This window comes from Microcebus murinus, chromosome 2 (assembly GCF_040939455.1).
Source record: "Microcebus murinus isolate Inina chromosome 2, M.murinus_Inina_mat1.0, whole genome shotgun sequence".
Lineage (NCBI taxonomy): Eukaryota > Metazoa > Chordata > Mammalia > Primates > Cheirogaleidae > Microcebus > Microcebus murinus.
In genome coordinates, this window is record NC_134105.1 from 32,424,285 (window position 1) to 32,527,395 (window position 103,111).

Consider the following 103,111-nt stretch of genomic DNA (forward strand, 5'->3'; position numbering starts at 1 on the left):
GTCCATAATCACTATTGGGGTTCAGGCTCAATACTGGGGCTCCAGTCGGTTTAGGTTTGGGGTTGGGTTGTGGCCTCTCTGGGCCTCCGCGGCTAGGCGGCTCTACGAGCGGGAGTGCACGAGGGGAGGGGCAGCGCCGAGGGCGCGCACGGCAGGGGCAGGGGCGCGGGCGCGAGCACGAGCGGGGGCGCGCGGCTGGAGCTGGCGCGGGAGCGGCGGCGGTGGCGGCGGCGGCAGAGGCGGCGGCTCCGGCTCCGGCTCCGGCTTGGGCTCCGGCTCCGGCTCGGGCGGCGGTGGCGGGAGCGGGACCAGGTGGCCGCGGCAGCGGCGGCGGAAGAGGAGCGGGAGCAGCGGCCCCAGCGGCTTGGGGGGGACATGCGGACCGACGGCCCCTGGATAGGCGGTGAGTGACCCCCAGGGCCCCCCTCCAGTTCCCTCGGCGCCCGTTCCTACCCCATTCTCCCCGCCCTCCCCCTGCGTCCACCCGCCGAGCTGGGGGCGGTCCCGGGGGGCTGAGGGCGCCGCTTAGGCCGGGCCGCGCCCCCACCTGCCGCACCCGCAGCCTGGGCGAAGCCCCCCCCCCCAGCCCCAGCCCCAGCCCCAGCCCCAGCCCCAGCCCCGCGGCTCCTCCCCGCGTTTACCCCGCGGCTGACGCGCCCCCACCGCCGCCGGCTAGCTGGCTCCCCGCCGCCCCTCTCCGCCCGCACCCTCCCTCCGCGCCGCACCTGAGCCGCAGCCTGCCCCCCCAGAGCAAAGTTTCCCGTTCGCGTTTTTGCTCCCCCTCGCCGGTCCCGCCTTACCCCCTCCTCCCGCGCGGACGCGCTCCGGGGGCGGCCCTCGGTCTCCACCGCCCCCCGGTTCCGGGCGGGTCCAGGCCGCGCCCCCGCCCCCGCCGCACCGGCGCCCCCTCCCAGCCGGCGGGGGATCCGCAGCCGACGCGCCCCCGTCTCGCTCGCGGCCCGGCGCACGTGCGGTCCCGGGATGCGCCGCGCGCGAGTTGAGGGCCCCCACCCCCTCAGCCGCGAGCGCGGGCTGGGGAGGGGCCAGGGCGGGCCGTACCCACCCCCACCCGGTGCAACGCCCAGAAGGCCCTAGAGCGACCTGTCCCTTGAGGACGTGTCCACTCGGGCCCGCTCCGAAAGTTCACTCAGTCGCCGCCCCACGTCCCGTCCCGTTCCGGGTGCCCCGTCCCCATTGCTGTGCCCACGTCTCTGTCTCGGCTTTTTTCTCTCTTTCCCTCGGTGTCTCTGTTTCCCTGTGTCTCTGTCTCCTGGTCTCACCCCCTTGCAATCCCAGGGTCTCTCCAGCTGTCTCCGTTCTGGCTCCCCGGGTCATTTTGTTCTCCCTTCCCGGGTCTCCCTATTCCCTCTCCCCGGTCTGTCTCTGCCTTCTCTCTCCCACTGTCTCTTGGTGTCTCTGCACCCCCTCGGCTAGGCCCCCTCCCCCATTTCCCTGGAATGCTGCCCCTCTGGTTCTTCCACCCCGAGAGGGGAGGGGCTAGTCTTTCTCCCCCTCTTCCCCCCACCCCCAGTGCTGGGCCCCTGAGCTGGAGCGGGTGGGGGTGGGGAGCACTACCTGCCTGAACTGCGGAGTGGGAGGGAGGCCGCCTGGGAGGGGAGTCTCTGGGTTCCCCTGGGGGGCTATAGGGCCGGGCCTGGGAGGCTGGATTGCGGAGTGTTGATGACTAAGGCTCCACTTTGGCTTCTGAAGGGACAAGGGCTGGGATCCAGAGTGACCTGGCGCCAGGTCTGACCTGGGAGTGCAGGGAAGTGCATTGGCAGGGAGGCCTGGGAAAGGATGTGTGTGGGGGTTGGGGGATCCTTAGTGGTCAGGGGTCTCCTGAGCAGGGAAAGGATCAGGTCAGGGTCCTTTGGGAGCCGTCAGAGATCTGATGGGATCCAGAAGACAGTTCTGACAGGAAATCTAAGGAAATTCAATGCAGCTCCTTATTAACTCTTGCTTCAGGGAGCATGACTATCCCTGTTTTTTACTGATTATATGAATGAGCCTAGGGCTTCAAGAAGGAGCAGGTGTGTAACTGCCCACGTACAGCCCCTCCACTCTGAAACCCTGGCACAGGCCACACACCATGGACACGTGTACCCTCCCCCCTTTATCCCCACACTCAGCTCACCCCTGCACCCTCATGCACACTCCACACTTACTAGCCTTCTTGCCCTCACTCCTACACTCTTGGGCAGGCCTGTCAGCCAGTGCTCATAAACCCGCTGTGCTTGCACACTCTCCCAGCATACCTGTGCACATGCACACCCAGTCTTGTGCATTCTTGTGCTTGCACTTTTCTTGCACATTTTTACTTAATTTCCCCATTATCATTTGAAATGTCTTTACAGTTTCATTTTCTTCTCCTATTGCTCTTCTTCCTCCCTCTTTATCAAGAAAACTTTTAACATAATTGCTTCCTTCCTTCCTTCTTGCAGCTCCTGACCTCCCCCTCCCCAGCCTTGTGTGCTCTGTGAAGGTTGGCTTGGTGTGCAGGGCTTCTGAGAGAGGAGGGTGGATTTGGGTGCTAGTGAAGCAATTTGGCAGGGGAGGTAGACTGCAGTAAAGGTAAACTGGCTAAAAATCTTTTCTTGGTGATTGATGTTCAACAAAACTAGCCCTGGCAATTTGGGCTGTCTCTACTGTTTTTCCCATCAGTTTTGAGGGTCCTCAGTCAGAGAAGGGTGGGACTCAGACCTCCTGCAGTAGAGGTTGTGATACACACTTCCAGCTTGAGATCCGGATGAGGTCCCTTTCTCCCTGAGTCTGTTTCACTCCCTGTAAAATGGGGCAGCTAATCCAAGCCAAACGAGATCCCAGTGCTGTTTTGAGAATCCAGAGGAGCTGTGTGGCAGTGCATTGTAGGCGATGACAGTCACCTGCCATGTGACTGACACTGTTGGTCCAAGCTTCCAGCCAGGGGCCTGCCCTGGAGAAGCGCATGGTCCCTGGGGCAGGAGGTTGTATCATCACGGGGATGTAAAAGCAATTCGGGGGGCCGGGCGCGGTAGCTCACGCCTGTAATCCTAGCACTCTGGGAGGCCGAGGCGGGCGGATTGCTCGAGGTTGGGAGTTCGAAACCATCCTGAGCGAGACCCCGTCTCTACTAAAAATAGAAAGAAATTAATTGACCAACTAAAAATATATATACAAAAAATTAGCCGGGCATGGTGGCACATGCCTGTAGTCCCAGCTACTTGGGAGGCTGAGGCAGGAGGATCGCTTCAGCCCAGGAGTTTGAGGTTGCTGTGAGCTAGGCTGATGCCACGGCACTCACTCTAGCCTGGGCAACAAAAGTGAGACTCTGTCTCAAAAAAAAAAAAAAAAAAAAGCAATTCGGTAACCTATTATTGATTGCTGACTGTGTGCCAAACACCAGGCTAGGCACTTTGAGCCAGGCTGCTTTGCTTCCTTTGGGAAACAGCTCTATAGAAGAGGCAGCCCAACCCTTAGGAACTGCTAGAGTTGAGGCATCAGCTCGCCTAAAGCAGCTGCAGGTTCTGAGCTGAGGTTAGAAGGTTGGGGAGACATGAGACAGGGTAGAGTTGAGAGGTCACGGAGAGATGAGTCCCAAAGGAGACCAAGAAGTAGTATCTGGGCTGGGTTTGGAAGGATGAGTAGGAGTTTGCCAGTTGAAGAAGGCAGAAAAGACTTAAGGTAGGAAAAAACAGTGTGAATAAAGACTCGGAGGTATTGTCACTTGTGGGGTATTCTTCAAAGATATAGAAAATCACAGAGGGCCTTGAATGCCCTGTTAAGTACCTGTAGTTTTACTCTAAGAACACAGAGGGGAGACACCAAACATTTAAACTTGGTTAGGGGATGTGGAGTGTGCTATGGTCAGCTTTATGTTTCCAGAAGATGATTCCATGGCTATGGGAAGTGGATGGAGACAGGATGCCCCATGAGGAGGAGGGTGCAGGTAAGTAAGGTGAGAGAGTATGATAGCTTTGATAGGGTGGCAGCATGGAGCCATCTAGAAGGCACATTCATCAGGACAGGAGGATTTATTGGATGTGGGGGTGACCGAGAGGAAGGGGAAGGAGTCCAGGTTCCTGGGAGTGGCTGGGCCTTCACTGAAGGCCCTGGAGCTTCTGAAGCTTCACTGAGGTAGGTACTTGGGGAAGAGAGGCAGATTTAAGGAGCATATAATGAGCTCATGGTTGGACATGTAGCCTTTGAGGTACTTGGGGCATTTGAGGTTCAGTGTGGGGGAGGAAAGGAGGGGGTTCAGTGCAAGGTTGTAGAGTTTGGGCAAGAAATATGGGCCAGAGAAAGAGAAGCAAGAGTTACATGAGAGAGCACAGAGTTGTGTTCATCAAGAGAGGATAACCCCAAATAGTGGTTAAGAGCAGACTCTGATTTTAAACTGCTGGGATGCAATTCTACTTAATAGCAGTGTGACCTTGAGCAAGTAGCTTAACAGCTTTGAATCAGTTTCCTCATTTGTCAAATGGGTATAATAAAATTCCATGCCTCATAGGATTATTATGAGGATTAAAGTTAGTATGCATGAAGTACTTCGAGCAGGGCCGGGCGTCTAATGAGTACTGTTACCTGAGTGGTAGCAGTTGTCACTGTAATAATCACTGGCGGGAGTGGTGCAAACCACCCTCCCATCAGAATCACCTGGGGTCCTTTAAAGAAAAGATAGTCTGCTAGTATTAGGATACCTGACCCCTAAAGTGCTGCAATTCTGAGCTGAGGTTAGCAGGTTGAGGAGCTCAACAAAGGGGGTGCCCAGCCCCCGGCCCTCATTGTCATCGGTGGGATTGTGTGTGTGGCTCAGGTGTACTTGACCTTCAGGTGGGTGGGTGTGAGAAGACTAGAGGAGAAGCCCTGCAGAAGAGCCCCCGTGTTGGAGGTGAGTAGAAGGGAATTTTGACAAGGGACAGCATTGGGGTGTTTAGTTCCCCATTCCCTTCCACCCTCCCTGAGCCCTGGGCATCTGCTGAGGTGCTTTCCTCCTGCATCTGCCTGTGAGGTTCAGATGCACCAGGTGTCTGTGTTTCCATGACCTCTGCGTCTGAGAACCTGGTTTTAGCTTCTCGGCAATGTTAGCTGCTGCTTCCGGGGACTGTTCTGGTGCAGCCACGGGGGCTGCCTGCAGCTGTGTCTGTTTTCCTCTGTATTTTTACTTTGTTCCTGGTCCCATTGCTGAGCTAGGTTTCAGACCTGGCAGATGACAGAAAAGCCCTGCTAGGGGCCAGTCCTGGGTTTGTGCCAAGGGCCTTCTTACCTGATCTTGGACATGACTGTGGACTTCACCCCTTCTGGGGCCTTTCTGAGTGCCAAGCAGTGTGATTCCTAACTTGGGTCCTGTACCAGTCAGGACCTTTCTGAGTAGCTTTCTAGCTGGCCTTTCAGGTCTTAGTGCTGGCACCGTTCTGGTTGTCTTGATTGTTCTGAGTTTCATCCTATCGTGAGCCTAGAGTGGTTCTGGGAGCTGCTATTTGTGAATCTGAGTCTTGATCAGATTACCTGTCTAGATTATTTCAGGGCCAGTTTGATCCCAGACTGTTGTGGTTCAAAGTACTGTTCTGGCTTTTGTAGAATCCTGCCCTTGTGCTGTTCTGCGTGCCTCAGGGTCTTTGCAAGTGTTTAGTCTGCTCTTGGACCCGACTTTGCCCATTTGGGTGCAGGTGTGGCTCATGATCAATGTAGGGCCTGTCTCGGTCTCTAAGCAGGAGGCCCAGTGCTCCTGGTGTGGCCTTGGGTGTGGCAGCAGTACCTGGCTGGGCTGGGGGACCTTCCCTGTTCTCTGCCTTGACTCTGCCTAGAGCCTCTGAGCAACGGTAGAGCCAACAACCTCACTTTGGGTACTGTGAGGCCCTGTGGGCATCTCCAGACAAACGGGCCTTTGAGTTTGGGACAGGGAAGCAGGTTTGTCTGGCCAGACCCGCCTGACAGCCTGTGTGCTGGGAGCAGCAGCCACTGGGAGTGGGCTGGGGAGAGAAGTGTGCCGACAGCCTGGGACCCTGGGTGGTTGGTTCTGACAGGGCAGGTGGGGCAGTGGAGGCAGGGTCAGGAGGCAGGGTCGGTGAGGGTAAATCTGGGTTGGTGAGGCCCATCTTGGGTCAGTCAGGATGACCTTTGATCAGTGAGGGCGCCTGCATTTTGGCAGACATGCTCAGTCTCAAGGGAGGACAATTCCCGAGTGCGGAGGCTGGTCCCCAGTTTGGTGATGAGGGTTGAGAGTCAGTGAGAATGTTCCCTGTCTTGGTGACCGTTTTGTTTCCTGTGTGTTCGTTTTCAGAGGAGCCAGGGTGGCAGAGCAGTGTTGAGTGGGGATCCCTGTGCGTGTGGAGGCGCGGGGCTGAGAAGCCGCTGCGAGGTGCAGCCTGTGTTGAGTGGGCAGCAGTGCAGCCCGGGAGCTGAGCTGTGGCGAGGTGGTGATGAGATGGTGTGGGCCCCTCCGGCCCCTGCCCCCACCCAGGACGGTGCCCACGCTGGTTGGGGCTCAGTAATGGTTCTAGAAGGAAGGGGCCAGGCTCTGTCGCTGCATGTGTGCCAGTGGAGGAGGCATCCAGGGGTACACCTTCATTTAAAAAATTATAGAGAAGCAGAAAGTCAAAAATAAACATTGCTTCTGAAGCCTCTAAGGAGACTGGCATGTATGCTGGGGTGTATTCTTCCAGGCTGTGCTGTTTTCTTTCAAGCCATTCATGCATTCATCCACTCATTCAGCATATGTTGACTGAGCACCTACTACGTGCCAGGCTCTCTGCTGGGCCCTGGGGATGCGGAGATGAGCTGGCAGGCATGGCCCATGCTCTTACTGAGCTTACGGTAGTGACTCAATAATTGTATAAATACATAAATAATCACATTCATGACCACTACTCCAAGGCAAGGTCCAGACGTGGAGTCTAGGGCATCATGGAAGGCTTCCCTGAGAAAGTGCTGTTGGATCTGAGTTCTGAGGGTTAATTGGCCGGAAGAACATAGGTACTTTGTTCCAGGTGGTGGCATACTACATGGGCAAGGCTGGGAGGCAGGAAGAAATTTGGCACATTTGAGGATCAGAAGAGGAAGTTCTTGTGGCTGGCTGGTGGGGGGAGAGCATGGGCAGGTGGGCTGGAGAGGCAGGAGGGGCAGGCTCTGCTCAGCTGTAGGATGGTGCCGAGGAGTGTGGATACAGCTTCTGCTGCTGGGGTCAGGGACTTGGTCTGTGTTGCTCACAGCCATGTACCTGGTAGAATACCTGGCACATAGTAGGTGCTCAGGGAGTATCAAATGAATGAGCGCAGGAGTGAAGTGAAAAGATGGGCATTTTTACGAAGTGAGGATCATCCTACATGAACAGTTCTATAACCTGCTTTTTTTTCTGCATAAACAGCAAATTTTGAATGTCTTTTTGTGTCAGTACATCTTCTGCTGTGATGAAATTCTTGATATTTTCGCATCCTTTCTTTTCTGTCCAGGAAGGAGCGGAGGCCCCAGTGCCCTGCCTTTGGTGCTGATTGTCCAGCAGGAGTGACTGGTGTGGGGAAGCAAAGACCCGGTGAGTGTACCCCAAGGTGTGGCCAGGAGCAGGGGTGCAGAGGGGCTCTGGGGGCCAGGCTGAGCAGCTTGGATTTGGACACAGGGCCAGTGGAGAGCCATGGAAGGGCTGTCTGCAGGGGTGTGACATGATCTAGTGTGTGTGTGTAAGATGTGATGGAGCCCTGGACCAGGAAGGCAGTGATGGGGTTGCAGAGGAGAGGTCTGAGTGCCAGGAAGGTGGAGGGGACAGGACATGATGTGGGATCAAATGTGGGGCACGAGGGAGGGAGGGAGGTGTCAAGGACGGTGCCCGGGCTCTGGCTGGAGCGGATGGTGGAGGTGGGTGGGGAATGATACACAGCTTGTCAGCTGCTGTAGGTGAAAAAGGCTTCCGGGTGACAGCGTGGGTCTCACACCAGGATCTGTTGGCTCTCTACCACCTTTGTGTAGAACAGGCTGTTCACATCAACTGTGCTAGGAAGATAGGGTACCTGCAGAATCTGTGCACATCCTTCCTCGTCTCTCTGAGGCCCACTTCTTTCTTTCTGTTAGAAGCACAGAGTAGGTAGGCTGGAGTTGCAGGTGAAGAGATTGGAAAGTCAGTTTGGAGTCAGCATGATGGGCCTTGGATGTCAGACCAAAGACTCTAGATCTTTGCTGAGGGTGATACAGTGGCATCAAAGATTCTTAAGCAGAGATGCAGTGTCCACGCATTCATCTGTCTGTTGCCATCCATTCCCTCACTCATGGAATGCTGTCTGAGTGCCTGCTGTGGATAAAGCAGCACACAGTATGCGGATTTGTATTTTGTGAGTGAAAAGGCAGCATTGGCTTGTGTGAGGATGAGCTGGAAGGGAGTGACTGGATGGTGGCAGGAAGCCCCCTGAAGAGGCAGGAGGTGATGAGGTCTTGCCAACGTGGTGGTGGTCAAGATGGAGGCAGGGCACATTCAACCTTATGGAGGAGTTGGGTGTGTAGGGTGAGGAGGGTTTGCTGGCTTGGGTGACAGGGTGGTGCTGTCCCTGGGACTGGGGACCCTGGAGGAGGAGTGGGATTAGGGCAGATGAATTCTGGCTGGGCCATCCTGAGCTGGGAGCTTGGTGGGCCTGTTCACCTTCTGTGAGCTTCTTGAAGGCAGAGCCCATGGCTGTCCTCTTCATCACCCTGTCCACTAGATAGTTCTGGACAGGTGGTTGAATGGAAAAGGCTGTGGAACAGATGGGTCTGGCCTAAGCAGGGGAAGGAAATATGCATATCTTGGTTGTCTGCTGGGGGCCAGGCCCTGTGCTTGGTGAGATGGATGTTGGGGTTATGTAGAGGGTGCAGCCGGAAGGGCTGTGTCACAGGTTGGAAAGGTCAGATAGGGAGGGTAGGTGTAGGGATACTGTGTGTCCCTTCACCTGTCCATCTGCAGATGACAAACATGACCTACTTGGGAGCCCAGTCTCACCAGAAGTAGCTTAAAGTAAAGCCTTCTGTCCGCTTTCTGATGGCAAGTCTGGTGGGGCGGAAATGGGGTGTGCTGTAGGGCCTTACTTCTGGAGGCAGGGTGGGGCTGATTTCGGGGGTGGGGAAAGATGCTCTAAGATCTTGAGGCCCCAAAACCAACTGGTACAAGAGTTAAGCTAGGTTGGGGTTCCCTGGGTGTAAGGCCCAGGTGTCCATAGGGGATTGGGTTCTGGGGCAGTGGCCAAATCAGGCCCTGTGCTGAATTGGCAGAAGACACTGTCTATATCAGAGTTTTTCCACCTCAGCACTATTGACATTTTGGACCAGATAATCCTTGCTTGCAGGGGCTAGCCTGTTATTATAGGGTGTCTAGCAGCATGCCTGGTTTCTTCTTGCTAGATGCCAGTAGCACCTCCCCACCTTCCCCAGTCTTGACAATCAGAAATGTCTCTCCAGTCATTGCCTGATGTCCCATGGGGGTTAAAATCACTCTGAATTGAGCACCCCTAGCTGCATCACCTCTTGCTGCTTTCACTGTGCTATATAAACCTGGAAAGTTGGGAAGGGTTAGTCGGGGAAGATTTACAGTGATGGGCCACTTGAGCTGAGTTGTGAAGGGCAAGTGAGTAGCTGGGGGCAGGAGAAGGGCATTTTTTCCAATAGAGAAAACAGCAAGTGCAGAGGCCTGGAGGTAGTAAAGTTGGTGAGCATTAATCCAAGGGGATCCTACTCCCATGGAGGAAGGGGCCTGGAAGTGTAGGGGTTATAGCTGTAGGAAGGTGCCTCTACTGGTCCCCTTTGATCTTCTGCCCTCAGAGCTAGGCCTCTGCTGACCCTTTGCCACTGCCAGAGTCTCCGGGACGCTCCTCCTAATCTCCTGCTCCCCTCCCCAGGGAGATGGAGAAGCTGAGAGGCTGCAAGAGGGTGGGGGGTTCAGTCCAGGTGGTGGGGGTCCTGAAACTGGCCATGGGAGCGAGGGCTGTTCCTGGCTGCGCTCACAGATTCTGGCTAACAGCTAGAGGAGAGGACAGACCTCCCCTACTGTGCCAGCCCCTCTTTCCCTGGGGCAGGGGTCGTGGCTGAGACTGATTTATTCCCGTCATAATCCAGCGGTTGGTTTGGTGAGAGTTGGAAACATGTTGGTTTTCCCTTCCCAAGTGTAACAAGGCCTGTTTCCGCTTCCGCGGCTGCTGCTGCAGTGCCACGCGGTGAACTGTCCAGGACATGACAAAAGGGCTTGGTTAGCTGCCTGCCGGTTAGAAGATGAATGGCTCCCAGCTCTCCGGGAATGGCAGGCACTCCCTACTGCCCAAGCGCTGGTCTCTCCTCTTGGCTATCCACTCTGTGGGGCCCTGGGTATCCCTTCTTCTGCTGATGTCTGTTTCTGGCCCCAGGGTCCTGGCCTGGGGAGGAGGGGGGTGGGAGAGGCTGTAAGAACAGGTGGTATTTGGAGACTAATTAATATTTGTGAATAATAGCATGTGCCCAAGGGAGACAAATCAATCTGTGTTTGCATATTCATGACGAGGACTCAGGAATGATCCTAGCAGTTCTCCAGCTGGGGAACTCCCCCCAGTCTCTCTGGCGTCACAAGATCCCTTGGGCCCCCATGGAGGCTGGCAGGAGTGGTTAGGGTGGGCTGCATGAAGGTAATACAGCCTCTGTGACATGCATTTTCCATGTTTGTATGCGAATCTGTGGCTTGGTGTAGTGCCTGCTTCTTCCTTTTCCCTCCAAGCAGTGATCGTCAGGCCCTTTGGTTTCACAAACCAGTATAATTTCCAAAAGTACTTCGGGGCTAGACATGGGGTTGACAATTTTTTATTTTGCCAAGTAAGGACATTATAAAAAACAACTGCTATCTGCTATCCCCATCATTTCATACAAGAAAGGACATTTTAACACCAAGGACAAAATTTGAGAATAAAGGACAGTTCTTCCCAAGAAAGGGCAGTTGGCAGCTTTACACTGACGTAGCAAAGAAAAAGGATATGTTAAAACCATTCTGAATGTGGAAAAATTGTGTCCAATTATATTCTATAATATCATATGGTATGTAATTGTGTTCCTGCCCAAGTGTGTCAGCCTGGCAGAACTGATGTCCACGGTGCAATTCAGAGGCGCGCTTGAGTGCCCCAGTGCTCCGGCCTTGTTTTTATCGCAGGCGTTGAAAGCCCAGGCTGACCCGGCTGTGCTGGTGGGGTGGATGCTGTGCTCTCAGCACTGTTGCATTGGAGTCACAAGGCTCTCGACCTTGCAACCCCAGCAAAGCTAGCAGCAGTCTTGCCTCCTGTTTCTCTCCCACATTCTCCCTACAGGTGACCCTGAGACTCTGGGGGTGAGTGCAGGGCCAAGGTCTAGACCCAAGGCCCGGCTGGGGGACCCAGGGTTGCTCTGCTCTGACAAAGGAGGCCCTAGAGCTGGGAGTGGCCTGAACTGCCTGACACCAGGGGCAGGCTCTGTTCCCAGAGCTGGAGACAGCTTGGTCATGCCAGAAGCTGGTGAGGGAGAGGCCCTGGCTGGGATGGCTGTGTAGTTGCCAGAGTACTTCCCTGAGAACGTGTCATGTTTGTATGTGTCCCTGTGTTTCCTCATTTCTCTCAGTATCTGTGTCCCTGTGTCCATAGACCATTGGGAAAAGCTCTCTAGGGAGGGAATGTCTTTGTTTTCAGCTTCTCTGCTTTTATCTGTCCTACTTTGTAGATCTGAACAAAGTGTCCTGAGTACCCCAACCCAGATACACAGGGGGTCCCTGGAGTCCCCAGGTTAGGGGTGGGGTTACTAGAGGCCCGTGTTCTCTAATGCCCATAGCCAGAATGTCATCGAAGATTATACCACATGAATGTCTGTTCTGGGAGTTATACTCCCATCATGGCTGTACTGGGGATCCATACCCCCTTTAATGTCGGTACCAGGGACTGACCCCCCCCACAATGTCTGTAATGCAGTTACAGCCCTATAGGGTTCTTATCAGGCAGCTACACCATCATGATGTCTGCACCCTCTGTGTACACCCACGTGATGTCTGGACCAGACGGCTACACCTCCATGGTGTCTGCACCTGGGAGTTACACTGCTGTGATTACTGTACCAAGGCAGCTACAGGGGATTAGGCCTCTGTGATAATTGTACCGGGGAGTTATAGCCGATGATGACTGTGCTGTGCATTTGTACCTCCATAACGTCTGTTCTGTTTAGCTTCATCTCTTTATTTTCGCAGCAGGGAGTTATGCCCCATGTGATGCTTGTGCTGGGGGCTTATGTCCTTGTGACATCTGCACTGAAGGGGTTACATGCCTGGAATGCTTGTGCCTGGGAGTTAACCTCTGTGACTGTGGTATTGTTATGCTCCGTGGTGCCTGTACTAGCCCACTCTACCCCTATGCCTTGGTGCAACACGCCATTGAGTTATAAACCCATGGCATCTGTACCAGGGGCTACAGGATGCTCCTGCCCAGGGACCATGATACTGGCTGAGCAGTTCACCACCGATGTCTGCTGGGAAGTGGAATGCTATTGTTGGCTACACTGTGGCACTGTAGCGCCGTGAAGAACAAGCCTAGACAAGGCCATGGCGATATGTGACCTCCATCCCACCACAGCCATGCAGGGTGTCGTGGTGTCAGCCACCTGAGCTCTGTGCTCACTGAGCCTCCCCCAGCTTGGTGTAAACAGGGCTGGATGCCCACTGTGTCCCTTCAGCTTTCTTGTTTTTGCTGTTCAGCTCCTGTCTCAATTTCTGGTGTGGTCCTGGGACAGGGGACATCTCCCACTCCTTTCCCTTTGTGTTCAGCCCCTACCCCACTTTACAGTCCCACCTGCTGTAACACCTTTGCTCACCTCCTGCCCTCTGCCCTCATGACCTTTGACTGTCCCAGTTAAGATGGGATTCAAATTTCAGGAAGGACCAGAGCCACCTTTGAGCCCTGTCCACTCCTCTTCACCTGCCCTGTCACCATGCAAATTCTCTTCCCATCTTGGGTCAGAATAGACCTGGGTTTGATCATGCCTGCCCCATCAGAGTTCATAGGTGCCATTGTGGGGCCCCAAAGTATGTTTACCGTCACACACTCCCCCATTGTGCCCTGTCGTATTTTCAGAACATTAGTGAGGGACTAGACCTGTTTGCACCCTCTGCCTAGAGTGAGGTGTGAGCAGAGCTGGTGGGCACTGCTGCACATCTCCTCCACCCCCAGGTAAGGGTGCTGGGGGGAGATCCTTGTGAGCTCACCCGGGGCTGGAGAGTGATAGCAGCATGTACGGTGTGGCCATGCTGGAGGCTTCACATGGGTGCCTGCAGAGTGGGGCGGGCACTAGAGGCCAGGAGCCTATGACTAAAGGCCTAGAGGCATTCAGCCTTCCTGTCTCACACCCCACCCTCCCCACCCGATCTGCTCTGGGCTTCTGGGGCCAAGGCAGAGGAGGTGTGGGGATTGAATCTTAGGGTCCAGCACCCCAATTCTTGGCCATGCAGGCCTCCTTGTGGTTGCTCTTTGGAATGGGAAGGTGCCATGGAAGTTGGGTAGGATGAGGGTGGCCAGGTGGGGCAGCTGTAGCTTGTCAGGAGCATGTCCTGGCAAGCTCTGATGGGTTGTGGCTTTGGCTCCAAGCCTCTGATACTTGGAACCTGTCTGCAGCTAACAAGTCTGTGTTCTGGAGCCTGTGCTCAGTGTGCATGTGGAGTCTGGCCTCCTGCCTTCTGCCTCCCTGCTGGGGCGAGGAGGAGTAACAGGGTGCTCCCAGGGACTTGAGTCCCTAGCCTGTATGGGTCTGCCTGGCTCCTCACTGCTCCCTGTCTCTGCTGTCTCTGCTCAATCTCTGTCCCCACCTGTGTGTCTCTCTAATCTTGTCTCCCTGTCCCCGTGGGGATGAGTTGGCAGCTCAGGGTCTGGGATGGAACACCCCTGTACATTCTCTGGTCTCAGAAGCTCCTTGTTCTCCCTACTCAAGTTTAGATAATGGTCTGAAGGCCTCCTGCATGCCTCACCCTCCAGCATGAATGTTGGGTTATCCTATGGGCACTGGAGAATCAGCGAGGAGCCTGGGTGGTCACTGCACAGTCCAAGCGGGGGTCTCTGTTGAATGAGGTCCTGGGTGGTCAGTGAGGATGAGTGGGGGCCTGGAGGCAGCATGGGTGGATAACAGGGACACTGGTAGATACCAGCTAACTGGCTCTGCCCTTCTCTCCATTACAGGTTGATTGTCCTGGGCCCTGGCTGGCTGTGGAGCTATAGCCCTGGATGGCCCCTGAGCCAGCCCCAGGGAGGATGATGGTGCCCCTTGTGCCTGCGCTCGTGATGCTTGGTTTGGTGGCAGGCGCCCACGGTGACAGTAAGTCTGACCCTCAAGGTGCAGATCTCCCAGCTTGAAAGGTGCCATGCTTCCTAGCAGGATTCTAGGATGGGGACAGATCAGCTACTAGGAGGGACAGGATGTCCAGAAACTCCCTGACCTTCTGTCCTAGAACGACCCCTCAGTTGGAGAGCCAGCCTCTGAGGAATACCTGGTCCCCCTGCTTCTCAGGAGCACCCCTAGGCACTACAGGGTGGGGCATGTCTGAGCGTGTCTGTGTTTTATGGGGCTAGGGTAAGCCATGTGCTGTATTCATGTGGTGACTGTGTGATGTGCCCAGGTTTGTGCTGTGTCCAGTGTTGCAGATCTGTGCCCAAGGCTCAGAGCCAGGGCAGGGGTCAGCATGGGAATAGAGAATACGTGTGGATGTATGAATGGAATGCCACCTGTGTCCACACGTGCAGGGCTCAGAATGAAGAGCCATCCGTAGTGCTTCCCCTGGGCTGGACCCGCAGGATCCCTGTGTGGGGAGGCTGAGTCCCACTTCTCCTCTCACCAGGGACTTTCTCTGCAAAGGAGCATCCCCTCCTCCCAGCCCCTGAGCCCTGGAAATTGGGGGAAGATTATGCTTGGCCAGCAGAAGGCTGAGCTCCAACACCCTTCTGTGTGTGTTGGAAGGGGGTGGAATTGTCCCCTACCCAGATCCAACTCTGAACTTTGGTCCCTTTCCTACTGCCCTTCCCCCTGCCTGGCACTACAAGACTGGCCGCAGTCCGCCCTGTCACCATGGTTACCACTGCTTGGTTACTGGTGGGAGGCGGGGCACAGGGCAGACTTAGCCAATCTGCAGGCTGAGGGGGAGGGGCGAGGTCGGAGCCAAGGTCCCTGGGGGAAGGGGCCGTTCCCAGCCTGTCTGGAGCCCAGGGGTGGTCCAGGACCAACCCATGAGCCTGGGGGTCAGCAGGCCATAAGGCCCCCCCATTCCTGTTCCAGGTCTCTGGGCACAGATCTCCCTCTTGCCCCAATAGGGCTCTTTCTCCTAATGGATCATTAATTATTCAGGAACCAGTCCTGGAGTGGATGGGACTGGAGTGGTCCTGCCCTTTGTCCTTGGAGGCTGGGCCCTGGGTGGAGCTAGAAGAGAAAGCGGAAGGAGCAGGCATTCCCAGGGGTGGGGCTGAGGGAGAATGGGAGCGGGAGATGCCCAGGAGAGGGCTGGGCAGACAGGGGCAGGGCAGGTGGTCCAGACAGGAAGAAGTCAGGGAGGGAATTGTGGGGGTGGGAGGGTGGATCTCCAGGACTGGCTGGGCCTGGCAGGGAGATCCTGAGCCTGCAGGGACAGGTTAGAGTAGCAGGCCCGTCATGTGTGACTCCCTGTTGGCAGGAAGGTGAAGGCTTATCCAGGTGTGGTCAACAGCCCTTGAGCCTTAAAGCACTGTCCTTGCTCCCCTACCTCACCTGGATACCCTCCAGGCCTTCAGACAGGAGCCCAAGGACTGAAGAAGGATGGCTCAGCTGGGCTTCAGTAGATAATACAGCCTGGAAAAAGAGCTGCCTTCCCCTCCTGCCTCAGCCCCGACCTGCCCCAGCTTGTGCCCCTCGCTCCCATGCCCCCAACCTGCTGTCTTTGGTGTTCTCTCCCCAGTGAAAGGCATTTACCACCCACCTGGTCACCCAAGTCAGAAACTTGGGCCGCCTCTCAGCCTCCCCCCTCTCTTATCCCACATCTAATCCATCACCAAGTTCTGTTGTTTCTACCTTCCGAGTATCTTTGGAATGCATCCACTTCTCTCTCCGCCGCCCTCATCCATGCCACCCTCGGCTCTTGGGGCCTTTGCGTGTAGCAGTCTCCTGATGGTTTCCCTGCCTCCAGACTTTTCCTCATAATCCATTCTTCCTAATCTGTTCTCCATTCCAAAGTAAGAGTCATGTTGCAAAATGAAAACATCATGGTGCTACTCAGTTTAAAATCCTTCATTCCCCTCCCCTGCTGCCTTTGGGGTCAAGTCTGGGCATCTTAGCCCTCCCCAGGCCCTGCATTATCAAGACTCTGCCAACTTCCTCCCTCACTGCCCCCCCACGGCCACACCGTGCTGACTTCTCTCAGTTGCTCACATGCTCTGTGTCCAGGCCTCTGGTCCTTCTGTTTCCTCTGCTTGGAACACACTTTCCCCTCCCCTGGCCAGCTCCTGCTCACCTGGAGCCATCACTTCCTCCCGGAGCCTGGCTCACAGGATTAGGGTTGGGGTTATGCTAGTCTCGTGTGCACAGTAGTGGCTGTCTGCTTCAGATCTGTCTGTCCCATTGGATTGTGAGTCCTGGAGGTTCAGGTCGTGGTCCAGCGCAGGCCCTGGAGTGTGGTGGGTGAGTGAGTAAAGGGATAGAGGTAGTCTGGATCCCCAGTGTGAATTGGCAGGGGCAAGGTAGGACAGTTTTTAAAGCAAAGTCCAGGAACCTCTACACTAGTTCCTTAGGGACCAGAGCCCCAAGACCATGGTCTTGAAGGTAGGAACCTTTCAGCTGAAGAAGTTGAAATCTTGCCATACCCAGGTAGAGGTTCAGGTGGCTTGGGCAGGAGCCTTACCTGGAGGCCGTGGTGACCTAGCCCCAGGAGTCAGGGTCTGTCTTAAACTGCACACACTTTTGGATCTGTACCCCCACTGTGTTGGGCTGAGCTTGGAGACTTCTAGCCTGGGGCAAGCGGCCAGACGTGGACAGAGCTGCTGCAGAAGGTAGGGCTGGCGCACCAGAGAATTGAAGACCAGAGCAGTGAAGCGCAGAGCGGACAAATGTGTTTCTATAGGCCTCTTAACGAGACATATGAATGGGGGCCCTGGCCCCTGCGGGAGTGGAGGAAGCCGGGTGGAGAAGCAGCTGCCAAGAGTTAGCCCAGAGGCCCCAGCCTCCGTTCCCAGTGGAGACCTGGGCACGTACATGGGCTGGATCCCACTCGGCATGGCTCCCCCAGCCAGGGACTTGGTGGCTTCTCAGGAGGGGAGGTTGTGGGGCCAGAGGTGTTCAGAGCCAGAGCAGAGGTTTCTGCTGATCTCATGTGCATGTCATTGCTAGGGTAGGAAGCATCCATGCAGGCCTGTCTTTGGCCAGAACTACAGTGTGGGGGCACAGGCTTGTGAGCAGACAGTTAGTTATAAGAGGTGCTGGTTGTGGGTGGCACTGGCACGGAGACAATGAAGCATCTTGGGAGGGGAGTTGAGAGGCTTCCTGGAAGAGGCGAGTCCTGAAGGATGAGTGGTCATTTGCTGCTGGAGGTATTGATTAATGAGGTGAGATGAGGGAGAAGAGGCAGGACCCTGCCAGGGCTTCTCCATGGAGCTCGTGAGAGAGAGAATGAGAACCTGAGACAGCATGCGACAGAGGCAGGGACCCAGGCCAGGTGCGTGTGGGGCTCTGGTTATGGCCCAGGTACCTGGAAATATAGGAGCCCAGAGAAGGATGCCTGATGGCTTGAGGGTGGGTGGTGAGTGAGAGCTGTAGACATAGGTGGGCAGGGCCTGGGGAGTGGAGGGTGTGTCTGTGTGCCATTTTCCCTCCCCCCAGAGCCTGTGGAACTGGACCATAGCAGGGTGCTGCATACACATTCTGTGTGCCTCCCCCTCCTTCCTGTGGGTGGCCCTTCTAGACTCTGCTCCCTGTGGAACTTCTGGCAGGTTCAGGTTGCTTTCTCTCTCTGGGCCTGTTTTCCTATTGTACAATAGAAAAGATTAACTGGGGTCACATGGATGGGCATCTGGAACCTAATGACCTGGGGCTCTCGGTGTGTTCCTGGGAACCAGGGTTGTCTCTGAGCGGGCTCCCCTCTAGGGGGGTACCAGGAGCAGTCATAGGAGCTCATTAATGAGTCCCCAGCTCATTAGGCTGTTCAGGGCCTGGGAAATCTGCCTCTCTGAGAGCTCCCTCCCTACCCTCGCTGCTGTGTGTCTGCTCTCTGCTTCCGTGTTCTCTTTGTGTACATGTGTATATGCACTCCACAGGGATGGCATGAAATAGCAGCCAGTCTCCCCATGGAGGAGGCTTGGAGGTGGCCCAATTTGACTGTCCCTGGGGCTAGATCCCTACAATCTCCCTGGGAGGTGTGCGTCCCCCTCCCCCAGCCAGTTCCACTTACTTCCTTTCTTAGCCACTTCTTCCCACCTTGCTTGTCAGCAGCCCGGAATGTCCAAGGGCATACCACTGGGAGCTGCTGCTCAGAGGGCTGTGCGGCCATGCCACTGTGTGCTTGGGGGGAGGGACACACTCTGGTCAGGTATCAGGCTGGGCAGCTGTAGGTAACTGTGTCAGAATGCCCTCCTGGTGTCCTCAGATGGCACCCTGTTGACATAGTCTCAAAAATTCTATTCACACTTTCACTGAACACTGGCCGTGGATCAGGCACTGGGCAGAGTAGTGAAAGTAGCCTGGTTTTGCCTACCTGCCTGGGGACTGGTCACTGTGGGATGAGAAGCCCAAGGGCTGTGGGACACACAGCAGGCTCCCACAGCAGCATGGGGGTGGGACACGTGAGGGGCAGGGCATGCCCAAAGGCAAGGAGGTGCCCATGGGCCTGGCCTGTCAGGGCAGGTTTGGGTGGTGAGTAGAAAGTTCATGAGGGTCCCAGCTGTGTCCTCAGCACAGTGCTGGGCCCATAGTAGGTGCTCAAAAAATATTTGCTGAAAGAATGAAGAGGGTGAGCCTGGACATGTCAGGACAGTTTGAGTTGAGAGATGTGGTCAGATTTGTGCTCCCCAAAGATCGTCTGGTATTGTGTGTCCTAGGGGTGGGGTGGGGGTGGATTTGGGAAGCTGAGGGTGAGGCCTGATTGAGGGGAGGGGCCCTGGGCTGCACTGGGCCAGCCTCCCTGAGTCTGGCAGGTGGGTGGGCCCCGCAGGGTGCTGGCTCCTCTCCAGCCTCCAAGGGAGGGGAGTGGTTCTGCCTCCTCGGCAGCCCCAGGCCTTGGGCACAGTCCAGCCTCCGTGCAACACCCAGGCCTTTCCCTTCTAGGCCAGCGTGTGACCCTACCTGGCTGTCCTGGCTTCTTTGTTTGGCACCGAGGCCCCGCCCCGGGCGCACTTGCTGCCATTCTGGTCCAGCAGGTTCCAGCCTCCAGTTTCTGCTGTAGACAGGTTGAGGCAGGAGCTGGAGGGGGACTCTCTAAAAGGGTTTCTCTCCCTTGGTGTGTGTGCAGGGGGGCGGTCTTCTCCTCAGGCCTTCCTTCCTCAGTTCAGGCCTTTCATTCCGCACCCCTGTGTGCCAGGAACTGGGTCAGACACTGGGACAGGGCGGAAACAAGACTGCCATGGCTTCTGCTCTGCCTGGGGTTATATTCTAGGAAAGGCAGCAGCTATTAATCAAACATTGACCAAAAATGTACAAAAAATAATAACCTCACATGTGTACATAATAAACCATGAGCAAAAGTTACAACCTCCCACTCTTACCTAACACTGTGAGCAGGGCTCTAGAAGGTGGGAGGAGTTTCCAGGGAGCATAAAGCCAGGAGCTGAGCTAATGGGGGTGTGCAGGGAAGCCTTTCTGAGGAGATTATGTTTAAATTGAGGTCAGAAAGGTGAGTGGGAGTTCATGAGTAAAGAGGTAATGGTGGAGGTTCTGGGCAGAAGGAGCAGCTCGTGCAAAGGCCCTGAGGCCACAGGAAACATTGCTTCTTCAGGGGACCTCAAGCTAGGGCTTTGGGAGAGTGGCTGGGTCAGACTGGGCAGAGCTTTGTCAGCCTTGATAGGCGTTTACATCTTGTTTTAAGAGTGATAAGAGGTCTTTGGAGGGTTTTGATCAGGGGGAGGTGGTCAGTTTGCTCTGGATGCTCAATAGAGAGTAGACTGGAGGCAGGGACCCCAGCTTGTTAGGCCAGTGGGTGTCTAGTCACGGGAAGATAGTGTCTAGACTGGGGTGTTGCAGTGCAGATGGCGAGCTGGGAGCTGCTGTCCTGAGGGCCTCGGATATGGGGAGATGTGCAGAGGGAGGCAGGAGACACTCCCTGTGGAGCCCAGGTGGGAGAGTCCCATCTGAGAAGGCCTGTCTGAAAGGAGCAGCAAACAGAGGCAGGCTCTGCAGACAACTGCAAACTGAAAGAGTCTGAGCCTCCTTCAGAGGGCAATTGGGGGAAGGGCAAGGCAAACTGGAGGGTTCTGGAACCTTTCTGTTGTCCCCAGGTCATTCTGGCCCCCACTGGGCTTATATGTGTTTCCCCACCAAGGCTGCCCCTCCGCCCAGCCTGCCCTGGCTTCCTGAGCCCACTGCCTGCGCCTGCCCTTGGGCACTCCAAGAGTGCAGTTGCGGGTCCCAGGTCCCCACCCTGGGGAGGCTGTAGGTACCCCATGGTGAGCTTAGGATTTAGAAGGCCAAATCCTGGCTCCACCCCACATCACTCTGACTTGTCAGTCATCCCACTCTCTGAGCCTTGATTTCCTAGTCTCTAAAATGGAGATGATACTACCAACCTCATGGGATTATTGTGAGGCTGATAATGGGAGGGATGGCTGCCTTCATGAAAGGCCCACGTGTGTGGAGCAGTTTACAGATACCGTATGGTGTCTGCACAGGCCCTGTGTCACTACCAGTATTTTGCAGATGATAACACAGAGGCTTAGAGATGGTGAGTGACTTGCTTAAGAATTACACAAAACCTCCAGAGCCCACTGGGCCCTGGGCTGCTCCATACATTCCCTCCCTGTTCTCAGTACCTGCAGCTGTCACTTGCCACCCTGGTTCCCTGGACCCTCTCCTCCTCAGGGACTCTGCCCCATCTGCCATCCCTTCTCTCTGCACTGCATCCCTTCTCTCTCCCTCTTTGCTGGCTCTTCCCCATCAGTATTTAAACATTGTCTTTCGTATCTATCTTTAAGAAAAAAGGAAACAAAAATTCACAAACCTCCCTCCAGCCCTCACACTCTACAGCTGCTGTTTGTTCTTCCCAGTCACAGCCAGTCTTCCTTACATGGTCACCTGTACTCTGCTCTTCACCCTCTCTTTGGTATGCCTTTGGCTCCCACCACTCCACTCACCCTGCTCTCGACAAGGCCCCCCAAAATCCCATGGGAACTGTTTTGTTTCAGGTGTTTTGGAGTCAGGTCTGAATTCAAGTCCCAGTTGTGTCACTCTCTGGCTGTGTGACCTTGAGAAAGTGACTTGACCTCTCTGAGCCTGTAAACTGAGGGTAATAACAATGAAGGACACTAAATGAGATAAAGTGCCTGGTGCCAAGTGGGTGCTTGGGGAAAGACTCATCATTGCGACCGTTTCTGTGCCAGGGACCAGGCTGGGCCTGGGCTCATGGCCACTGCACAGGTGGTCTGAAAGGTCATGTCTCACCGCCTTAGCCCTTCCTGGAGCTGTTCATTGAATTGAGTAATAGGAAATGGATCTGCTGTCAGGATTAACGAAGTGTTGCTATATCTAAATGAGTTTCTCTGGTCTTGTGACCCTGGGTGGTGGGATTCTTGGGGATAGGTGCTATGGCTTGGGCCTGGCATGCGACCAAAGTGACGTACAGTGTCTGAGCGCCCTCCTTGCTTTCTCTCCCCCTGCCTCCCTGTGGGCTCTTGGGGAGACTGTCAGAAGGCAATAACCAAGCCAATGGGGGCAGCAGTGGGAGGGGGGCAGATTTACAGGAAAGCATTCACCTGGGAAGACGTCCAGAGATACTTAGGAGCTGGAATGTAGGCCTTTGGGACCGCTGGTATGTGGGGGCAGGGGAGAGGAGGAGTCATGGTTCCTGGCTGGAGCCGTGGGGTGGATGGAGGTGCCATCACCAAGTTGGAGAGCAGTGGGGGAGGATGAGTCTCAGGGAGATGCTGGGGCTCTTCTTGGCAGCTCTCCAGCATGCCTTGCTCCCAGAGGTTGGAATTGACTGGGGGTGGGAGCCAAAAGTGTAGCAGTTAAAGTCTGAACTACAGAGTCAGAACGCCTGGGCCGGATCTCAGCTCTGCCACTTACCAGTTGTGTCGTGTTGGACAAACCCCTTAACCTCTGTGTGCCTCTACAAACAGAGGTAGTTATGGTACCCACCTCGTACAATTAAAACAGTTAATAAGTATTAAGCTCTTTGAACAGTGCCTGGCACATATTAAATACTATATAAGCGTTAGGTTCATTATTTTCTCTGTAAGTCTTTCTACACCTGCCTGCCCCCTGACTGCCACCTGTAGTGCTAGCTGTGCCTATAGTGACAATGCCATGATGATTTGGTGTCTCCATCTCTTCCAGGCAAACCTGTCTTCATTAAGGTCCCTGAGGACCAGACGGGGCTGTCGGGAGGGGTAGCCTCCTTTGTGTGCCAAGCCACAGGGGAACCCAAGCCGCGCATCACATGGATGAAGAAGGGGAAGAAAGTCAGCTCCCAGCGCTTTGAGGTTAGTCCTTGGGTGGGCAGGGGTAGGCAGGGCTCAGGGTCTGCCTACTCTGGGGTCTGGTCCTCCAGCTTCTCCTCTTAGTGTCCCCCCCTGTGGGCCTTTTGGATGTGGGAGGACACCTGACCCTGAGCAGGCCCCCGTGTCCTGAGCAGGCTGTGGCCATATGTCTGTCCTTTGACAGGTAATTGAGTTTGATGATGGGGCAGGCTCAGTGCTTCGGATCCAGCCATTGCGGGTACAGCGAGATGAAGCCATCTATGAGTGCACAGCCACCAACAGCCTGGGAGAGATCAACACTAGTGCCAAGCTCTCAGTGCTTGAAGGTACGTGCCAGGGAGACACCATGGCATGGTGGGCTGGTAGACTGAACTGTGGGGAGAGTCTGCCAGCCCTGGCCTGTGTGCATTTGACAGAAAGGAAAACTGGCCATCCTGGGGTCAGTGAAACTCAGTGGTGGACAGGCATGGCATGTCCTTGGATTTGGCCTGGATTGTTTGGCTTATGCTGAGGCCAGCTATGTGCACAGAGGCTTTGTAGTCTCCTGCAGAGCTGGGTCATTGCTTGGGTGGGGTCTGGGGTCTGACTTAAGGTGCGGAGCTGCAGCTGTGTATCCTATGGGTTATATAGTTGTGGCAATCAATCTAATTTTCACCTGGAGCCTGGCTATAGGCATCAGGTGTATTCCTTGTTGCCCCTGTGAGCAAGGGCCCAGGCTGGGGGCTGGGGCTCTGTATGTGTATTTTAGTGTTTTTTTTCCTCACTTGGTGGCAACTCTGTTAATTCACAAACACTGCCTGGACTATCTTGAAGTCCAGAGGATCATGTGACCTGGGCACCACCCTCAAGATGCTCATCTCCAATAGGTCCTGTAGGGGCAGCCAAGGAGGGGGGAGCTGTGTATGAGCCTGGCCTTGAGAACAAGTGGGAGTCCCTGGGGGATGGGGGCAGCAGTTGGCTGCTAGGCATGTACCCAGCCCAGAGGCAGAGAGAATGGAGCTTTCAGAGAATGCTGAGTAGTTCAGTTTGGATTTTTGGTGGGGACGGGAGCTGGAGGGCAGAGGAAGAAGGCATGATGAGCAATTCAGCATGAGTCTGGAGAGGCTGGAGGGCAGATCACACGGGATCAGGCTGATAAATGAGCACTTTCCTGGAGGCATAGGAAGGCACAAACAGGGCAGGGCAGGGAGTGACATGATCAGACCCCAGCCACTATGGAGTCATCAGTCTGAATGTGTCTGTATTTTCAAAATAGAGCATTGATTGTTGCTTTCTTTTTTAAAATGCAATACTAATACCTGTTCATTGTTGGAAAACTGAAAAGTATATAATAGCACAAAGGAAAAAATTAAAATGGCTCATTTTCTTACCTCTACTATTAATATTTGGTTATTTCCTTGTGGCCCATTGTCTGTGCATGCATATGGGTTATATGTGTGTGTATAACAGAAATGGGATCACATACTACCCAATGATTTGTAGACTGCTTTTAAAAAAAACACAACATATTGTGAGCATCTTTCTTGCCATGCCATTAAATATTATTCTGCATCATTATTCTTAATGGCTCTGAGTAAGTTGTCACAATGGCTAATTTACTCAGTCATTCCCTTATTGTTGGACACATACGTTGTTCCCAGTTTTTACTTTTATAAACAAGGTGCCATACATATACTTTCAGGTAAGATGTGTTCATGTTCCTGATTATTTTCTTAATCTAGATTCTTGGAAGTAGAATTTCTGGGTCAAAGGCCACATGCATTTTTAAGCCTTTCAATAGTTCCATAAAATTGTGTCAGTTTATATTCCTGCCAAATAGGGCATTTTCTTTTTCTTTTTTCTTTTTTTTCTGAGACAAAGTCTCATTCTCTTGCCCAGGCTAGAGTGCTGTGGCATCAGCCTAGCTCACAGCAACCTCAAACTCCTGGGCTCAAGCGATCTTTCTGCTGCCTCAGCCTTCTGAGTAGCTGGGACTAGAGGCATGCACCACCATGCCCAGCTAATTTTTTCTATATATTTTTAGTTGGCCAATTAATTTCTTTCCATTTTTAGTAGAGATGGAGTCTCGTTCTTGCTCAGGCTGGTCTTGGACTCCTGACCTTGAGCAATCCTCCTGCCTCAGCCTCCCAGAGTGCTAGGATTACAGGCGTGAGCCACTGTGCCCGGCCTCAGATAGGGCATAAGAGGATCTCTTCTCTGCACATCTTCACCAGCAATTGTAATTACCATTAAAAAATATCTTTGCCAAGTTAATAGACAAAAAATGGCATCTTGATTTAATTTGCATTTCTTTGATTACAAAAACAGTTGAACATCTTTTCACATTGGCCATTTTTATGCTGTGGCTTTATGTGTTCACACAAAGAGTCACACATTCATAACTCTTTTGTATCTGTCTGTCTCATGTGAGTTTGTGGATTCTACAAGTTTAGAGAGGCAATGGAGGACAGTGGTTAAGAGCAAGGACTCTGGAGCATTTACTCACCATGTGACCTTGGGCCAGTAACTGTGCCTCTGAGCCTCATTTGCTCCATCTGTGAACAGGGATGTAATACCTACTCCCCAGGCTGGTTTGGAGCATTAAACATAGTGTAGTTAAGCATTTCCCAGGATTCCAGTGTGAATGGAAGCTGCTGTTGAGCTAGAAGCCACGCATCCTGAAACTTAGACATGTGAGCTGAAGGTAGCCTGTCTCCATACTGCCTGACACCATCCAGGTGTGCAGCCCTCACCATCCCTTCCCATGGGGGGACTTTCCTGTGGGACAGGGTCCAGAGCACAGGCCCTGGGCCAGGAGCACGGAAGGCTGAGAGTTCTCGGGCTCCTCCCTGCCACTCCTGACCTCAGTTTCCCCACTTATGGCCTGGGGGCAAGTATTTCGGCACTGCCCTCCTCATATTGGCATCTGCCCCAGCCATCTGCCCTGCCCTAGCATTTGGGAGGTGGCTAAAGAGCCACATGTCCCAGAGGGCATCTTCTCAGCCTCTGAGATTAGGAAACAGGACCTCTTTGTTAACGTTGGAAAATAAGTTCCCCCAAATCTCCCTAGACCCCAGGTCATCTGTTTTGGGAGTTCTGCTTTTACCACTGCCCTGGTCAGCTTTATCTTTTAAAGCAGCTGTCCCCAACCTTTTTGGCATCAGGGACCAGTTTCATGGAAGATAATTTTTCCACGGACCAGGGATGGGGGTGTGTTTTGAGACGGTGTGCATAGCACAGAGCTCAGGCAGTGATGTAAGGCCTGTTTCCTAACAGGCCAGACTGGTGCTAGGCCATGGCCTGGGGCAGGCATCCTCAGACTTTTTAAACAGGGGGCCAGTTCACTGTCCTTCAGACCATTGGAGGGCTGGACTATAGTTTTACAAAAACTATGAACAAATTCCTATGCACACTGCACATATCTTATTTTGAAGTAAAAAAACAAACGGGCAAAAACACCCACATGTGGCCCGAGGGCCGTAGTTTGAGGACGCCTGGCCTGGGGCTTGGGGACCACAGTTTTAAAGGACTGAAGTAGTCTTTCAGGGCCTAGGTGAGGAGGACTCACTCAGACTTGCATTCAGAGGGGCCTTCCTGCATAAGGGTTTTTGTGTCAGGGTCAGCAGTATATATTTGTGCTTCTGGGGTATGGGAAGTGTCTGAGGAGGCTGTGGAGAGTGTGGGGCAGGTCCCTGGCCTGTCCGTGTTCCCTTGGAGGGGGTGGAGCTGTGGGCCCTTCCTGCTTCTGAAACACAGCACCATGCAGACAAAATGCTGACTTATCCTTGGTTTGTGTAACCTTGACCAGCATTGGGCTTGACAGAAAGGAGTTCTTGGGCGGGGCCAGAGGCAAGCAGTCAAACTGTGACCACACCTCCCCCTCCCTGTGCCTCCTAGGAGGGTCAGGAAAGCTGGGATGTGTACAGGAACTGGGCGAAAGGATGGCTTGGCTGGAGCTCTGGGGTGGGGTGGGCAGCAGAGAGCCAGGGCCATTCTTGAGAGGCCACCACAGGGTCCGAGGAGGGGTAGGGAGAGGATGAAGTCTGCTGGGGGCTGGGGAATAAAAGTTGGACCTCTTACCCATGTCACACATGCGTGCGTGCCCACACACACGTGCTTACCCAGGTACCCATGTCACACATGCATGTGCGCGCACACACCCATGCTTACCTGAGCTGGGCTCTTCAGTGAGTGGCTGAGGGCTGCTTGGGGTGACCTGGCTCAAGTGAGGGATCTGTGCACCCCAGAAAGGGGCCGAGGCCTGCAAGTCTGTCTGTTCTGTGCCCTCTGCCCCTGCCTCATTCGACATGAGGCCCAGCTTCCTTCACACTCTGCTCCCTGCTCCTGGGGCACCCCCACCTCAGTCTCTGGGAGCACCCTGAAGCCACTTCTGCCTCATGTCCTTTGCACCCTGCTTTTGGAGCAGGAGCAAGGCTACTGTTCATGGTGTGGCCGAGGCCACACTGCCCTTGTGGGCTTGGGTACAAGGTGGGGGTGCCCTGCGCAGGCTGGCTGGGGTGAGCCTGTCCTGGCTGCGACGAGCCAGGCCCCGCCGCCCAGCATCCCTGTCTGAGTGGTAATTGAAGCCATTAGCGCGCCAGCCTCTCCCTCCCAGGGTAATGGCAGGAAAAGCTCTTCTCGCTCTGCACTCTTGAGGCAGCGGCTGAATCACTCCCCCTCCAACCCGCCTGCCGCCACTGAGACAGGGAATCTGACATTTTCCCTCACGGGGGAGGGGGAGCCTTGGGGGAGGGGAGGCAGGCCTGATTCTCAGCCTTTCCCTCCAGGAGATAGGGCCAGTGAGGGTCCTGGAGCTCAGGCCTGAGGTTGTGGATTTTCCTGGGGCAGCGGTTCCAGGCCTGGTTGGCCGGGAAAGCCCGAGGAGGAGGCTGGACAGACAGAGGTGTGGGCGGGGCCCGGTGACTTTGGGTAGGTTCTGGAAGGGAGGAGAGGGAGGAGAAGGAAAGGGGCTGTGGAACAGAGATGAGCTGTTTCTGACTTGTCCTGGGGGGCCTGGCTCCAAGGGCTCCGAGGGCAGGCGGCAGCATTTGCCTTATGGCCGTGGATACAGCAGATAATGTATGTTCTGTGTGGGTGCCTTGCATGCCGTGTGTAAGGCAGTGTGTGTGAAGTGTGTGGCGCAGTATGTATAGCAGGGGTGCTGCCTTACAGGCCGTGTGTGCAGAAGGGGATGTGTAGCAGACTGTGCGTGCGTGCATGTGTGAGCATCAGGCAGTGAGGGAGGAGTGGGATGTACAGCAGGTGGTGTGTACCTTATGGGCTATGTATGCACAGCAGGCTGTGTGTGTGTGCATGTGCGCATCAGGCAGAACGTGGGGTATACAGCAGGTGGTGTGCGCACCAGCCAGTGTGTGGGTATGGTGTGTGTAGCAGGTGGTGTGTACCTTATGGGCAGAGCAAGGGAGTGTACAGCAGGCAGTGTGTGTGTTTGTATCAGGCAGTGTACGTGTGTGCAGTGTGGTGTGCAGCAGGCTGCGTGTGTGTGTGTGTGTGTGTGTGTGTGTGTGTGTGTGTGTGTGGTGTCTGCAGCAGGTGGTTTGCAGGCTGTGTGTGTGCGGCAGGCAGTATGTATGTATGAGCAGTAGGCACTGTGGGGATTAGGGGGTATACGGCAGTGCACATGCTCAGTGGACAGCAGGTGGTTTGTGCCTTATAAGCTGTGTGGACAGCACAGAGGTGAACAGCGAGCAGTCTGAGCTTAAGTGTGGGGTCAGTCTGGCGTTGAAGGGAAGTCAGAGGTTATGTATATGTGGGCCCACTGTCACTAGGACAGGATGCCTACTTGGAGCTGTTCAGCCAGGACAGCCGGATAGAGAGATGGGCAGAGTGATCGGGCAGAGTGGTCTGGCTGAGCTGTTCTTAGCATCTGCAGTGACACCTCAGCAGTTCCTCTACAGCCAGGCCAGGAGGGAGGGTGTACCAGATAGGGATCCTGCCCAGGACCCTCTCTTCTCCTCTCCTCCCCCCATCAAGCCTGTTGGTTTGCTTCCTTCTACCTGTTCCCAGCTAGCCTTGGTGTCTGCTAACCAGCCAGGACCACCCCACCCCATGCCTCATGAGCCTGGGAATCCAGAAATCTGCTTGGAGGGCCTGGTGTTGCTTACATTGGAGCAGGCTCTGGGGAAGGGCCAATGTCCAGCATGTGGAACAGTGGCCAGGGTGGAGGTGAGTTTGTGCCATGCTGGGCCTGGACCACTGGGTTCTGTGGTAGCTCTGACCCTGGCTGCCTCTGGGACCTCTAGGGTGATGAAGGACCTTTTGAGACCCACCTCCCCACATACACATAGTCCCTTTGGAAACATACCAAGGACACAGGGACAGTGAGCAACAAATGACCTTGTCCTGAGGTGTTCTGGGCTGGGCTGGACCTTGAGCAGAACTGGTAAGGGAACTTAGACTTGAAGGGTGGGTGGGCATATCTTTTCCCAGGGAGTCACCTCTTCTTGCCCCAAGCCTGTTTATCCCTTTTGCCCATGGTGGAATGACTTGGTCCAGGCCTGACCATGAAGGGTGGGGAGCTTGAGTAAAGGGCTACCATAGGCAGAAGATGGCTTTCCAAGTGGCAAGATGTGCCCTCTTTTTATTGCCTACATATTGTCTGGGTCATAGGCTGGTTTTGCAGAAGCTAGGCCTGTCACTTATCTCATTTGCAGCCACAGAAGACAGAAAGGGCCCCAGAACTTAGCACCCAGGCCAGCTTCTGCCTCTCCCCTGGCAGCTAAGGCATGAGTTATACCTCTGGTCCAGCAGCTGTGGCCCCTGTGACCTGGCTTAACATACCCCCTACCCCTCCATGACCACAGTAGATTTCAGAACCATGCAGACATGAGGTTCTACAACTAGTTCCTGGAGGTTCTCAGAAGCCCCAGGCATGGGGAGAGGGAGGTGTCAGGTAGGTAGGCACTGCCAGGAGGGCCTTGACGATCAGACCGTGGGTTTCTTGGTACTTGGAATCCCCCATTTTTCCTGCTTTTGATCTGCCTTCAGGTGCCCAAGCGGATTCCCTTCTGAATGGGCCCTCCTGTGGGATGGCAGTGCTGCTGCTGCTTCCATTAGCCATGGACACCAGGCACCTCCCCCGTGCCTAGTCTGCCCCCACCCTTAGTCATAGGTGCTTAAAAGGCTGCTGTGTGCATAGCCTCCTTGCTTCCTCCCCCCTCCCCCAGCCTTACGAACACAGTGGAGCCAGTGGCTCTGGGAACAGCTCGCCAAGTTGGAGGTTTTCAGTGCCCCTTCGTGTGCACATTCTCCGTTCTTGGTAAGGTGCTCCTTCTCCCTGGGTTGCTAGGGGAGAGAAGATTTTAATCAGGGGAATGACGTGATGAAACTTATGCTTCAGAGAGGCCCCTGTGGTACAGAGTGGGTGGAAGGAGACCAGCACGAGGCCAGTGAGAGGTAGTTGCAGTCTAGGCAGGAGGGGCCATTAGCCCAAGCCTGGGTGTAGGTAGGGAAAGAAGGGGGAGTGGACTATGAGGTTAGAGAGAATAGGGGCCTGCCTTATGGGATGGGGAAGGCCAGGAGCTCCAGGTTTCTGGCTCTGGGGCTGGGTAGATGGTAGTGCCATTTTCTAAGATTCAGATACTGGAGGAGGAGCAGGTTTGAGGAGATGAGTTGATGAGCCCAGTTAGAAATCTGTGGAGTCAGGTGTGTGCTGACATCCGGGGAGGTGTCAAGGGGGCCTTGTACAGATTTGCATGGCACTCCAGAGGGACATCTGAAGATGGGGTTGTGAAGGCAAAGAAATGGCCAATCTCAGGGAGCCAGAGTGAAGACAAGAGAGGCCCCAGGAACTAATTCTTCATGTTGGGAGGGGGTTCCTGAGAACTGTTGGGGGAAACCAGGAGCACACATGAAGCCGTGGATGTCAGGAGAAGAATGTGAAGGAGCAGGAGTGGTCAGCAGGGTAGGGTGCTGCTGAGAGGTCCAGCAAAGTCTGCTTTGGACTAAGCTCCATGGAGTCACTGTTGGCCTTGGTGAGTGTGGCAGGAGGCAGCGGGGTGGCAGCTGGTCTGCAGCGACTGAGTCGTGAGAGAGAGGCTGTCAGTTGTCTGGAGCAACTGGGAACAGGGCCTGAACCTCAGGGGTAAATGGATGAAAGAATCTCCCTGGAGTAGGACTGAAGTGGGGTAACCCCAGAAGGAGAGTCCAGTGTGGGCCAGAGTCCAGAACCAGAGTATGGGTCGGGTGTGTGCCCAGGGGTTGGCCCCGGATCTCCTTGGGGACGTGTGGCAGGGAGGCCTCACCAACCAGGTTGAGTAGGGCGATGTGAGGTGCTGGGGAAGCCCGAGGGAGGGGGAGATTACTGGGAGGGGGAGACCATGGCTGCCAACAGGCCCAAACAGCTCAGATTTAAAAACAAAACAGGCTTTTAAGATGCCAAGTTTGATGAAATCTGAGTGCTGGAAGAGGTGGGAGTTTACTCTTGGAAAAACAGCTGAAAATCGAGACTGAAAGCTGCGAAGAGAGATGGGCCCAAGGCTCCCTAGGCCCCCCCTACTTACTGCCTGGAAACCTGGGGGTGGGGCCGGGCTCTCTGGGAGGGTGCAGGAGCTTGCAGGTCTAGGGAAAGTCTTCTGACTTTCCAGGGGGTGTCTTGGCCCTGACGTTGCTGAGGATGGAGCTCCTGGAGGGGCTGAAGGTCAAGGGAGCCAGCAGCCTCACCACCCGTGAGGCTCCTTCATGTGACTCTGTTCCTGCCTGTGCCTCCCGGTGCACATTTCAGCATACGTGTATCTCTGACTCTGTATGTCTCCACATGCGTTTTCCGTGTCTCTGCATGCACTGCCTCTGGATCTGCTTGCATCAGTCTTTCCACAGGTGCTTGTCACTGCAGGTGCCCCTCCACATGCACATGTGGGTTTCTATTTTTGCACCTGTCTCTTTCTCTGTCTATATCTCTGTGGGTCCGTGGCTGTGCATGTTTTTAAGGTGTCTGTCTGTGTGTTCAGGACAGGGTGAGGCCAACCCCAACACTCATGCCTAGGGAAGGCGGTCAGGCTCACAGACGGTGCCACACCAGGGAGCCTGTGTGTGCGCCGGTGTGTGCCTGCATGTGCAGAGAGACGCCATGAAGCTGGGTAAACACGGGTGAGAAGGTCGCGATGACAGACGGTGCTGCCTGCCCCAGGACCCTGTGACACACCTCCATCTGTCAGCTTCCCTGATGCAGCCCCCTCCCTGTGGCCCAGACTGTGCCTCAGGCATCCGAGGCCGAGCTGCACAAAGAGATCTGTGTGTGTTTTGGTGGGGCCCTCAGCAGCCTGCACCCTAACCCTTGCCTCATCTTTCAGGACCCCAGCACATGCCCCAGCTCCCACCAGACTCACCTTGCTACTGTCCCTCCACCCTCCCCACAGCCTTTACTCAGACACTTTCCCCCTCCCCGGCAGAAAGCTTTCAGTCTCCCGTGCTCAAGTGTTTCCTATTCTTGAATCTCCCTCTAGGAAGCCACCAGACTAGCAGGTGAGCTGTGGGGTCAAACTGATCAGCTCCACCACTGCTGTGGAACCCTGGCCAAGCTCCCACCCCCACAGGGTCTGGGGGGTCTTGGGGGTGGAGTCATCTTCTGCCCGTGGGGCAACCGAACCCCTCCATGGAAGGGGCCAGGTCTCCCTGCTACAGGAGCTAATAAAGCCAGCGCAGTGGGGCGCAGGAGCCATTCACGTAGGCAAACCCTGGCGGGCAAGGCAGCCCCTGGGGAATTTGTGTGCATGCTACCTATTGCATACAGGCAGAATCCCCGAACAACGGGTGCAGAGAGACTTGGGCTCCCAGGGCCCTCCGAAAACCCTCAAGCCCCCAAGGGCTTCTCTTTCTGTCCAGGGGACCCTCTTTATCAGAGGGTGGAGGGCTAGGTCCCAGACACTGCGGACGCCCAGCGTTGAGGCTGCAGAGTCAGATGTGGGTCCTTCCCACACGGTACTGGGCACCTGGTGGGGGGCGGGGGCCGAGGCGGTGGAGCCGGAAAGCCCAGGGGGAGGGTTCCGTGGAGTTGGGGAGCCCTGTCCTGGGAGGGGGCGCAGCAGCCGGTCCATCCAGGCGAGGATGGGAAGGGCGGCGCTGGGTCTGACCGCGGATGCGCGCTCCCTCACGGACACCAGGAGGGCGGGGCGGGCGGGCGCACACAGCCCTTCTGCCGCGGCGCCCGCCTCTCTGCAGTCGCCATGGTTACCGGGTGGCCTGGAGGGGGGAGGGGCCCTTCCTCTCCTCAGGCTCCTGCAGCCCCTTTGCTGGCAGGGTGCGTTTCCAGGACATTCTGCCTGACAGGTGCATCCCGGTGTTGGGGCCTGGGTGTGTGCCCGCAGGTGTCCACATGCAGGGGACAGTGGAGTTACTTTGTGGTAGATAAAAAAATGCCACAATGTGTGGGCAAGGGGTCTGCAGTGGAGTCACCTCAGCTGCTGGCTGAGGCTGAGGCTGAGGCGTGGTGTTGGGGGAGGGGTGGCTCCCCAGAGAGGCCCGTCATCTCGCTCCACCCCCTCCAGCAGGGTGTGGGGTTTCCTGCTGGTCTAGAGTACTGGGGCTGGGGTCCTGTCCCCAGTTGGGATCCCACCACCCATCCCATCCCCACCTCTGATTTAGCTGTGTGACCTTGGACAGGTTTCTAGATTTCTCTCAGCCCTTGTTTGTTCACGTATCTTATAGGGGTTTGGTAAATATTGTCATTTTGTAAAGCATTTTAACACAGTACCCGGAACGCAGTAAATGCTCCATAAAGGAAACGTGGCTTCCTTCAGTTTTCCCAGTTGTTGGGTTTGGAGTGATCATGTAATGTCAGCCTGAGGGGTTTGCCTGGTCCTTAGTCTGAGCTGTTCAGGTGCGGTGGATCCAGCTCCTGTGGGTACTTGGGGCAGAGGTGGCAAGTGTGCCAGTCTGGCAGATGGGTCAGTTTATGCCAGGATGCCTAGCGCTCAGCCGGGTCGGACACGGCAGGCGTCAAGAGAGGGCTGCTGTGCTTGGCTGTGTTTGAATGTGCCAGAAGCTCTCGGGTAAAAGAGAAGGAAGAGGCCGCAGTGGGTCACTCCTGAGGGGCTGGAGTCCTCCTGTGAGGCCTGCTTCTCCTCCTGGAGGTGGCAGAGTGGCAGCCTTCCGAGTGCTGCCTAGAAGCGTAGTTGGCACGGGGGACTGGTTTTTGGGTCCCGCTGTTTTATGGACAGCTCTTCACACATAGCTGGTTGTAGGCTCTGGCGGCAGTGCCTGAGGAATGATCTGAGCCAAGGACAGAGCCATTGAGTGTGTGATAATTGAGGGAGGAAAATTAATTGTCCTTAATTTGGCATAAATCCCAAAGACCTTCCCCATGTAAAGAATTCAGAGTAGATTCCAGAACACAGAGCTGCGTATGTTTGTACATCCTCCCTTCTCCTTGATTAGTACCTTGCGTGTAGAGGCGGAGGCTGGTTGACTCCTGGGCCCTGGCTCTGGCAGCCCCTGGCCACCCGCCCCTGGAGGTGAGCAGATAGGAGTGAGGTCTGGGAAGAGCTAGACTGGGAGCCAGGATGGCTCCGGGAGCCCTGAGTGTGCCCCAGCAGTGGGTCTTCCTATGAGAGCAAGTGGCAGTGGGGCCAGAGGAAGCTATTCCCTTGCTAGGTGCATCCAAGTCCTCTTCATTTCCATCCTCCTTCCCATTTCTTGCCATTGTTTAACACTTTCCTTTTAAAAATGAAAGCTGAAAGGGCACTGTGGGATTATACTTATAGCCAAGGAGACACTGGGCTTACATCTGGGCTACAGGTGGGGAAGTATCCAGCCAGCTCCCTGGAAAGTCTGGGGAGGCAAGGCCATGCTGAGAGCCCTACTGTGCCCCAGCCAGAGGCTCCTTCTCCTGATGGGCCACAGGTCCTTGGGGATGCCTCTTGTAGCTAAAGCCTTGGGAGCTCCCCCTGGGGTTTGGCAGCAGGTTGAGGGGTATCTTGATCTGCCTGTTGGGGCTCCTCCAGCTTCCTCTCCTACCTGCCCCCCTAATCACTCCCCTAGGTCTCTGAGAATCTCTAGGGAGGACCAGCTCCAGCCTTCTCTCTGAGGATGCCTTGTGTCTTTTCCCTCAGCATATGTTCTTATACCCCCATCTCCTGCCGGGCTTGCCGGAGGGAGGTATGGAGCTGTTCTCCTGGTCTCCCCAACTATGGAGCCCAGCTTTACCACCAGGAGGTGGACAAAGGACACATGTTCCCCTTGCCTCATTATATGTGCCTGACATCCACACTGCTGAGTCCTCAAAAACACCTGGTGGTTTAGTCCCAGTGGGGAGGGCCTGTCACCAGCCCAGGGTGGGAAAGGTAGCTCAGACAGTGGCTCAGCTTTTATAAGTTATAATAACATCAGCATGTTCATTGGGTACGGAGTCTGTGTCAGACGCACTCCAGTGCCTTGTGTGCATTATCAGATGTGGTCCTCATGATGGCTTTACAAAGCGGGCCCTTGGACACTGTGTATAGGTAAAAGCAGGCACACAGAGAAGGGGAGTGATGAACCAGGCCCTAGGGCTGGTTTGTGGTGGAGATGGGAGTCCTACTTGGTCTACACTAGTTTGGAGCCTGTCCTCTGGGCTCCTTGTACTTCCAAGGGGTAGGAGGTGGACTGCTTTGTCCCCCAGCCCCTCAGGGCTGATGCGACAGTCCATGTGCGGTGGAGAGTAGGTTGTGCTGCTAACATCTGTGCCTCTTGGTGTGTGGAAGTGATTCCTCTATGAGCCGCCAACCCCTGGCAAGCTGGAGAAGGCAGCCAGGGAGAACTTTTGCCTCCCTGCACCAATTTTTTTTTTTTTTTTTTTTTTTGAGACAGAGTCTCGCTTTGCTGCCCAGGCTAGAGTGAGTGCTGTGGCAGCTCACAGCAACATCAAACTCCTGGGCTGAAGCAATCTTCCTGCCTCAGCCTCCCCAAGTAGCTGGGACTACAGGCATGCGCCACCATGACCGGCTAATTTTATATATATATTAGTTGGCCAATTAATTTCTTTCTATTTATAGTAGAGACAGGGTCTTGCTCTTGCTCAGGCTGGTTTTGAACTCCTGACCTTGAGCAATCTGCCCGCCTCGGCCTCCCAGAGTGCTAGGATTATAGGCGTGAGCCACCGTGCCCGGCCCCTGCACCAATTTTTGGTGTTTTCAGAGGCTTTTTATCTCCTTAGCCTCTGCGTGCTTGGACATGGTCCCCAGGCCTGACTGTGGCTGCCTCGGTCAGACCTGGGTGAGGGAGAAGGTTCAGGGTCAAGGCTGCACAAGAATAGGTTGGAGTCAGGACCAAGTTAGAAGGGCAAGGGGTGCCCAGGGCCAGGGTTAGAACCTAGGCTGTGACCTGCGGCTCTGTGTCTGGCAGAGCTAAAGGCTGATGCCCCCTGCCCCACCCCCTGCCACCCAGCATCCCTGCAGCTCCTTCTGCTGTGGCCAGCAGAGGATCGATCCTCTTCCTCCTCCTTAGGGCCTAGAGAGATAAATGCTGACGCCTTCAGTCTGAAGTGCTGCTTCTCAGACCTGGAAGCTCCCTGACAGGGTAGGGGTGGGTCCTGCCAAAGGGACGCAGGACCTAGATTTCTCACATGCTTAGAAGTCAGGGATGGGTAGGGGAAGAGTCTTGGGGCCCCAGCCCACCTGGGAGTCAGGGAAAGTTACAGAGGGGTCCTAGTGGGCAGGCGGGGCCAGCCCTAACGCACATACCTGCTTTTTTTTTTTTTTGCAGAAGAACAGCTGCCCCCCGGGTTCCCTTCTATCGACATGGGGCCTCAGCTGAAGGTGGTGGAGAAGGCGCGTACGGCCACCATGCTCTGTGCCGCAGGTGGAAATCCAGACCCTGAGATTTCTTGGTTCAAGGACTTCCTCCCTGTGGACCCTGCCACTAGCAACGGCCGCATCAAGCAGCTGCGTTCAGGTGAGCAGAGAGCAAGGGTCAAGGGGCCAAGCAGACCTCAAAAAAGGCGTCTTGCCAGATCCCAGCACAGCCTACCCTTTTGGACCAAGGTGCTTGGGGCTGACCCTCCAGGGCTAAGTAGAGGGCCTCAGAGGGGTGGGCTGGATCTTACTACAGGTCTGTCCAGCTCAGGGAAGAGAGGGTGGTGGCAAGAGCTGGTTGTCAACTGTGCCTTTAGATTCCCGGGATTGTCACACTCCTGACTTTGAGCCAGTCCTGCTCCTTGAAGCACATGTGACACGCCCAGCGTGGCACGCTTTGTGAAGGTGCTCTGTGGATGGTCATCCTCCTCCTTCCCTGTGCTTTGGCCTGAGACAGACCCAGATGATGCTTCTCTTTGCTTCTTAGGATGGCAGGGCTTAGCTGGGGAAAGAGGCCAAAGATGCCTAATTCATCAGGCTTCAAAAGGCTGGACCTTGGGGGCCTGGAGCCCGGGGGACTTGCTGCTGTCCCTTGGCCACCTATCTCCTCTGAGTGTGTCAGTTGAGCCAGCTGGAAGCCCTGGGCACAAGGATGCTATCGGACCTGGCGTGAGGCGTCACCCCGTTGATCGATCTGCCTGTGAGGCTCCCGCCAGGATAATTGATTCAGTTTTTGTGGGAACAGAGCAAGCGGGAAAGGAGGGTCGGAATCAGCTTGGCTGCATCCTACATCTGTGCCAGCATGGCCTGGACCAACAGACCTGGCTCCAGAAACCCTCCAGCTAGTGATGGGATGGTGGGCTTCGGGCAGGTTGGCCAGCGCTGTCTGCTGCGATAGCAACACTGCAGAGGATGATGGGACTCTTGCTCCTTTCTGTATCCTGGCGGCTTCAGAGGTGCCCTTCCCCTTCCTGGGGTGCCAGCCCTCTACGGCAACTCCTGCCAGGCAGACACCGCCAGGAGCAGGAGGGGGAAAGGAGCCGCCCAGCAGGGCAGGATTCCGGCCCCAACCACGGCCGCCTGAGACAGCCCACGAAGTGTTAGCTCATTTAATTTAATTAAAACTCAACAAGATGGAGGCAGCTGTAGCGCAGTTAATTAAAACAGCCATAATCAAGGCAGGAAACGGTCCGGCAGTGTTTGTAGCCACTGCACAGCAGCCGGCATGGTCTGCTCCCCTCACAGTCGTGTCCCCCCCTGCCCCCCCTAGCAGCTCCCCAAGCAGCCAGACAATGCTCCCTGCAGGCCGGACACCTCCCTGGATCGGCAAAGACTGTCTGGCAGCAGTTCTGGGAAGGCTTTTGCATGCATTCGTTCATCTAGTATTTATGTAGCACTTGCTGTGTGCCCGGCTCTGTGCCACCCTTTCCCTGCCCATCACGCCACTGGATACTGCTTGGGCCTCATCCTCCTTGTCCTCTCAGTGGCAGCCTACATTCCTCCCTCCTCCTCAACCCTCCCTTCCACTTCTCCCTGGCCTTTCAGGGCTCTGCCTCTCCTGAATTCCCTCTTTGGGAGCCCTGCCATTGCCCCACAGGGACAGCCTTGCCCCGGGCGAGCTCACCCCCTACTAGAGCCGCAGGTGTCGCCTGCAGCTCCTACTTTGGTCTTTCCAGCCCAAACATCCTGCCTGAGCTCTCGCCCCAGAAATCGATCTGCCTTCTGGCTATCACCCTGACCAAAGTGAATGATGACCTTTTTCCCAAGCAGTTGTGCCATTCTCTGGCTTGACCCTCTGTCCTTGAGTGGCTGCCCCTCCAGCCTGAAACCTGGGAGACACCTCAACTCCTACTCTAGTAAGGAACCAAGTCCTCTTGATTTGTCACCTATGTGGCTCTCATATTGGTCCCCTTCTGTCCTTCTACTGCCTTGGTCCTATCCTGGGCATCAAACACTGTTCTTCCTGCCTCCAGGCTCTCCCCAAGAATCTGTCCCCCAGCAGCTGTCAGTTTTCTGCTTGTGTCCCTCCCATGCTCCAGTCATCTCAGTGGTGTCTCCTGGCCTACCTGGTCAAGTGCCTGATCCTGAATAAGGTGTGTGGAGCCTTTCTTGGTCATCCCCTGCCCACGTCTCCAACTTTATCTCATCGTGTCTCGGCTGTACCACTTACTGGCTCTCTGGTCTCAGTTATATAACTTCTTTGAGTGTCAGTTTCCTCATCTTTGAAAAGAAGTTATAGGAAAGGGTGAGACAATAGCATTTGGTGCTCGAGTTTACTGCTGGCCTTTGGTAAGGGCTCCATGGATAGAGCTCTTCCTATTTCCTGCCACTCCCCAACTCACACTGAGCCCCATGACACATCCTTGCCTACCTCCTGGCCTTCCACTTTCCTCTGGTTCTTTCACTTGGAAGCCTCCACCCATCTCCACCTCTTGCTACTTCTTCAGCACTCATCCTGCTTTACCTTGTCACCATAGGGCTCCAATTCTGCTTTCCTAGGCTGGCACTCCTTGCAGGGAGGGCCTGGGTCTGACTCTACTTGGGTGAGGTCTTCCCAAGCCCAGCTGTAGGACAGCTCTCGCTAAGCCCTTGGTGAATAGAATGATTTCATGAACTTGACCTTTGGGACTTGTCCCTGTGGATCATGTTAGCACTGATGTTCACTCCTCTTCCTGCTTCCTAGGTCCAAGGAAGACCTCTTTGTTTGACCTTTCTTGCCACCTGAAAGCTGTGATAAGGGTCATGGGCCTTGGGTCTGGCTGTTGTGATGGAGCCAGATGGCACCTAGGGGACCTCAGCCATCCCCCTCTCTGCAATAAGAGTAGGATCCTCTCCCCAGTCCCTGCCTGACCCTGCCTACCAGGCCCCAGTAGCGGCCCTATTCATTACTGTCTAGAAGGGTTCTGAGGCTGTTCCACACACATTTACAGGGCAGTCTTTCATGGAATGGATTTAAGCCCCCGAGCACTTGGCTGTTTACAGGGACCTTCACAGTTTACGCATCACCGACAGTTTACAAAGTACTTTTCTGCCTTTTGTTGCAGCTGATTCTCCTGCAATCCTGTGAAATAGGACAGATTGTGATTATCGTGCCCACTTCATAGCTGAGTTAAGGGAGTCACTTGGGGTCACTCATGGAGACTCTGGGCCTGGGAGCTCCCCTATGTGGTCATGCCAGGGCCTTCTAGTATCATATACGTCATACCTAGGGGGCCTGAGAAACAACTGGACCCCACTTGGGCTTCAGAGCTGCACGTGCCAGCCTCTCCAGACCCCACGACTCAGAACTCCTCTGGCATCTGTGACTGAACCACAGCACGTCTAACTAGGGCATGGCCCCCAGAGCAGGAGCTGGACAGGAGGCAGCTGGCAGCATGTGCTGCCCAGCTGTGAGCTCTGCCCGGCAGCCCTCACTGCCATGACATGACATGCTGCCACAACAGCCTTCTGGAGAATTAGAACTTGAGACTGGACGGGCCCAACAGGAACAAGAATAAGCTTGGAGAGAGTGAAAATGGAGTTATGAGCAGGCAGCGTCATGCAGCAAGCAGGAGCTAACCTCCAAGTGGGGCTCGAAGCTGCTGCTGGGTCCTGAGAGGAGTCGTGGGCCTGTAATCTCTACCCAGCCTGCATGGGGCCCTGCGGAGGGTTCCTGTGCTCCTGCTGTGGCTTGAGTTTGTGAACTGCCATCCCTGGCCTGGTAGGGGACAGCCTAACTCACTGTATCCATGTGCTCATCCAGGGAGCAGTCTCTTCTGCCTCCCCCCTGCACACCTGAGTCCGAGACTCGGGGGTCTCAAGAAGAGATGGCAGCATCTGGCTGTGGGAGGAGGCCTACTGGCCTCAGCAGTGGGGACACAGAGGGCCTGCAGCCCCCGACATAGCGGGCTGGCCCCGGGTCTGACTGGAAGAGCCAGCCTACCCCGCTCTGCTCCACTGCCAGCCGGTCTGCCAGGAGGGCATGCTGTCAGTATATGGTCACAGTTTCCATATGGCCCTGAGCTTCTTGGCACTTCTCGGACAGACACAGTCACACCCCTGGGGGATGCTGACTCCTGGGTCCCCTCAGTCCCCCACACCCATCTTGTAAAATGGAAAAGGCAAATTCTTCTTAGTTTAGTGAGTGAATTACTGTTCTGTGAGGGCCAGAGATGTGTTTTGGAAGAGGTGAGGGCAGGAGCCAGGGGTCCCAGTCCTGGACCATGTGTATTGCCGCCACCACCCCTCCCTAGGCCCTGGCCTAGACTGCAGGAGAAGTTCAGCCACTGTCAACTTGTTGGTCTCAGGACCTCTAATTGTAAATACCAGAGGACCTCAAAGAGTTTTTGTTCGTGTGTGTTCTACCTATCAATTAGATATTAAGGCTGGGGAGATTTTAAATATCTATTCATCTATTTAAAAGTAATTAAGAAACTCATTATGTATTAACATAAATAACATTTTAAAATAAAAAATGTGTTTTTGAAATAAAAAAATTTAGTGAGAGGAATAACACTTTTATATTTTTATAAAGCTCTTTAATTTGGGGCTTAGCAGAAGGCTTCTCATATCTGCTTCTGCATCTGGCCTGTGGTGGTGTCAAGCGTCATGGATCCTCTGGAAAACTCCACTTTATGTACCTGGGAGACAATAAGGCAAATAATTTTGTAGTATAATGGAAATAATTTTGACCTTGTGGGCCTCCTGAAAGGGTCTCAGGAACCCCTCAACGTTCCAGATCACACTTGGAGAATCACCGTGCTGATTCTTCCCAGATTCTCCACACTCCACCAGGGCCCTTGGCCTTCTCCCCACCCTCTGCAGCACAGGACTAGCAGCCGTGGCCACTGGGAAACTGTGGGATGGACAAGCCTGGTCCAATCCTGCCACCTTGCATGTAGTTCTGTGACCTTGGGCTTTGGGCAAGTCTCCACATGCTTCTCATCCTCTGTCTCCTTATTTGTACATAGAGATGGAGAATTCTTCCAGGTGGTGGTGTCAAGTTGATGAGACAGTGATCAGTGTTGGTCTCTCTGCACACTTCCCACCCCCCAGAAGGGGGCGGATAGAACTGGAGCTGGGCCCACCGGTGGGCTCCTCACTCCTCTGGGTGAGGCAGTGGTTGCACAGGAGGCCTGAGCCTCAGAGGAGGTACCTGTTGGGAAAGGAACCTGCTCAGATCTCATAATAGGCCTAGATTTGGAGGATGAGCACGTGGCCCTCTGGGCTGCCAATCCCTAGGGTCATGAGGTGCTTAACAGGCAAGGGTGGGCACTGCCTTCTGCCCCTCGCCAGTCAGGCCAAGGGGAAGCGCAGTAGACCTCGTTTAGCAGAGTTGAGTGGGCTTTATAGGGACCCTGCCAGTGGTTGTTGTGAGTTCACCTCGTGCTGCCACCAACTCCCCTGCAGACTGCGCTGTTTGTTATGGGAGACCGGGTCTGGTGGTAGCCCCTGGCAAGCCCTCCCTTTAACCTCTCCCTTGTCTGCTTTAATGCCCTGCTTTGTTTTGGTAAGTGCCTCATTTTGGAGTCTTGCCCACTGGTGGGATTTGGTTGGCCCTGTAGGGTGGGGTTGCTACCTCTTTTTCTTCACCTTCCCACTCTGTTGGCCCCAGCCAGTGGGTCTGCAGGAGCTGTGTCTCACCTTCCTGATTCCCAGCACCCTACCCCTGCCCCAGCAGTGCCAGCGGTCTGGGACACAGCTTCACGCACACTCAGCCTGGCTCTGCCTGGCACCTGCTCACACGTCACCTGCGTTGGCCTAACTCAGGCCTCAGTTTCTCCACGTATCTAAGGCCCTTCCTCATGTTTTATTTTATCTGATTTGGCTTTGTGTGGCTTTCTTTCCTTTTGTACTAATGCTTCTCTCTGATCTTATTTGCATTCAAATTACCTCGCCAGGTGGTTCACCAATCAGAGGTAAGAATGCTGTCCGTGCATCACGCCACGCCACGCCACTGCCGTCACCTCCACTTCATCCCGTCCAGTCCGTCACCTCCCCATCCCCATACCGACCTCTCCAGCCTCCTCATCTCCAGCTCCGGCCCCCAGTACCACCGGCCGCCACACACATCCACTCTGCGTCATCCCCTCCTGTGGACTCATTCATTGCAAGTCTGAGCTGTGGAGATAACTTGCCGAGCCCCGCCCGGGATGGGCGAGCCCTGCTGCCCAGGCCTTCCAGACCCACCCAGAGAAGGGACCCTGTTGGTTCCCGCAGTGCAGCTCAGCCTGTCCCCAGGCTGCTGTGGATGGGGATCTTCCTGTGAGGTTGGGGAGCATGACCAGGCCTTGCCTTTCTTCCTCAGAGCGTCCTTTTTCTTGGGGACATTATCACTTGGCCTTCCCTTTAGTCCCCTGGCTTTGTGCTGTAGTGGACTGAGGGTCATCCCCTAAATCCCTTCAGCCCAGCAAGGGCTGGGAGGAACATTCACTTAAGACTTCCTGTTAAGTGCTCGGGTGACAACAGGGAAATAAACATGCTTGTGCCTACCTACAGCACCTGACCTGTTTGCCTGGAGTCCCGCCAGCCTGCTTTTACGCAGCAGGGCCCTGCAGCCTGGAGGTTAAAACACAGACTCTGGACTCAGAAAGATCCGGGTTGAAGTTTGACTCACCACCTGTGTGATCTGCAGAAACTGATTAATCTCTCAGAAGTGTTTCCTCCTCTTTAAGTTGGAGCAGGGCCACCCACCCCACAGGGTCATGAGGGGAAGGGGAGGATGTGTACAATGTCTGGCACAGAGCAGATGCCCTGTAAAATGGTGGTTTCTGTTTTTATTCACATCATTTTCTCTCCACCCCTCTTGGTGTCTGTGTGGGCATTTCTAGGCCCTCAGAGTTCAGGGCCAGGGCAGGCTCAGGATAGAAGATGGGGCCTTGAAGAGCAGCTGTCTCCCTGAGGACAGGACTCACTTCACCCGGCATCCCTCCGATCTCCCCACCTACCCACTCAGCCTGTGCTGACTCTCTCCTGCCCCTTCTGCTGGGTCTTGGTGTTGGTTCCAGATTTGGGGGAGGGTCAGTGTACAGATAGTCATAGGGTCTGTGTTGGGTCCCCTGACCGGCCTTAGGCTCTGGTTGCAAGAGAGTCTTCTATTCCTACAGGCAGAAATCCTACCCAGGCACCACTTTCTGGTCCCAGCCTGTGGCACCAGCCACTAGGTCTCCCTTTCCCCTGCCAAGCTGAACTTAGGGCAGACCCCACCAGTCAGGGGCCTGACCCCCACTTGCTTGAATGAACATTTTCTGTAACAGTGTCCATCCATCCCATAAACATGGCCTATTGAGTGCCCATCAGGACTGTTCTCGCAGGAGATGGGTATTTGGCATGTGCACTTGGCCCTGGCACTCCCTGGTGCCCAGTGGGGAGGGCTGAGGCCAAGACCGCGGAGACAGGGCAGCCCTTCGTCCTTCCACATTGGTGGCTTCACCTCTTCCTTTACCCTCAGCTCCTAGCCCCCGGGCATTCACAGCCCTCCTGCTTCCCTGGGTTAGGTGGTGGAAGAGGGATGCCAGGCGGGGAAGGGCCCACCCCTGGGCCTGGGCTGTGGGAGCGTGGCTCAGAACTCTTCCTCTGGCTCCTGTCCAGTCAGGTGGGGCCCGGCAGGTTCTGTCTGTGTCCTGTGTGGGTGTGATTGTCAGTCAGCCTGGGCCCTGGGTGGGGTGGGGACGGTAAGGGTCAGGCCACTGTTCCGTGCAGGAGGTGGTTCTCTGTCAGCCTGTCCTGTGGGGGTTATTAACTGTCAGTTGGACCGTCCTGTGTGGGTTTAATTGTCTGTCGGATTGTTCCAGGCAGGGGCGTGTTGCCTGTGCCTGGGGGTGTGACTGTCACAGACAGCTTGCCCAGTGTGCTTTCACAAGCAGTTTTTTTCAAGTGTCTGTCGCTGGGGCTGGGAGCAGGCCAAGCCAAGTGCTCCCACCTGCCCCTTCGCCTTGGGTTCCCTTACCGGGACCTGCCAGAACTGGCCCCAAGCCCAGGTTTCCTCCACCCTCTGTAAGGGTCCTTTTGCTGCCCACCCCCTAATCCTGGCTCCTGTCTGTCCGTCTGCGGCCAGAGCAGCCCCTCAGGGCACTGGCCTGAGTGGGAGCTACAGCCTCCATTAGCCTCCTGAATTATGCAGGAGCCGTGGTGGGTCGAAGCACTTTAGCGGGACCAGGCTGAGGAGAGGAGCCGGAATGGGTGGGGCTGGCAGAGTGGGGGTAGAGTAGAAGGGGAGGATGGGTGCTGGGAGCAGAGGCTGCTGGGCACCAAGCCCCCAGGGCAAGCCCCTTCCTTCCTGGTGGGCGGCAGATTCTCAGACTCTTGCCCGATGAGGGCATGGCGTGCTTGGGAGTTTCAGGCCGCCCCCACACCTAGCTCTGCGTTGTCTGGTGAAGCTGTGGGGCCGAACATTATGGCGATGTTCACTGGCAAAGAGGCTGCAGTACTGGCGAGAGTGTGGGAGACACTCAGTGGAGTTGGGGGCTGGGGTACAACCCCTGGTAGAGCAAAGATAGGCCTAACCAGACTACAGGGTGGCATGGGATTGTGCTCCAAGCATAACCATGGGTTCTAGGAGGCCATTGGGCCTATTAGGAGAGCTTCCTGGAAGCAGCGTGGGCACCGTGGTGTGGCCTCGATGAGCTGCAACTTCTGGTCAACATAAGCCACAGTTGCTATTAAGAACCCTCCTCATGTTCAGGCCACACTCGACGTGGGCCTTGCCTGACCTCTTCCTTTGTGTCCATACAGGTGCCTTGCAGATTGAGAGCAGCGAGGAGTCGGACCAAGGCAAGTACGAGTGTGTGGCAACCAACTCAGCAGGCACACGCTACTCGGCCCCTGCGAACCTGTATGTGCGAGGTAAGGACTCAGGCAGTGCCTGACACCTGTCACTGTGGAGCTGAGCTGCACCTGCTGGGGATGCTCCCGGAGCCCTTGGTGCCGACACCAGGCCCAGTCTCTCCTCCTTCTCGCCTCTTTCTGCAGCAGTGATAGCAGCAGCAGCAGCAGCTCCCACTGGGCAGACTCCTGGCGCCCGCTACTACTTTGCCTTCCTTCCTTTCAGGCCCTTAGGGAAGCAGCCACTCTTGGGAGTGTTTGTATTTCTTGTAGGTCCTGCTGCATGGGCCCAGAACCCCACGGGAGTTTGGAGCCTTTCAAGCCAATTTCTCATTGTATATGTGTGTGTATGTCTGCGCGTGCACGTGTAGGCACACACATTGTGTGTAAATGTGTACACACCTGGCCTTGCCTTCCTCTAGTACATCCTCTGCCTGCCCCAGCACAGTGGGCTTCAGGACCACTCTGACAGTCAGCCCTCAGGAATGGACCAGGCCAGGTGAGCCTGTCCTCTGGCCAGGTTTGCCTGGGGCCTTCCTGGAGGAGCCAGCTGTGCTCTATCACCAGACAGAACCCTTGTGTTCAGCTGTAAGCCCCTGTGGGTTTGTTGCCTTGGGTGAGCACTTACTGTGTTCCAGGATTTCCTTGCTGGGGACTGAGTGGATTGTATGCTTTTCAGAAGTCCAAATATCCAGCAGAGAGGATCTGGGGACTGATTGGGGGTATCCAGTCTCTGCTGTGTTCACAACCCAAGGATAAGCAAAGCTGGCCACCTCACCCCTTCCTGAGAACATGCTGGGGTCAGGTGTGCACTGTGCCAGTTGGGGGAGGGGCCTGGGAGCCCCTCCTGTTCTCACTGTCCCTTCACTTAGCCCTCCTACACAGATGGATGTCATTAAAACTTAAACCGTCTCTTCCCAGGGGATTTGTAAAGGAAAGTGGATGCGACTTCCTTGCAGTGATGATTTCATCACGCTAAGTGCTTAGTGTGGCTTCGTGAGGGGTGTCATCTGACTGTCCACCCATCACACAGGGCAGGGTAATAGCAGTGGCCTGTCACTCTCTTCAGGGCCATGTGGTCAGACATACTTCGTCAGGACAGACAGAATTAAGTGGTCGACCAACACACACTTATCCAGGGGCTGCTGTGCGTCAGGGCACAGGGTAGCTCCAGAGATTCCAGGGGCTGCTAGCCCATTTGGTGACCAGTCTAGCACTAGAGGAGCTATTTGTGACGGCCAAATTGTGCTTCAGAGACAATTGACGATGCTTCCTGGGAGGAGTTAGAGGCATGGGATGGGGAAGTCCCCCCACCACCACCCCCGCCTTGTCATCAGGTGTCTGGCTTACCCAGGCTCAGCTGAATTGACCTGGGGCCTGTCTTCAGAAACAGCATCAGAATAGGGAGGCCAGGAGCCCTGGAACCTCACAAATGACTGAGAGGAGTGGATTTGTAAACAACACAGCCCTCACCCGGTGCTGCTCCAGGCAGAGTGTCGGACAGGCCCAGGGCTGACGAGTTCACTCCAAGAGAGGAGCAGCTGAAATGACCTTCTCAGAGACCTGCCTCCTCCCACCTCGGCCATCCCAAATGCTGTGCTCTCTGGACTGAGCACTGCTTCCAAAAGACTCTTGGGCTGAGAGTGTGGCAGTTTTGGGCCTCAGCACACACACAGCCTTTACCTGCATGTGGCTGCGCCAGAGAGAGGAGAGGCCGAGCAGAGCCACTGTAAACTCCAGCCAAACTTCATGGGCATGGCCGTTTGGGCATATTTCCTAGGTAGACCTGCAGGCAGTGGGTCTCTTGGAGACAAGCTGAGCTCATCTGCTGTAGCTGGCAGTTCAGGCACTGACCAGGGAGATCTTACCTCTATTCCCTTGGAGGATCCTTATCTATGGGTCTCACTGTCTCCATATGGTGGACTTGGGTAGGACCCTGACTGGCTCCTGCCACGGCCCATTCCCCCACACCCACCAGCTCTTCATGAATCCACTTTCCTGGCACCATTCTCACATGGCTTTTGGCAGGAAAAGTGGTGAGGTTCCTTTAGTTCTAGCCACACTTGCAGGGGACTGTAACAGCCACCCTGGCTTCTGTTGTCACACACATGCATACATTCCTGTGGGCCCTGATGTCTGAGGACCAGGACATCTTGCTGTGCTAAGAGCAACCTGCTCTATAGGCCCAGGACAGGCCCTAGTGTCTCACTAGCTAAGCTTCTGCACACCTGAAAGGCCCCATCCCCACCCCTTCATCTCATGCCTGGCAAATGCTTTGCCTTCTGCCACCAACAGTGCTAAGGGCCCTTCAGCCTCAGCTCCTCTGGGACAGCCTTTGCAGGGCTGGCCACCAGCTTTGTTGTATCCTGAGCCCCGCTCATGGGTGGACAACCGTGGTGGAACCCCAGTGCCAGCCTGCCTGCTGGCCTGGGCCCCACCCATCACCCGTAGAGCAGCTTTGAGGCTTCCTTCCGTAGCAGGCTCCTGTTCCCTCCAGAGGTGGGGGACCCCCCCTCTGGGTTCCAACTGTGTCAGGGCCTGAGCCTCAGCATCCAACTTGGTGTCAGGGTTTCTTAACCTCAGCGCTAGTGACATTTTAGACTAGTGATTCTTAGTTGTGGGGGGGTGTTCTGTGTGTTTTAAGATGCGTAGCAGTATCCCTAGTCCTCTAGATGCCAGTAGCACCCCCTAGTCAAACCAACTTAGAGAACCAAAAGTGTCTCCAGACATTTCTACCTGTCGCCTGCGGGCACATAGCCCAGGTGAGAACCAGTGCTCTGGATGACAGGCTCCCACTGCCAGTGTCACTGTCTGTCTCTGACTCTCCTTCTCCCTTTGCATCCACTGGCCCCGAGGTCTCATCTCCTCATCTGACTTGGCTTCAGTGTCTACTTCACATCCCTCTTCTGTCCTCCCGACTCTCAGGGCTCCCGTCACCTCTCTGAGGACATGCAACAGCTGTGTTTAATGGAACAGTATGTGTAAAGCACCAGCACGGTGCCGGGCACAGGGGAGGCACTTGATAATCATAGCCACTGCACTGTCCGCACGGCACCGTGGAGGGATGCGTCATCCAGTTTCATCTGACTTTGTTCACAGTTGCCTGCAGCTCCACCCACAGTCTAGCAGGCCCAGGCAGGCTGGGTGGGCTAGCCTCTTTCTCTGTCACCGTCTGAATCCCTCCCTGAGTGACTCATTCTCTCCTTCCATCCACAGCTCTCAGGGTGTACAGCTGCTGGGGCCAGGGTGGAGCCTGCCCTCGATGGAGCCTGGCCTACCTGCACCAGAACCCCCAACCTTCCCTCTTCTCTATAGGGACCTGGCTGCTGGGCCATAGCCATCTAAAATGAGGACGGTGCCTCCTGGCCTTTCTCCCACAGGTGCCCAGACGTGCTCCTCACACTGTGTTGTACGGTGTGGGGCTTCCTCAAGGTGGTGGGGTTCTAGTGGCTCGTGTACCTTGGTGGGTTTGTGGGCTGTGTGAACCCTGACCCCACAGCCCAGTCCACCGGGTCTGTTTGAGCCATGGGGTGCGTGTGAGGCATGGGGGCCTGCCATTGCCCCACTTCCAGCCCTCCTGGTCCTGCCCTCGGCCTTCCTGGCACCTGCTGTGGGGCCCCAGCCCTGTCCACTGTGTCCTCCATGAGTCCTGAGTCTTTTGTGAGCGGCGTGGTCCGTGTGCACCTGTGTGCACGTGTGTGTGCGAGGGGGCACAGGAGTCTTGTCTCGTCTCCGTGCTGTGTGGGCAGATGAAGGTTGGCCTGTTTTTACTCTCTCTGTGTTTCTCCTTGTCTTTTTTTTATTCCCTCCTCATCCTCATCGCACTCTGCCATCAACCCAAACTCTCATCTCTCAGATCAGCGAGAAGGTTGGTCCTTTTCACTTCTTATCCATCTACAGTTCGCCCGTCGATGGGATGTGCCCGTCAGTAGGGACCAGCGGGCTTGGTCAGCTCCCTCAGGCTTGCTCCAGCCATGCCTGCCTGCCAGTCTTTGTTGTTTGAGCTGGTGGGCAGGCAGGACCAGGGGTGGGTGGGCAGGCCCCCCTGCCCTGCATGTTTCTGCTGCTTGGGTCCCTGATGTACCACGTGTCTGCATGTCCATGTAGCCGGGCTTCCCTACAGGGGCGGTTGGGCAGGCATGGTGCATGGCATGAAACTGCACCCCACCTTTGTGCCCGGGCAGGCTAGCTGTCTGTTCTAGGTGGAGCTCAGGAATGGTTGGGGAGCTATGGTCAAAGAGAAGTGTAAGAGCTGTAGTGCTTTCTGTGCACCTGTGGGGCCTTTTACAACCCCCATCATTTAGAGACCATGTTTGCCCAAGCTCGGCCAAAACCACTGGAAGATTAAGAGAGAAGGCTAATCTAGAGTGGACTGTTCCCTCCAGACTGTTCCCTCTGCAGCACAGGACAAAAGTCTTGCAGTATCTGCCCTGTCTCAGAGGCACCCCAAGTCCCCACCAGGGATAAATGGGGTAACCAGGTCCTGTCTGCCTCAAGGAGCTTGGTGTCCATGGCACCAGGGTGAGTGGTGTCACCTTGGCCCACTGAGGACGTCTCCTACACTGTTGCCTTTCTCCTCTCCAGTCAGATCTAAATTAAGGTCTTCCTACCTGCCCAAGGCCCCTCTGCCTGAGACTCCCAGCCAGCTCCCAGGTCTTTCTGAGGGTGGATTTCACTTGGGCTGCCAGCCAGCTCACATTCCATAGCCCATTGCTGGGCATTCAGGCCCTAGTTACTTATACCTAGACTGACTGAACAGTCAGCTGCAACTTAACAAGGCCCATGTGGGAGCCTAGAAGTGGCTCGTGGGTCAGCTGCAGATTGGGAAGAGCTTCCTAGAGAATTCCCTCAAGCCGATTCCAGAGCAGTCCCATTTGGGACTTGGTTTTTAGCCTCAACCTTGAAGCCACACCCCCAACCCCAAAGCTGGGGCCTGCAGCTGGGGCTAGCGGCCATTATTGTATCACATGGTCTGAGGGGTCAGAGGAGGCTCACCTGTCCACTGGGCTTTGGGGATTCAGGGCAGAAGCGTAGGACAGGCTGAGCCATAGGGAGCAGGCCCAGGCTACCTGGTTCCCTGTGCTTCATCTTCTGTGGCTCGAGTTTCCTCCAAGAGGGAGAGGGGGCCAGGCAGGAGGAGGGCTGCAGCCTGGGCTCACATATCAGCCTGAGCATTCGTCCATATGCACTCCTGAGCTCTGAGGCATTTCAGTTACACCATTTCGCTGACCAGGCGCATCTGCCAGGGTCCAGAAGACAGTCATCAGCAGAGACAGCCCTGCCCGCAGCCGTTCCCCTCACACCCCTTCCCCCACCTGCCTGGTGCCTTATCCCTTCTCTTCCCCCACCCCACCCCTATCCTGTGGTCCCACCAAAAATGAGCACATACACAAATATTTAACGGGAAGGCAGAAATGAGTTTCTAAATATTCCGGGGGGGATTTGCCGGGCTGGTAATTTGTTTGGTGCTGATAATTGCATCTTACATTTTTCCAGCTTTACTTAAAACTGTGTGCCTGGTGCGCCGGCATTTAATTACTGCTCTGCGGCAGCCATGAGGTTATTTATTAAAGAGTTATTTTATCTTGATACAGTGGATCCTGCCCCTCATCCCCTCCTTAATGTTGTGTTATTTTCATCAGAGAAATTTCCGGGAGTGAATGCAGATTGCGGGGCTGCCTCCCCCTGCGATTAGGCTGTCACTCCATTGAATGCTGATGCCTCTGGGCTCTGCACCGCCCTATTATAGGGGGTTGTCAGCGCAAATAATTAGACTTAAAAGTTACAGCTGAAATATAATCCAGAAATGGCAGGGCCCTGTTTTGGAAATTGTCTATAAAATGTCAGCACTAAGGATGCACGGGGAACAGTAATAGACCGGCATTGTTGGAGCCCGAGATTAGACCCTAAGTGCATTTTTCCCAGCTCTAGTTTTTCCTTCCCTGCTGTTGCTTCTGTCAATAGACTGAGTCCAGACTGAGTGCTGCTGCTTTTGGAGGCCTTGTGCCTGTAGCAGCGGGAGGAGGAAGGTTGGGGCTGCTGCAGAGAGGCACCAGCCACTGCTGCCTGTTCATGGCTGGAGGTGGGTGCTGTCCAGGCAGGTCTAGGACATGGCGCCCTGTTGGCACTCAGAGTACCAGGAGGTCCTCCCTTGCCTCTCTTCCGCCCACCCTTCTTCTATAGATGTACCCTGACTCCCTCATGTCATGAGGAAGATGTGTCTGAGCTGCAGGAAACTGAGCTCCAGGGTTCTTTGCATGTGGCTGAAGCCCTGTGTCCTTGTGAAAGGGTGAATGCAGTACACCTGTGAGTCTTCGGGGTCAGTGCCTGGTGTTTTGGATGACCCCAAGGGTCACAGTCGCATCTGACCTCTCACACTCATCCCTAGTCCCTAGAGTTTTCTCTGCCTCCCGCATCGAGGAGGGGAAAAATAAAAGCTATTCTTAGTGTTAGTTCCTGAAGGACCTGGTAGGTGCTTAAGAATGGTTTCCCTTCCTTAACCTATTTTGATGCCCATGAATGAGGAGGAGTTGAGGCACCCATCGGCTGAGAGGACAGGAGAGATCTGGTCAGTTAAGACTGTTCCTCTGTGGTGGGCCCCTCCTTTTCTTGGCAGGTCTGGGCCTGGCCTGCAGACAGACCTACCTGTCTGTGCCTGTCTGCCCATCCCCTGCACCCCAGGCCTATCTCGGGAGCCAGGGCATGCCCACACAACCAGGCTGGGCAGCGGTCCTGTCTGTGCCTCCTAGCCTTACCTTGTGCCATGTGGGGGGGAGTACTCAGAGAGTCCCTTGTTGCCGTGGGGCACTTGCCAACCACGCCCCCAGGATCTACCTGTTCTCTGCATGAGAACTACTGTGTCTGTGACATTCTGTCATCATCAGTGTAGAATCCTGGCATTAGAACAGATGATAGAAACCCACTCATAACTAGTGTAAGCAAAACAAGGAAACCCTTGTATTACAAGAATAAAAAATACAGAAGTAGCTTTGGTATTGGGCAGGGCTAGATGCAGGCATTTGAATAGTTTGGCTGGGCATTTGTCTGTCTTAGTCCTTAGCTTTGCTCTCCTCTCTTGTTGGCTTTGTTCTCAAGCAGCTTATCCTGTGTGTTGGGAAAAGTGGTCTCTAGCCCCTCGAAGCTTAGCTATCCTAGTAGAGATGGAAAGTTGCTTTTCTAGTAGTTTTTGCAAAAGTCTGAAGGCTGTTTCTTGTTAGCCAGATCTGGGTCACACACACACACACCCCTTACCAAGAGTGGGGCTAGAAGTGATTCCCCTAAAGAAAATGAGGGTGTTGATTCTAGAAGGTAGAACACTGGATCTCCACAAGATACTCTGATGCCCTCAGTGAGCCTGGGGACACAGACCCAGCCCATGGCACCAGTCATGCCTGGCCTGCTGCAGGGACTGCCAGCATTTGGGTTCTGTCTGGAGGACCTGGAGTAAGGCAGGCTGTGGAAGGAGTTGGAGCAAGTGCTAAGGAAAGGAGGGTCTTGTAGGCGGGGTTCAGGTGCCACTGGGGAGCCATGTAGGAGCTTGTTAAGCAGGTAAGTGATGTGATGAGGTTTGTACCAGCTATTTGTGGAAGGCTGGGTAACAGGAGTGGAGGCAGGGGGCAGAGGACCAGTGAAGAACCCTTTGCAGTTACTGAGGGAAAGGTGTGGTGGCTTGGACTTCAGTGGTGGTAGTTGCCATGTGTTTGGAGAGAAATAAGTGGGTTTGAAAGATATATTAGGCAACAGCATTAACAGGACTTGGTGAGTTGCTGAATGTCTTATCTCTGAGCCTTGTTTTTGACCCCATACAGGGAGGTCAGAGGTTGGACTGGGTAGTCTCTGCAGTTGCATCCAGCTCTGATTCTGTGATTTGAGACTGTGTGAGCACCATAGTGGGGTGTTCCTGGTGTGTTGCCATGGGTCCTCTGCATGCCTGGGCTCCCCAGCAAGAGTCCTCAGAGACCAGTACCCTCAGTTGTACCCTTGGGTACCTTATCCTCAATGCCTGGCTTCTCCAGCCCTGTGTGTAAAGGTGCCCATGTAGGACACACCTCAGCCTCTGCCCACCACCTGCATGCCCCGTCTGCACTCCAAGCATGCCTGCCTGTAGCTAGGTCTTATCTGCCTTCCCTCCCTCTGCATGCATATGTGCCTGTGCCAAGCTTGCAACTTCAGAGGGGGGTTGGTTCTAGGCTGTACCCTGGGCTAAGTCCAGAACGGCTTTTGGCCAGGGTCGTCCAAGGCAGGAGGTTGTGGCCAGGCACAGCCACCCTCTCTCTTATGACCCTTGCTCACTGGCACAGAGAGCCGTCTGTTCAGCGCCCTCATCATGTTACTACCATCGTCATGCCCATCCTGCCCGCGGACCACGTGACCCTGGCCCGCCCACCCCCTTGCCCCTACTCAGCCCTCCTGAGGGCAGCCCCTCCTCTTTGGTTCCCAAGCTGTGCCTTGAGCATGGCTGTGGCCCCAGCAGGTGGTCGTGCCATTTTCCTCATCTGTTCCCCTCAGGCCCCAGCCTGGGGGTGGAAGGTAGTGACTCCACACAAGGTGGCTATGTCATTCCTAGACTGACCACTGCAGCGGCCCTGCCCCAGCCCTGCTCCAAGGACCTCTGCCCTAGAGCCTGGATTTCTCTCACTGGTGCCCCTGGAAACCTGCTGGGGGATCGGTCAGGAGCACACAGGGGTGGGCACTGAAAGACAACCTGGGTTGTGGTCCTGACCAGGCCTAAACCTTGTGCTGAATCCCTATGTGACCCTAGGCAGACAGGAGAGACTTCTGGGCCTCAGTTTCCTAGGCTGTAAAATGGGAACTTGGTTGCAAGATCTCTCATTGTGCAAGACATTGTATTCCAGACATTCCCTGAGTGTGGGGTCTACTTCTAGCCCCAAAGTGGGTTGGGAGATGGCCAGCGGGGGCCCAGGGATGCCACCCCTCCTATCTTTGAGTGTGGGTTTGGTTCTGACAAGAGGGGCTTCCTGGATGAGGATCCCCTGCCCTTTTGTGCACTGCATGTCCTGCCCGGCCTGTGAGTGCCTCTCTCCCTCCTCCCGCAGTGCGCCGCGTGGCTCCTCGTTTCTCCATCCCTCCTAGCAGCCAGGAGGTGATGCCAGGCGGCAGTGTGAACCTGACATGCGTGGCAGTGGGCGCACCCATGCCCTACGTGAAGTGGATGATGGGGGCCGAGGAGCTCACCAAGGAGGACGAGATGCCAGTCGGCCGCAACGTGCTGGAGCTCAGCAATGTCGTGCGTTCTGCCAACTACACCTGTGTGGCCATCTCCTCACTGGGCATGATCGAGGCCACAGCCCAGGTCACAGTGAAAGGTGAGTGTGACAGATGCTTACGGAGCCTCTGTCCTCCCTGTTGCAGAGGACTTCAGGAAATCCTAGGGTGAGCATGAGCTGGCTGCTGTGGGCACAGGCATGGCTGATGGATTGCTGCCCTCTCCTAGGTGCCCCAGCCTGAGGTCCTACCAGCCCTTGGAGGGATGGAAGGGTTTCTGTTCATAGTGGCCTTAATGATAATAGCTACCATGTATTGAGTTTCTCGGCAGACACTGTGCTAGAAGGAATGGTTTATTTTGTTTAGTCTTCGTGTCATAAGCAAGATAGATGCTCATGTTATCCCCATGTTACAAATGAGGGAGCCAAGACAGAGAAGCTGTATCACTTGTCCAGGTCACACAGAACTAAATGACAGAGCAAGGCCTTGAACGCTGGCTGGGTGGTCTGAATCCACAACCCGCCTCCTTAACTACTACATAGTGCCAGACTCTCGCTTTAACAGCCTACTAGCAAGAAGGATGTGGTTAAAATAGCAAGGGGGAGAAGCAGGTTCTTTCTTCCCCAGGCCCTGGGGACAGGCCCATGTATGTCATACGTGTGTAACACATATGTAACTGATTCCTTCCTGGTCTCCCTGCTGTCACTCTCACCTGCCTCTGATTCACCCTCCATGTTGCAACTTGAGCGATCTTTTTAAAATGTGGATCAGGACCATGTCATTCCCTTTAAGAAAGGGAAAAACACCTTTCAGTGACTCCCTGCTGTGGCCTCCCAGGGCCACTCGCCTGCTGCCCTCAGCACGCACAGCTGCACGGACATACGCTATTCTGTTCGCCTCGCTCCTTGCCGGCCCCTCCCATCGTTGGCTCCATGTCCCCATCTAGGCCTTGGCTCTGTGAGGCTTTCCTTCCCTGACGACCCCATCTAAGGAGAGTCTGTGGATTCTTCTCCGTCTCAGCACCCTGCTTCCTGCTGTCCTTGCACGTGCCAGGATCATGATTATTTTCAGCTCGTTTGTTGATTCTCTCTTGAACTGAGGTATACACTCTGTGATAAGCAGAAATGTGACCGTGTGGCGTTGTGGCCCTGGCCCCAGTGCATTGCCTGGCACTTAGTGTATGCTTGATAATTATTTGTTGAATGGTTGTCTGTGGATCCAGGATTTCTCCACTTCAGTTTGAGCTGAGCCACAGGGTCTGTGGGGCCAGCAGCCCCACTACTCCTGAAACTCTGGAACCCAGGGCCAGTTCTTTAAGAAGCATCTTCTCCTCCCACGCCCCATCACATATACTCACCATCAGGTGGGCACAGGTAGGCTGTGCACTGCACAGGCAGATACCTGCTACCCAGCCTGGGTATGTTCCATCTCCATGGGACCTTGAAGGCCATGTCACCTCTAGGTCTGTCTGTTAGATAAGTTATGTGGATAGGAGGATCCAGTGAGTCCTAATATCTAAATGCCCCAAGGCCCCAGGGGCACTGACAAGCTTGGCCACTATCCCCCACTAGAGTGCCCTCAGAGGTCACCATAAGCTTTTCAGGCCATTCTTTAATGGGCTGCGGGTGTCAGCCACACTCTGATGACCATACCTGGTACCCTTGGATGGTCCCCAAGGTTAGGGCTGGCTCCTGGGGTCTTGACCTCAGGCAGTCCTGAGTCTAACGTTCTTTCCCCAGCTCTACCAAAGCCTCCCATTGATCTTGTGGTGACAGAGACGACTGCCACCAGTGTCACCCTGACCTGGGACTCTGGGAACTCAGAGCCTGTGTCCTACTATGGCATCCAGTACCGTGCAGCAGGCACAGAGGGCCCCTTCCAGGAGGTGGATGGCGTGGCCACCACCCGCTACAGCATTGGTGGCCTTAGCCCTTTCTCGGAGTATGCCTTCCGCGTGTTGGCGGTGAACAGCATTGGGCGAGGGCCACCCAGTGAGGCGGTGCGGGCGCGCACAGGGGAGCAGGCGCCCTCCAGCCCACCACGCCGTGTGCAGGCACGCATGCTGAGCGCCAGCACCATGCTGGTGCAGTGGGAGCCACCCGAGGAGCCCAACGGCCTGGTGCGGGGCTACCGTGTCTACTATACCCCAGACTCCCGCCGCCCCCTGAGTGCCTGGCACAAGCACAACACAGACGCAGGGCTCCTCACCACCGTGGGCAGCCTGCTGCCTGGCATCACCTACAGCCTGCGTGTACTCGCTTTCACCGCCGTGGGCGACGGCCCGCCCAGCCCCACCATCCAGGTCAAGACACAGCAGGGAGGTAGGTGGGGGTGCGCGGGCTGCATGTGCTCTGTGTTCTGTATTTGTGCCTCAGTTGAGGTTCTGTGGATGTGTGAGGGTGAGGGGCTGCCTTTCCTTGCCTCCTCCCTTGGTGCCCCTGCCCTGGGGCCCTGGCCAGGCTGACGGTGCGTGGCACGGGGTGTTGCAGTGCCTGCGCAGCCCGCGGACTTCCAGGCCGAGGCCGAGTCAGACACCAGGATCCAGCTCTCGTGGCTGCTGCCCCCGCAGGAGCGGATCGTCAAGTATGAGCTGGTATATTGGGCAGCAGAGGACGAAGGCCAGCAGGTGAGCCACGAAGCAGGGCAGGGTGGAGGGGCCTCCTGGGGCCTGAGGGTCTCTGGCGGGCTCACCCAGGCCGGGTGGTCAGGTCTGCTGGGCCAGGTGGGTGGTCAGGTCTGCTGGGCCCTGGGCTGGACTCTAGTCTGGGCTCTGGGTCTGGACCCCAAGAGAAGGCCAGGCAGCTTTTCTGGATTCTGTGGCTTGTGTGGGCACAACCTGTAGGGTTTCTCCCTGGGGCTTCCTGCCTCATATGGCCTGTATGCATCTGTACCCTTCATCACCCTGTGCTGGGCATAGAGTCCCTGGGTTGGCCTTAGGGGTCCTGGACTCTGGCTCACATGACCAGCAGAGTCCTGAAGCTCCCCCCATGTGCTAGGTGGTTCCCATGAGGCACCTGTGGTGTGGGCCACATGGCCTTGTGGTGTGGAGCCAGTCCTGAGCTTTGGAGAGTCTGGAGGCATCACACTGTAGCCATATTGGGGAACAACCTCTGAGTGACTTTTAAGGTCAGAGCGGTCCATGAGTGAGTGCTCCCTGCTCTTCCAGCACAAGGTGACCTTCGACCCCACCTCCTCCTACACTCTAGAGGACCTGAAGCCCGACACGCTGTACTGCTTCCAACTGGCTGCCCGCTCAGATTTGGGAGTGGGCGTCTTCACGCCCACCATTGAGGCCCGCACGGCACAGTCCAGTAAGTGTCTTTTGAGGCCACTGTATGTTACATCTGGGCTGGGACACACACATACCACCCCCTGCACACCCTTCCTCCTTAACCAGACGGGTGGTCAGGTCTGCTGAGCCCTGGGCTGGACTCTGGTCTGGGCTCTGGGTCTGGACCCCAAGAGAAGACCAGGTAAGTACCCCCAGTCTGTGTCCAGGCGGCTGCTACTCCCTGCTCCCTGCCCAGCCTCCTGTCCCCACGCCCCCGCCCTGCCCAGGTGAGTTCTGTCTGTGACTTGTCCCTGTCCTCCATTGCCCCCTGCACTCACGTTGGCTGACTTGGCCATCCAAAAGGGTGGGCCCGCCATCCCCCCGAGCTGCTTTGGCAGCCGCTGTCTCCCCTCCCTGTAGCCTCACATCTCATCTTCCCCATCACCCATGTTCCCCTCCTCATACCCCCTCCATGAGAATCACCTGTGAGCCGTGTAGTCACCCTAAGCCACCTGCACTTGGGGATAGGTCTGTGAGAATATGTTCGTGTGACTGAGCCTGCCTGAGTGTCTGTGTGTGGGACCCCATAGCCCCATGGCGGTTGTCTGTGAGGCCATTTGCGTGAATACCATATGGCATTGTGCTGCTGTGTCACCAAGACTCTGATGCTGTGACTGTGTGTGTGGCACTGTGAGCGGGTGTGTGCTCACACCTAACCTGGCTGTGCAGCACCTGTGTGTGCATGCCAGTGAATGTCAGGTGGGGCCCCCGTGACTATGTCTGTGTGGGTGACCCTGGCCTGACCCCGTGATTGTGTCTGTGGGTCTCTGTAGCCCTCCAGATGGCAGACTGAGAGAGAGCATGTGTGACTGTGGGCGATGCTAGGTGCCCTGTGATCACACACACAGCCACAGTACGCCACTGCTGTGAGGTTGTGTGGTAATGTGGCTGTGGTGTGACTGGCTAGGTGGCACCATGGGATCTGATGGTGACCACACATCATGGCCACAAACACGTTTGTGAAGTGGTCCTTATGATGTGGGACTGTATGTACCTAGCAGTGATGTCAAGAGACTGTGTGCGACCTTGTGTTCATGGATTTATTCTAGAAGCACCTGCTTTGCCCCTGTGGGGGGCCAGGCCCTATGCTCAGTGCGGGGCTGGCAACATGACCAGTGGACATGGCCTCTGCCCATGGGGATCCTGCAGTTGAGTGGGCAGACAGATAACGTTACACCTATAATTACCTAAGCAAACGTTTTTTCTTTGGAGACAAGAGTTTTGCTCTGTTGCCCTGGCTGGAGTTTAGGGGCATCATCACAATCACAGCTTGATGCAACCTCAAACGCCTAGGTTCAAGTGATTCTCCTGCCTCAGCCTCCCCAGTCAGCTGGGACTACAGTCACTTGGCACTGGCACCCATCTAATTTTTTCTATTTTTCACTTGTGCTGGTCTTGAACTTCAAGCAGTCTTCCTGCCTCAGCCTCCCAGAGTGCCAGGGTTATAGGTGTGAGCAACCATGCCAGGCTCTAAACAAGCTTTTAATGACATTTGTGTAAAGTGGGTGGAAAAGATGAACAGGGTGGAGAGATGACGGGACAGGAGCCTCCTCTGGGCTGAGGGGTCAGAGAGGGCTGCTTTGGGGAGGTGGCGCCTCACCCGAAGCCTGAAGGAAGAGCGAGAACCAACTGGGAGAATGAGCAGGAGCAGGCAACACACCGGCCTCTGGAAGGAGTCTGCAGGTCCAGAGGCCCTGAGCTGGAGGGCACGTGGTCGTGGTCAGAGCCGAGCCACCGGTAGAGCCCTACAGCCGGCAGGGCCTTGGAGCAGAGAGAGGGCAGGAGGGCTGGCTCTGGCTGCTCAGTGCCCTCAGTGAGGGCGGCCCACGAGGAAGCAGGAGACCAGTTAGGAAGCTGTGAGGCAGACTAGACAAAAGGAGGTGGCCCGGGAGAGGTGGTGAGTGATGGTGGAGGGTTTGAGAGCCATCTGGGTCACCGACTGGTCAGGCCTTGGTGATGGAGTGGGAATGGGGCCCGGGAGAGAGGGAAACAAAGATGAATCTTGTTTCTGGTGTGTTCAACCTGGGAGGAGGGTGGTGCCAGCCAGGATAGGAAGTGGGGCAGAGGCAGATGTGAAGAGGGCGCCTAGTGTCAGATACCCAAGTTCAAAATGCTGTGCCATCCATGTGGCACTGTTTGGCGGGCTGCTGGCATCCAGGGCAGGAGGTGCAAAACTCTGAGAAGAAGACTGGAGATGGGAGGAAATCAGGGGAGGGGAGCATCTTAGAGGTTGGAAGAAAGTTTGAAGAAGCAGACTAGACGCCACTGAGGGCAGTCAGGAGCGCCCGGTGGATCTGGTGAGGTGGGGGAGGCCCGGAGCAGCGTGGTGTGTGCTAGCGGATTGGAGTTCTGAGGGGCATGCACGGTGGTGGGGAAGCAGAGGCAGCAAGCTCAGACATGGCCAAGAAGTTTAGCTGTGAGGGAGGGGACCACTGTAGACAGAAGGGCTGTGGGGCTGAGGGTGGGATTTTATCTCTAAGGTGGGAAAATCTTGAGCATGTTTGAACGCTGTTGGAAAGAGACAGCAGGAAAAACCAGGCACCATGGGAAAGAGAAGGATTAATAACTAGTGGGGCCTGGGGAGGTGGGGGAGGGGCAGAGCGCAGGTAGTGGTAGACTGGCCTTGCACGGTGGCTCCACTGTCTTCTTGTGGGCGGAGAGGAGAGAATTGGTGCAGCTGCAGGTAGGATGGTGGGTGTGGTAGCAAGCAACGGAGGTTACTGCTGTTGAAAGGCTCAGTTTTCTCTATGAGCAGAAGACGGGGTTGTGTGCTGAGAGGAGGGAGGCAAAGGGAGCTGGAAGCCCCGGGAGTGTGGAGGGGGAGGGCCGGGTGCCGTGTGCCAGGGCAGAGCGAGTGCAAAGGACAGCGAGCAGCCGGCAGCATGGAGGCCCAGGTGAGGCCTCTGGGGATGTGTTCGTAGGATGCCAGCTGTGGAGAAGATTTGAGTTCATCCAGGGCTTGGCGTGGGCCCGCAGCAGCACGCAGAGATCAGTAGGTGAGGGAGGTTGGGATATTGGCGACAGCATGGTGGGGTGATGGCCTGTGGAAACTGACTACAGAGGGTGGGAAGGACGAGGTTGGTGGACGGAGTCCCCAGGGGCTGACAAGCCGGTGCAGTGCCAGGGGCTGGAGCCACTGAGCCAGGATGGTAGGCCTGTGAGTGGAGGTGAGAGGCCATGGTCCTGGAGAGAGGCCCATTCCCAGTGGTGGCATATCCACGGTGTGGCCACAGCTGTGCAGGGAGGAAAAAGCCCTGGAGATGTGGGGCTCTTGGCCAGCAAGTCACCCCGATAGCGGGTGGGGGCAGAACTTGAGATGGAGAGGAAGCCCATGTGGTGCAGCAGAGTCTCAGTGGACATGGAATCTGGAAATGTCACACGCCTGCCTCCTCACCCTAGGGAGCGTGCTCAGTGAGAGCACCTCTGCTAAGCACTCCCTACACCCCAGGGCCTTGGCCTCCTTCGGGTCTGGCCTCCAGTTTGTGGCTCAGGCACAGAGACCTGTCCAGGCAGACACAGGCCAGGGCAGCCTGACACTCCAAGAGCCACTGGAGCCATTCTTCCTTAGCGGGCAGAGCTGTGGGTATGGCAGCATGGAGCTGTTCTCCCTGTGTGGTCGTGTGTGTGATGGGTGTGGGTGGCTGGCAGTGGGGTGGCCACATGCTTTCATGTGTGTTCTTTTGTGCCATGTATGTTTTATGTGAGATAGCATATATGTGGGAGAGACCTCGTGTGTGAGAGACGCTATGTCAGAACTTCACGTGTGTGAGATGCTGTGTGTGAGACACTGTGTGTGACGATGTGTGTGAGAGATGCTGTGTTTGTGACTGTGAGACACTATATGATGCTGGAAGACATTGTGTGTGACACTGTGACAGTGAGTGTGGGTGTGAGACACTGTATGTGAGACAGTGACTGTGAGACACTGACACACTGTACGTGACAGTGTGTGAGACACTATGAAGACATTGTGTGTGTGAGACATTGTGTGACACTGTGAGGCAGCGTATGTGTGACACCAACCGTGGGTGTGAGACACTGAATATGTGTGAGACAGTGTGCGTGTGTGTGTGGGAGAGAGGCCGGCCTGTAGTCCAAAGCGAGTCAGGCCATCTGGCATCAGTGCTAGCAGCTGCCTAGAGGGGACCCTGGGATGGCCACTTCAGCACTCAAGGGGTAGCCTGCCTGGGTGAGTCTCCGATCCTTTTTGACTCAGTCGCCATGCCTGTGATCCCCACCCTCCATCTGCCTGCTTCCCCCCATTTGTCTTCCCCAGCCCCCTCAGCCCCTCCCCAGAAGGTGACATGTGTGAGCACGGGCTCCACCACGGTCCGGGTAAGTTGGGTCCCGCCGCCGGCCGACAGCCGCAACGGCGTTATCACCCAGTATTCCGTGGCCTACGAGGCAGTGGACGGCGAGGACCACAGGCGGCATGTGGTGGATGGCATCAGCCGCGAGCACTCCAGCTGGGACCTGGTGGGCCTGGAGAAGTGGACGGAGTACCGGGTGTGGGTGCGGGCACACACAGACGTGGGCCCCGGCCCCGAGAGCAGCCCGGTGCTGGTGCGCACCGATGAGGACGGTAGGCAGTGGCACCACAGGGTGGGGGGCACTCTGCCTAGGACAGCACCCCCTACACACCCCAGGGCCTGTGCCTCCCACCAGCCCAGGCAGACTCATCTTTGTGATGCAGGCTTAATGGCCCAGACTGGGGAGATAGCTCATGGGACAACCAATGCCCAAACCTCAGCCTTTGGGGCTCTCTCCAAGGCAGCCAAAGCCTTAAAAGGCTAAAGCAGAAGCAGCAGCCTCACCTAAGGCTTGAGAGGGCGAGACTGGAAGATTGGTACAAAAGATACACAAAGTAGAATCAGCAAGACTCCACCTTGGCTGGACATTGGCATGATTTGGGGGCCTACAAGAAGTTAGGACAGGTTGTGCTGACTTTGGGGTGGTCAAAGGCCTGGTGCCCTACCTCCACCCCCCAATCTGCCTTCCCCACCAAGTGAAGTAGCCTTGGGCCAGAGGGGTGGGCAGGGCCAGTCCTAGGCTCTTCCCCGGGGCATGCAGAGGGAGCCCTACGTGTTCCTCAGCTGGGACAGCTGATCTAAGGAAACTGCATCAGGGTCTTTCCTGGGGGCATGGGGCGTAGAGGCAGGGCCCTCAAGTTTGTGGTGCCCGCCTGAGCCAGGACTGACACTGCCAGCCCTGACTCCCTTCTCTACTTGGCCCCCAGTGCCTAGCGGGCCACCGCGGAAGGTGGAAGTGGAGCCGCTGAACTCCACTGCTGTGCACGTCTCCTGGAAGCTGCCTGTCCCCAGCAAGCATCATGGCCAGATCCGTGGCTACCAGGTCACCTATGTGCGGCTGGAGAATGGCGAGCCCCGTGGCCCACCTGTCATCCAGGACGTCATGCTGGCTGAGGCCCAGGTGTGCCATTGGGTGGTGGTGGGGTGGAAGGTTGAACAGAAAACAGCATGCACTGCTTCCTCTTTGGGGCCCAGATGTCTCTGCTTCCTACGTGCCCTCAGATGTGCTGTGACTGCCTTTCCTTGGTTTTGAGACCAGAGAGGCTTTACAGCATCGGGGTGGGATGCAGTGAGACCGGGCGGTTAGGGCCAGGTCCCAGGAACACTCCTTCTTCTGTCTTAGGTTTGCCCAAGCTGTATAGCCCACCCTCCACTAGCCCCATCTGCCCTGGTAGCAGTCCCACCCTGGCAGTTACCTCTGGCTCAGCCACCAGTACTCACACAGACCCCAGGCTCCTATTGCTACCCCTTCTGAGGCTTCAGCCTTTGTGCTTAGCAGGCGGCACGCTCACGGTAGTGGTTAGGCTGGACTTTTGAGACGTGCCTTCCTTCTAGACAGTGCTGGGCTGGCATCCACTCCTCTCACAGCAGGAGACAGGAAGGAACTCCTATGCAGTCTAACCCCTGACCGGGCCATTGGCAGAGCTCCACGGATTGCCAAGCAGGGTGTTGTACTGCTTCTGGCCCCCAGGAGAATGGCTTAGTCCCTGATGTTTTCCCTCGAGGGCAAGGCCTGCCAGCCAGCCTCACCCATCCAGTGTGCTGCTGTTTTCCTGGGATGATGGTTATGCCCGTAAGCTTGGGATGAGGTCCCTGGGGCATTCTGAGAACAGATTTGCTGTTGAGATGAAGAACCTAGAACACTGGGAGGTTATGTGGATGGTACAAAATTACCCAGCAAGGGGGTGGCTGAGCTTGTTTAAGAAGCCAAGCCTTTGGACCCCTGGGAAAGGGCGGCAGTTGCTGTCATGAGCTTTTTCCTAAGACTGCTGCAGAGTCAACACCTGGGTGGGCTGTTCTAAAGGTATCCCCACTAGAATTGGGGTGAGGGGGGCCCTCAGGGGCCAGTGCTGAGCCAGTCCCAGGGGGCAAAACCTGGACTCCCACTAGAGCCCACACGATCTCCCCGTCCAACCTGTCACCCCTGCCTGGGCTGGGAGCAGGGGTGCATGCACATTCCCCATGTTCTACATGCTGTGCTGAAGGGTGGGTCCACCCACACAGACAGCAGCCTCACACCTCTGGCTGGGCTCAGCCCTCTGAAGCAAAATTCCTTTCTGCCCAGAGGGTGCCCTCTCCCTCTTCTCGCCTGCCTGGTGCTGAGGGACCAGGGGGTAGAGGAGACGGGCATGTGCACCCGCCTACATTCCTGGGCAGGTCGAGGGCTCCTCATGGAGCCTCAGCACACACACCCACCCAGAAACATCCCAGGAATGGGCTCCCTCCGGCCCCTCCCATCCTAGGGGACCAGCGGCCACAGCTGCAGCCAGTGGGGTTCCAGAGAAGCCACTTCAGGTGCCCCCTTCTGGTCCCAAGTGGTTTGGAAGGGAGCTGGGCCAAAGGATCAGGGACACTGCTCTCAGCCTCAGACATCCCCTGATGGAGTAAACTCGAGCCCAGGCTCCATGGACGCCAACTGAAGGTGCAGGCTTGCCCCCGTGGCCCCATTGGGACTGGGTCATTCTGCTCCAACCCAGTAGGAGAGCAGATGGGACCTGGTCCCCAGCTAGGCCACAGGGCCCAGCTGTCCCCTGTGCTTCCCTGTCAAGGACACCACAACCTATCCTTTTTCACCCAACAGCACCATCTGTTCAGCACAGGGCCCCCACCAGTCCTGAAAGAACCGTATGGAACATGCCCCTACCCCCACCCCAGAAGTATAGAGCCAGACCTGACTACTCCTCTTATGTCTGTCTCTTTCTCTCTGTTTCTGAGGGTGTCTGACTCCATCTCCCCATCTGCTTATGTGCCTCTCACGGGCTCTGTTTCTCTCTACCTCATGTAGCCTTTGTCTTTGTCTAGCTTGTTCTCTTCTCTCTTCTCCCTCCCCCTCCTCTCATCCCTTCTTTTCTCCTCTCTCTCCATTTGGTTTCATCCTCTGTCTTTCCCTTCTTTCTCAATCTGCCTCTGACACAAGAGAGGGACCATGCGAGAACCTCATGCCCAGGTCTAGTTTTACAGCCCAGGGCTTCCCTCTAGGCAAGCAGAGGTGGGTCCAGCCATACCCTAGCCATACCCTATAAAGTGGCCGTTCAGGGCCTGTCCATAGCCTCCCCCCATGTTCTGTTCCATGCTTCTTACAATGACTTTATGACAGAGTCTCGTAGGACAGGAGGAAGGCCACCCAGCACAGAGGCCAGTGAGCAGAGGCCATACCAAGCCTGTGAGGGTGATTGCGCTGGAGGACTCTGAGGTCCCCCAGTCTAGAGGTGTCATGGGCCATCTCCCTGTGCTGTGCCTGGCTGCCAGAGAGCCTAGGAGTGGAGACTTTGGTCCCTCCACCTTTCCAGCGAGCACACCTACATGCACCAGTGGCCTGCAACACTGTCAGCTCTGAAACTTCCCTTCCTGCCATGATTCTCAGGCACCCCCTGGAGGGAACAGAGGCGTAGTAGTTCCCTGTGCCTAGTACACAAGGCCCAGGCTCCAAGCTTGGCACTTACTTATGGCCTTCATGATCTTGTTCGCCCAGCCTGCCCCTTGGTCCACCCTAGCTACAGTACAGCTCTTATTGTTCTGGGACACTTCTTATGCCTAGGGTGACTATATAATTTATTGTCACAACTGGGATATTTTTGAGAGTAGGAGACTCTGAAGAATTATACCATGATGACACGCGTGGGCCAGGACTGCCCTAGGCAACCCAGGGTGTGTGGTCACCCCGCTCAGCCCTTGCTGTCTTCCCTCCTCTCTGTGGAAGCTGTTGAACCCAGACCCCATGTCAGGCAGCCTCTCCCTCACACAGCTGCTTTGAGTTCTCTGGTCCCGCAGTTTCAGTGGGCCCTGTGCCTTCAGGCTGCCTGCCCTCCAGGTCCCCCTCTGCTCCTCGGCCCTCGCACATGCAGTTGGTGCTCAGCTAGGCAGGGAGGGGTGCTGGGGTGCTACCCCCATGGGCACTTCAGAGGCCCAAGCCCTCTGTCTGTCCTCCCTGGGTCAGGTTCCCTCCAGGCTAGACCCCTTCCAGGCCAGAGGCTTTCACCATCCTGTCTCCCTTTCTCTCCCTCTCCCGCGGTCAGTGGCGGCCAGAGGAGTCCGAGGACTATGTAAGTAACAGGTGTGCAAGCGTGGGCAAGACCTGGGTCAGGCTGGGTTCATGGGACACTCCCCCTCTCCCTCCTCTCCTGCCAGCCTGTGCTGCCAAAATCCACAGGGCACCAGCCACATCCAGAGAAAATTGGCGTTTAGACGCAAGCACTGAGCTGAGCAGCAATTGGCATTTCCTCTAATCCTTGCTTCTCGCCTGTCGAGCAGCAATTTGAGACCAATGTTCATGATCGACCAGGGCCCAACCCCTGCTCTGGCCAGACAGGGATGGAGTTAAATCCAATCCTGATTGTTAGGCCTTATTGATCCCTGGAGTGAAAAATCACCTGCTTTAGGGCCCAGGCTGGGAGGGCAGTCTAGGGAGCCAGGTTCCGGCATTGGTGCATTCTGGAGCCCCACCCCTGGGAGATCCTCCAGCTGGGGCAGGAGGGGGCCTACGAGGGGTTGGTGGTGGCCACAGTGGCCCAACCTGAGACTCAGCTGGAGGGACACCAGGGTGGGTGGTGACAGCTCTGTTCCCACTGCACGGTGGTCCCCTCCCTCCTTCCCATTCTTCTGTGTGGTGTGGCTTGACCCCCTGTGGTGTTTCTCTGCATGTCCAGAAATGATGACTTTGCTGGAGATCGGTACGTGGGCAGGGTCTGCCAAGGGGGGAGAACATGGTCCTGGCTGACTTTTCAGGCATTGCTGGGCACAGATGGGGAAGTGAGTTCCCCAGGGGTGGGCTTCCTTGTCCTCATTCTTACCCTTACCCTCCATGCCCTTCTCAGGAGGTGTTGCAGGGCACAAAAGTTTACCGAGTCAGTGACCTAAATGGGGGTCAGGTGGTGTCCTGACTGGGCCTTGTAAGGTGGCACCTTAGCCCACCCCTCCACCTCACTCTGTGCTGTGTGTGCGTGCACACATGCACGCCCTAGTGTCTACAGGTGGCTTTGCACCTGCTGACACAAGAGCTGAAGGTTGTGTGCATGTGTGTGCCAAGAGCCATGCGGAATGCGTGTGAGGCTCTGCCTTGTGTGTGCATGCGTGCAGGGACCTCATGAGGTGTCATTCACAGCACAATGGAGTGAGGGAAACAGTGTGGTCCTTTGTTCTTGTCTGAAAGGAAGAATGAGCTGTCTGCCCCAGGCATATGCAACTCCCAGGACAGGGAGGGCCCTCCCAGGCCCACATCCCTCATGCCTGGCTGCCTCCCATGACCCCGGGCCTGCATGGGCTAGGATGCTGACGTGGTCTGGCCTCTCCCTGCACTTCTGTGATGGCAATGGGCCCCTCTTTCTCCCTCAGGAAACCACCATTAGTGGCCTAACCCCAGAGACCACCTATTCTGTTACTGTCGCCGCCTATACCACCAAGGGGGATGGTGCCCGAAGCAAGCCCAAAATTGTTACGACTACAGGGGCAGGTGAGTGAGGGGTCAGGACAGACCATGGGGGGCAGTGGGGAGAGGGCAGTATCAGAGCCCAGCACGTGGTCATTCAGTCCCAGGCCAGCCCACCATGATGGTCAGCACCACGGCCATGAACACTGCGCTGCTCCAGTGGCACCCACCCAAGGAGCTGCCCGGCGAGCTGCTGGGCTATAGGCTGCAGTACCGCCGAGCCGACGAGGCGCGGCCCAACACCATAGATTTTGGCAAGGACGACCAACACTTCACCGTCACCGGCCTACACAAAGGGGCCACCTACATCTTCCGGCTTGCTGCCAAGAACCGTGCTGGCCCAGGCAAGGAGTTCGAGAAGGAGATCACAACCCCTGAGGACCTGCCCAGCGGCTTCCCCCAAAACCTGCACGTGACAGGTCTGACCACATCTACCACAGAACTGGCCTGGGACCCACCAGTGCTGGCAGAGAGAAACGGGCACATCACCAACTACACTGTGGTGTTCCGTGACATCAACAGCCAGCAGGAGCTGCAGAACATCACTGCGGACACCCACCTCATACTCTCCGGCCTCAAGCCGGACACCACTTACGACATCAAGGTCCGTGCATGGACCAGCAAAGGCGCCGGCCCGCTCAGCCCCAGCATCCAGTCCCGGACCATGCCCGTGGAGCAAGGTGTGTGCCGTGGGCATGGCAGCGCCTGCCCAAGCGTGGCTGCGCCTGGGGAGCTCTGGTCTCCTTGACCCACTGACCTCTGGTGACTGATCCACCAGCCTCTGGTGTGTGACCCTCCAATTTCTCATGACTGTGACTGCTAACCTCTAGTGAATGGGCACCATGCTCTTGGGTGACCCCTGACCTCTGCTGTCCTTGACCTACTGACCTCTGCTGTGTGACCTTCCAGTCTCTCCTAACCTTGACCTACTGATCTCTCTTGACTGCATCACCATTCTTGGGTGTGCAAACTACTGATCTTTGGTGTGACGCTGATCTCTCGGGAGCATGACCCACTGACCTCAATGAGCGCGCTCCACTATACTCTGGTCTGTGGCCACGTGCTTCTCGTGACTGAAACCCACTGAGCTTTGGTCACTCTGCCCTTGTGTCTGTGAACTCCAGCTTTACCCTCGTACTTCTGGTGCTCACTGTGGAAAAGCTTGGGCCTGGGAGGTAAACTGCGATTCAAAGCCGGCTGGGAGTCGGGTGCGTGGCACTCTGCAGCCATTCCTAAACCCCCACGCCCTGGCCATCTCATCCTGTCTGGGAACCCTTCTAGTCCACTCACTCCAGCACAGATACTCAGCCTGAGCTGACCCCTCCTTATGTCTCCACAGTGTTTGCCAAGAACTTCCGGGTGGCGGCTGCAATGAAGACGTCTGTGCTGCTGAGCTGGGAGGTCCCTGACTCCTACAAGTCGGCCGTACCCTTTAAGGTGGGTAAGGACCACAGCCTGCCGGGTCCAGCACACACAGGAACCTGCTGTGTGCTGTCATTCACTCCCAGCCCACATGTGCGCATGTCTGCAGAGCAGGATCCTGGTTGTGTGTGTGAGCACTGTGTCCTCCAGGCCTGTGGTGGGGAACCTCACCCAGAGGCACTGCCACACTCCTTCCCACCATCCCCTGCAGATTCTATACAATGGGCAGAGTGTGGAGGTGGACGGGCACTCTATGCGGAAGCTGATTGCAGATCTGCAGCCCAACACGGAGTACTCCTTTGTGCTGATGAACCGTGGCAGTAGCGCAGGGGGACTGCAGCACCTCGTGTCCATCCGCACGGCCCCCGACCTCCTGCCACACAAGCCAATGCCTGCCTCTGCCTACATAGAGGACGGCCGCTTCTCCCTCTCCATGCCCCATGTGCAGGACTCCTCACTCGTCAGGTGTGCACACGAGGCCTCTAGGGAGGTAGGGTAGGCTGGAGGCCATTGGCAGTGACAGTCCTGATTGCTGCTCTGCCCATGCAGGTGGTTCTACATTGTGGTGGTGCCCATTGACCGTGTGGGCGGGAGCATGCTGGCACCAAGATGGAGCACACCTGAGGAGCTGGAGCTGGACGAGGTGCCTGGGGAGGCGATGGGGACACTGATGACAGCATAGCCCCATCGTAGTGGTTGGCTGTGGCCTCCCTGCCTTGAGGAGTCCCCAGTGACTCTCCCAGATTCACTGCCCAAATTGAAATCCCTCTCCTGGCTGCTCTGGTTGGCAGCCTGCCCTGTCTCTGGAGAGAGGGACTCTGAGGGGAACCCCCTGGGAGAGTTCAGAGAACTCCTGGAGGGCTACGGAGAGTTCCCTGGAGGGGTTTGCTGAGAATCCCCCGGGCTGGGGAGTCATGGAGACGTCTCTGCAGGTCTGGAGAAGCCCAAGCCCAGTAGACTTTGCAGAGGCCTTGCAAGGCTAGATAGCCTTACAGCCAGCCTGTGGCCCTCAGACATTTGAAATCCTTCTGTCCTGCTCTCACGCCAGTGAGGAAACAGTCCTCTATGTTTAAGATGGGGACAGCTTACCCCATCTTCCCACCAGGGCTTCTTCTGGTGGGAGGCGTGGCATTGTGGTGTCCCTGTCACTCTCAGAAGGTGGTGGGCCAGGCCTGGCTCTTACATGGAAGGTGAGCTTCCATCCCAGCCCAGGGAGCCAGTGTCCCAGGCTGCAGCCCCAGGGCAGCATGTTCGGAGGCCCTGTGTGACCCCATGCTCTGCTCCACCAGCTTCTGGAAGCCATCGAGCAGGGAAGTACAGAGCGGCGGCGGCGGCGGCAGGCAGAGCGGCTGAAGCCATATGTGGCTGCTCAGGTGGACGTACTCCCTGAGACGTTCACCCTGGGGGACAAGAAGAGCTATGGGGGCTTCTACAACCGCCCCCTGTCTCCAGACCTGAGCTACCAGTGCTTTGTGCTCGCCTCCCTGAAGGAACCCGTGGACCAGGTCTGCCTGAGCTCACCTGGCTTGAGACCCCCTACCTGTCCCAGAACTAAACCAGTCTCCAATACCATGAGACCCCAGGCCTGGAGTAGCCCCCCAGAGACCTGAGACCTGCGCTAGAGATCCTTAAGACATGAGGCCCTGGGAACCAGAAGGCCAGGCCTAGTCTGACCCCAGGAAGCAAATCCTGCTAGGTGTGCCTCTTGGGGTTGGGGAGTCCAGGCTCAGCCTAGCCCAGCCTAACCAGCCCTAGAGCCCTTTCTCCAGTGTTGATGGGTGCCGGGTGGGGGCCCTCTCACTGAGCTTACAGCTGTGCTGTTTCTGTGCCGGGCCACAGAAGCGCTATGCCTCCAGCCCCTACTCAGATGAGATCGTGGTCCAGGTGACACCAGCCCAGCAGCAGGAGGAGCCTGAGATGCTGTGGGTGACAGGCCCCGTCCTGGCAGTCATCCTCATCATCCTCATTGTCATCGCCATCCTCCTATTCAAGAGGTGAGCACTACCCTTGGGGCTTAGTGGGCAGCCACCTGCCCCTGGCCTCCCAGGGCCCCTCTGGGCAGGGTGCCTATGGAGAAGGTGCAGCCCTCCCAGTCTGGACCCTGGGCCCGGGCTTCTTAGGGAGCCAGGACGGGCAAAAGAAGCATGTGCAGACATGTGCCTGCGTGTGCACAGGTGCATCTGTTGGGTGCAGGACTCTGGGTGTTGGCCTGGGTGTGAGGAGCCAAAGCTTCACAGAGGGTTGTTCCATGTGCATCCCCAGGCACGTCTGTCGGTCTCTGTGTTTTTCTGGATGTAAGCGTGTCTGTCTCCTCTTCAGCTTCAAGACAGCACCCTGTCCTGGTCTCCTACCTTAAGTCCCTTCCTTCTGTCCCCATTCCTGGATGATTCCCCAGCCTCACCATCCTGCTTAGGCCTAGGGAGGTCCAGACCCAGCTGTGAGCCCACATGCCCACAGATGTTCACTTAGCAGACATTTATGGAAGGCCTGTAGTGACTGCGGCATCCACAGCTGTCTCCACCCCAGTGTGTCATTAACACTCGGTCCTCTCTCTGGTGGTTGCAGCCACCTGCCCTTGGAGTCTCCCCTTCCCGCCCCCCATCCACTTCCCTGCCTGAAAGGTACTTGCAAAGGTTTCACCTTGCCATTCTCAATTTAAAACCTTTTGGTGGCTCCCAAAATAAAGCCCAGCCTCAGCCAAATGCCTGGCTAACATGGCCCCCAGCCACCACCCAGCACAGCTGAACACACAAGTATGTCAGTGAGCACCTGGCGGATGAACGTGTGCTGGTCCGTGTGTCTGAACGCGTCTCCGAGTAGGAGTGCTTGTGTCCTGTGCCCCTGCCCTGGACCCAGTGCTCCTTCCTAAAGAGTCTTCTCGTTACTCCCAGGTGGCTAGACCTGTGGGCGGGACCCTGAGGAGTGGCCTGCTCGCGCACTCATCTTTCCCCCGCCCCCCTAGTTCCGGTGTCTGTCCGGAAAGGCAAACCCCCTCCCTGTGAATGTTATGTGGGTGCCATATAAGGGGCCTGCAGTGTCCTCATGTCATGAGAGGGCCGAGTGCTCGGCAGAAACAATGACCGTTCCTTTCTTCTGTCTTTGCCTGTCTCTCGGGACCTAGTAAACAAGAAAGGTAGGAGTCATTCCTTCTCTTTTCACACACCTCCCCTTCTACTTATCCCTGTGCACACCTCGGGCCAGCAGGGAGGGACGGTGCTTGGACCAGAAGCCTCTTGGCCTGTGGCTTTAAGCAGAAAGCCGTCTAGTCATCCCCCCAGGCTCCCCAGCTCAGGACTGTGTCCTCAGCGTGAGGGGCAGACTTTGTCAGTCTCTTGCCAGTTCAACTCTGTACCCTCTGCAGTGGATGCTCCTTCTCTGAGGCACGTGCATGATGTAGACTTCATTGCCTCCCCTGAGTATGCAGAGCTCACCAGAACCTTCACCAGGCTCCCAGTTCTCTGAGAAGTTACCTAAGTGCAGCACTTTGTCTTGCGAATGTGCAAAGAGCACTTACTGCACAGAACAGTGAAAGTGTGTCCTGATACACACTTGAGCACAGTCACACATGTTCTTCCTCCCCAGACACACACATACACAGACTAAGTGGCCCCTGGCTGTTTGTCAGCAGCTGAGTCCGATGGTCTGGCCCTGGCCCTGTCCTTGTAGATGGGGAAACTGAGGCCATCAAGAAAGGACTCTGCCCAGCTAGAGTGATGCCTTCCCCGTCCCTCCCCTGCTGCCCTGGGCATTTACCCTGATACTCTGAGAGCCAGACAGCTGGGCCCAGTCCCCTGTGATGTTTGTGTATTTTATGTGTCATTTGCATGTTTATCCTGGTGGCTCCTGCCTCTGCTGTTGTGGCCTTGGGGATAGCAACCACTGCCCAGCAGTGACCTGCCTTCTATCCAAAGGAGCCACCAGCTCTGTGACTCCTTCCTCCTTGCTGCACTGCCCCTCTGTCCACCCCACAGTCCTGCTATCTCCCCACATCCTCCCTGCCCTGTGTTCTCTCATGTTGAGGCTGTTCTGGCCCTGGCTCCTCCGTGTTCAGAGATCCCAGGATGGGGCAGGCAGTGGGTGGACTGAGCCATGGACATGGAGGCTTTGTGGCAGCCAGCCATGCCATACATCTCTGTGCTTGCCTGGATCTCAGGCTCTCATCAACCTCCTTTGTGTCTCTTTAGGAAAAGGACCCACTCCCCATCATCAAAGGATGAGCAGTCAATCGGGCTGAAGGACTCCTTGCTGGCCCACTCCTCCGACCCTGTGGAGATGCGGAGGCTCAACTACCAGACTCCAGGTAGGGTGGCTCCGTGGCCTGTTCCCTCAACCCCGACCAGAGGCCTGTGGGCTCTCCTGCAGGTCATGAGTGTCTCCACAGAGGGACCTCAGCTGCATGCCCCCATTTCCTGCCCCTTTTCTTTCTTTTTGCCCTTCTCCCTATACCCATCCACTTTGGACTGAAGTGCCTAAGGTGCCTCCATGTCCAGCAGCTAAACCCAGTAGGTGCCCAGGAGCCTCTTAGGAGCAGCAAGGATGATTAGGCCTGCCTGGTCATCAGTCAGGGCCTGTGAATATGGGCTAAGGAACCCCCAGAGCCCACGTCCTCACCACATGGATGAGGGGCATGTTAGCAGTGGGAAACGCCCCACCAGACACTTGTGGGAGATGGAGTGCCGCAGCTCTCCTAGAGGCTGGCCCCAGGTTTGTCATGCCTGCCCTCCCGCCCTTTCTTCCCAGCCATTTACTGGGCTGTCCAGCTTTTCTACCTGAAATGTCACTCCTGCCCCCTATCCCAGCAGACACAGCTCAGACCCCTCCTTCTGGGAGAAGCCCCTATACAAGATTGGGTGCCCTTCCTCGGCTCCCAGAACCTCTCTGCTTCTTCCATCCTGATGCCTCTCACAGTGGGTTGGAATTGTCTCCGTGACAGTCTCTGAGCTCTGTGGTGCCAGGAACTGTGCCTTGTTCATCCCCCATCCCTTGTATTTAGCACACGGTGGGTTCTTGTTGAATGCCTATGAGACGAACACACAGACAACTGAATGAACGAGTGAACTAATGCATACACACACAGGGTTTGTGTATGTATGAGCTAGTTATTATTGCATATCAAATTACCTCAAAACTTAGTGGCTTAAAACAACAATAATTATGTATTATCTCTTGCGGCTTTTGTGAGTCAGGAATTCAGACAGGGGCACAGCAGGAACAGATTGTCTCTATTCCAGAATGTCTGGGCCCTCAGCTGGAAGACTTGCAGGCAGGCTGGGAGCTAGAATCGTTTAAAGCAGGGGTTGGCAAACTGTGGCCCATGGCCAAGTTCGGCCCACCACCTGTTTCTGTAAATAAAGTTTTACTGTAACACAGCCACGCCCATTCATTTATGTGCTATCTGTGGTTATTTTCATACTACAACAACAGAGTTAAATAGATGGAATGGATACCAGATGTCCACAAAGCCTAAAATATTTACTCTCTGGCCTTTTATAGGAAAACTTTGCTAAACCCTGGATTCTAAAGACTTTTTTCTTTCACAAGTCTGGTGGTTGATGAGTCAGCTGTAAGCCTTGCTGGGGCTGTCAGCTGGGATACCCAGGTGAGGCCTCTTCATGTGGCCTGGGCTTCCTCACAACATGGTGACTGAGTTGCAAGGGCATATGTCTGGAGAGAAAACATAGCAGGCCAGGCAGACCTAGCTGGCTGTTACAACCAACCTGGCATGATTGGATCTGTGATGAATCAGGCACCAGGCTGGTGGGACCTGGAGGGCAGAGAAGCGTTTTCTGGGAGAGGATGCCAAACCATGTGGGCACTGGTTAGGGAAAGAGGGTGTGGGGAGTAGATCCCTTCAGTGGAAGCATGTGCAGAAGCTTAGAGGCATTGCATGTGCATGGGATGGTTGGTGAGCACATGAGTTTTTCTGCAGCACTGGAGCTGGGGGCCAAGGAATCCTCAGGAATCCTCAAGAGAAGATGGAAGGGTTAGACAGAGGTCTGGTCACACAGGGCATTGAACGCCAGGCTAAGGGGTTTGGACGTTATTTTGGGGGTACCAGAGAGGCGTTAAAGGTTTTCAGCAGAGAAGTGATGGGGGCAGAATTGTGCTTTAAAAAAAAATACACTCTGGGGCCGGGCGCTGTGGCTCACGCCTATAATCCTAGCTCTTAGGAGGCCGAGGCGGGCGGATTGCTCAAGGTCAGGAGTTCAAAACCAGCCTGAGCAAGAGCAAGACCCCGTCTCTACTATAAATAGAAAGAAATTAATTGGCCAACTGATATATATATAAAAAATTAGCCGGGCATGGTGGCGCATGCCTGTAGTCCCAGCTACTCGGGAGGCTGAGGCAGGAGGATCGCTTGAGCCCAGGAGTTTGAGGTTGCTGTGAGCTAGGCTGACGCCACGGCACTCACTCTAGCCTGGACCACAAAGTGAGACTCTGTCTCAAAAAAAAAAAAAAAAAATACACTCTGGGCCTGGTGCGGTCGCTCACGCCTGTAATCCTAGCACTCTGGGAGGCCAAGGCGGGCGGATTGCTCAAGGTCAGGAGTTCGAAACCAGCCTGAACAAGAGCGAGACCCCGTCTCTACTATAAATAGAAAGAAATTAATTGGCTAACTAATACATATATAGAAAACTTAGCCGGGCATGGTGGCGCATGTCTGTAGTCCCAGCCACTTGGGAGGCTGAGGCAGAAGGATTGCTTGAGCCCAGGAGATTGAGGTTGCTGTGAGCTAAGCTGACGCCACGGCACTCACTCTAGCCTAGGCAACAAAGTAAGACTCTGTCTCCAAAAAAAAAATAATAATAACACTCTGGCTGCTGTGTGGAGAATGGGTTGAGGTGGGGAGAAACTGGGAAGGGAGACTGTGTAAGTAGCCAGTGAGTAGGGGAGAGGTGGCAATAGGAATGGAGGGAAGGGGTAGACTCGGGAAACATGAAGGAGGCGCAGGCTGCAGGTCTTGGGCTGGAGGAAAGGGTGGCTCTGTGGTTGCGGGCTGAGTAATTGTTGGAGGGCTGTCCAGGTGTCAGTGGGCCTGTGGGTCTGGGCCTCTACGCTGGCATCAGGACTGGAGCCACAGGTGTGGGGGGTGCTGAGGAGCACATGGTGGTCAAAGCCTGAAAATAGGTGGGGTGTCCCAGGGAGGGTGGGAAGAAGAGAGGGGCTGAGAAAGCAGCCCAGGGAAGGGAAGGTGGTACATGTTAAGCAGGGGTCCTCAAACTTTTTAAACAGGGGGCCAGTTCACTGTCCCTCAGACTGTTGGAGGGCTGTTGGAGTGTGGTGCACATTCCACACATGCGCACTGTGGGCCCGGGATGAGTCGGCTACTAAGCAGGACAGGCGGTGGCGGCAAAAACACTCGGTGGGTCCCATGTGGCCCACGGGCCGTAGTTTGAGGATGCCTTGTGTTAGGGAAGGATGAAAGTAGCCAGGGAGGTTAAGAAGGAGCAGCCAGACAGAGAGGAAAACAGGAGTGCAGTGTCCCTGACGCCAGGGCAGGGAGTGCTGAGCAAAGGACTGGGATTTAGTGTCGTAAAGCAGTGGAACCCAGAGAAAGGACTGCTGGCTTTGGCAGGGGGATCCTGGAGAACGGGCAGCCATCAGTCCTGGGCAGAAGCGTTTCAGTGGGCCAGGGAGTGGCCCACATGGAAGGAGGGTCACAGCAAGATGGGAGAGGGTGTGCGATTGACAAAGCAGGGCTCCCTTTTCCAGTATGGAAATTGCCCGAAAGTAGTCAAGGCCAAGTTGTTTTTTTTTTTTTTTTTTTTTTTTTTTTGAGACAGAGTCTCGCTTTGTTGCCCAGGCTAGAGTGAGTGCCATGGCGTCAGCCTAGCTCACAGCAACCTCAAACTCCTGGGCTCAAGCAATCCTCCTGCCTCAGCCTCCCGGGTAGCTGGGACTACAGGCATGCGCCACCATGCCCAGCTAATTTTTTGTATATATATTTTAGTTGGTCAATTAATTTATTTCTATTTTTGGTAGAGACGGGGTCTCGCTCAGGCTGGTTTCGAACTCCTGACCTTGAGCAATCCGCCCGCCTCGGCCTCCCAAAGTGCTAGGATTACAGGCGTGAGCCACCGTGCCCGGCCAAGGCCAAGTTTTGATATCAGAGCGGAGAGCGTTGGTTTGGACTTAATATTTAGTCATAAAAAGAGCCCCTGAGGCTGCCCAGGCCCTGTTTTGGGAGTACTGGCCGCTGGGAGTGGGATATGGTCTGCTGGGAGACAGAAGCCTTGGTGGGACCCGTCTGCAGCCCTCACTGCTGTGTCACCCTGTCGCTCTGGACAGCCGCTCCCAAGCCCTGTCAGCCCCCACAACCCCTCCCTGCCCCCCATGGAGTCTGACAGCAGGGTCACCAGGAAAGGTTAACAGGCTCTCTTCTCTTGTCCTGCTGTTTCTGTTTTTTTTTTCTCTGCAGGTTCCAGTGTCCCCAGTTGCCCGAATACCTCAAGTTAGTTCTCAAAGTTCCCTTTGGGGGATACTTTGGCTTCTGTATCTGTCTCTTCTCTCCTTTCTCTCAGCCCATCACTCCCTTCCTCCTTGAGTTCTCTCCCCCTCCTCTCCCCTCTCTGCCCACCTTGCTTCCTCCAGTTCTATCTTCTGTCCCATGGGCCCCACCTCTGTCTGTGTCTGACACCCTTCTAGGTGCCTCTGTTACCTGTCTCCGTCTCCTTGTCTCTGCTCCTCTCTCCTTGTTCTCTGTCACCCTGCCATTGTCTCTGTACTTTGTGACATAAACATACTCCATCCATATACTCGGTCACCTGGGACAATGATGTCCTTGAGTCTCCCATGGTGATTGGCGCCAGTGAGGGCCAGGAGGGCTGCCCATGGGCAGGAGTGACAGTAGAGCAGCTTCCATCCTGCCCACTGCCACCAACCTGGGATGCCCTCCCACTCTAGGGGGAGGATGCCTCTCCTCCCTCTTGAGAGACCTGTCAGGCAGGGTCCTGGTGCCTCTACTCAGTGCTGTGCTCCGTGTGCTCACATATGCTCCTTGTGCTCACAGGACAGCACACCCCTCAGTCCTCTCCCCTCTCCAGCCACTGTGTGCTCAGCTATCCCTGTCGCCGCATGTGCTGCTGTCTCCATGCCACCAGTGCCGAGTGCCTCATGGTCACACGTGTTCACATGTGCACATACATGACATGCATTGGGGCTATCTCCATCACCCTGGGCAAACCTCATGCTAATGCTGGCTGTGTGCCTCACCTCCCCCAGGTATGCGAGATCACCCACCCATTCCCATCACCGACCTGGCCGACAACATCGAGCGCCTCAAAGCCAACGATGGCCTCAAGTTCTCCCAGGAGTATGAGGTGAGAAATCCCCACCCCCTGCGTGTGGCTGGCCTGGGCCTACCCCCATACTAGCTGTTGTCTTGTCCCAGGTCCCAACTTGGGTTGGGGTGGGGGCCCCAGGCTTCCCCGGAGCCCAAAGAGGAGAGCCAGCAGTAGCAGGGTTCAGCTGGGGAGCTGGCTTCCTCAGGCACTGGGCCTGGCCACAGCCCTGCCCAGCTCCCTCCTGTGGTCACCCTCAGGACAGGCTTCAAAAGGCTGTGAGGGGCCGGGCGTGGTGGCTCACGCCTATAATCCTAGCACTCTGGGAGGCCGAGGCAGGAGGATTGCTTGAGGTCAGGAGTTAGAAATCAGCCTGAGCAAGAGCAAGGCCCCATCTCTACTATAAATAGAAAGAAATTAATTGGCCAACTAATATATATAGAAAAAATTAGCCGGGCATGGTATCGCATGCCTGTAGTCCCAGCTACTTGGGAGGCTGAGGCAGCAGGATCACTCGAGCCCAGGAGTTTGAGGTTGCTGTGAGCTAGGCTGACGCTACGGCACTCACTCTAGCCTGGGCAACAAAGCGAGACTCTGTCTCAAAAAAAGGAAAGAAAAGAAAAGAAAGAAATTAATCGGCCAACTAATATGTATAGGAAAAAATTAGCCGGGCATGGTGGCGCATGCCTGTAATCCCAGCTACTCGTGAGGCTGAGACAGTAGGATTGCTTGAGCCCAGGAGTTTGAGGTTGCTGTGAGCTAGGCTGATGCCATGGCACTCACTCTAGCCTGGGCAACAAAGTAAGACTCTGTCCCCCCCCCAAAAAAAAAAAACACTGTGAGTGCCCCAGGGTCTGGGCACTCAAACACATACCCAAATTGTAACAGAGACAGATGCAAGGTCATAGACACACAGATACAGATCAGTCATGATGGCCCTTGTAGCTGGCTTCCATCAAGAGCTTCCTGTTGGCCAGCAGTGGGCCAGGCACTTGGCAGGCATGCTCTCATTCAGTACCCCATGGCCTTGTGAAATGGACACTATCAGTCTCGCATCTTACAGGTGGGGAAGTGGGGGCTCAGAGAGGGGAATGACTTGCCCAAGGTCAAACAGCTGATGGGTGGTGGTGCCAGGGTTCAAACCCAGGCCTGTGCGACACCCAGTGCCCTACACATGCATGTGCTCATGTGTGCACTCAGAGCGGCACAGCTCATAGAGATGGGGAGTCAGGGGGCTCAAGGCTTGCTGCTCACACGCAAATCCCTCTCAGGGCCCTCCAGATGCTCCCCTCACCCTGGCCCTTGACTCCTGCCTGCTGGGAGCTCAGGCTTCAGAGTCTGGGGGCTTCCATCCCACCCACAGCTGGGGGCAGGGGATGACTCTGAGTCTCCCCAGGCCACCCAGCTGGAGAGCAGCTTTGTTAGAGAAGGAGGTGATTTAAAGGAGAGATGCCCGAGATGGAGATGTCTTTCTGCCTCCTGCACTTCTGTTTACCCAGCACCTGGTGCAGGCCTTGGGAGATTGGTGGGCAGGCGACCGTAGGCTGTCTTGGCCTAGCCTGCGAGTTAGCTCTCTTTGCAGTCAGATGTCTGCCCTTAGCTGTGTTTGGGGCACCCATCCCAGGGCACCAGGATTGCCCTTCCAAGGGCTGTGGGCCAGGTAGATTCTAAGGGCTGTGAGCCAGGTTCTGAAGAGGAAATTGAGCTTGGCAGGCAAACGGATGAACATGTCTGCTGCTGAGAAACCGTGCTGCCTCTACCCGTAGAGTCTCCACTAGTGCCCTGCCTGGCATAAGGCTGTGCTGCAGGGCAGCGAAGCTGAGTCGGGCTCCCTGCCTTCAGTCCCTTATCTGGCCAGGCAGGCCTTGCGCCCACGCTCACTGTGCTGCGCCCCACCCCTGCCCTTCCCTCCTGTGTGGCCCTGCCTCACTGTCTGGGCTCAGTGCCTCTGCTCACAGCCCCCCCCCGCCCCCCGCCTTCTGCCCACTCCCTTCCTCCAGTCAGAGCCTTCCTTACAGACCCTCCTGCTCCAGGAGGCCTTCTCTGACTACCCAAGGCTGCTGTGGGCTCTCGCCCAGCCAGGATCGCGTAGCTCTGTTACCAGTTAGTCACTCATCACACGTGTACTGTGTGTCAATCACTGTGCGGGGTGCTGTGGCTATGGAGACCAGTGCCCTTAGGGAGCCCCGTCAGATAATCCACGTTAAATGTGTGGCTGTGACCATGTTCCCTGGTACCAGATATGACCCACATGCGTGGAGAAGGTAGACCTTGCCGAAGCAGCCTGAGGGTTAGGGTGTGTGGGGAGCTCATGGCAGCAGTGACACTGTCCTTTGGATAGTAGTGAGGCTGGGGCCAAAATATGGAGGATATCATGTGTGCTGAGAGCTTTGGACCGCATTCATCTGTAGAATGTGAGGATAATGATAGAACCTCTCTCATAGGAGAATTAGGTAAAGAAATACATGCAAAGTGTTATGACAGCACCAGGCACGCTGTAAGTTCTCAGACTTTGCCATAATCATCTTGCTATCTGAAGTGATGAGCCACGGAAGGCTTTTAAGGAGGAAGTTGATTCTCAGGTCTGCATTTTGGAAGGATTGTTCTGGCTGTGAGTGGGGGTGGGGCAAGGGAGGAGAACAGGGAGAGGCCAAGCCTGAGTGGGGATGGCCTGGCCAGGGGCAGGGGCAGCAGGTTGTAGAGAGGGACAGAGGGGGAGCCCCAGGACATTGTGACTGACAGGGTGGTGCACAGGGATTTGGAAGTTGACTAACAGGTTCTGGCCCACCTTCTGGGTAGCTGGGTCATGGTGCCCTTCCCTGAGTGGAGTTCCAGCAGCAGAGCTAGGATTGGAGGGGAAGGTGGTAAACTCAGCTCTGAAAGGATTGAGACTGAAGGACCTCCAGGTGATGTCCAGGAGGCTGCCTTATACTCAGGGGATAGCTCTGGACCACAGCTGGGCTTATGGGGGGCTCTAGCATATGAGGTAAGAACCCTATGAGCAAAGGCTGTAGAGTGAGAAGAGGGCCTGGAAGGAACCCTGGAGGAGCCCTGTGTCCTGCTACAGGAAGGGCAGGGGAAGGAGAGGAGACGGGGAAGGAACAGCCTGGGAAGTAGGAGCAGAGCCTGGCAAGGAAGGAGGTGCCATGGGTATTCAGAGCCCGGGGCAGTTTCCAGTGCTGCAGTGGGGTGGGGAAGATTGTGCAGGGCTGCAGGAGAATGTGTGGCTGTTCTCCTAGCCCCACCCCCAGCCACTCACCTGGCAAAGGGACTTGATATCATGGTCAGAAGAGTCCTCGGTCCATCACTTCTTGGTAGGAGCCTCTGAGCTCCCTGGCCAGGGGAGGTGGTCTTAACCCCACTGGCACCCTGGAATAGAGGGGCTGGCTGTGGCCTGTGGAGCAAAGGCAACTTGGGAACAACACCAGGAAACCTGCGTCCCCTGCAGGGGAAGTAAGAGGTAGACATCAGCTCTCACACACTCCACGGGCTTCTCCATTCCCTGCAGTCCATTGACCCGGGACAGCAGTTCACGTGGGAGAATTCAAATCTGGAGGTGAACAAGCCCAAGAACCGCTACGCGAATGTCATTGCCTACGACCACTCTCGAGTCATCCTCACCTCCATCGATGGTGAGTCAGGGATGGCGCCCTCTCCCCTCCCCTTACTCTCCTCCCCCTTGCCAGCTGGGGTGGCATCTCATCCTGCAGAAGTTGCTTGTGAGCCTGGGGTGCAGTGAGGCAGGTGGGCTGGGCTGGGGGCCCTGGGGTAATGCCCTCCCACAGCCCTTGCCATCCCTAGGCGTCCCTGGGAGTGATTACGTCAATGCCAACTACATCGATGGCTACCGAAAGCAGAACGCCTACATCGCCACGCAGGGCCCGTTGCCTGAGACCATGGGTGATTTCTGGCGGATGGTGTGGGAACAGCGCACGGCCACTGTGGTCATGATGACACGGCTGGAGGAGAAGTCCCGGGTGAGACTATGCAGGGAGGGCCCTGCCAGGAGGCGGGTGGGAAATAACTCAGCCATCAAGGTACTTTTTGTCCTTGTGGAAAGAAATTTCTCAAGGGATTCCCTGAATGCTTTTCTGAATGTTTTTCTGGGGTATTGTCATGTTCCCCAGATACTAGGGTGTTCCTGGGATATAACACGTTCCCCAGATGCTAGTGGGTTCCTAGGATGTTAATATGTTTCACCAAATGCTGTCATTTTCTGGGATTGTTAATGTGTTCCCCAGTTGCTAACATGTTCCCATGGTGTTCACATGTTTCCCCAGATGCTGGAGTATTCCTGGGGCATTAACACATCTCCTAAGTTAATTAGTGGAAAGAGCTGCTGTTATCTGTTTTTGCACTGCAAAGCATTGACTGGAACGTAAAATTTACAGAGCTTGAAAATGGCGCATAAACATTATGAGTAAATTTGGCAGAAAATGTGCCTGGTGCGATCTGGCCTTGAATAAATAATTTTCAATTACAGCCCTCATTCCACCAGCTAGGAAGGGGTGGCGACATAGCACGAGGACCTGATGTGACTTGGTGAGGGTCGGGATGGTGGATCTGTGAGTTTGGGGCTGGGGGACCTTGCAGCCAGATAGGCTAGACGTCTGCCCTGCCTTTGCCTGCCTGAGCCTGTGGGCTTTCTCCAACATCTGCACCCTGCTCTGCACCCTGCCCTGCCTGTTCCTTTGCAGGTGAAGTGTGATCAGTACTGGCCAGCCCGAGGCACTGAGACCTACGGCCTCATTCAGGTGACCCTGCTGGACACAGTGGAGCTGGCCACATACACCGTGCGCACCTTTGCGCTCCACAAGGTATGGCCCTGCTCCAATGCTTGTCTGCCATATGACCCTTGTAAGGACAGTGGCCTGGCCTGAGTGTGGTGTGCTGGTGGGGGCGGGGGAGCGGGAGAGCCTGCGTGTCGGAGGGTCAGGAGCTTGAACAGATGTGGTGTAATGGCCTCTTTTATGAGAACAGTGTTGCAAGCTCCTTCAGGCTGCCTTGTGTGGCTTCTGAGTCCCATCAGGGAGTGGCAGATCTGGCCTCAGTGGCAGGTCATCCTGCCCTGAGTCTGGCAAGCAGACTCCTAGTCACTCCATCTCTCTTCGTTTTGCTCCCCAGAGTGGCTCCAGTGAGAAACGTGAGCTACGTCAGTTCCAGTTCATGGCCTGGCCAGATCACGGGGTTCCCGAGTACCCAACCCCAATCCTAGCCTTCTTAAGACGGGTCAAGGCCTGCAACCCGCTAGATGCAGGGCCCATGGTGGTGCACTGCAGGTGAGAGGGTACAATACCACTGAGGGGGTGGGGCGGGAGGTGGGGACCTGTGCCCCAAGCTGAGCCTGTGTCCTGCAGCGCGGGCGTGGGCCGCACGGGCTGCTTCATTGTTATTGATGCCATGCTGGAGCGTATGAAGCACGAGAAGACGGTCGACATCTATGGCCACGTGACGTGCATGCGATCTCAGAGGAACTACATGGTACAGACGGAGGACCAGTATGTGTTCATCCATGAGGCCCTGCTGGAGGCTGCCACGTGTGGACACACGGAGGTACCCGCCCGCAACCTGTACGCCCACATCCAGAAGCTGGGCCAAGTGCCTCCAGGGGAAAGTGTGACTGCTATGGAGCTTGAGTTCAAGGTAAGGCTCGGGTGCGCCTGCTTGGCTCTGGGGCCTGGACTGCATCATGGGGTTGACCCGCAGGAAGCCAGGCCTCACCAGCCTCCCTCTCGGTAGTTGCTGGCCAGCTCGAAGGCCCACACATCCCGCTTCATCAGCGCCAACCTGCCCTGCAACAAATTCAAGAACCGCCTGGTGAACATCATGCCCTATGAGTTGACCCGCGTGTGTCTGCAGCCCATCCGTGGTGTGGAGGGCTCCGACTACATCAATGCCAGCTTCCTGGACGGCTATAGGTCAGCATGCTTGTCACTGCCCCACCACGCCCTGTGGCTGCCTGTGCCTGTGCCTGGCTGGCTGGAGGCACAGCAGAGTAGGGCCAGACCAGAGAGGGCTGGGTAGAGCAGTGAGGGCTTCCTGGGGCAGGGGTGATGTGAGCCAGGGCCCCAAGAGGCTAGACAGTCTTACAGGAGACTGAGGGCAGGAGCACCTCCAGCATGTGCAGTCTTATGTCCACCCCAGACAGCAGAAGGCCTACATAGCTACACAGGGGCCTCTGGCAGAGAGCACCGAGGACTTCTGGCGCATGCTATGGGAGCACAATTCCACCATCATCGTCATGCTGACCAAGCTTCGGGAGATGGGCAGGGTGAGCCCACCCCTTCCCCTAGGGCCCTTCTTACATCTGGGAGAACACCAGCCACCCTTGGGAGAGATGCCCCTTTTGTTACTCTCTACGTTCACACCCTGACCTCCCGTCAGCGTAGCCCCAGACCCCCATTCTCACCACCTGAGGCATCCTGTCCCAGAATCCTCTGAAGTCTGGTGCTTCCCTCCCATTCCTCCCCACCTGATCTTGGGGGCCGGGCCTTCTGTCCACAGGAAAAATGCCACCAGTACTGGCCAGCAGAGCGCTCTGCTCGCTACCAGTACTTTGTTGTGGACCCGATGGCAGAGTACAACATGCCTCAGTATATCCTGCGTGAGTTCAAGGTCACAGACGCCCGGGTGAGTGTTTGCACTTGAGCATATCCATGCACTGCCTGAGCACACGTGGGGTGGGTGGCTGCCCACGTGGTACCTTTGCTTAAGCTGCAGGAATCTGAGGTGGGGCTGTAGGTTTTAGGGTGTGAGCACATCTTCCAGGGTGGCCTCTGGTGTAACTGTGTCACAGGTGCGTGTCTGTCATTGTACTACCTGCCCTAGTCCAGAGGGGCAGCAGACTAAAGCACAAATGCTAATGCTGTCCCGTGCCCACCTCTCCCAGGATGGGCAGTCAAGGACAATCCGGCAGTTCCAGTTCACAGACTGGCCAGAGCAAGGTGTGCCTAAGACCGGCGAGGGCTTCATTGATTTCATCGGGCAGGTGCACAAAACCAAGGAGCAGTTCGGGCAGGATGGGCCCATCACGGTACACTGCAGGTGGGCTGTCCCCGAGGAGGGCTGGGGCGAGTGGGGCCTGAAGGCCTGGCAGATCCACTGCCTGAGGTGCGCAGGACTCATGACCTACTTGTGTCTCGGAGCAGTGCTGGCGTGGGCCGCACCGGGGTGTTCATCACTCTGAGCATCGTCCTGGAGCGCATGCGCTATGAGGGTGTGGTCGACATGTTCCAGACCGTGAAGACCCTGCGCACACAGCGTCCTGCCATGGTGCAGACAGAGGTACGCAGACCAGTGTGCAGGGCCAGGGACTCACCAGCAGCCTTGCTCGCACTTCTTGGCTTTAGGTGCAGTTGCATACACCCAGGCACATGCATTCTTTCATGCTGTTGACATTTAACGTTGCCTGCTCTGCCTAAGGTGCTCAGGGGAGACATGAGTGGGATGCGTTCATTCATTCAGCACCTCTGTACTGAGCACCTGTGGTATGCCTGGCTCTGGGTCAGGATTGGACATAGCAGCCTTGTGGGGTACACAGTCAGGAATAGAAAAACCTGATCGGGGTGACAGGTGGAAGGCAGGCCAATGTGCAGGCCTGGGAGAGGGAAGGGAGAGGCTCTTTCAGGCTTCCCTGGACACTGCCTGAGGGTCCAGCACCTGCTCTTGGCCAGTAGAAGCTAACTTCATGGCCCACTGGCTGCAGTGTGAGTGCCCTTGGCAGTGTGGTGAGGTATCCATTCGTACAACCTACACTGACCAGCCCTCCTGTCCCCATCAGGACCAGTACCAGCTGTGCTACCGTGCAGCCCTGGAGTACCTCGGCAGCTTCGACCACTATGCAACGTAACTACCGCTCCCCTCTCCTCCGCTGCCCCCACTGGGGGCTCCGGAGGGGACCCAGCTCCTCTGAGCCATACCAACCATCGTCCAGCCCTCCTGCACGGATACTGTTGCTGGCAGAGCACAGCCCACTGGGATCACAGCGTTTCAGGAACATTGCCACACCAGTCAGAGAGCCTAGAACACCCCTGGCAAGTGGGTGGACCAGCAGGCAGGCGCTGTGGCCCCTCTGTCCACCAGGCCCACCTAGATGGAGCCCACTTCAAGCTCTCTGGTCCGCTGCCGCGTTTCTCATGCTTCATGGGGTGGGGATGGGGGCAAAGCCTCCTTTTTTATACATTAAGTGGGGTAGACTGAGGGATTCTGGCCTCTTCCCTCTGATTTTTCCTTTTGCAAATCCTTAATTGCAGAATGGGCCACTGGGGGGTTGGGGTTTATTTTGTTTTCTTTTTTGAGTTCACTTTGGATCCTTTTTTTGTATGACTTTTACTGCTGAAGGACAGAACATGCCTTCTTCGTGCAGAGCTGGGGCCACCAGCCTGAGTGGAGGCTCGGCCGTGGGCCGGGAGGCAGTCCTAATCTGGCTGCTCTTCCAGCCCTTCAGACAAGATCCTATTTCAGCCAAATGCAGGGAAACTCAATTTTTTTTTTTAAGTTTTGTTTTTCCTTAAGAGCCTTTTTTTAGGTCCTGCAGACAGTGGTGGGCGGGGAGGAGATAGGGAACACTCATCCCCAGTTGTCTATCCCAGTGTGTGTCTAACATTCACAGCCCAGAACCACAGACGTGTCTGGGGGAGCCTGGCAAGGCGTTCCTCATCTCCATTGTGTTTGCAAAGGTTCAAAAAAAAAAAACCAAAAAAAACACAAAAATTAAAAAAAAAAAAAAAAAACAAGAAAAAAAGAGTCATCCCCGGTCTCTGCTTCAAACCCTCAAGAGGGGAGGCAACTCCAGGCACCTGGGGTTCCCAGGGAGCTGCCCGCTGACCTCCGGGTGCAGAGAGCCTTGCTTTTGTCCGGAGCATTGCAGTATGGTGTGGTGGTAGGCGGTGGGTCTGGCCACGTGGCCAAGGTGAATGGCACAGGTCAGGGTGTGTGCTGCGCCCCACACACATCAGGGCCAAGTGGGGGCGTAGTTGGCCTTTCAGGTCCAGGCCAGTGGGCTTGGTAGCACATGTCTGTCCTCAGAATAGAGGCCAGATAATTTCCCTCCCTGGTTTGCAGCTGTTTTCAAAGCCCCTGAGAATTGCTCTTTTCCACTCCAAGATGCCCTCGTAAACCAATGTGGCAAGACTACTGGACTTCTATCCATGGTACTATAATCAGTCTTTATTATCTCAGCTTGCTGAGGGGCAGGGAGAGGGCCTCTTCCTCTGGGCAGCACTATCTAGATAGGTAAGTGGGGGCGGGGAAGGGTGCATAGCTGTTGTAGCTGAGGGACGTGATGCAGACGTCTCCAAATCTAGCTAGGCTCAGTCAAGATCAACAATCCAGGGTTGGTAATGTTGGATGATGAAACATTCATTTTTACCTTGTGGATGCTAGTGCTGTAGAGTTCACTGTTGTACACAGTCTGTTTTCTATTTGTTAAGAAAAACTACAGCATCATTGCATAATTCTTGATGGTAATAAATTTGAATAATCAGATTTCTTAAAAACCGGGCCTCTGTCTCAGCTCCTTCTGGAACCAAAGAGTCTGGGCTAAGTCATTAGCTAGGGTGGGTTCTAGAGAGTCCCTGCTCCTGAGGGGACAGTGAGGCTGTCGTATGTGTGACAGGGCAGGCTCCAGGCATGGCTACACACTTTCAGAAAGGATCAGTCACAAACCGAAGACCAGGCAACCAAGAGCCAGGCCTGAGCCACCAGTGCCCTGGCTGGGGAGCACACTTTGCCTCTCCTCCTCCTCAGGATGCCGGGAGTTGACTCCCCCCTCCAAAACTACACTTCCCGTCTCCCATCTCCTCCCCTGCTCTAAGGAGAGGGATGGTCCTGTGGATTATGGAAATTGCTTAGTGTAATTCTTACAGTGTGAATATCAAAAACACAGTGTGTCCATCTGGCCCCTGAACATGCTGTAACACCCACTCATTGAGCTCTGTGGCTCTCCACTGGTGATCAGAAAAGTGCTACCAGGTGGTCAAATCATGGAACTTCTGGAGATACAGAGATGAAGGAGCCCCAGAACAAGCCAGGAATGGAACTACATGTCAGCCATTGCCACACTGGAGAGAGTGTCATAACCGAGCCCAACGTGGAGGTGCTGTGGGTACCCTGAGGCAGCACCTGACCCAGGGAAGGCTTCCTGGAGAAGGTGACATAGGCTGGATCCTGAGTGTTTCCTACAATAAGCAGTGGTTAGTTTTCAAAGGTGGAAAAAGCATTTCCAGTGGAGGGAATAACATGTTACAAAGGCTTGGAAGCATGAAACAGACCAGCAGTTACCAGAAACTTAAAGAAGCATGCAGTATGACTGGAGTGAGTAGTGGGACTCGGCTAGCAAGGTAGGCTTGGTGGAGCCTGATGGTGCAGCCAAGGGAATTGAGGGCATTGTGGAAGGGATGCAGCTGTCCCTGGAAGGTGAAGTGCCTTTGTGACATGCTGGGCCACTCCCACTGAAGCCCTTACCATATGCCAGGATTGGCAGCTGTCTCAGTGCTGGGAGTGACCAGTGCCTGGCACCAGTGTCTTCTAGGTATCTCCAACACTTTGTTCAGTGCCTGGCATAATTCTGTTTGTTCAGAAAAAGGACACCATCATTGCATGATTCTTGATGGTACTCGAATAACTTCGCTAAATAAAAGAATAAGCAATTGGCCAGCCACGGTGGCTCACGCCTGTAATCCTAGCACTCTGGGAGGCTGAGGCAGGAGGATCATTCAAGGTCAGGAGTTCAAAACCACTCAAGGTCAGAGTTAGGGTTAGGGATGGGATGAGCAAGACCCCATCTCTACTAAAAATAGAAAGAAATTAATTGGCCAACTAAAAATATGTAGAAAAAATTAGCTGGGCATGGTGGCGCATGCCTGTAGTCCCAGCTATTTGGGAGGTTGAGGCAGAATGATTACATGAGCCCAGGAGTTTGAGGTTGCTGTAAGCTAGGCTGATGCCATGGCACTCACTCTAGCCTGGGCAATAGAGTGAGACTCTGTCTCAAAAAAAAAGAATAGGCTATTAAACATTTTCAAGTGAGGGATAAAAAACCAGATTTTCACTTGAGGAACACCAGCATTCAGGGCTCCGTGCAGAGTGCTTGGTGGGCCTGCTTAGTAATCCTCACAACCAGCCAGCAGAACAGGCCCTTTTCTCTCCACAGGGAGGGAAACTGAGGCTTATGTGGATTCACTGGGCAGAGACCACAGGGCGGGTAAGTGCCAGAGCTGGGACCTGCGCTGCTGATGCCTGCTCAGAAGTCCCTGCCCTTTCCAGAGCAGGTGTCTGCCCTTCCCTCCCCTCTCCTCCCCCTGTTCCACCCCTGCTGGCAAGCCCACTCTTCCTCTAGGCCCCCATCCACTCAGCGCTGGAGTCAGGTGTCTCTTACCCTGTCGCCCCCACATTCAACTCATCACCACACCTGCCTGCTTGGCCGCCTCGTGCGTGCTCCTGTTTGGTTGTCTGTTTCAGCTGCTGTTTCCCAGGCCACACTCTCTCTTGCCTGCCCCAGCCCCGCCCCGGCCAACCCACTGTCAACACAGCAGCCAGCATCACTGCCGGGTAGACCCTGCCAGGCCCTCACAGTCAGCCGTGACTACTCCACAGGTTTCCAGGCTCTGCAGGACCTGGCCTCTGCAGCCTCATCTTCCCTTCCCCTTCGCCCCCTGCCCCCCAGCCACGACAAAATCAGTTCTTTCGTGCCTGCCTCATCATTCTATCTCAGCTCCAGACCCTCCCACAAGCTATTCTGGAACATGCTCCCCCACCACTCCACCTGGCTAACTCCACATTTTGTAGGTCTCAGCTGCAAATACTTCCTTCAGAAGCCGTCCTTAACTATGGTAAGTGAGGTTAGGTGATCCTGCTGTGCAACTTACTTGAAATGTTTTGTATAATCCTCACAACAATGCCTGAGGTAGGTCCTATTTTGCCCGTTTTATCTATGAGAAATTTAGGTCTCATCCACTCATGCAACAAATACTTAATGAGCATTTGCTATGTGGTAGTCACCATCCTAGGGGCTGGCATGCGTCAGTGGACTGAGCAAACACCTCTGTCCTGTGGCATGTATACTCTAGTACCAGGAAGCAGATGGTACATGTGAGAAACAATAAATAAATGTCTTTATAGTTTGTTATAAGGTCATTAGCACCATGAGGGGAAGTACAATAAGAAGGATCAGGTGTGTGGGGGAGGTTTGATTACCAATTAGGGTGGTCTGGGAGGCCTCATTGGAAGGATGGGATTTGAGGACAGACTTGAATCTGGTGAGGGACTTTGCCTAAATAGCTTCCAGATGAGCATCCAGGCGGAGGGAGCAGCTGGCACCAAGGCCCTGGGCGGGAATGTGCCTGATGTGTTGAGGTTAGTGTGGCTGTGACACCACAAGCGAGGGGCAGGTAGCAAGGGTGAGGTCAGAGGGGAAACGGGGGCTGGCTCCTTGACCAGGGGGAAGATGGACAGAAGACGGGGAAGACTCCCCAGGAGTGGGGAGAATGGCCAGATTCTGGTTCTGTCGTAAAGCAGGCCTGATGGGATTTGCTGAGGGACTGGATGAGAAAAAGAGAAGAGTCAAGGTTGACCCCAGAGTTTTGACTGAGCACCAGGAAGGATGAAGTTACCACTTAGACGGGGAAGGCTGTACAGCAGGGTTGAGTAACCCACTCAAGGGTCCAGCTTGGAATTTGATGGGGTTGGTGTCACTCCCAGGTCTGCCTAACTCCAGGCTCTTTCCACACTTCTACATGCCTAAAGTTATTATAGAAAGAGTCAGATGCATTAAGAAAAAAATATTTGGAAGGAAATATACCAACAGGGTTGTGAGGATGGGTGATTTTTTTTTCTTTGTAGTTTTCCAAATTTTCTGTAGTTAATATTTCAATTTTAAAAAGAAACTTTCAGGCTGGCCGTGGTGGCCCACACCTGTAATCCAAGCACTTTGGGAGGCTCAGGTGGGAGGATCGCTTGAGGCCAGGAGTTCAAGACCAGCCTGAGCAACATAACAAGACCCTGTCTTTACAAAAAAATAGAAAAATTAGCTGGGCATCATGGCGCATTACTCTAGTCCCAGCTACTTGGGAGGCTGAGGCAGAAGGATTGCTTGAGCCCAGGAGTTTGAGATTGTAGTAAACTATGATGATGCCACCACTCTAGCCTGGGCAACAGAGGAAGACCTTGTCTCAAAAAAGAGAGAAGAAGAAGACGACAAACATTTATTTTTTATTGTTTTATTTTTCATTTATTTATTTATTTATTTTTGAGACAGAGTCTCTGTTGCCCAGGCTAGAGTGAGTGCCGTGGCGTCAGCCTAGCTCACAGCAACCTCAAACTCCTGGGCTCAAGCAATCCTATTGCCTCAGCCTCCCGAGTAGCTGGGACTACTGCATGCGCCACCATGCCAGGCAAATTTTTTCTATATAAGTTGGCCAATTAATTTCTTTTCTATTTATAGTAGAGACGGGGTCTTGCTCTTGCTCAGGCTGGTTTCAAACTCCTGACCTTGAGCAATCTGCCCGTCTCAGCCTCCCAGAGTGCTAGGATTACAGGCGTGAGCCACCTCACCCGGCCCTTCTGGGAATTTTCTATGCATATACAAACATGTATATAAGCTTTATTTTTCTATATAACTAGAATCTCATTAGTCATATCTTGATGCAAATTGCCCTTTAAATATACTGCGGACTTCTTTCAATATCAGGAGCTTAGTTTTTGTTTTTTTTTTTGAGACAGAGTCTCGCTTGTTGACCAGGCTACAGTGAGTGCCGTGGCGTTAGCCTAGCTCACAGCAACCTCAAACTCCTGGGCTCAAGCAATCCTTCTGCCTCAGCCTCCCGAGTAGCTGGGACTACAAGCATGCGCCACCATGCCCGGCTAATTTTCTATATATATTAGTTGGCCAATTAATTTCTTTCTATTTATAGTAGAGACGGGGGTCTTGCTCTTGCTCAGGCTGGTTTCGAACTCCTGACATCGAGCAGTCCGCCCGCCTCAGCCTCCCAGAGTGCTAGGATTACAGGTGTGAGCCACCGCGCCCGGCTAGGAGCTTAGTTTTTTAACTGCTACATTCTATTTGGTTATGGATCCATAATTTTTAAATGATTAATATAGCTTTTATATTAAAGAAGAAATGGATGTACATGATAACAGATAAAAATAATTCAAACACTCTTGAGGGGTACAAATAAAAGGTAGGCTTTCCCCTTTCCTCTCCCCAACTCCAGTTTCATTCCTGGGAATTTCTGATTTTAATTCTTCCAGTGGCAAACATCACATGCCTTCATTGTGCCTGTTGGCTCCTTAGCTATAAAATGTGTGGAATTTAGTCAATTTACGTGACCTCCCACCTCTACCTCCTGATTTTGTTAGATAGATTATTTTAATTCTTCTGGAGCTCCCATCATAACTTTAAACACTGTATTTAAGGCCGGGTGTGGTAGCTCATGCCTGTAATCCTAGCACTCTGGGAGGCCGAGGTGGGCGGATTGCTCGAGGTCAGGAGTTCAAAACCAGCCTGAGCAAGAGCGAGACCCCATCTCTACTATAAATAGAAAGAAATTAATTGGCCAACTAATATATAGAGAAAAATTAGCCGGGCATGGTGGCACATGCCTGTAGTCCCAGCTACTCGGGAGGCTGAGGCAGTAGGATCGCTTGAGCCCAGGAGTTTGAGGTTGCTGTGAGCTAGGCTGACGCCACCGCACTCACTCTAGCCTGGACAACAAAGCGAGACTCTGTCTCAAAAAAAAAACACAACACTGTATTTAAACATCTATTTCTTGATTTATTATCTTTAGGCAGTATCTGCTGATTACCCTCTATGAAGAATGAGAAAACGATCTCACTTTCCTTGATCCTCCCTCCTCCAGCTACCATTTTTTATTTCATATTGTCAAGGTTTATAATATCTCCTGTTAATAAAATTAAGTCTTTCATTCTAAAAATTGAAAACCAATAAACAACATTTTAATTGTATGTTTATGAGAAATCTTTCCAGCATCAATTTCAAACAATCCTCTTCTGATTCTTTCTTTGTTTCCTTCACTTGTGGATCATACTCAGCTGCCGTGTTGCTTGTGCAGCATGTTGGTCCTTCCTGGATTCTGTAATATTTCACTTTGGTGGCGTACTCCCCCTCACCTTATTTTTTCACAGAGGATTATACTTTCTGACTCTTGCATGACTGAAAATATTTTTTATACTCACCCTTGTTTTTTTTTTTTTTTTTTTTTTTTTTGAGACAGAGTCTCACTTGTTGCCCAGGCTAGAGTGAGTGCCGTGGCGTCAGCCTAGCTCACAGCAACCTCAAACTCCTGGGCTCAAGCAATCCTTCTGCCTCAGCCTCCCTAGTAGCTGGGACTACAGGCATGCGCCACCATGCCCAGCTAATTTTATATATATATATATTAGTTGGCCAATTAATTTCTTTCTATTTATAGTAGAGACGGGGTCTTGCTCTTGCTCAGGCTGGTTTCGAACTCCTGACCTCGAGCAATCCGCCCGCCTCAGCCTCCCAGAGTGCTAGGACTCACCCTTGTTTTTAACTTTTCCTGGCCTAGGCTTCTTTATACAAAAGAATTTTCTCCAGAAACTTTTGAAGACATTGTTTCTAATTCTGTATTAACCAGTTGTTGAAGGAACACGGTTGTCAGGCAACAAATTATCCTGATGTTTGCCCCGTGGTCCACTTTGATTTTATATTTGCAGATTCTGAGTTTAAAACCTGTTCAGGCCTCTCTTGGAAAGAATGATCCTTGACTCTGGTATCTTGGGCTGTTGTTTTCTTAGCTTCAATTTCTCCATCAATCTGATTCCATCTGTTTACTGTCTTTTGGGATTCTTACTTTCAAATTCATTTTTTGATGTATGGTTATGTGAGAATAAATTGTTTGGTTTTGATTTTTTCCCCAAATATTTGTTGGATCACCTTTTCCCCTGCACTAATTTGTAATGCCTCCTTTTAAAATCACATATGAAATTATTATATGTTACAGAATCTACTTCTGGGCCATCGAGTCTGTTTCATGCATCTGTCTGTCTAGTCTAAGCCAGAACTATTCATTTAACATTTTATTTTTATTCACTGCCTGGAGCAGTGATCATCTAACTTTTGTGGCATTGTTTATTACCTCACACCACTAGTCCCCTTTCAATATTTCTTTCTTTTTTCAAAATTAATTAGTGTTACTCCCCTATTTTTCTTCCAAATGGACTTTGGATTACTTTTGGAAATTCTCCTCCCTCAATTTTCATGACAGATTTTTATTGCACCTCAGTAAAATTGACAATAACATAACTGAAGCATATATGTGTTGTTTTGGTTTTGGAGTGTTTATTTTTTGAGAGTCTCTATTGCCTGGGCTAGAGTGCCGTGGCGTCATCATAGCTCACAGCAACCTCAAACTCCTGGGCTCAAGCGATCCTACTGCCTCAGCCTCCCGAGTAGCTGGGATTACAGGTGTGTACCACCACACCTAGCTAATTTTGTCTATTTTTAGTTGTCCGGCTAGTTTCTATTAGTAGAAATGGGGTCTTGTTCTTGCTGAGGCTGGTCTTGAACTCATGACCTCAAGCAATCCTCCCGCTTTGGCCTCCCAGAGTGCTAGAATTATAGGCGTAAGCTACCATGCCCGGCCGCATATGTGTATTAAAAGAAAGAAAAGAGGGTTGGAGTCTAAATGAAGCTTAAAATTTGTGATCAAAAGTAAGCTGTGTGCATCCAGCCCCATGGAAGGGAAGGGAACATTGTCTGATACATGTACCCATCGCAGCATCTAGAGTGAGAGCTGTCTTGTAACTCAAGGATACATGTGACCTCCCAGTGGTCCCCAGCAGACTGGCATTTTAGACCCTAGTCCCTCCTGGTCTTTCTTTTTTTTTTTTTTTTTTTTTTTTTTAGACAGAGTCTCACTTTGTTGCCTAGGCTAGAGTGAGTGCCGTGGCGTCAGCCTAGCTCACAGCAACCTCAGACTCCTGGGCTCAAGCGATCCTTCTGTCTCAGCCTCCCAAGTAGCTGGGACTACAGGCATGCGCCACCATGCCCGGCTAATTTTTTCTATATATATTAGTTGGCCAATTAGTTTCTTTCTATTTATAGTAGAGACGGGGTCTCGCTCTTGCTCAGGCTGGTTTTGAACTCCCGACCTCGAGCAATCCGCCCGCCTCGGCCTCCCAGAGAGCTAGGATTACAGGCGTGAGCCACCGCGCCTGGCCCTCCTGGTCTTTCTAACCTTAGACACGGCCCAGCTCTCTTTGAACTCCTCACTCCAGCCTTATCTAAATACTTGTGGTTTTTTAAGCACACCATGCTAGACATTTGTAACAATCAAGGAGTTAAATCCCTAATAGAAGCCAGGCGCGGTGGCTCACGCCTGTAATCCTAGCACTCTGGGAGGCTGAGGCGGGCGGATTGCTCGAGGTCAGGAGTTCGAAACCAGCCTGAGCAAGAGCAAGACCGTCTCTATTATAAAGAGAAAGAAATTAATTGGCCAACTAATATATATATAAAAAAAATTAGCCGGGCATGGTGGCGCATGCCTGTAGTCCCAGCTACTCGGGAGGCTGAGGCAGAAGGATTGCTTGAGCCCAGGAGTTTGAGGTTGCTATGAGCTAGGCTGACGCCACGGCACTCACTCTAGCCTGAGCAACAAGCGAGACTCTGTCTCAGAAAAAAAATAAAATAAATAAATAAATAAATCCCTAATAGACAAAGCTGCTTTCAAATCAGTAAAAACCAAAGTACTCACCCTAATAGAAAAATGGACATAGTAATCCTAGCTCTCTGGGAGGCCGAGGCGGGCGGATTGCTCAAGGTCAGGAGTTCAAAACCAGCCTGAGCAAGAGCGAGACCCCGTCTCTACTATAAATAGAAAGAAATTAATTGGCCAACTGATATATATATATAAAAAAATTAGCCGGGCATGGTGGCGCATTCCTGTAGTCCCAGCTACTCAGGAGGCTGAGGCAGAAGGATCGCTCGAGCCCAGGAGTTTGAGGTTGCTGTGAGCTAGGCTGACGCCACAGCACTCACTCTAGCCTGGGCAACAAAGCGAGACTCTGTCTCAAAAAAAAAAAAAAAAAAAGAAAAATGGACATGGACACAAATAGGCAATTTCAAATGAAGACAGACGTATCCCAGTAAAAATAGGAAATATATTCAGCCTCACTATTAACCAAAGAAATACAAATTAAAATGATTGAGGTATCGTTGGCCCCTATATCCATGGGTTCATCATCCATGGATTCATTCAACCATGGATTGAAAATATTCAGGGAAGGCCGGGCGAGGTGGCTCACGCCTGTAATCCTAGCTCTCTGGGAGGCCGAGGCGGGTGGATTGCTCAAGGTCAGGAGTTCAAAACCAGCCTGAGCAAGAGCGAGACCCCGTCTCTACTATAAATAGAAAGAAACTAATTGGCCAACTGATATATATAGAAAAAATTAGCTGGGCATGGTGGCGCATGCCTGTAGTCCCAGCTACTCGGGAGGCTGAGACAGAAGGATCGCTCGAGCCCAGGAGTTTGAGGTTGCTGTGAGCTAGGCTGACGCCACGGCACTCACACTAGCCTGGGCAACAAAGCGAGACTCTGTCTCAAAAAAAAAAAAAAAAAAAAAGAAAATATTCAGGGAAGAAATCTGTGTCTGTACTAATGTCCAGACTTTCCTTCATTATTCACTAAGCAATACAGTATAACAACTATTTACATAGCATTACCATGTATTAGGTATTATAAGTAATCTAGAGTTGATTTAAGACGCACAGGTTATATGCAAATACTACACCGTTTTATGTTGAGGAGGACTTGCACATCAGCGAATTTTGGTAACTGCAGAAGGTCCCACAAACTATCCCTGACAGATACCAAGGGATGACTGTGCTACTACTGTTCGACTATCAGATTGGCAAAAATTATCTGTCAGTATTGTAGAGAATTGGGCACTCACTAGGAGGAATATAAACTGGTTCTATATTTTTGGAGGAAAATTCACAATATCTATCAAAAGCCTTAAAATATGCTTTATCTGTGGCTCACGCCTGTAATCCTAGCTCTTGGGAGGCCGAGGCGGGCGGATTGCTCAAAGTCAGGAGTTCAAAACCAGCCTGAGCAAGAGCGAGACCCCGTCTCTACTATAAATAGAAAGAAATTAATTGGCCAACTGATATATATATAAAAAATTAGCCGGGCATGGTGGCTCATGCCTGTAGTCCCAGCTACTTGGGAGGCTGAGGCAGAAGGATCGCTCGAGCCCAGGAGTTTGAGGTTGCTGTGAGCTAGGCTGACGCCACGGCACTCACTCTAGCCTGGACAACAAAGTGAGACTCTGTCTCAAAAAAAAAAAAAAAAAAAAAAAATATGCTTTATCTTTAACTCGGCAACACATATTTAGGAATTTATATAAAGGAAACAACTGGACAAATTATGTAAAATCTATGGGCTTTCCTTCAAAATTTCAGGAAGAAAAAAATAAAGAATATAAAAATAGTAAAATATCTATGGGCAAAGATTCACTGCAGCATCTTTCATAATACTGAAATTTTGGAAACAGTCCAAATTAGACATAAATATATAGTCTACAGCCTTGCTGAAGTGCATCCAGAGACCATCAGTATCTGCACCACCTGGGAGCTTTTTAGAAATGCAGAATCTCAGACCTGAATCAGAATTTGTATTTTGACAGTTCTTTATGGCATTTTTGTATGAGCATTAAAATTAGAGAAGAACTGGCAAGAATATACACCAAAATGGTAGCAATTTTCGGGGGGGGGGGCGGTGTGATGTTCCTTATTTTAAATGCATTTTCTAGTTTTTCTACCTCTCACATGCACTTTTTTCATAAGCATATGTCACATGGAAAAACACCATGCTGAGGGAGGTTGCATGTTATTCCCTCGCCTGGAAGCCCTTCCTGACACACTTCATCCAAAATCAGTCCTCTGCAGGTCTCTCCTTAGCCCTTTTGTCTCCCACCCTTGACCAGTCTCACATCCAGCTGTGCTGAAATTATTGTTTTTGCTTCTTCAGCTGTTCAAATACTAAAATAGGGAAAAAAAATACCAAGAACATTATCCAGGCTGCAATACAGAAATGAAATGCAAATTGGCATTATAATAAGGGTTTGATTTATCTGTCTTCTCCACTGGACTGTAAACTTCTTGAGGGTGTGTCTCACTTGCCTCCAAGCTTAGAGCCTGAATCAAAGTAGGATCTCAGTGTTTGCCAAGTGGATGAAAGGGTAGATACTAGATCAAGCCCTGAGGCGAGAAGTCTATCTGATTATCACAAGTTATGGTTAGGGCTGCTAGCACTCAGGTCCCAGAATCTAAACTCCTGGATCTTCAGAGGCCATTCCTTTTGCTCTCATCCTGAGATACACCCTAGTCAGCTCTAAGAGGGACTTCCCATCTCTCAACCACAGTTAAAAGGGCCTTGCACCAGCATACCAAACTCCACCCTTTCTCCCAGTCCCCCACACTAACAGCAGGAAGGGCTCAAATAGAGATTCACCAAGCACCATATGTTTAAAATAAATAAAGGTAGCCAGGCACAGAGGAACGTGCCTGTAGTCCCAATTACTCAGGAAACTGAGGTGGGAGGCTCCCTTGAGGCTGCAGTACCTATGATTGCACCTATAGCTGCTGCACTCCAGCTTGGGCAACATAGTGAGACCCTGTTTATAAATAAACATATAGAGCTCAATGGCTTATGCCTGTAATCCCAGCACTTTGGGAGGCTGAGGTGGGAGGATCACTTGAAGCCAGGAGTTTGAGACCAGCCTGGGCAAACCAAGTTGCTGTAAAAAATTAAAAACAGGCGCGGTGGCTCACGCCTGTAATCCTAGCTCTCTGGGAGGCCGAGGCGGGCGGATTGCTCAAGGTCAGGAGTTCAAAACCAGCCTGAGCAAGAGTGAGACCCCATCTCTACTATAAATAGAAAGAAATTAATTGGCCAACTGATATATATAAAAAAAAAAAAAAATTAGCCGGGCATGGTGGCACATGCCTGTAGTCCCAGCTACTCGGGAGGCTGAGGCAGAAGGATCGCTGGAGCCCAGGAGTTTGAGGTTGCTGTGAGCTAGGCTGACGCCACGGCACTCACTCTAGCCTGGACAACAAAGTGAGACTCTGTCTCAAAAAAAAAAAAAAAATTAAAAACAAATTAGTGCAGGGCGTGGTGGCTCACGCCTGTAATCCTAGCACTCTGGGAGGCCGAGGTGGAGGTGGGCGGATCGCTCAAGGTCAGGAGTATGAAACCAGCCTGAGGGAGACCCCATCTCTACCAAAAATAGAAAGAAACTAATTGACCAACTAAATATATATATATATAGAAAAAATTAGCCGGGCATGGTGGCGCATGCCTGTAGTCCCAATTACTCGAGAGGCTGAGGCAGTAGGATTGCGTGAGCCCAGGAGATTGAGGTTGCTGTGAGCCAGGCAACAAAGTGAGACTCTGTCTCAAAAAAAAAAAAAAGTCAGCCAGGTGTAGTGATGTGCACTTGTAGTCCCAGCTACTCGGGAGGCTGAGGCAGGAGGATCACTTGAGCACAGGAGTTTAAGGCTGCAGTGAGTTATTATCATGCCCACTGCACTCCAGCCTGGGGGACGAGAATAAATGAGTCAATCAATCAATCCTGGACTATACCTTGAGCTGGGGGTAGGTTTTTGGTCCCAGAACTGGGGTACTCCTCAGTCTCCCCCAAAGACCTTGTGTCCCAGACCCTATTCCAGGGCTGATCCCTTGCAGTCTCTTCTCTCTAACATATTCTCAGGGCATTCTCTGCAGTCACCCATCTGAGCTCCTGTGTGGCCCTAAAGATTTAAATCCAAAAAACAAAAACTAAAAAAAAAAAAAATCCAAAAAACACATGGTATATACCTATTATGTGCTATAATACCTGCTAGCATTACTAAGCACTTAAATGTGATGAGCATTTTACCTGCATTGTTAAATTTTAATCCCCCCTCAAAAAACTCTGTGTAGCTTGTAGTATCATCTCCTTTTGCAGCTAAAGGTTCTGAGAGGTCTACCAAGTCACCCTAAGTCACACAGCTAGCAAGAGAGCAGAACCTAGATTTGAACCTAGAACTGTATGACTCCAGAGCCAGAATGCTTAACTTCTGTGCAAACTGCAATCCATCTGGCTTCATTTGTCTATTCTTTCCACAAATAATATTCCAGGAATATTTATTGATCACTTACTATGAACCAGGCATTGTCCAAGGTGCTGAGAGTCAATGGGGAAAAAAACAAAATCCCTACCCTTAGAGAGCTTAATCCAGTGGGAAGACAGACATGAGTCAAAGAAATCCTACACGCATACATAATTACAAGCGCTCGTAGTTGCTTCACAGAAAAAGTGCAGAACACACTGAGAGCAGCGCGGGCGGCAGGACCCGGACGAGTGTGGGAAGTCAGAGAGGCTTCTGGGAAGAAACCAGTGCGGCTTGGCAGGGTGTGAATGTCCTGAGGTGGGAGGGAGCATGGCTGCTTCAAGGAGTGTTTTAGAAAAACAGAAGAAAGGCCAGCGTGGCTGGAACCCACAGAGCAAAGGAAGAAAGTGAGGCAGGATGGGGTGGAGAATGGACAGGGGCCAAGTCACTCAGGGCCTTGTAGGCCAGGACAAGGGATTTGGGGTTCATGGTGAGGGTACAGGAAGCTTTGAAGGGGTTTTCAGTAGAGCGGTGAATTCATTGGATTTGCTTTTTAGAAAGAGCACGCTGGCTGCTCTTTGGAGAACACATTGGAAGTGGGAGAGCAGAGGCAGGGAGTCCAGTTAGAATGCTGTTGCAGTGGTCCAGGTGGAGGGTGATGGTGGCTCGGAGTGGGATGCTAGTGATGGGGGATGTAAGAGAACAGTTCAGAGTACAGTTTTGAAAATAATAGGATTGGATGTGGGCTGCTAGAGAGAAGAATCAGGAATTACTCCAGGCACCTGGATGAATGCAGGTATCTTTTCTGAGGTGGGGAACACTGAGGGCAGAGTAGGTTTGGGAGAGAACCAGGAGTTTGCCTTTGTTGAGTTCGAGATGCCTGTAATTGTCCAAGTGGAGAGATGGAGTTGTCATCTCTGTATTCCCAGAGTTGGCACAAAATAGGTGCTTATTAAAAAGTCTTTAAATAAAAGAACGCTTAGTGAGTAGAATTTGAGCCAAATTGTAAAGAATGGATGGGATTTGCCCTTGAGAGGAAGATATTTTAGTGCCTGAGATGAACAAATACAACAGTTGGTGGAAGCAAAGGATAAAGGAGTGAATGTCATGTTGAAATGGCCGATGGGGCACCTTGTTGCTGCTGCTCACCAAGGTTTTCTGTACCTTTGCCTTTAACACTGAACCATCTTCTGCAGAACAGAGAGAATAAATCACAGCTAGGGAGAAAAATGATGTTTTTGTTAAACTCAGTGTATTTGTGTGTGTGTGTGTGTGTGTGTGTGTGAGCCTGTAAGCATTTTTGTATTTATATTTCTATATTTCATAGGCTAGAAGACCCTGGTCTTTCCAACCGACCTTGTCGGCAAGGCTGAATTAAGGCTGAGTTCTCTTTCTTATTTACGTGGGCTGAAATGGACTGAACTGGCTGCACAGCCCCCCTCCCCAGTGAACCAGGCTGACCAGGTCAGGGTGTACCAGCGTGTTCCCATTGCTTAATTTCATGGCTTCTTTTCCAGGCAGCTCCTTTCAGGCCCTTGCCCAGAGCCTCCCAAAGTACCAGAGAAGTGTTTTTAATTTCAGCAGCCAGTGCCCACAGGCAAGGGCCGGGTATGACTGACCCAGAGGTGAAGGCCAAAGGCATCACTGGTACACAAACATCGTCCTTCTGTTCAATTATTCATTCAATTCACCATCCATTCTTTTATTCAACATATATCCTCAGTTCTACTATTCATTTCAAGTTACTTAACCCCCAGCACCCTATTTTCTTCAGCTTTAAAATGGGGACACTAATAATGCCACCTTGAAAAGTTCATTGTATGGATGAAATTAAGGAATATCATTCATTAATCCAACAAATATTTACTGAACACATAAGAAGAGGGCTGCTCTAAGTGCCGAGGGTAGTGGTGAACAATCCAAAAATCCCTATCCTCATGGAGCAGATGTTATAATGGAGATAAACAGTAGAAAAATACATAAAGCGTATCGTGGTGGTCAGGTTAGGCTTCACTGCAGAGGTGACATTTCAGCAAGGCCCTGAAGGAGGTGAGGGAGAGGCCGTGCACACTTGAGGGAACAGGGAACTGGAAGAGTAAGCTGGGAGAGGAGTTTTACAGAGATGGGGGAGGGGGGGAGACTGTAGGCTGTAAAAAGGATTTGGCTTTTCTCCAAAATGAGATGGGAAGTCATTTAATGGTTTTAAGAAAGAGGTGTAACGTGATCTGGCTTCCAGTCTTAAAGAAGCACTTTGTCTGCTGTGTTGAGGAGACTGCAGGGGGCAAGGGCCGAGGCAGGGAGACGTGCTGAGGAGGCCTTGGCAATGATCCTATTCAGGCTAAGGATGGTTTGGACCAGCCTGGTAGCAGTGGAGGGGAAGGTAAATGCTGAATTCTGGCTGTATTTTAGAGGCAGAGCTGAACTATGTAAATGCTAATGTCAATGCACCGAAATTACAATTCATAAAATAAATTGATAAATTGAACTTCATCAAAATTAAAAATTGTTGTGCTTCAAAAGACACTATAAAGAAAATGAAGACAAGCCACAGAATGAGAGAAAATATTTTTAAAGCCTGTATCTGATAAAGGACTTGAATCTGAATA

General features: G+C 54.2%; 1 protein-coding gene and 1 long non-coding RNA gene across 16 annotated transcripts; one reads left to right on the forward strand and one right to left on the reverse strand.

Annotated features, from left to right (window-relative positions):
* The first annotated feature begins 206 nt into the window (after window positions 1-206).
* On the forward strand, window positions 207-87,867 carry PTPRF (protein tyrosine phosphatase receptor type F). Of its 15 annotated transcripts, XM_075997432.1 has the most exons (36): window positions 219-403; window positions 7,428-7,507; window positions 14,133-14,268; window positions 22,447-22,592; window positions 22,774-22,915; window positions 36,267-36,455; window positions 42,235-42,252; window positions 45,068-45,178; window positions 54,214-54,483; window positions 56,122-56,703; window positions 56,872-57,008; window positions 57,549-57,693; window positions 61,990-62,295; window positions 62,950-63,143; window positions 66,259-66,285; window positions 67,574-67,691; window positions 67,769-68,347; window positions 69,007-69,104; window positions 69,301-69,554; window positions 69,639-69,732; window positions 70,379-70,594; window positions 70,929-71,083; window positions 73,274-73,389; window positions 77,509-77,541; window positions 78,312-78,409; window positions 81,879-82,002; window positions 82,172-82,347; window positions 83,068-83,187; window positions 83,495-83,649; window positions 83,728-84,013; window positions 84,110-84,288; window positions 84,515-84,641; window positions 84,875-85,000; window positions 85,260-85,414; window positions 85,519-85,654; window positions 86,151-87,867. In XM_075997432.1, the coding sequence occupies exons 3-36, from the start codon at window positions 14,178-14,180 to the stop codon at window positions 86,217-86,219; spliced, it is 5,772 nt and encodes a 1,923-aa protein (XP_075853547.1). In that variant the 5' UTR covers window positions 219-403; window positions 7,428-7,507; window positions 14,133-14,177; the 3' UTR covers window positions 86,220-87,867. The 15 variants fall into 15 exon arrangements, with proteins under 15 accessions (XP_075853552.1, XP_075853554.1, XP_075853559.1 ...); XM_075997435.1 differs by lacking the exon at window positions 77,509-77,541; XM_075997442.1 differs by lacking the exon at window positions 67,769-68,347.
* On the reverse strand, window positions 40,851-50,241 carry LOC105877424 (uncharacterized). The gene is made up of 2 exons (XR_001156961.3): window positions 50,153-50,241; window positions 40,851-40,974 (listed from the first exon to the last, which is right to left on the reverse strand). It is a non-coding gene; the product is annotated as an uncharacterized LOC105877424 (long non-coding RNA).
* Window positions 87,868-103,111: the final 15,244 nt, after the last annotated feature.

Coding starts and splice junctions, on each gene's coding strand:
- PTPRF (XM_075997432.1), top strand. CDS start 14,178: ATGGCCCCTGAGCCAGCCCCAGGGAGGATGATGGTGCCCCTTGTGCCT. Junction 54,484..56,121: donor AGCCCAGGTCACAGTGAAAG/GTGAGTGTGACA, acceptor TTCTTTCCCCAG/CTCTACCAAAGCCTCCCATT. Junction 68,348..69,006: donor GACCATGCCCGTGGAGCAAG/GTGTGTGCCGTG, acceptor ATGTCTCCACAG/TGTTTGCCAAGAACTTCCGG.